The following is a 144,179-nucleotide window of genomic DNA, read 5'->3' as shown; positions in this document are numbered from 1 at the left end:
GCCGAAGGATGACTTGTACAAGAGTCTCTTGTCCTCATCAATGAATTTTTGGTCTCAATTGATCCATTGATGCCCCGAATGTGGACCACTGAGGTCAACATCAAGGTGATAGGGGACGAGCTGCAAGGACAAGGCATCGTTAGGAAGATGGACATCACAATGCGAGAAAAGGTTATGAGATTTTTCCTTCTCAACTCAGACATCATGCAAAAGTGGCTAGAGAGGTACGAAGGGGAAAAGCAACAACATTTGACAGATTGCCTTCAATTCAAGCACAACCGTGCAACTAGAAACCTTCCTTTTCCAAATCATCTTCAAAAATAGCCTGACTTTCCAACTGGGCGGTGGTTAGATGCGACACTCTCAGAGGCAAAGAGGAGTGAAGTGTTGATTATTGAAGAGGAAGAGGAGATGTCAAGGGGTTGCGATTGGCATGTATATTTCACAACTTTCTTTCGAGCTCCACATGAAAATTAGTTTTCTTTAATAACTTTTAGTCTCTTTTAATTTTATGGCTGCAATATCACAAATATGGAGCTTTGTGGTCGCATGAGAAGCACTTTTGAGTGCAATGGATCGACGAACAAAGGGTCACTTTCGACAGTGGTGTTAGGGCAAGCTTTGTCCAAGAAAGTAGGAGTAGTGCCAGGGATGAGAATATAGAGACTCACCAGCTTGAATACTTTGGCTACATCCAAGACATCTTGAAGATCAGCTTTAGAAAGTTTGATATGTTTATCTTTGATGTCAAGTGGTTCAAAGTTATTACCAGCGGCCCTAATGCAACTATGCGCAAAGACAAGAGTGGATTGATTCAAGTGAACTCTAGGAGGGTGTGGACAGATGTGCGGGATACATTCGTACTTCCGCAACATTGTGAACAAGTTGTGTTTATACACAATCCACTATAGACAGAAAATGATGAAATGATCTGTCTAAACACTGCTGGCTCTATGCCGTTCAAGTTGCTCCACATAGTGATAGCCATTTTTTGGCTATTATAAACTTTCATAGTGAGCTACCTCACCCTACCAAATCACCCAAACATTTTGGTTATCCCTACCATTTCATTGTACATAGGCGTGTGTGAGTTAGGGACTTTCTCCATATTTTCTTAAAAACCCTCAATTAGCTACTCACTGGGCTAGTTGAGCCAAATAATAAAAAAATATAAGTATATTATGGCCCATTTGTGTGTAAATATTTCATTGTATATAGGGCCTAAATAAAATGATTTTTCATAATTATTTTGGTATTTATTTAAATATTTCTACCTATGGTGTGTTATTTATGCTATGTACATTGACTCACCATTACCATATTTTTTCTTACCATTTTGCATACTCTTTATTCCATATAAAAATAATTTCATGCAAGCTTCTCTTATTTTTGGTGTAACTCCATCCCAACAAAAATCGAAAAAAACTAGTTCTATATTTTTTCACTATCGTGATTTTTTCCTTCCTACATCTATTCTCTATTACTCTCATAAATTAGACCACCAAAAATATTCATATTTTTATGGTAGACTTATAATGAGAGAGATTTATTTTGACCCCTTTATATTTTTTTCAACTATATTATTTATATTTGACATGTACATATTTTTTTAGACCCCTCAATATTTGATTTTCTTAGTTGTACTATTCATTTATATCATGATCTCAACGATATCTTCAATTATAGACCTACCAAATAAGGTCAAGGGTATGTGGCATGCATGCATGCACTATAGGGGGACTCACTCTTGGAGGTATTCAAAAGAATCATCCAAAGAAGGACCTCACAAGGACTTTGTGCAGTGGAAAAAAATAGTTGGATTCGCTAAATTTTTAAAGATCACATGCTCCCCAAATTTGAAAAGGTGATACAAACAAAAGTTGTAGCTCGTGGGCTGAAATTTTACCTCAATTTTTTTCATATTTTTTTGAGCTACGAGCTGTGAGCTATGATTTTATTGGTGGACCCCAGTTTGCCCATGCTATGCAACCACACTCCCTCTTCCACTTTATCATTTTCCTCTTTCACACACACTTCTCCACTCATCATCCCCACCTCTCTCACCACTCCTCTCTGCACCCTACTCACCTTCTTCTCAACCTTGAAGAATAAGAGAAACCATGGTGAACTCGTGTCTCCTACACACACTTCCATTCCAAAATTGACCACCTAGTCTCATTTTTCCTCATCCATATTACCCATATCTATCAAAAAACCACAAAATTCAGCCTCTTCTCTTGAAAGACAGCATCATGGTGATTGATTACTCATGTTCACTTACCTTGGCTCCCAAGGAAGGTCAAGAGTGGAGAAAAAACGTACCGTCAAAGCTAGTGGACCGTCAACAAGCGTCAAAATTGACCCTACTCAAGACACTTGGAGCATCAACATTGTAAGAAATCCATGTTTTTTTACCTATTAAGAGTTTTTTCTTCCTTATTTGTATCCTACATGGATACTCCCATTATAAATATCCAATTCCATTTGTAAATCAATAAAAATACTAACTCTACTAATTTACTAACACTAACCTAGTATGAAAAGTCCTATCACCTCCACTTCTCTCCTCTCTCTTTTCTTCATCTATCCCCACCAACTTCTTGATAATTCCAAGGAAAAGAAATTAGATAAGTGCTGAAAATCTAACCCAACCATGGTTAGAGGAGTAACCCTAGCCCTCAAAATTGCTATAAAAGGAGGGTGTAGCTAGCACAAAAAGGGGGGAGCCATAAGCAAGAGCACTATGCTATAGCTTGAGAAGCCAAGCTCAACCTCTCTAGAAGGAGCTCTTGAGTGGAAGCTCATTGTCTTATTTATATGCATGTGTTGTATTAGGGGTGATTAGAAAGGGAACTCTATGCCATTGTAAGAGAGAGTGATCATTCAATTGAGAGTAGGAAATCTATCATTTCTCCTACTAGTGTAAGCCCAACATTTGCTGAATCAAGGAGGGTGGATTTGGACTAAGCTTGATACTTTGTCTCTCTTCCAACGTGAAGTAATGGACAACAATGATGTGTAAGTGTCTTGGTGTTTTTTTTGAAGTTCTTGATAGCTTGTCTCTGGGTGTTGTCATCAATTTAGCCATAAATCCCACATACTGTAAGAGGGCGACAGGGTGGAGAGGACTCCCATGGCCTTAAGACAGTGATTGGGGTGGCTTTTCTTGTGATGTGTTGTGGCGTAATTTACTCAAGCTATGTTGAACAAATACTAATCCTGCTTTGATTGGTCATGACAGATTTGTAAGAAGGTATTAATGCAACAAGCACCCCCTCCCCCTTCTCTCTCTTTCTTACATATATAATTGTGTTTGTTTGATCACTACCGATACATTTCAAAGCAGCCCGAGAATTATATATATATATATTTCTCTCTCTCTCTCTCTCTCTCTCTCTCTCTCTCTCTCTCTCTCTCTCTCTCTCTCTCTCTCTCTCTCTCTCTTTACGCGTCCTAGTTCTCATCCAAAACTAGGTGGTGCCCCAAATTTGTGTAGGGTTAGGTTGCGGGTTTGTGTGTGTGCTTGTTGTTTTTTTTCCAACCCCAACCCAATTGAGCAGCACGGGAGCCTAGAAGAGTGCTTAGAGGCCACTTTTCTTGTTGCCCGCCCCAGACCGCCTTCAAATTGGTGCCCCCACTGAGGAACTAACTTGTGTATATTTTTGTGTAGGATCAATCTTTAGAATAGACAAGTAGTTTGCATGAATCACGAGAATTTGTATGATCCTTTCATTCCGATTGCAAGGCAAAAGGTACACATAATTGTTAGTACTAAGTTGCAATTTCAACGTGTAATTTGTAGAATTTTAGGTCCCCTTAGGTTGGCAGAGATAAACGCATCAGTAAATCCCTTTATTTTGCCTCTCATTAGGTACGACCTTAGTTTGGACGTCTATATTTTTGTTTTGTTTTAAGAATTAGCTCATTCATAGACCATGGATAATGGCCCATGAATAGAGGTTTTCCCCTTCCATTTCACTCCACACATTAGAATAAACGTTGCAATTAGTAGGAAGATCCACTTTCAACAACGTATGGTGTTCATGTTTGGTGCCCAAAGAGTAGGAGAAATTCTGGCATCACCAAACCCTGTGATCCTGTCTCTTATTGATTATCATAGGTCATTTGATGTGAATATTTTTATTTTGTTGTAGAATAGATTGCAATTTAGAAAATATTACTGTGTAAATCTTAAAAAAAAAAAAAAACAAACAAAAACGTGTTGTCACCTTAAAACTGATTCAATGGAGGCCCAACGCTAAATGCCTGGATATCCTCTTTTCTGTGGAGAGCGTGGAGAGGATGTAGAATTGTTTTTAGCAAATTTCAAGATGTCTTGTCGTATCAAGAGGATAGTAACTGATCAAGAACGCGTAGAGATGTTTGAAGTGGTCCTTAGGAAAGATGCTAGCACTTGGTTTGACTCGTTGCCTGAGGAAGTTAAAGGGAATTACACGGAAGTTGTGAATCATTTCAAGAGATACTTCTTTGATTCCCAAAACACTCAAAAACTATGGCAAGACATTGTTTCTCATAAGCAAAAAAACCTAGATGACTACTACTTGTACAAGCAAGAGTTTATACGTCTTTGGGCTGTATGGGTGAGAAATGTTGGTAACCTTGGTGATGGTGCAGAGTTCCTAAAGAAGGAGAGGTTAATAGCCGGACTCTTTCTTGACCTTAAGATAAAAGTTGAGGCGGGTGCACCTGCTACCTTTGATGCAGCTGAAACTAGGGCTACTGAGAAATATAGAAAACTCAAGTGCCTAAGGAGAGAGGTTCCAATAGAAGGTCTTAGACCCAAAGGTAAGTCACAAGCATCGACATCTAGGGAGCTTCTTGAAGTAACAGCTGAAGTAATCGAGAAGTTAAATGAATCTTTAAGTACCCTGTCAATTCACCTTGCACAAGCTGTAGGTCCAAAGGGACAAACAAAGAAGTTTGAAGAGCGAGATCCACGACCTAGGAGAGTCTTGTAATGTTGGAATTGCGGAGAGTCTAGACATGGGATGTATAATTGTCCTTGGCCCCGTGGGGAGCCAGGGAGACCTAACTTGAATTACCCAGTGATGAATGCAGGTGAAGGAACTGGTCAACAACCAAGGCTTCTACAAAGACCAAATGGACCAATACCACCTCCACAAGGGGTAGAAGGAGTTCCACCTTTGCCAGATCCAAATGTGCATGTGGTAGAGGTGACAAACTCAAATGAGGTTGACATGGAAGCAAATGGCATTAAGCGTGGCCGAGGAAAAGGTAAATAGAAAGAAGGTGTCACATCACAGAGTGACCATGGACGAGGCAAGAAGGCAAAGGAGACCAAGGAAGATAAGAGGACTCGACGTCGTATCAATCTCCAAGACTTCCCTCTTGGACATGGTATGGCTCTATACAACCTATTGGAAGACATGAGAGGTAAGGGTCCTGATATCTCATGGCCTTAGTTTCTTGCATTATGCCCACAAGTTAGGAGGGATTTAACGAAGGCAGTTAGCACTAGGATAAAGATAAAAGAGAGTGTTCCTGTTGTAAAAATTGCACATGCTGAAATGAATGAGGATATTACACCTATGCTAGATTGTTACACCAAAGGAAGATTGGTTAGGAAAGGTCTAGTGGATGGGGGTGCACAAATTTGCATCATGACAGAAGGACTCATGCAAAGACTAGGCATGCACATCCATGAGACACCTGAAATTAAAGTCAAAATGGCAAACAATAGCAAGGCTAGGTGCGTAGGCATTTGTAAAAATGTCTTTGTGGAGGCCTTTGGCATTAAGAAGGCAATGGATTTCTATGTCATGTCTACCAAAGGAAATGGTTACCCATTTATCCTAGGGAGACCATGGCTAATGAAAATGCGAGCTTTGCAGGATTGGGAGAGTGGAAAGCTAATTTGCAGGAATGACAATCATAAGAAGGTTGTCTTTGACATGAAGGAGCAACGCCAAGAGGAGCTCCATGAAGAATCATCTCAAAGTGAGACGGAGGAAGGCTGGACCGATAGCACTTCAGAAGGAGAAAGTAGCGGCAGCATTACTAAAGAGGAGTCTTCCATCGAAGTCATGGGGGTAAGGTTTAATCCAAACAACCAAGAGACCTCTTGCCCAGGTTTGGAAGAGGTAGGTTCCCAAGAGAACCAAAATGTGCAAGATGAAGGAATGTTAGAAGGTATGTTGTCTACAACACTTACAAAGGACGAAAGAGAGGAGTTCAAATGTGTGCTAAGGAAATTTCCTAGGCTTTTTGCTAAAGACTGTACGATGTGTGTGGAGTAGATGCTGTTCAACACAAAATTGAGTTGAAGCCAGAGGCCACACCTAAGGCTCAGAAGCTACGAAGGTTAGGAGTCATCAAGGTGCAGGATTTACTCAAGGAGGTAAGAAACCTTCTAGCAGCAGGTTTCATTTATCCAGTGGAGAATTTAGAGTGGGTCTCTCCCGTTGTTGTCACTTCTAAGAAAAACGGCAAGTGGAGGGTGTGTGTGGATTACCGTCCACTCAATGAGGCAACAAAAAGAGATCACTTTCCCCTCCCATTTCAAGATGAGATACTAAATGAGGTAGCTATTCATGAGAAGTACACTGTGTGTGATGGCTACTTGGGTTACTTTCAAATAGGTATCGCATTGGAAGATCAGTTGAAAACAACCTTCATCACTCCTTGGGGTTGTTATGCTTTTAGAGTCATGCCGTTTGGACTGACAAATGCTCGTGCAACTTTCCAACGCTTCATGAACATGGTGTTTCAAGAATTCTTTGGAAATTCCATTAGGGTTTTTATTGATGATTTTTGCATTTATAGCTCAAAATCATTGCATCTACAAAGGGTAGAAGAAGGTTTAAAGAAGCTCTACGACATGGGAGGTCAACTCAACCCCGACAAGTGTCACATAGGTGAGGATGAAGTGATCTTGCTTGGTCACAAGGTTTCCTATAAAGGCATTGAGGTGGATCCTTCAAAGACAAAATATCTCATTGAGCTACCATCACCAAAGAGTCTTAAGGAGGTCATCTCATTCATTCAAAAGGTGAAGTATATGTCACGCTTCATTCAAAAGGTGAAGTATATGTCACGCTTCATTCACTTAGCCTCGGAGTTACTTCACCCTTTGCAAAAGTTGACACAACAAGTAGAATTTTCATGGTCTGATGATCTTGAAGAGTATTTTTGTAATATTAAAGTCATTTTGTCAGAGCTACCAACACTCATGCCTCCTTGTTGGGAGTACACATTCTTTGTTAGCTCTAGTGTTGGGAAGGAAACAATTGGTGCAATTTTACTACAACAAGATCCCCACAGTATCAGGATGCGACCCATCTACTTTGCTAGTAGGGTCACGAATGCTTTGGAGAGAGGCTACACGAAGGCAGAACTCATGATGCTTTCTCTCATGTTTGCGGTGAGAAAGTTTAGATCCTACTTGCTACCAAAACCTTTTGTAATTCTCACTGCAGAAAATTTGTTTCCTTGGGTGTCATCTCAAATGAATCTTAGCACTAGGATCTCAAAGTGGATTATGGAATTGCAAGAGTTCCGATACTCTTTCAAGATAGAAGATAGTGTGCGTGTACAATTGGCAGGGATCCTTACTTATAGGGTACATGAGAAGGAGATTAAGGTGCCTAAGGTAAAGACCCTACCATTGCCACCACCTAAAAGTATTTCTAATGCTTTTACCTTGCTCTTTGATGGAACTTTTCGACGAGCCACAGGAAAAGCAGGGGGAGGGCTAGTATTACTCAACCCAAGTGGAGAGGTGGTCATGAAAGAGAAGGTCAATCTACCAGGTTCAACTAGCAACAATGAAGCAGAATATGACACACTACTTCATGGTTTAAAGATATGCATTGGCCAAGGTATAGAACGTTTCATGGTAAAGGGAGATGCACTTCTCATTGTGAAGCAGATTTTAGGCATTTGGGCATGCAAGAATGAAAACCTAAGGACAAAAGTTCATGCCATTCGTAGGCTATTTAACCAGTTTGAAGAAGTGCAACTATATCATATTCCTAGGAGAAAAAATGAAGATGCCGATTTACTTGCACAACAAATAGTTACATGTGTTGAGAAAGAAGTGCAGGTCATCATGGTGGCAACTACTGTGAAGCAACCAAGATACCAGGGATTGGAGTCATTGAATCCCATTATTGGCTACATTTTGGAGGGTGAGTTTCCGCAAGACTTTACGAAGCCTCAGAAGAGGAGACTCATGAAGAAGGCAAGCGTGTATCTCTTCCTAGAAGGATCCCTCTATCAAAGAGGGAAGGATCAAGTGTGCAGAATGTTGAGATGTCGAGCTCTACACCTTGAGCTGGCATCCACTACGGGTCTTGGCCGCTTACGGCATTTACTCACTGGCGCGTTAGGTGACCGACACGGAGGATCTCTGCCAGTGATTCTACAGCTGGACTACACTTATAGTGCCAGCCTAGTACGCTTCTAGCGAGTTCACACTTAGTGACCGCATGTACATATGTGCTACTTTTCAGCTTTAGCACTTAGTCATTTTGTACTCTCTTTTCTATGAAGAAGAAGAAGAAGCTTTCCATCTCTGTGTGCTTTGTGCTTGTCTTGTGTAGCTCTCTTGCATCCTCATTCTTTACATGGTATCAGAGCCTGGTGTAGGCAAGAGAGGCTAAGAGAGCAAGAGCATCACAAGCCCTTCGTTCGCAATCCACGACCAGATGCCGAGTTTAGGGGGTTTTTCGCACAAGTTTCTGAACAGGTCTCCAAAGTGCAGTATACAGAGATTTACTGTACAAGTACAGTGGTTGTATGTACGCTTGATTGTGGACACTCGTTGAGTGTAGAAAGCGTTACAAGAACCACGATAGCAGGTTCAGTAGATTTGCAGGTTTTTGTAGATTGCAGCTATTTTGTCTTAGTGCTTCAAGATGTCTGACGGTTTCAGTCAGATTGTTTCTGAGAAGCTTGAGAAAAATAACTACCCTGCATGGAAGTTCAGAATAAAAAAATTCCTAAAAGGAAAAGGTTATTGGGACTATGTAGAAGGAGACAATGAAAAGGAACCAGAGATTCCCGAGGCAAATGCTACAGCAGAACAAAGGAAAGCTTTGAGGGACTGGCAACAAGGCCAGAGCAAAGTGATGTATTGGCTTTCTATGAGTATCACATATGGCATGATGGGCTATCTACAGGATGCTGAAACCCCCGCCATTGCATGGAAAAACTTAGGCAGAGTGTTCGAGGTGAACACCAAGGCCAGGAAGCTTCAACTAAAGTCGGAGCTAAATCAGATTAAGAGGAACAACCTCTCCATCAATGATTATGCTTTGAAGATCAAGAGTATCATTTAGGCTCTTGGATCTATTAAAGTCTCAGTGGAAGACGATGACATTGTCCGTGCATGCTTGGATGGTCTAGGAGATGAGTATGTACATTTTAGGTCTTCCATGAATACAAGAGACGACATCCCCGTGTTCCAAGATTTGATTTCTATGCTTATTCTTGAGGAGAAGAACCTTGACACATCTTCTTCTCATGGCAGAAATAATTCTGAACAGGCCTTCTATTCTAACTCCAACAGAGGTAGAGGTAGAGGTCGTGGTCGAGGCCCAAGGGGTTGCAGGGGCCAATTTCTGGAAGGTCAATCAAATCAAAACAATACAGGTGGCAGGGGAAACCAGTCTCAAGGCAGGGGGAGTCAAAGAGGTCGTGGTGCAGGATCAAGCAGGCAGCAACATACTCCAGATAGTAGAGAATGTTGGACTTGTGGTGAAAGAGGTCACATGTCACGTGACTGTCCAAAGGGAAAAGCAAGTAGAAAGAGAGAACAGGGCAACTATGCATCTACTAGCAGAGATGCAGATGACAGCAAAAACGAGCGCATGTTTGTTATGCAACATGTAATGAATACAATGACTGCAGAGAATTCCACCCAAGATGATGTTTGGTATGTGGATTCAGGTGCCTCTAATCACATGACGTCTCGTGGAGAGTGGTTTAGAGATATGCGCAAACCAGATGTGTCAGGCTATGTGCAGACAGGAGATGACACAGCTCACCCCATTGCTCATGTAGGGGACATACCTCTAAATACGAAGAGTGGGAAATCAAAGTACTTAGCATATGTACTTCATGTCCCAAACATTACAAAGAATCTTCTTTCTGTTGGACAAATGGTTGAGCAGGGTTTGCAGGTTCGCTTCAATCCAAATGGCTGTTATGTAGAAGATTTCCAGAATGGCTGTAAGCTGATCACAGAGGGCAAATGTGTGGGCAGAATGTTTACGCTGAATGTAGACATGCCTGAGGTAAAAGCTGCATTATTTGCACAGGGCACAGGTGTTGTGGCTGATGTTGACATTTGGCACAAACGCATTGGCCATGTCAATGAGCAGAGATTGCGCAACATGCAATCAAAACAGATTGTAAAAGGTTTGCCCAAATTCAAGGTGGATGGTATGCATAAAGTGTGTGCAGCATGCCAGTTTGGAAAACAGTCAAAGGGCTCATTTCCACATGAGCGCAATGTATGTAAAAAGCCACTTGAGGTGGTGCACACAGATGTTTGGGGTCCAACCGATAATGCAAGTATACATGGTTGCAGGTATTATGTCTCTTTCATTGATGACCATACAAGGAAAGTATGGGTCTACTTCATGCGTAACAAAAGTGAAGTGTTTGGTCACTTTCAAGACTTCAAAGTCATGATTGAGAAGGAGACAGATATGCAAATCAAGACATTGAGGTCAGATGGAGGGGGAGAGTACTTCTCCAATGATTTTTCAGATTTTTTGCGAATGCATGGTATACACAGGCAGTTTACATGCAGATATACTCCACAGCAGAATGGGGTCGCAGAAAGGAAAAACAGGCACATTGCAGAGGTTGCACGTGCATTGATGAATGAGAAGAACATGCCTCATCATTTCTGGGCTGAAGCTGCCATTGTAAGAGAGAGTGATCATTCAATTGAGAGTAGGAAATCTATCATTTCTCCTACTAGTGTAAGCCCAACATTTGCTGAATTAAGGAGGGTGGATTTGGACTAAGCTTGATACTTTGTCTCTCTTCCAACGTGAAGTAATGGACAACAATGATGTGTAAGTGTCTTGGTGTTTTTTTTAAGTTCTTGATAGCTTGTCTCTGGGTGTTGTCATCAATTTAGCCATAAAGCCCATATACTGTAAGAGGGCGAAAGGGTGGAGAGGACTCCGTTGGCCTTAAGACGATGATTGGGGAGGCTTTTCTTGTGATGTGTTGTGGTGTTTTACTCAAGCTATGTTGAAAAAATACTAATCTCACTTTGATTGGTCATGACAGATTTGTAAGAAGGTATTTATGCAACAAGCACCACCTCCCCCTTCTCTCTCTTTCTTACATATATAATTGTGTTTGTTTGATCACTGCCGATACATTTCAAAGCAACCCGAGCATTATCTCTCTCTCTCTCTCTCTCTCTCTCTCTCTCTCTCTCTCTCTCTCTCTCTCTCTCTCTCTCTCTCTACACGTCCTAGTTCGCATCCAAAACTAGGTGGTGCCCCAAATTTGTGTAGGGTTAGGTTGCGGGTTTGTGTGTGTGTTTGTTGTTTTTTTTCCAACCCCAACCCAATTGAGCAGCACGGGAGCCTAGAAGAGTGCTTAGAGGCCACTCTTCTTGTTGCCCGCTCGAGACCGCTTCAATAGCAAGCAAGTGTGTGAAGGATTGGATGTTGAGCTTAAAGAGGTGATTCATGAACTAAGCACATGACCGACTCCAACTTTAAGTTTAGATTTTGAGGTGGATGTCTGCATTGAGTGATTGTCTGAACCTAGAGATGAGGTGTCAAATAGTGAAGCTAATGCGGAGAGCAACAAAGAAGTAGTGTTTGATGACGAAGATGCAGAAGTATATATTGAGATAGACATCTTTGGTACATTAAATCTCATAGAGGATGAGAGATTAACTAATGAATTTTTCTAGGAAACCTTTTGTAAAGCTCTTTTCATTAGTCTACAATACACTTTAAATGTTGTCATTTATGTAGTAGTTTTGTTGATTTGTTTCATTTGTGTAGCAGTTTTGTTGATTTGTTATTTGTATTGATTAAGAATTTGTTATGTAAACTAACATATTTTGTGGGTGTTGTTTGTGTATGATTAGCCATGGCCGATGACGATGAACCATACTCTCCTAGTTTTAGTTTTCCAGTCACTCCGATCGGCATGTCACCCGAGCAGATGGCTCGTTTTTGTCTCAGTTCACACCAGAGAAGATTGCGATGGCATAGCACCTTTGGGATGCACGTCCCTCTAGACCGGGTCTAGACCTACTACGGCCGACCCTACACCCGGGACTAGTGTGGTCCCTACACCGAGCGGCCCCACACCTCAGTCTAGTGTGCCCCCTACGCCTAGGACTTATGTGCCCCCTACACCGACAGGTGGTTCATCCTCGAGATGACGTAGCCGTCATTCTGGAGGCAGCGGTTGCTGTTGTAGCGGTTCTATCGATGCCTCCACACCATCGAGAGAGCACCCACCACTCTCTTCAGTAGATAGTTCACCGATGGGCACACCATGTACACCTTGGGGATCACACGAGCATGATGCTAGAAATGGTGTACAAGAGCAGGGATGGGGCTATTGTGGCAGATAGGGTCAGAAAGGAGATGCGACAGAGGATTCGACAGCTCTGTACGATTGAGTTTGGACACTCTGTGATGGAGATTTATGAAAACCTCGATGCTGAGAGAAAGAATTACATCGTTGACGCCATTTAGAGAGAGTACATGCCGACAGAGGGGTACGATCAGGTCTCAAAACCCTGGATTTTGAGCGTGACGAGGATGTCACACCGTTGGTCATGGGCTAGAGACAGGTACAATGACGGCAGTCCCAAGCCGGCATGGTTGGACGCAGAGGAGTGGACGGGGATTGCACGAGAGACACAAGACAATCCCAATAGATTTCAACAACAGAGAGATGTAGCCAGAGCACGTTTGGAGTCTACTGGAGCGTCACATCTTGGGAGTGGAGGCTACGATACGCTTCGACATGAGTTTGTAAGTATTATATGTATGCTTTAAATTATTCATAATATATATGTTATTTGAAGATTTATCTAATGATTAAACCATAATTTTCCAAGAAGTTGCCGTGAAGCGCCAACACGCCAAGAGAAGAAGTATGGGTACAAGCATGGACTTGTGGCTCTTTTGACCCAGCTGTAGGAGGAGGGAGAGGACGTCGATTGGAAGGCATTACCATGAGGGTCTTCTCAGTCAGTGATTGTTTGCATATGTACAGTTTTGTACTGCTTATGTTTATGGTTTATGGTTATGTTTATGGTCTGGCACGGATGTTAGGGTTAAGGTTTGATGGTCAACTTAAGATTATGGTTTTGCTATAATGATATGACAATCATCTGATGGTTATGGTTATGGTTATGGTTGTGCAAGGTTATGGTTATGGTTATGGTTATGGTTATGGTTTTGCTATGATGGTATAGCAATAGTGTGATGGTATGGTTATGGTTATCGTATGACAAGCAAGTTATGGTAATGATTATGGTATGGCAAACAGGTTATGTTTATGGTTTTACAGTTTTCGACTCATGTTTTAATTATGTTAACAAGTTATGTTATTCTTACAATTTTGCTAATTGCCATACACTCACTCTTTAGCGACAGCTTGTAGGTGGAGTGCGGTTGCTTGTGCACTCTTCCTTTGGGCAAAGAGGGTTGTTTTCTTTTGCTATAATACATGCAGCATTAGTTCCCAGCCCTCTCTACCCAAAAAAAATTTGCAAGTTTTGGTCATCGGTACAGGTGACGGTATCAGCGTCGGTAGGGGCAACGGAATGAGCGTCGAAATTTAGTATATTAATACCGGTGCATATTACGTTGCATATTCCAATGGCTATTGAAAGGTATATTCTGACGTTGTCTATACCGATGGTTATACCGACCCTACGATATCGACGTCTTTTACGAGGCTTATTTCAACGTTTTTTAGTTTAAAAGTTAATGCTATTTCATCGGTACCTGCGTGGACTTCTACGCGACGTCTTGTAGTGCTAGTGGTATAATTTTTCTCTGTGTTGTTTAGCTATCGTCTAGAGTAGCAGATGGGAAAATCCATTTTCTTCTCTCCTGGCTGGGCTAATATGCATCCAATGGCATATGCTGATGCATCAACATGAACATGAAAGACTTTGCTCCTGTCGTGGGCTTGCAAAATTGGAGCAAAAATTAATTGCTGCTTCAATTTTTGGAAAGCCTGCTCGCATTCTTCCATCCATTCGAACTCAGCAATGAGGGCGTACAACGGCTTAGCTATTAAAGCATACATATATATAAAGCACCTGTAGTACCCGCAAAGCCCCATAAATGCTTGCACTTCTTTTATCTTCGTTGGTTTCAGTAGTGCAACAATTATTTGTACCTTCTTTTAATCAGTTGAAATTCCGTTTTTAGACACAATGTGGCCCAAAATTTTACCTTGTCTTACAATGAAGGCGCATTTTTCCGGGTTTAAGAAAATACGATACGTTCTGCACTTTTCAAAGACTTTTCCCAGATGAGTGATGTGGTCACTTCTTCGACGAGAATGAACACAAAGATTATCCATGTAAATCTCCAAAAATTGTCTAAGATATTCTTTCAATGCGTGTCTCATTAGTCTTTGAAATGTGGCAGGGGCATTGGTCAGGCCAAAAGGCATTACCCTGTAGGAAAATACACCCCACTATATCCAAAAGCTGTCTTATGTTGATCTTCCGCTTTAATCGTCAACTAGTTGTAGCCTGAGAACCCATCCAAGAAGCTATAGGCCTCCTTCCCTGCTACCCTCTCAATAAAATGATATATTATTGGTAGTTGATAGTTATCCCTGATGGTGGCTGCATTTGCCTGTTTGACGTTTACACAGACACACAGTTTGCCATTCTTTTTGGGTACCACCATAATACGGGACACCCAATCCGTGTGTTCAATCTCGTAAATAAACTCAGCGTCCTTCAGTTTGTCTATCTCCTCCTTAATTTTCTGGGTAAAAGTTTTATTATACGTGTAAGGACGTTGTCTGCATGGTCTGGCATCACTCTTAAGGGGTATTTGTGCTGATCTATCCCCTTTAGATCTTTGTATGACCATGCAAAGACATCTTTGTATCGTCTGAGCGTATCGACTAGAAGTTGCTCTTCCTTGTCTCAATAAGGTCCGTGGCGATGTATGCCGGTTTACACTCCTCGTCTCGTTCTACTAAGCTGTGCATTTGGCTTTTTTTGGACCATCATATGAAGTTCCTGATTCTTTGGGATCTTGTTTCGGTTTTTGTACCATGATTTTCCTATCCTGAATGGTATACTTCTTATAGTGGGAAGGTGCATCGAATTTATCATCGTTCAATTCCTCGCGTCAATTTCCATATATGTTGTCCAAACTTCTTTCAGCGCTCCTTTCAGTTCATTGGATTTGATTTTGCGCTCCATTTTGGACATCTTCATTGATTTCTCGGAATTGCTCTCTTTTTTTAGGTTGTGTTTGTTCGTTTTTTTAAATTTTATTTTGGTTGAGTCAGGTTTCATGTTTCTCTTTGATATCCTGTATTTGAAGCTGTTCGTTGATTCGACTAACCTTAAGTATTGCATTTTGTCAGTTAACAGAGGTACTGAGTCTTCATTGTGCTTATTTTTGTTGTTTTTGCGTTTATCTCGATATCTACTTGTCTCCAAGGATTTTGGTTTAGAAATCATAGTAGATCACCCGTCGATCTTTCCGTTTGATGCTCTGACTTGAGCTACTAGATAGCTCGTCATCTGCATTATCCTCTAGCAGCTTATCAGTCGAGTCTTGGATCTTCTTTGTCCGTTAGGTCAAGGTCTCTCACTGAGATTTCATCCACTATGCGTCGGCACTCTGCAACCTCGTCCTTGTCAGGGACTTCCCACTCTGACTTCGTAGTTAGGCTGACACCCATCATCTGGAATGGAATGATATCATATCCTTCCTCATCGCAAAATTTGGTGAGGGTCACCTCGTTAACACAAACATCAAGAGTGGCTAGTATCTGTTGCCATTCAAAAGGTTCGAACATCTCTTCTGGAAAAATCTCTGGTATATATGCCTCGTCTTGTGCAGTCCTATCAAGAATGTGATATTTCTTTTTAAGACTTCCACATTAAGCAGCCTCCTGCCCACTGGTGAGCTTTGTGTTGTAGCCAAGCCGATATTTCTCCTTCCTGGTGAGTTGTGGGGTTCAAGTCTTCTCCTAGGGTTCGTTCTACATCTCTATAGATGTGATCTGCGACACTAATTTTGGTAGTGAAATCCTTGTTCCTCAGATAGATATAGTCATAGCCCCAATCTTGCACCATTTTGAGCTGACGCATGAATGGTCTGCCCAATATGATATCAAAGTTACTGCTCTCATTGAAATTCATAATTAAAAAAGTGTGTTCATATGAAATTCCACAAGAGGTTACCACAATCTGCTCCAAGATACCTATGGGTCTTTCCAGATACCCATCGGCCAATTGAAGTTTCATTCTAGTCTTTCTGAGAGCAGGTTTTTTTCATTTTTTCCCCATTGCTTTGGTAGCTATGGCTATTCCAGCCCCACTATCCAATATTTCTATCGACGTGACCTCTTTGTATTCCACCGGTAGGGTAGTATTTCCTTCTTCACCTTCACAATAATCCCCTACCTTGTTTATTGGTTCTGGTTCATGTTTAGTTTGTTTCGGGGGTTGTGTCTTCAGCGTATTTAGAGAAGCATTAGGTGGTGGAATTACCAACATTATTTTTTCCAAAAATTTTCCGGCCTCATCCCAAAGATGCGATTTGATATGTAGTAACTCAGACAGAGTCAATGTACAACGGATAGGGGATGACATCAGATCGTGAAGAGTTTTAGTATCCATCATCTTAGGATTGGGTTTCCATCGAGATAGTACTTTATTCACCTCCCATCGAGTTTCATGGGTCCAAATAAATGAAGGTAAAGTCTTCAACGAATGAGGTTTATTGTCCTCCGATATCGTTGTTCCGGCATCGCCATACAATGATCTGATGTCATTTGGGTAGAGCTCATGCTCTAAGTGAATCTCTAGGATGGGAGCTGACAGAAGTGTAGCACTTCCATCTTTTCTATTACTGATCTGTTCTTATAGTTCTTGAGGCCATTGTTCTTCCACTTTCGGAATTGGCAGTGGTGCTTGAGAATACATTTAATCTGTTGTATTGGCTGCCACCCTCGTATCCAACGGTGTTTTGTGTACAGAATCTGGTCGGTCTTTCTATTCAATTACCCGCCCCTCTAACTCTTGAATATTTTCTCGAATTAATACCTCAGTTTTTGGAGCAGTAGGAACTGATGGTTCCATAAGCGCTTGAGCGGATTGGATGAGTTCCATTCACATCTTTAGCCTCTCTTTCTCATAGAGGCCGGATGAGGGTACGTTAACCATCTATCCTCTTGGGTTTGATTAGGCTTTAGCATGGCCTTGTAAGATTTTAAAATTGCATCCAAAGGTTCGAATACCTTGTCTACTAAGACAGATTCTCCCGATGGTATATCCGATGGGCTTTTTATCTCATTGTTTCTCTTAAGGTCTCTTTCCCTTTGCAGTTGTTCCTCTGTTTTCAGTAATTTGGTTTCCAATGCTATTTTTTCCTTTTCTCTTTTGGCTTTCATCTTGTCTCATTTTGCCTTCCAGGATTTCCTAGGGGTTCTAACAGACAAGTTTTCTATCTCTATTTGGCTGGCAGGTACGTTTCGTGCTGCTTCATGTGCTTGAGTTCAAGTGACCGCATTTATCAGAATGTTCGATTTTGTTTCTGATCCACTTGAGCTTGGCACAATCCCTAGTTTGTTCATGGTTTCCTTCCCTTTGATGTCACGGTTTTTTGGACAATGTGGAATGAAGATGGTCGGTCGTACATCCATCACAGAATCCAAAAAGTTTTACCCGATTTCCTTTGTTTGGACAAAATCTCGCCCAATGATCACCGCCACATTCATAGCATGGTCTTGCGGGTGGTGGAGAGGCTTGTGGAGCCCACGTCAATTGTCCTGCTCTAGGAGGATACCTCCTAGGTTTGTAGCCCTGATTTGCCATGAACATAAGCATATTCTCATTGACCAAGTAATGGTTTTTAGTTGGCTGTGCGATTTATGAGGACTCATGTATTTCTTCAAGAATTATCCATGGATGGTGTCCCTCTGGAGCATATGCATTCCCATCAAATCCCCTCTTGTAAGTATCGAATCTTCCCGATATGAGACTACTTGGACCATACTTTGCTCAGAATGCGGTTCTATGGGTTGAGGAATCCTTACCATAGCCCTATTTTCCTAGGTAAGGGAGGTTGATGTCCCAACACAGGTTGAGTTTTTTCCTGCCCTAAGATTACGTTATTTGGACCTACTTGGTACCTTGGAGGGGGTGGAATTGTTGCCCTCCATGTGGTCCGTATTCTCTCTCTAACATAGTTCCAATTATAGAAACATTCATGAGTTTCATGGTTTTTCCATTTTTGTTCGGTTGCACACCACTTCAGTATTCAATGTGCATTTACTTCTAGCCTTTGTTGAAGGTTGCACCACTAGGTGGGATGATCTCCTCCACAAGTGTTGCATTTTTGGGTGGGCGGTTGTCGTGTGTTTGGGTTCATTCTGTTTCCTTGGTTTATCCTTTTAATCACTTCCTCGATCATTTGATCAACGTCCGACACAATTGAATTTTGCCCTCCCAATTTTGTCATGGACTCACTAGTGGTTGAAGAGGTGCTACTCGCTCCCTGATCTATGTCTTCAGTCACCTCCCCATACGCCTTGCAGTTATCTACCAGATACAATGCCTCTTTCATGACTTGCTCAAAAGTTACACATGCCTTCAAGTGCAAGTCCTTTTTGAGCGTGTCATTTCGCAATCCTTCTATGAAAAGGATTGATAGTCTTTCATCCCGAGGTAGTTCTCGAGCAGGGCATCTTTCTATATATTGCTTGAAACAAAGTGATGCTTCCTTCACTTTTTGTTTCTCCTTTTGCCTCAAGGCATAGATCTGGGAGAAACTGTTATGCTTGATCCCCCTCTTTAAGAATTCCTCAGTAAATTCCCGGAGAAGTTGCTCAGTACTTGGGAATTCTAAGCTGTTTAGTGGTTGGAACCAAGTCAAAGCAGTCCCTTCCAACATCAACCCAAATCCTTCATATTGAGTATGAAAATCAATTACCTCTTCTGCCCTCAACACTTGTTTGAAGATTGAAACATGGGCATATGGATCTCCGGATCCATTATACTTTTTGGGTACGCATTTTGCCACCTGAGATGGTTGCATACGTCTGGCTTCTGCAACCATTCTAACAACACCTGGTCCACCTGCTGTGGCTTCTCTAGATTCGTAATCTCGTCTTGGTACTACCAGTGGTATCCTATCCGCTATACATTTGTCAAGTCGATCCTATGTAATAGTTAGAGGGATTCTAGTGGTGTAAGTGATGTCAGGAAGAGTACTGTCCCTATGTGTGTTCATGGAAGCCCTAGACGCCATTGATCCTAAAGGTCCTGTTTTTGGTACTCGTTCATGTCCATAAGAATCCTCCACCCTGGTTCTCAAGGGGCTCATATGTATAGTCTTAGGTCTGGTGTGAGTATTCGTGGTTTTACCTCTTCCGAATTTACATAGTATTGGTGGAGTGGTCCTCCAAAATATGTATATCTTTCTAACTCCTTACGATCCATTGGAGAGTACTTTCAGCCATACTTGTCTATTATGACCACCTGAATACTTCTCCCCTTCGTGTACGTGTAAACATACAAGTTTTTTCGGTCCGTCAATTCCTTGATGCGGGGCTCGTCACATCTGTAATAGAGTGTTTGTTCTCCATTATTGAACTTATAAAGCCCCATATACATGTTGTTTGTATTAAGGTGCTCTGTTTCATTGGTGCATCTGAGTATCACGTTTTGTTTCTTCATTTTGGGTGATTCATTGGCCAGCTCAATATCTACCTTGTCCTTGGTGCCAGTCATTCCCCATTTATCCACAATAAAAGGGTTATGAACTACCAGGTACATTATTCCCTCTCGGTCAAAATATCTATCCCTATCATAATCAGCATCTACAAGGTCTCTAAATTTGCTCAGCTTATTTTTCAACTTAACACGATAGGATCCATTCCCTCCTTATAGATTTTGGCCTTAAGCACATTTCAAATTGAAACTTCAAATACAACAATTTTACATTAGATGCAGGCTGAGAAGGACCTGCATCCATCGAAGTTATTCCCTTAGGGTTTGACTTGTTAGAATCTTCAGCCATGAGGCTGTATGATCTCTCAAACGAAGTGTCAAAGAAGCTCTCCTCTAAAATGGGTTCCAAAGGTGGCAGTGGTCTTTGATTCACACTTTTCTTCCATCCAGTGATTACTCCCTTGGTCATCAAAGATGCTGGGATTCTTACTGGTACAATCTTCATAATCGTAAATTCATGAAGAATTAGTAATACGAAATCCAAATCGAGTTACCTCATTAACTAGTTTGAATCTCTTGTTTTATCTTGCTTGCTGGGTAGTATCCTCTAGTACCTGCACCCTGTCAAAAAATTGCTTGATAGCTGTGAGCTTAGAGCCTTCTTGTTAGTTCTTGCTTTTAATCGACAAAATTTAGCTAGGTCTTTCAGTAGCACACAATTCCTCACACAACGTCAACAATTTAGGTCCAATTTCAATTTTGAAAGAATCACCAGGATATTGTGGACTAGCTCTTTGTGTGGTAAAATTCTGTTTTTGTTCTGACTCAGAGGTACATGGATCGCAATCCATGTTAGAAAGCCAAATGAACTTTTGTTGCTACCATCAGGTTCAGCGTGATTAAGAGCTCTTATGGTGTCAATATTTTTAGAAATAAACCTCTGGATTGGAGGCTAGGTTGATTCTGTCACTTTGCCTGAGCTCCTGTCAGTTCTGGGCTTTTGGGATGGTTTTTTGCATCCAAATTCAAGTCTGAAAGGACCACTAGACTCTCTGTGATGCCCTATAGCTATGGTGCCAGTTTGGTGTCAAAATGTGTCAAGGGAACATGGATCGCGATCCATGTTCCTTAGCGCCAGTATGCACTGAAACTTGGCCCACAGCTAGTCCTTAGCCTAGTGATGCTGGCTATATGGTTTTTGAATGTTTTAAAGCTTTTTAGGTCAGTCAGAAGTCAGTTTTAGGGTTTGTTTTAGTGGTTTCCCCCTTGATCTAATTTTAACCCCCTGTTGCCCTCTTTTTGAAATTTTCAATTGTTATCACTTTTTTGCTTGCCCATTATCAGCTCAAAATTCCAAAAAGGTACATGGATCGTGTGGAAAGTTCTTAGACTGATACTTTGTGAGTTGGTCACACAAGGTATGGTGACGCTATTCCCCAATTCTTTTTGGATTTGATTAATTTTTTCCAAGTGAAAAGTAAGATTTTGTGTCTGTTTTGTGGTTTTTTTGCAAACAATTCCTTTTTGGTATTTTGATCAGATTTTTTCCCTTTTTTTCTATGGCTCCTTTTGTAAAAGTTGTTCAACTAGTAATTAGGAGTACACCGGTCAAATCTTATTGTCAGATGTCTACCTGGAACATGGATCGCCATCCATGTTGGGAAGCATTTGGACATAAATTTGGTTTTGTTGGTTCCCTGCTTCTAGTTGATCCCAATTCTCATCCCTTTTTCAATTTGGACAAGTAAAAGTTCAGTTTTTTTCACTTTTTTCAAGTTTCCAAGGTTTTGCTCTGCTCACCTGAATCTTTTGATTTTAGTGATCTTCTAGCACTCTACTTCTGACCAAACTCAAGGTTCTGATGCTTGAGAGCCTATTCTAAGCAAAGGAAACATTATCAGTACATTTTTCCAAAAAGGTACATGGATCACGATCCGTAGTGGACAGGAAAAATGGAAGTTTTCTGCACATTCTGTTTCTAGCAAGTGTTTTTATCCCCTTTTTAAAGATTTTGCTGGGTTTGGTTCAATTTTGAAGCTCTGACCATCACTTCTTGAACTTTTCAGAGTTATGGTCTTCAACACAAAAATAAGGTTTTTGACAGATTTTTCCTCGATCCTTTTGGCCCCAAATGATGGTGTAATTTGTTTCCTAACCTGCTCCTATAAACTGAAATGAATATGCAAACATAAATGAACTTAACAGTACAAAAATAACAGCTAAGTGTGGTGGAACAGTCCTTTCCAAGCATGAAAAAAATCAAAGAACGAAATACTATCTTGTACTTCAGTCACAACTTTCTTTGCCTTGAAGCAGTAGCACTGGCTAGTTTCTGACTCCAGTCTCTTCGAAGCACTAAACTTATGTCTAGCTGCTTCACTGTCTATGTGTAAGCGGAACGGGTGTCAAAAGCTTTGAAGGGAGATTTTTTTTTTGTACACTGAGTCACTCACCAACTAAGGATCAGTTTCCCCGACAGTGGCACTAATTTTAGCGGGTCATCGCGATGTTCTTCTGCAACATAGCTCTTTGTACTAACATAATGTCAATATGCAAGGAAGCGACTCGGCATGGGCAAGAAGATTTAATGAGAGTGTCAGTCTCATCAAAATGAACTCAGAGGGCTACTCATTCTACGACAAAAGAAAATCAACCACTTCTTAATCAGACAATCGGTATGCGTCCAATCTCACTGCTCTAGGTCATCACGCCTTTTTGGCATCCAAATGAATTTGGAATGCAACGAAACTTAAGGAGAGGTATCACAACACCTAAGGGCACAAACTATCAAGTTCTGTCACTATTTTAGAAGGTACATAAATCATGATCCATCACAAAAAAAATGTACAGAAAACTGAAACAGAAGTACTCGAAAAGGTCCTCCTTAAGCATATAAAAACTTATCCATGTTCAAAACATCAAAAAACAACCATTTTAACCTCCAAGTCAATGCATTTAGCTCACAAGCAAAGCGTCGCGCACCACAGTAGAATTGAAAATGATTACACTTAGATTGTAGAGCAAGAGACAACGAACGTAATGTGCTTTTCGGAAATGAATTCTAATTATCAGTCCAGGAGAAAAGAGGATTACAAATTGTCGCAGCAAGAGGCTCTCACAATGCACGTTTTCAAATCTTCAAGCTAATGATCTCTTTAGTCCAAACTAAGGGTTTTGACTTAAAAGTTAAGGTAGCTTTCTCACGGCCATCTGGCCACTTACAAGGGTGTAGACTCAAAGAGATTGAGAGGGTATTGTCAGATTACATCATAATTACAAATCATCATAGGCTGAATTACATGGCTTTCTTCAAAAAATCGAGTAGTGTTTACAAGGTTTGGTGTACAAACGCCTGTATCCACCGTTTTCACCAAACACATTGGAAATCCATTTCTTTCAAAATGGGAAGTTAGTGCCATCCAACTTTTCAATGTTGACTAAAGAGTTCTCTAATGATGAATCCATCACTTGAAAAGGAACAAAAGTGGTAGATCCATTGAATGACACAAGATGATAGAAAACTTGAAAAATTTAGACACTGGCTTTTCAACCCAAAACAAATGTGTACAATAACTAAAATGTTGATCAAAGTGGCTAGACTCGCAAGATAGTATCTCAAAATCTGTCACTATCACTGTCTCACTATCTCCAACACTAGAAGGATGTCTCTGAGCAAGTGAACATTGTCAAACGCATCCACAAAAAAATAACATCAATGCCAACAATGATGGGTCAGTATATGCACACCAATATTGTGCTAACCACATAAACATACATGTCGACGCCGAAACTATAGAAATGTCGAGGGCACGCTCCAATACCCGTAAAACTAAAAGGTTCTCCACATTTGAAAAACCCCATATTAATAAAACCTTACCATGACCCTCAACAATACGCTTTGCATATTTCTATCAATACATAAAATCGTATAAGATCTTACATCAACCACAAAAACCCTTTTTTGTAATCGCTACGGCGGGTTGTCTGATTTAACAAACCCACAAGATCTTACATCGAATACACATGTATGAAAAAGATTGTAAAAAGAGTTCGCAATGAAAACCTATATATAGAAGAACTTGCAAAAATAGACCACCCTGCTATTTGAAGAAGATAACTTCCACATCGTGAAGAACTTGTAGAAACTTGCTTCTACAAAATTTGGATCACAAAAAAACAATTAGGCACCGTGAGAGTTGACTTGAAATGCTGCTTTTAACTAGCAGAAATCTCATCTGCAAAAATCTGTATCCTGCCTCAAAATCGATAAGGATTTTGAGAAAACTTTCTTTTGCAAAGTTAAAGAGCACAAAAAAATGGTCACACATGATGAAAATCGGCTTGAACAGATACCTTTTGATAGGCGAAATAGATCTGCAAAAACACGTTGAAGTTTTTTCCTACTTCCATACCAAGCTCCAACGGTGCTCTCCAATCCTCAACCTCTAATACCCATTGAAGTGCATGAGCGAGAGCGTGTGTATATATGTGTAGCAGTGAAGAAGAGATAAGAAGTGGAGAAAAGTTATGGACTCCTATCACAATAGTGTAGTTAAGGTTATGAATCCTTATTGTTTTATGTAGAATGAATGATCAGTGTTAGTTCTTGGTTAGTGTCCGATCATCCGACACTTAGGCACAGCACATTCGGCTTTACCAACCCAACAAAAACATCCTACAGGAAAAGTTAACCGCTCTTGATGCTTAACCCCTCCAATGGGAAACTTCCAAAGAGACTTCCTACGGGGAAGCTTAACTGCCCTTGGTACTTAGCCGCCACAAGGGAAAACTTTCCACGAAATTTCTCAATTATGGCGCAAAAAAGCATTTGAAAAAATATATCTCATCCCCTAGTTCCATGAATCGTTTGCAAAATAAACATATTCTGGAATGTAAAATCCCTATTACTATGAATCATGATGTGCACGAGGGTACTGCCATGTTCTAGGATGCTAGCTCCTAAGGATAGCCTCATACGAACGGTAGCCAAGAGAAAAGCTAAAACTTGAAAAACACACTTAACAACCATGTGATCGTCGCTAGTATCAACCTCCACACACAAGAATCCATGTGTTTGTCGCTAGCATCAACCTGCACACATTCACCAACAACCATGTGACTACTACTAGCATCAACACTAGCATCAACCTCCCCAACAAGAATCCATGTGCAAATCGCAAAAAGGAAAGAAAAGAGTTACCATAGATTCTCACCATCGGCTTGCATGTGCTTGCCTTTCTCTCTTCTCTTGCTAGTAGAGTCCCATACCACCCTATGCAAGAGGGTAGAGAGCCTATCATGCTAGGCCATTGTGGCCTCATGAGCTCTAATGGTGTTTTGCCTGTTGCCATGACGTATGTACAAGCAAAAAGAGGCTCTGATACCAATGTTAGTCCCTACCGGATCCATCCTGCACATATGCCATGACAGAAGCCATACTCACACAAAGACAAACATAGGGAGCGGACATCATACTCACCTCCTAGCCATAGAGAGGGGGCATCCATTACTTATATAGCTCTTGTTATTAAGTCCCCTTGCTCCTTGCCCCAAGACCTTGCAGAAGACCCTTGTCCTCACACTTGACATCTTAATCTACATAAGAAGAGGAAGGGCAGAAGTCCTCTCTTTTCTAAGGGTGATGTCCTCATAAAAAAGGCAATGTAAGGTCTCTCATGGTTTATGAAAGTGCTTGTAGTGGGTATGTGTGCTCACAAGTGCATACATGCTAGAAGCGTACGACAAACCTGTGGAACAGTCGCGCGAGGGGAGCACATATTGTCATACCCTCTAGTTTTGTGAAGTCTCTACTCATTGAGACATCTGGATGCCATTTGATGGAGGAACCAATTACTTGACTGATGTCTATCAACTTTTCTATGTTTGGGGCACCAACAGGAAGAGAGTATGTACATTGGTACTTGTCTACTAGGCTTTGTAATTCTTTCTTATATAGACTTTAAATCATCTGATACAGCTTCTTACAAGTAGTTATTCATTGGGTATATCAAGGAATCATGGAAGAAAGCTGACAGTTACATCAGTGATTGGGATGAATTTTGAAAAGATACAACAGGAAACTACTCTCCTACTCACACCAGCGGTGGTGCGCCGCATTGACATCATCTGCTGACCTCTCAAATGGAGGGCCTGCACAATTGATGCTACCACCACCACCACCACCTCCACCTCCACCTCCAGAGTGTTGTTGAAGCCCTAGTGTTAATGTTACACCTGCTGAGCCCCCAAATCTCATCAAAGCCGTGCTGATATCACTACTACAATAGTGTTGCTGCTGCTCTTGAGCATCGAAAGCACCACCATGCGGGTGTTGTATGAAAGGCCATGTGTGTGTCGCTTCCAAGACACTGGCTGCCATTGCTGCCTTGGGTGTCGGCACTTCCATACCGGTTGAGAAGCTCACCTCTTCTTGATGAGCTTGAAATTGCCTTGGTTGGCCGCCTTCATTGATGAAGTCGCCCTGCTTGTAAAAGAACCTGGATGGCTCCACACTTTGCATGGCATTGATGGAACTCATATCTTGTATTGCCATCAAATGATTGTCAAGGTTGGATTGCATGTGTTTTTTGGGTTGATCCATGTGGAATTGATGCGCATCGCTTGTTCCTGTGGTGCCTCGAGCAGCATGGGAAGTGGAAGTGGCTTTTATGAGATTTCCTTGGCCGCCTGCGCGTCGCAACTCTGCTGTCTTCATCTCCTCTTGGTACATTTCCTCAACCATGGGCTTCCACAAACGAACCCGAGCATTGATGAACCAGTTTGAGACCTGAGGCAGGAATGAAGGGTTAAGTTTAAGTTCATGAAGGTTGCAAAACAGTATTACAGCATATTCTAGGACAAATTGGGTGTGGTGTGCATTTGATGTGTGTGTGAAGGTGAGCAATCAAATTTTTCTGCAGAAAATTTTCTTGCATGGGTGTCGATGGTGCATGCAACAGATTGTGCAGACTTACCTGATTCCTGGTGAGTCCGGTCTGTCTCGCCAGAAGAACTTTTTCAGTATCCTTAGGGTAACTACACAAAGGAAGAAAGCAGAAAGGCAATAAGTCATTGAATCTTTTAGTCAGTACCCTGCGCTAATGCACATAAATATGTTTGCAAATACGGCCGATGGTGTCGTCAATGCTCGGGTTCGCTTGTAATCATCATCATAAAGCTCTAGCAAATGTAGAACTTTGGCTTTTAGGTGGGCAAGGCAATTCAATGCTAAATACTTTAACATCACTATGCAATGTAAGGCAAGGTGACAATCTGTACATGCTACTTGACAGGCACATAGACTTACGGGTGCAAGAAGTGATCGAAGAGCCAGGCTCGCAGAAGAGAGACGGAGCGCTCGGGGAGACCTCTCTGTGGCCGCCATGGAGGTTGCGGAAACAGCCCAACTTGCTGAAGAGCGCGCTGGTGGCGCAGCTGCTGATCAAGCAGGCGAAACCTTGTGGCTGCAGCAGCGTTGCCAACTTGATCACATTCGCCGGGCGTCACTCCCTGCACAATGGCTTGGTGGGCTCCTCCATCATGGCCACTGAAGGCCCCCATTGCAAAAGACTCACTGGCAAGAATGGAATCCCTTAAGCATGTAAACCTGTTCTGGATTGCTCTCTCAGCTGCCTCCTTGTACGGTGCTGACCCTTCTAGCATCATCCCTACTCCGGATGTCTCGAGTTCAATCAGAAGCATCTGCATATGCTCCTCATACTTTTTGAACCTTTTCTCAAGCTGTTGAAGGAAAGACAATTATGTTAAGAGAGCTCAAGTCACAATCTAGCTTTCTAGTTTGAAGCATGCAAATTTGGTTCATGCAATCCTTCTTTTGTGGTGGTCTTTCTGGCATGTTAAAACATGCCGCCGTAGAGGAGAAGGGAGAAAGACGTGCAAATTTATAAGATGCAATGTGGTTCATGCAATCCTTCTTTTTTGGTAGTTCTTTTTGGCATGCTAAGACATGCCCTAGAGGAGAATGGAGGAAAGTAAACGAAATTTTTTATTGCCTTAAACAAAACAAGCCCATCAGGAAGTAGGACGAACTTATACACATCTATGTATTAGGTCTCCCCAGTCTCGGAAAAATAAAAAGTATTTCAAAACATCTTAAGTGAGTAAGTGAAGGGTGAGTTTAGGAAATGAAAAGACCTATGAAAGGTGGAAAGTCAGAAGATTTTTTGTGTCCATATGAAGAGGTGGTCAACTTCACATTGCTACATTTGTGTTTCTCTTCTCCTTTATTTTCCCTTTAGCATCTTCTTCTCTTTAAAGTGTCCCTGCACTATGTACTTGCAATATGTAGGTAGTGTTTTCTTTTTTTAAAGCCAGTAGGAATACCTTACATTGGAAACGCATTTACAACTATTGGAAGCTCAACCTAAAATCTAGCTATCTATGCAAATGTGGTTCATGCAACATATCCTTCTTTTTTATGATTCTTTTTGGCATGATAAAACATGAGAAGGAGAAAGGCCTACACATTTTTCTTGTGTAGTTTAGTGAATGGGTCCTTCATTAACACTAGTCCTATCTACTTTTGTGGCTTTTGTAAAAAAATAATTTAACAACTATTTAGATGTCTAAACAAAAAACCCTCAGGGAGATACGCCCAACTCATAGTATGACTTGATATAAAATGTTGAAAAAATAAATCAAGAGTTGAAGTTGTCTTTGCATGCCATCTTTAAGGACTAATTTGGTAAAATGCGTATAATTTTACTATGATTGATCAATGGTAGACCATTTTTTTAAAAAGCAGACTCAGACTTCTTCGATAAATCCATCAATAGGTATGTAATGAGCCTATCAAATTTCTATGTTGCTTACAAAAAGACTAGCAACATTTACTACTTGCCCAGGTTAAGTAGTCAATGATAATTTTACACCAAAAAGATTATTTTTAAAAAAGTAAAACTATCTTTAACTCAAATATGACTCTCAGAGTCTTAGACACATCCTAACAAGATGCTTAAGAAGTTTCATGACATTAGTTGGAACAAAATGAACTGAGGCCAATGCAAACATGGGAGGAACATAAAGCACAAATCTCGCAACCAGCTGCAACTCTAAGAACCAAAGCCTTGGAAGAGACTTATGGATTAACTTTGATAGGCTTCCTGTAATGCCCCTCAAAAAAGAGGAAACTGACCCAGCCAAAGCACTAGATGCAAGGCTCTGGGCGAGCATGGTGACCATAAACATATTAACCTTCCAAGTGAAGTAGCCGTTCGGAGCAGCCACTAAAGGATCTTCAGGTGCAAAGCTCAAGGAAGAAATGGAGGAACTGGCACAAAGAAACAAACAGCTGGAATATTAGAGAGCAAGAATGGAGGAACAACTCAGACTCAATCAATAGGAGAAGAAGAGTTGGGAGGCCAAGAAGAAGAATTGGGCCAAGACCAAAAGGAAGCTGAAGAAACAGCATCAACATAAGTGTCAAATGGACTAGGATGCTTAACGAGGTTCACTTTATAAAAAGTGGTGACTCAATATATGGCCCAATGGCTAATGTAACTAATCTGATTCCCTTCTTGGGCCACAAAAAGAATTGAGCAAGATAAGGTGGAGTCAACATGTCCTCATCCAAATATTGTCCATCATGACCGATTTGGCCCCTCGAAGAGTTAAAAAGACCTTCAGCCAAAGTGGATAGAGGAAATGAACACCTCTAACAAACAAATGCAGAGTCAACACAAGGTCCAAAAAGTTTGGGTTGCAAAAGAAATCTTACAAGCACAATGTTAATATGGAGCCCACCATAAGGTCCAAAAAGTTTGGGCTGCCAAAGAAACTTAAAAAGCATAATGCTAGTATGGAGTCCATAGCATGTAGAGCCAATGACACAAAACATGAATCCTACATAGGTGGCTACAATGCACGATATGAAAATACAAGGCAAATCAATACCTCCTCACAAAGCTATTGTAACAAACACTACGTCTTTGAGCCAAACTAAACCTTATGGCTCTACAAGCCTAAAGTCAATCTTTCTCCACAGAATCATAACAAAGAGCAAAGAGATAGCTATAAAGCATTAGCCAAAATGCCTGGCTATGGATAAAATCATGCTAAGTGTTCTAGAGATGACAAAATTAACTTCTTTTACAAACTCCAATAGCTAATATTAGAATTTCACATACAACAAAGCTTGAACCAACAACAATAATAAAAAGAGAGCCAAACTCATGCAAGCTCCATAGCATGGGCAAAAAAGCCTACAATCCAAATAATCTAAGCTACATTTCTAAAAGTGGATCAAATAAGAGTCAAGGTGGGTAGAAGTTGGCCAAAATGTGTTAACTTTGTAATTCCAAGCTTTATAATAAGTAGTTATTTGTCTTTGCATATGCTTGTGAACGTATATTTTCTTTTATTTTCTTGTGAATTGAATATTTCTAAAAAGCTAAAAGAGTTGGGTTTTTTCTATGTAGCTTATGCTATAAGGACAAGCATAAGAGTCTAAAGATACTCGGACAGAGAGATGCCATAATAACGACCTCCACACCAAAAATCACAATCATTATTTTGCTTGTTCAACATTGATAAGATTGTGTGCATATATAGTCTTGTCATATTCAAGAGTAGCATTAAGATCTCTTATGTTGCACCCATTGACACTTTCACTGGATTCTACAATGTCTAGGAGCATGGAAGAATAGGAATGCTCAAGCTTAGATGGGACTGAAAAATAAAATTCTCAAAAAAGGTATAGAGGAAACATGCCAAGTAGATGAAAGTACAATTAGTAGATTGTGAGGTAAACATCCACTTATTAAAGCATAAAGGAAGTGTGTATGTTATGGTGGATAAGTTAGTGTGCCATTCATGGCATACACATGATTAAAATAGAGTTAGCTTAGGATATTGTTGCAAAAAAATGCAATTAGTTTATCGAGCATAATGTACCTCTGTATATGCATATACAAAAAAGCAAGCTCTTGACACGGAAGGCATATATGTGGCTATTTAGGCACTACACAAGGGCTATGCTTTACACATGAATTGTACGAGGTTCTTCACATAGTTCACTGAAAGATTATAGACCTAGGTGGAAGAAGTTGCTCTCACAAGAGATGCAACAAAAAAACACATCCCAACAACCCTCCCCTATGTGGATTTTGGTTGCATATTGCTCACACAAGATTATCTTCCCCTCAAAACACACTAGGGTGAGGAACACAAGGCATAAGCCTTCCCTTGAACAAAAATAAGTGGAGGCATACACAATTCTTTCCTACACACACACACACACACACACACACACACACATAGGGTAAGGTACACAAGTGTAATGTTCACAGTATGTTATTTTATACCAAGCCAACATTGTTGTCGTTGTCATCGTCAGTATCTTCAATGGTGATCTTGATACTTTTCCTTTATCGTTGAAATGCTCTTTGTATTTGTAACCTGTGAAGAGTTACCTTTGAATTTGCAATACTTTGTAGCATGGTTGTTCTTGCCAAAAATGTGGCAAGGGTGCAAAGGTTTTCATAGCAATATTTTGAAAGATGAATTGTTCTACGTGCATTTTAGGTTTCTTTTGTTGTTGCGGTTGTAGCGATTGGCTGAGACAAGAAAAGCGCCATTTGTCTATGGTCAATGACCTTTAAGCTTCTTTTCGTGCTCTTGAAGAGAGTTTATTACATCTTCAAGTTTAGAGATTGTGAAACCAGTCCATAGCCTTACTAAAGGGCCGTAAACTTTAGCTTTCACCCAATACTAAACCATCTAACTTTCCTTGTACTTTATGACACAAGTATCTTCATAAAAAAGGTTGTAACTAGAACTCACCACTCCAAAACAATTAACGTCTACTTGGTAGCTAGAGTGCTTCCAAGTAGACAAAGGAAATCTATTGCCCCCAAAGGTTGGCGCCTCTTTCAGTGTTTATTTATTCTTATTGCACTTCAAAAAGCCTGTAAACTTGTAAGCTGTCCCACTTTTATCGATTGAAACTCCTCTACTCTTAACCCAATTTTAGTAGCATAACAATGGTAGAAGTCTCCATGGACGAAACCCCAAGTAAACGATGGTTTCCCACACACTTTAGAGCACTTTTATAAACCTAGTGAGAAATAATATCAAGTTGAATTCTTTGTTTTTGGCCTCTTAAAAGCACCAAAACACCTACTCAGTACTTCCCTAGCTTCCTTGAAGCTCCTAGGACCTTTAGGGCATCAAAACTGACCAAAACCTTAAATTCAAAAAAATTTACAGTAAGCTATAATTCTGTGTTTTGCGCTCTGATTTGCACACCGTTTGCTATTGTGGGTAGCTCTCGAGCTCCCGCACCTATTGAGTTACTTTCCCTTTGATTTAGGCCAAATTTCTTGCAAGAAATCTCTCTAAATGCTCATGTTAGCACGTGTATCTACTTTGAATTAGTGATTAGTTGATTCGGTTCCTATGCAAGAGGCTCTTGCCTTGACAATCGTGCATAAAATCCCGACAACTGTACATAACAGATGAATAGCCCTTGAGCTGGGTATCATGAATATGTATTCAAAAGGGGAGAGAAATGCACAGGAGCGGATTCATTGTGCTACATAAGATAAAGGAGAAAGCAAGCTTTCAATTAAAGTTGTGAACCTACACCCACTACTCACACACACACTATAGTCACTTAATGAGCTCCAAAAAAAACACTCTCTTCTCTACTCGATTTTGGGTACCCCAACTGCTGAGGTGTCCTACAAACTGCTCTCAGCATGCCAAGTGCCCACTTTTCCCATTTGGTTTAATTTCCTAGTACCCACCACTTGCAAATAATGGTCCATGTACCATCATTCCTTGTCTACATTCTTTGAGGATCAAAGATAAAATCCATAAAAATACTTTTTATGGATTATGTAGAACCTAGAATAGGCAATGGTTGTAATAACCCTGGTGACCTTTCTTGCAAATTAGGCATGCTTGCACAAAAGGCATTCACACCACGATACCAAGGGCATACAATGGGACATGAAGTTTTACTATAACCTTATGTCGCAATAGCCTAGTGACAAAGATACTAAACCATCTAACTTTCCCTATACTTTATGACAAAAAGTAACCACGAATAAACTTGTAAATGGAATTTACCACTTCAAAACAATTCACGACTTGGTAGCTAGAGTGCTCCCAAGTAGACAGACACCCTCGTTGGCCCCAAAGGTTGGGGCCCCTTTTGGTGTTTCTTTATTCTTAATACACTTAGCAAACCTACAAACTTCTACAAACTGTCCCACTTTTATCTGGCTGAAATTCCCCTGCTCTAGCCTAATTTTGGCAGCATAACAACAATAGAAGTTTCCACGGACAAAGACCCAAGTAAACGGTGGTTTCCCACATACCTTTATAAACTTGACTAGAAATTATGGCACGCTGAATTCTCTATTTTTGGCCTCTAATTTGCACCAAACACGTGCTCATTGATTCCATAGCTTCTTGAAGCTATCGGGACCTTTAGGCATCAAAATTGACCAAACCCTTAAGCTTGCAAAAAATTACCGCATGCTGTAATTCCCAGTTTTGTGCTTCGATTTGCATGCCGTTTACTCCTATGGATAGCTCTCGAGCTCTCTACCTATTGTGTTACTTGCCCTTTGATTTAGGTGAGAGTTCTCGAGAGAAATCACTCTAGATCATACTATTAGCATGTGTACCTATTTAGCTGATTCGGTCTCCGTGCAAGAGGCATTTGAATCAGTGATTAGCTGATTCGGTATATGTACAAGAGGCTCTTGCCTCGACAATCAAGCATAAAATCCCCACAATTGTACATAAAATATAAGTAGCCCTTGAGCTGGGCATCATGTATATGTATTCAAAAGGGGAGAGAGATGCTCGAGAGCGGAATATTATGCTCCATAAGATAAGAGGAGAACGCAAACTTTCCATTAAAGCTGTGAACCTGCATCCTCTCTCTCTCTCTCTCTCTCTCTCTCTCTCTCTCTCACACACACACACACACACACACACACACTGTTGTCACTAAATGAGCTCTAAAAAGATCCCTCTTTCTTCTCTTTTGGACGCTATAACTGCCAAGGTGTCCTGCAGAGTTCTCTTGCACTACCAAGTGTCCATTTTGCTCATTTGGTTGAATTTCCTAGTACCCACCAACTTATGAAGTCGCACGGAGGGGCCTAAATGACTTCAACTGAGCCTAGAAACTTTTAATAATCAGATTTCAGTCCCGGTCTACCCAACCATCTTGTGATTGCTTGGCCTTAGCTGAAACCCTCGGGCATCACATTGGACATGAAATGCCTGGGCATTTGTAATTTCAAAAAGAGGGTCCCAAAAATTAAATAGAAATCAAGCAAAGGAAACCAACAAACAAGGTTAGTGTTTGTCACAGTCTCATGATACATTGGGTCTTTCCCTTTAAGCACTGTGACCATTTTCCCAAAATTTGTATCAAACACATCTTTGAGAATGACAACAATTTGGCCTTCATTATCTATAGGGCATTTTACGTAAGTTAACTATGTGCATTATACTTTTGAGCCTATTGACGAGAGATACCGCATCTTCTCCGGGTTCCATCAACAATCCGTAAAATTGTTTTGAATGCTTGGCAATATCGTTAAATTTTTGTTCTAAGGCGATCCATGCCTCGTGTGTAGTTTTGCAATCATCAAGATAATGAAAAAATTTTCATCAAGTGATGTGAGCAAAATGTCAAGAGCTTGCTCATCTTTAGCTACAAATTGTGTTATGCTTTGCAAGGTTTCTACTCTTATCATCCTTAGCTAGTGGCTTAACGATAGACCATAACTACTTTCACATTAAGTAGCCCTTGGTTTTTGCTTTTCACGTGTGAAAGCCTTGACCATTGAACTTATAGATATTCTTATTCTCCCCCATGATGATGCACTTCGGTAATGTGTGAGAAAGGTCTTACTGGTGCTGGCAATGTCTAGTCTTCAAGGTACATAGAATAAATTTTAAGAGAGGATAATGGCATACATCACTGATCCATGTGTGATGCTTAAAGTAATATGTTTAGTTGCTCTTCAAAATTTAGCCTCTCTTTATTCTTCAATTTATCCAAAGGTTGCCTGATGTGAGTAGCCCTTGTGCAATATTTTGATCACTTGGCTTTGAAAGAAAAAATTGGCTTTGAAGTTTCTGAGTTAAGTGTTTGAATGTTTGAAGGTTTGGTTGGAAATAGGGCTTATGGAGGGTACTTGAACTTGGGATTCTTAACGCCATCTTGAGGCACTGGTAGGAAGGGTCACCAAGTGATGAAGCTTATGGGCTTTTTGTCTTCAAGTTGATAGTGTAGGAATGGCCACCAGGCACATGCTTGAATTTTTGTTACTGTTACTATTATTGTTACTGTTATTGACAATGACAGTCCTATCATGTCCTACGGAGCAAGTACCTATTCCATGATAGTTACAAAAGATTGGTATATGCTATCACCTAGGGTAGAACCATCCCATCATATGCCTAGGATGTCCAAAATAAGTGTCCTAAAACCTCAGGCCCACCAATACCTGCTTTGTAAAGACTTGACAAGGGGAAAAAATGGATTGTTTGCACTAAGGGTGAGCTGGTTAGGGGTTATCTTGAGAAGATTTAAGTGGGATTTAAACATTCCAAAACACCTACTACCTGGGTTTCCGATCTAGCTTAGAATACGCTACACATGCAAAAAACAAGAAAACTTGCAGCACCCATGAGAACGGGGTTGACAACACACCACGAGATGCATCCCATACATAAATCCATACCTGAGTTTGTCTTTAGATCCTTAATGAGTGTTTATTTGGCTCATGTAGAGTCATCCTAGCCACTACACACATCTTCTTTGATATATCATAACTGGGATTTTAACCCAAAAGATTGAATCAATGGAGGAAACAACAATACAATACTGAATGGACATGAGGACTAGCAAACCAACAATAGACAAAATGAGACAAACTTGGTTTGTGTGTCCAAGATTGGGGATACCAAACACCAACAAGAACTCGTTTGACCATGCAAAAGAGATAAGATTGGTTGATTTTCAAAATGGGTAAAAAGGTACAATGGCTTAAGAGATCCTGATGATTATGATCACCTGGCAAGATTCTATCAAGTACTTAGGTTGGAAAGATTCTATGATTTTCACACACAATATGAGGGATTTGGAATGACACTAGAGGGCAAGGCCATAACATGGTTCCAAAATCTAGAATCTGAGAGTATTCATGATCTTTAGACTCTAGCACAAAGTTTTGTTGCTTCATTTCCTAAAATGGAAATCAAACACAATACATTGGTATGTGCTAGCACCTACTGTAGAACCAGCCCACCATGTGCCTATAAAAAGGATTCCAATCTACTTGGTTGCAATTGGGTGTCAACCTCAACAATGAAGAGAGGGTGGTCGTAATTGTGGAGCCCATCTACTTGGTTGCAACTGGCCTCACCCACAACACCAAGTAGAGGGTTGTCATAATTGTGGATCCCATTATCAATGGAAGAATGAGTGTATAGAGCGGAGTCAAAACTTGGTACCTAATACTATATATTGTCCTGATTACATTAAGAAAGGGCATCACTTTTCAAAGGACTATTCAAGAAACCCAAACAACCATAACAAACCAACATTAAATGTGGTAGAATCAATTCCATCAACCTTATTTAAGGGTGAACCAATAGTGTATGTAAATGTTGTGACGAGATTTCAAACAAAGCTTCAAAAAAAAAAAAAAAACAATATTGAGGATAGTGAGAAAAGTAAGAAGTCATCACAAGCTACAAAAAGAGAAAGAAGACAGAAACTAGCTAAGAAGTGGAAACGAAAGGCACAAATTAAAGAAAAGGATAATGAATGTCTGTAACAAGGACGAGAAAAACTACAAGAAGGAAATAACCAAAACATTTGGGTGAGAGTGTCAAGTCTTCAAGCGAAAAGCCAAAAGACAAAGGTATGAGAAAGGGAAACGACAACTTTAGGCTCAAGTGGAGGCTTTAGCCCAAGAGATTGTGGAAAGAATAAACAAATTGGAGTTTAACCAAATAGTGGAATCATTAGCCAAGTCAATGGGATCTGTCTTAGTCTATGAATCGATAAATGCTACTCTAGACATAGAAACACGGGGCTCAAGGATGTGGCCATTTTTGGCAGAATAGAATTGTGGGATGAGACGGCAGAGACTACACTCAAATGGACGCAGAGGGGACGTGTCCCGAGACGCGGGTCCCCAATGACATATGCGGACGGGAGGCAACCGGGGACCCTACACCTTTCCTCTAGGCTCTTCAGACTTGAGTCTTGAGTCTTGAGCCATAATTTATACTTTCAACATTGTCCCGTATTTGCTAATGTTGCCCACTAGACTCTATTTATCCACTGTTCACTTATACATCATCATTATTTTCCCTTTGAGTATGATGATTGATCATCGTGTCAATGTGTGCGGTACACACTCGCCGTGTTCTTACCGCATGTCATCTTTTGGTGTTTATGAGTGCAAAACCCACTTTTTCTTTGCAATCTTGTGCTCTTAGTGTTAGTATAGAAAAATTGTTTTTAAACACGCACCCCTTGGCCCGTCCTGCGTCCCTTGTTTTGCCATGTCCTCGTCCCGGGGATCTGTCACGTCCCCGAGACCCGTCCCTGTTCCCATGTGACCATGATACCAAGCGGGCTTACACCTAGGACAAAACATGGAAAACCAATGGAAAAACTATCCACATCCTAAGCTTGAAGCAACAAAACTTGAAGCTTATGAGAGATTGGTCAAAATAACACGAGCTTTTGGAAGCCCAAAACAAGAACCAATAAAGCTTGATGAAACAAAACCAAAGGAGACTATTAGTAATAAAAACCTATCTAAGCAAAAACAAACCATTTCAAAATATAAAAACCGTCCAAAAGTGCTAGACTCTAAACATAGGCTAGAAGGAATCACGTCTGCTGATGAACATTGGCCCACATAGCTATGAGAAATGGTAAGGGATAGAAACAATGTGAATTCGGAGAAGTATTCAGCTCCTTTTGAAGAATTATGCTTAGACCATCCGCCATTGGAAGTAGATATGCAATCATTGTATGGGGATTGGGGGTCAGAACCCTCTGAGCGGCTTCAAAGGTAACTCAGAACATTACCTTCATATTTTAGGAGAGCACGAAGAAAAGTCAATGGTTGGCAAGACCACAAAATTGCACAAATTGCACAAAATGAAAAAGCAATTGGATGTGGACAATTTGCATTCTATTTGTCTACACCCATTAAATGTACGATCGCAATGGGAAACCATATCTGTGGACAAATCTACAAAAGAGTCTTCAGAATGAGAATCAAAAGGCTGACAAAGGAACATGTTCCACAATTAAAATAGGAGAACTAAGATGGGAAACAATTAAATATGTTCCTGTGAACAAAGTGGGAGAATACTATGAAGGAGGCAAAGGAAATACCACTCTACATGTTGAATATGCCAAAGTCAAATCTTTTGCCATATTGGACAATGGAGGAGCAGGAATAGCTATTGCTACCAAAAAAGTTGGAGACGCTTACAAAAAACCACCAATCAAGACAACTCGCATAAAACTACAACTTGCAAATAGACATGTTGAAAGACCTCTAGGATTGTTTGAGAGAGTAATTGTCACCTCTTGTGGGATTCACTATGAACGTACTTTTTCCATCGTAGATTTTGGAGCCAAATCAAACTACAAAATCATATTGAGGAAACCGTTCATGAGATAAATCCAGATGATTTAAGATTGGGGCTACAATGCCATATATCTTAGACAACTTGGAACAATAGCGAGAGTGAGTTAAGTGTACCACTGCTATAAAGATATAAACAGGACCGCGATAGAAGATTTGAATTCTGAGTCTTTAGCCTCTAGTAATAGCAAACTACCTCATGGATTGAAGACAATACACCCATTGCAACCTCAGAATAGAATAGCCTATAAAAGGAAGATTATATTCTAGAGAGGGATGTGACATATGATGCATATGAACTCGAACTCTTTCCAGAACACTTATTTGAGCCATTTGGATGGATGTATATTCTTATCACCATGGATGTATGTGTCAATGAATCTCACCAAACAACCAAATTTTAAGACGAAGAAGGAAATAAAGTCATACCCAATCAAATGAATTCTCTTGTAAACACGATTGAAACTTAAGTAGAGAAGGAAAGATTACAAGCAAAATGGTTGAGCAGGAATGGAGAGGGTTTTTTTTACAAAAACAATATTTCATACGGCCTACAATGGCAATGACTTTGAATGGACCTTCATCACTTTGGTAAAATATCATAAGGATCAAGACTCAGATGATGAACCAGACATGAAGCTATACATTCAAGTAGGCTTGGGACATGGTAAGCTCAACTTTGACACTTATGTTGATGGAAGAAGTACTTTGAACATCATTAACTTTGAAACATGGGAAACTTTGGGAAAACAAACTGCCAAACCAAAGAAAAGAAAATGTCAAGCCTTTTCTGGAGAAAGTACTCGTATACTTGGATCAATAGTGCTCAAGATCAACGTTAATGATTGTAGTGCATTCCACAAGCTTAATGTGTTGCCTATAGGAAAACTAGTAGATCATATTTTTCTTGGAAGACCATGGATGAGAAAGCGCAATGCACATGTGTATTGGGCTAGAAAAGGAATACATTTCAAGCAAGCTCGTGAAGCTCTTTTCATTCTATTCATCGACAAGAATACAAGGGGAGTACAAATAAAGTCAAGAGTTTGCAAAACATCAGCAAAATGAATGATATTTAGCTTGTAAAGCTCTTCCATTCTATTCAGTGACAAGAATACAAGGGGAGTACAAATAAAGTCAAGGGATTCAAAAGAGGAGCAAAATGAATGATATTTAGCTTGTGAAGCTCTTTCATTCTATTCAGTGACAAGAATACAAGGGGAGTACAAATAAAGTCAAGGGATTCCAAAAGAGGAGTAAAATGGATGATATTTAGCTTGTAAAGCGCTTTTTATTCTAGTCATCGACAAGAATATAAGAGGAGTACAAATAAATTCAAAGGATTCCAAAACAGGAGCAAAATGGATGATATTTAGCTTGAGGATCACGGAAGTAGGATCACCAAAAGCTACCCTCTATATAAACCCATTGGTAGGATTCACTTTGACCTTGTTTTTGGTTGGTAGAACTTGGAATAACAAAATCATCTATGAGGTTGAGATTGAACATGAATATACATTAGGAAGAGGATGGGGTCTAGGAGGGCCTCTTTATTTGCCATGAGATTATGGTGGTGATTAACATTTGGACGAATAGATACATGGCATGTGTGCAAGAATGGTGGGTGTGTAAGAGAGGTGTAAAGGTGGTCAAAGGATGCACTTTCCCCCCAAAAAAGAGGGAGGATAAATTTATGATTTTTGTCCTTCCATAACTCCTACATATGATCTCCCATTTGAGCGGAGATTATAGATCTGGAATTTTCACGCGGAGCTCTTTCCATAGATATGTTACATGATATACTTTTTCCCGCTAGATTTTAAATTTCATTTTGAGAGGGAAATTTGAACTCAAATAAACTAGCCATTTTACCTGTTTGAATGCACAAGTTGTCCTTTGATTGGTTTCTTAATACTAAAGGTTTGACTCCCTTAAATTGCCAAATAAAGAGGCCCTCCTAGACTACATTCTCTTCCTAATGTCAAGATCTTATGTGGAAGCCCTCTTTCACATCAAGTTGTGGTGGCTTGAAATGAAGTTCGAGAGTGCATAGGGGATGAGGGATACATCTACAAGATAGTTCCAATCGATGAACCTAAACAACCCTCTAGGAAGTGGGTAGCTATACCCTACATCATCACTCAACAACCCCTTCAAAAAGAGTTACTTGCAATTTAGGAACAAAGAAAAAAAGAGAGGCGATCGCAAAGGGATCTTGTATATTTGTAGAGATTGCAATAACTTGAACATATGCATCCTATTCAAGACTACCTAGTGGTACCTTCCATGACTCAAAGCAACGGAGAATCAAGTGACATCCTGTAACCATTACAAACTCAACACCCTCATCAACATAGTGACTCCAAAACCTCAAGGAGAAGGAAAAATCAACGTTGCAACAACTCGGGTCAAGGTTGGTGGTCAACAACTTCATTAGGCAATTATGAGATCTTCATTGCCAAGGATCACAAGTACGAGAGAAGATCCTTTCAGTTCTTACAAAAAATCTCATAGACCAAAAGGCTATAGCCAACATGACTTGAAGGTTTCCATAGTAAGAAAAAATTCATCTAAGCAGATCGTGGATACCCATATCAGTCATCCTCAAATGCCAAATGAACTCTATTTAGGACAGGACAACTTACCTTGGAGGAGAAGTTTTCAGATGAGGTACAACTTACCTTTGATAAGGACTTGGAAAGTGGCGAAGATGTAACTCTTGATGACCAAGTAAACATTTATGAAAAATTCTTTCCACGAAGGGAAGAAATTGATTCAACACCTTCACTTGTAGTTTCAGCATTATTAGAGATCCCTATGGAGACAAGAACTTCTATACACATTGCCTGCACCAAAGCTAGAATGGTGGAAACAAGATAACTAAGACTCCTCTACACAGTCTATGATAATTTCACAAGTTCCTAGAAAAAATAAAATCTATCAACCAAAGTACCCCTCATTCAAAGAATTAGAGAAGAAAAAGAGGAACCAAGTGCTGGTTCCCTTGGTTGATATTCAAGTTGTAGATCCAGCTTGCATATTAGGAAGTCAACCACATCATGAAGATAGACCCACATGATGGATCATGACAAGGAAATCATTGCAAGCATAAGGATACTTCTAGGAAAATGCAAACATGTGGGTTTTCTCAAAAGCAACAAAGGGATACACCCTATCATCTGGTCAAACACCTCAAGGATCTATCACAAACGAAACAACCAAAAGGAAGAAACAAAAAGCAAATGTGAAGTCCAAGAAGAATGCTACTATGCACCATCACCAACCACAAAAGGATAAGTAGATTTGGATCCAAAGTCTGATGTGGTCTGCAACAAAGATGGAAATGCATCTTTTAGTTTGGGATATCAAAAATGAATGTAATGTTGTCCAAAGACAACAATGGATGGTGACAATGAAGCTACTTCAAGCACAAGGATTTTATGAGTGTAACCCTCAAATATGGTTACCTAAAGTAGTATCCCAACCCGGAACCACTAAGAACAATCATGTAGCACAATGCTTCACCCACATACAGCCAACCACGAACAAGGGTGACACAACCTCCAGGTGGATCCTTTGTCCTCTACTACAAAAGCAAGGCTTTTACAAAAGCATACCAAAGCATAAAGTTCATCAAGCAATGGTACAACAAGATACTTACAAAACAAGGTCACACAAGAACCTAGAACAAAGTGGAACCCCAGACCGCTATTAGAAACTTAATCAAAGAGAAACAACCCTCATTTACAACCTCTTCTTAAGAGATGAACAAAAGATACACGAAGGAGAAATCCTTAAAGAGCTTAAACAGTTATTAAAAGGCCCCACCAATCCTTGTTGCAACCTCAGAACAACCTTTTAAAGATTTCATATCAAAGCTGCTACCAAGGGGAAATTTTCAACTTTCAAATTTACTAGGAGATTTCATGTATGTGTTTTATATACCATAGGGATGTGTGGGACAAGTACTAGAGAAATCAGGCAAGATTGTTCAATATCGTGATATTGGTCTAATCCTGAAAATTGGGGGATTTTCATTGCTAGTGGATCCACAAGGACTTCACATCAGTGCATAGCAATTTTTACCAAGTTTGAATCACACAATCACCCTAAAGTCCCAGAAGTTCAACTTTAGAGCTTCAAAGCCGATTTTGGACGAAACTTCTCATTAAGAGGTCCAAACATATCAAGAATTGCATATATATCCAGTTCCCATCGCCAAAAGATCACGCTACAAACCGTTCAAGAAGGGGGAAATTTTTCATCATCAGAGTGTTGAAAGATATATCATCACACATCACCAGATAAGCCATTTTCAAGTCTATCATCCTAGGATGGAGCCCTACACCAACTTTTCATGCTCCAAATCACCTACAACTTTATGTACATCATCAAAGGCATATATATCCAATTCCCATTGCCAAAAGATCATGCTACAAACTGTTCAAGAAGGGGGAAATTTTTCATCACCAGAGTGTTGGAAGGTATATCATCACAGATCACCAGATAAGCCATTTTCAAAGTCTATCATCCTAGGATGGAGCCCTACACTAGCTTTTCATGCTCCAAATCACCTAGGACTTTATGTACATCATCAAAGGCATATGGATAATTGACTTATGTGGAACAAGGTTCAATGTTGCGACACTACTCTACTGTGTCAATTTTCACTTTTTACTAGTTTTGTATATTTCCCTATGCCTGTAGACGTGTTTTGCATCACTATGTTGAGTTTGAAGTTGAAAAGAAGCACTAACTTTTAAATTCTAGATTTTCGGAGTGTAATCATTACTAAAACAACCAGCAAGTACACCCAAAAAAGACATCAATCAAGGAACGTCTGTCTAAGAGGCCTTGCACTATATTGATTGCAAACCCCTTTTGAAGCTTCCTCATCAAAGACAATGAGCCCAAAGAGCAGCCTAAATCTGGTCATGTCATGGGACAACATGAGCTAGAAAGGGGGAAATGTTTGCTAACACATAACACTAGGAGAGAGACCATATACGACCAAAGTGAGATTCACAATTTTAATTATTTTTTTATGGTTGCAGAAGTGAGCCTTTATTGAGTAGAATGGGACCGATGGATTCTAGCTTGTGTCTGAATTACCTAAGGCAATTAGTTTACCAGTTTTAATGAGCCATACTGGCAAGAGGATCAAATTATGACCATTGGGAAAGGATTGAACGTGAGTTTTGGATAAATGAAGTGAGCGCAAAAATGTTCTAAGTACTCTATCTACCCTCTTCCTTCGTGCTTGTATCACCCTTGTGTGAAGGAATCCACGAATGGAATTGCGATCACAAGTGAAAGTTCTTCGATTCAATGTAATTCTCTTGCAAAGTTTTGTGTTTTTGGCATGGCCATCTTCTTCTTGTTTTTGCTCGTTTAGCTTGATTTATGCGTCTATCTGAATTTACGAGCATCAGAGAGGATAGAGCTCCCATAGACAAAGCTATTGAGCTTGTTAAAAATAAGCCGGTAAAAATAAGTGTGATATTGTTTGAGTGTCAGATCAAAGATTTGAAATCATAGAGAGGTTTTATTTGGTCTTGTCTACTATCCTAGCAAGTATGGTTCCGTTTGAGACACTTTAGCTTAGTGAAACATGCATGTGTGTTTGCGGTTGGAAGACTAGCTTTTGGCAACTGACATTCAATAGAGATTGACAATCGAGAGTAGTAGGTTTTGATTGGGTTTTTTGAGGAATTGAGAACCTCTCGTAACCTCCATGCACTAGTCGGATCAGCTACATCCCACAAATTGACATATTATGTGTGTATGGTTCTCGCTGTGCTATATGGCTTGGCACCCGATCACAAAGCCAATTCCTCTATGATGAGCACAAGGGATCATCATGATTAACAAATCATGTGCATGGTGTTCATTATTGCTACATGAGTCAAAAGACAGGAAATAAAATCATCTACCATCGTTTGGTTCCATCCTAATGTTGGTGTCTATAGGGCCAAGCATCAACTTTGATCTCTAAGGCACAAGCAAGCCTTTACCACGCAAGCTTTGTACTCTTGCACATGTGTGAAACACATGTGGCGTACATGCTCATACGGTACGGATAACACACCAAGGGCACCTACATCAAAATCTATACAACATCCAGCACAACTTTTGTACTTCCCAACATATGTCTTGAGTTAGTCCTTCACATGAAGAAATGAGGAAAGGGACACCTTTAATGAGATGTTGACTGTATTCAAAGATGAATCCTAGACTTGCACAAAATTTGGTCTACTCACATGCCTCCACATACAACTTTCCATGTGTTTCATATGCACCTACACAACAAAGGCATGGAACATTTAGAACACTTGAACCGTGCCCTTAACTAAGGAGAATATTTGCATGCCCTAAAGAATCATGAAAGGCGTATTGTTGCATAGTTCTTGATAGCTATGATATACAACACATGGGACATATGTGTGCCATAGCCATTTAGCACATACCTTACTGCACAATTGACAAATCATGTGCTATACAACACAAATCTTGATTCTCACTTCACATGTGTGCGCTACATAGCACAAACCCCCGCATACCATTCGATAAAAAATTTATTTTCTCTCTCTTTGAGTTTTAGAACGAGGCAAGTAGACAACCGCCTTTTAGGTTTTTGGGCGCTGGCGTTGTAGATGCAATGGCGGTGTCAAAGTTTCACATCTTGCCATCAATTGACAGTTTTACGAAATTTTTTCATTTTATTCATGACAAAAACAATATTAAATAAGCGACACCTACCTCATGAAAAAGACACTTGCATTGAATGAAAAGATGACCATTTTTACGAGAAGTTAGGTTTAATTTTCAAGATGTCTAGTTGTCCTTTTGAACATACTCAATAAGTGCAAATTCATTTCAAGAAAATCTCCTAGAGAGGGAAATAGAATTTCTTACAAGGCACTCTAAAAGATCTCCGAAATGTCCTAATGATCTTCATTATACTTCTTCATTACTTAAAGAGTATTGGAGATTACTAATTCAAATGTCTATAACATCCCAAGGTTTGTTTAAAATTTTGAATAATTATGTCAGACATAATTCTTGTAATTAGCAAAGTCTCTCTTGCAACTATTTTTTGCACAAGAGTGAGTACATTATGTTTTTGAGAACTAAAACTCAATAAAATTTATTTTGATAGATTTGATGTTGGTCTTGTTTCTTTTGGCTAAATACTAGACCAAAAAGTTCTCAACCATGGAGAAATTTATTTCCGTGGTATTTTCTACTTTCCATTGGATTTAATATCCAAATCTATATTTTCTTGAGAATGCTGTTAAACTTGTTATTTTATTTGAATTGAGTATTCTATTGTCCTTTACACGTACTCAATTTAAAAGATGCATAGAAAGCAACAAATGGATAGAGATGTTGAAAAGATTCAATGTTTCAAAAGTTTAAATGGAAACAATATTTCAAAAAATGTGCTATCTTTTTCCAAAATTTTATGACCCATAGAGTCTAACCAAATACTTCCCAAATTTCTGAAAAAAAAGATGAACTAGTACCTTCCAAAATGTGTAGTTTACATATAGACTTAAACAAAGCATGTCTTGAGCTCATTTACGTTTGCATGTGCAAATCCTTATTTTTAGAATAAAACAGGATAAAGAATGGGGTTATGGATTTAAACTTGAAAACCAAGGGTAGTATTTAGAATTTCTTACTAATAAAAACCAAATGCTACTAGAAATTCTTCAATTGGGCCCTAGTCCTCCTTGTGAGGCTCTTATTCACAAAAAATGGTGTTTTCTACTTCTTGTGCATCCATGTGAAGAAAATTTGGAAAGACACATATGACCACACATGGGGAAATGATTAAACGTATTATAAAATATTTATCGCAATTTCCTCTCCATGTTACCTTCTCTAGTTCTTAAGTCTCTTTTAAATTTTTGTGATCACAAGAACTAAGTGCCAACTCAAGCGAGAAAGTTTTTGTGTTTAGATTGAAATCATGTAATTTCTATGTGTATATTAAGTCATGAACAAAGCTATCATAGAGAACAAAAAAGATGTAATCCGTATAGACACTACATTGCATATAGATCAAAGTAAATTAAACACATAAACAATTGGCTTATATGTGGTTCTAGATCACGAGGTAAAGTTTTTGAAATTTTCCAGCCTTCTATCAACATTTTCATGATTTTGCTCAATGAACACACTAATGACATATTTAAGGGATAGAATGTCACTCATTACTATTAAGCCATTGGAGCTATCAATGTGTTAATATCCTCCCAACCATTCTGCTGTTATAGGGCTCCTAGAAACTATCTAAGGAGATTCCTTTCCTCAACACTAAATATAGCATGGCCTTATCTCTGGGCCTAGGGACCATGTCCGACCCTAGAGATAGAGCTACCCTAGTTCTGATATTTCTCTCTCACTGAATATATTCTTCTAAAATCACCAATGTTTTCCTAATAAACCAACATTTGGTATACTGAGAAAATCTTACTGCTCCTACTACTGAAGCAATTCCACTTGAACACATTGAATACTAGTGCATATTAGCCAAGTGAATAATCAGTGATTGATCTTGCCTGTGACACAAAAAAAATTTGTTGCCATGTGTTTAAGTCCATGGTATATTTACTCTCCACATGCAAAGTAGATCCCAAAATTGGTGTTGCTATCTAAAAAAGAAGGAGAGCTTGGCTTGGAGTGTCTTCATTGAACTAAAGAGATCCTACAAAATTTCTAACTCCAGAACTCATTGGGTTGATATCTTAACTCGTAAAGAATCAATGCCCAACTTGTTGTACAATACTTTGTATTTGAGAAAGCAAGATGTGACCCTTCATATGATCAAACTAACCCAGATTAGACACTCTTGGTGTAAAAATATTATTGTAAACAATGCAAGTTGACAAAAAACATCTAGTTCAAAAAGCACAAATAAGTAGAATCTATTTAATTTGTGAATGGGAACAATTAGGATCAATGGGTCTTAATATGTTTAAAACATGGAAGGCATCACATAACTATGAAGACTTGGGTTGATGAACTGTACTCTTGTCATAATCTTACTCTTCTCATAATCTTGCTACGTGCCCTTGTGCATATGGAAATTTTTCTTTCTATTTAAATCTTATTAACAACGGAGAAAAATTCTCTCTCAACATGAATAGAAAATAGAGAACCCCTAAAGCCCTTGGCCCTCTAATAGACTCTATCTCTGAGACCAATAGTGTCTATTAATGATGATGATTAGGGTCCAAGTGAAAATATCTCTCATCTGCATTGTAGACCAAAGATTATACAATTACATGTTCGAGTGTAGCCTTTAAAAATGAATAATTGTAGCCTTTAATTTGGGATAGAGCCCATGAAAAAATTCTCAAACCTTGTGGAACTCATCCAATTCATCCAACTTAAAGATAATCTCTCTATACTTGGATATAAAAAACTAGTAAGAAAAGAGTTATGCATGTAACAATTGTCCCACGCCTTCCAATTATTTGCCACCTCAATATTGGGTAAAAGTTCCTTGTTCCAATTTTAAATTATGTTATGTCTTGGGTTTTGGCATCAGCGATAGAGACATCCACCACTTCTATGACTTGACTTCTAGGGCTTGATTGGTCTTTGAAGACCCAGAAACATCTCGTGTAGCTCAAAGATGATGTACATCCGTCCACTTATGAAGAAAAGTAATGACATCCTTATTACATTCTTCGTCTTTGCCTTTATATACTAGTGGCTTAAGATCTTTGTTTTCGGAGAAAAAAAATCCTTCTATTAGTTAATGAAACTGCCCATGGGGCTACAACCACCTGTACAAGAGAGGGCTACAACAATCATGATGGGGAGACTCTCCCAATGAAAAAACAGCATATGCACAATGAGGCTAAATCAAGAAATGGGAGTAGGAAAAAGCCACACAGGTGGCCGGTAGTGCCATCTGAGTACACCCTAGACCGTGGTGAAAAAAGGCCCAGGACGCCAGAGTCGAAGGAATGCCTCTCTACGCTCCCTCATGTGGTCAGAGCTGCCTTGAAGTCTCTCGAGCTGTCCTCTGAGAGTATGGATCAGCTCTAGCCAAAGATCCCGAATAGTCTCTGCTGGTGGTATAGGGCGAGCCTCGAAGATGCGGAAGCAGCGTGCCCGCCAGATGAACCAGAGTGTTAGGCCACTAATGAGCTCCCAACACATCTCTCTCTCACTGCACCACTCTTGTAGAGTAAGCTCTTTGGCAGGCTAGTCGAGTGTGTCTGAGAAGCATATTGACATATTTAATGTGGAGAAAGCCATGATCATTATGAAAATCATTCATCTCCACACACATCGAACATAGCCGCATCCAGTCCTGAAAACTAAGGAGGATTCTCAAAATACGATCAATGGTCATTTACGTGTGGATGATTTAAGGACATATATGATAATTAAAAACAAGTTTTTTGAAGAAAAATCAACAATTTCATGAAACTAGATTGCCTTGTTGCAATCCTTTTATCCACGAGCACAACAACCATGAGTTGTAAATTCATTGACACACACCTTGCCACCCATCTTCCTTTCCAAGCTCTAATAAAACCAAGATTTCTCAATGTTTTTTTTATAAAATCACCCTAACCTTGCTCAAAATATATAATCTTTTAAATGCTTTCAAAGTGTGGCAATCACACTTATTATAAGCTCAAAAGCTCAAAAAAAACTCAAATCCTAAGTTATTGGTCACCCTTAATATAAACTGCACGACGACAATAGAAATGGCTTCAAACGACAAAGCCATGGAGGGGAAGATGGGCTCACGATCGCTTGTAGGGGCCAAATCGACACTCAATGAAGAAATGACATTACTTCAACAAGTCATGGTGCCCTTTGTTGGTGCCACTCACACTTGGAACTATCAATTTCACTAATACACTCTCCTCCCCTGAAGTAGACTCTTTGACAGTAGCTTTTTGTGCGTAGAAGAGGAGCACCAATTCTATATTTAGCATGGTGGCATTCCATGCACAGATGGACTTCACAAGATTGTTGCTTTGATACCATTATAAATCCATTAGAGCTATGGATGTTCTAATCTCCTCCCAATCATCTCCTCTTATAGGCACCTAGTTGCTTTTTTAAGAGACCCCTTTACTTAACATTGAACATAGCTTGGCTTTATCTCTGCACCTAGGGACCATGTCCTACCCTAGGGATAGAGCTACCCTAGTCATGATACTTACAAACTTAGAAGATGATGCAAATATCAAAAGCATAAAATTTTTTCACACTAGCAGAACTACGAATATTATTATGAAGCAATAAAACCACTCAAAAAATAATAATCTTCACAATTGGATAGTTACAATACCTTGAGATTGTGTGTCACGATTGCGACTAAGTTACATCACGTACACTTGCTCATGGATGCAGATACGCAAAGTGCCATGCCAAGGAGGACCCCTTTGCTTGGATGGTCACAACCCTTCGCTCAAGAAACATGCCTCTTCACCAAAAGCCACATTCCTTCGACGACTGGTCACACCCCTTCGCTTTACAGGTGCGACTCTTTGCCCAATGGTTATAGCTCTTCGTCCAAAGGATGTGTCTCTACACCTAGAGTTATGTCTATTCACCATGAGACGTGTCTTTTCATTTGTGACTCTTCGTCTCCTATAAAAGGAGCCCATTGTACTCCGTTTCAATCAATCAAACACACAGTCTTGACGTCTTTTAAGTCTTATCTTTGAGTCAAGTTCAAGTTTCTTAAGTCTTTATCATGAGTTTAAGTACTTAATTAAGGACTAGTAACTAGAATCCTCACAATGGTATCAGAGCAAAAAAAATTCCTGGACCCAAAGGTTGTGAGCCTCTCACCCTCGCCGCTACCCTCTCCTCCCTTGTCCCCCTCACTGGAGTTGTATGGAAGCCGACGTTCAGTGGTATCCAAGGAGGACGAGCAATCTGATGAGGTAATTCTATTTTCCCCTATCTGTAACACATAGATTATACAGATATTGGGTGGCATGGAATACCCACAAAGTGTGCGGGAATTATGTGCTGGAGATCAATTCACGCACCTCTTCGGCGGGATGTGTCTCTTCGTCCCAAGTGCATGCCCCTTGATGTGAACGAACACCCAAATCTTGAGGCTGGCTGCACCTCTTCGCTGGTACAATTTTCCCCAAGGACACCCTAACCTGGCGCCTCCATAATGTGCATCGTTTTATTCCAGAGAAAAGTGTTTCAATGTTACAATTCTTACGTTGGAATTTTTTTTACGCTGGCAGCCAGCCTCATTTATGCTTTACAGATTACCTTATTAAAGTTATAAAAAAATTGGCTGGCCCAATTCGCGTCAGTGTGGACACCTTCAAAATCCCAAAACCATTAAAAAAATAACCCAACCACTCCAGCAAATGACCCCTTTTAACGATCTGCAGCATGGGTGCTCTTCGCCAGCCACTTCGAATGTTCTTCTGCATTTCTCCAGCAATACAGCTTCTGGCAGTCTCCTTGTGTGCGAAAGATGGCTGACGACGGACTCCCTGCACCTACTCTCTACATTTCGTACATAGACAAGGTCCCTGAAGAACTCTTGCCGAAAAATCCCCCTTTTGCACACGACGTGATCGTCATTCCTGATACTCCTTCGTCGGTTACAGCACCTGTCCAGGTTGAAGAGACTAACCCCAAACCGGAATTTATCCTCATTTACGATTCTCCCAAACCAGTACCTGCTCCCGAATCGGTACATGCTCTAGAACCGGTACCCATTCCTACACCTCAGGTTGTGCCGGCCCCACTGGATTACTTGATTTACGTCACCCATTGCCACACAACTCAATTATAGGTGTGGGTGGTGTGGCATATCTTCCTCACGTGCGAGCCTCAACATCTTCAATATTTTGAGTTTATCCTTGGGCGGTACCCCCATCTCGCCTATTGCCTAACAGAGTAAAGAGTGGACGCAGTTAACCATATTATCTCGCTCCAATCCTTGGTGCGTGTTCATAGCAAGCTTCTAGTCCCAAATTATACGCCGGTATCTCCAGCACACACTGACAGAAACACCTCCCATCGATGAGGTTGAAGATCTAGAATCCGATTTGGGTTTTGATTTTCTGGCAGAGCTTGGTGAGGCCTCGGCAACAACATCACCTGTCTATCTCCCACACATTTCTCCACCTTCTCCTCGGAATTCGCTTTGAGGCTGGAAAATGTTGACGTCTCGGGATGACGATGGTCAGCAAACACAACTCCATGCCCTTATTAAAGCTCAAATGGAAGCTCTGCAACAGACTTTCACAACAAGTCTTGCTTTCATTAACACTCGTTTGGAGTAGATGCAACAGACACCCACATCTTCTTAAGAAAACCCTACGGATGCCCCATCTTTAGAAGCGTCGGTGGACGGACAAGAAGAAGAACTAGATCCTACAGCAGAGGTAGATATTCGTGAATTACAACTTCTTTACAAAATCTTTAATTCGGCACAAAAAAAGAAGTTGGATGTTAAGCTACCCGAACCATACAATGGTCGCCGTGACAAGCGCGTGTTGGACCAATGGTTGTTTAAGATGGAGTTCTACTTGTCCAACACAGACTTGGTAGAAAGCAAGAAGGTTGCTGAAACAAACGAGGAGATGGATCTGCCCGCTACACAGACCGCCTACAGATATGCGTCGGACGAACCACCCAACCATAGCCACCATCCAGCAGCTCCCCCGTGCTGGCGCCATCGTCCGAGGACGTAGGGTGCACCTGTAAGACCGGGCGTCCCATACCACCCGGCCTCACCTCCTCGAGGTGACCTCGCGCACTCCTAGCCTCGCGGGCTAACCACTGGCACTCTGCCAGTGGGGGTCAATAACTGTAAATGAGGCCTTGGCCTCCCTTTTATAATAATGGCCGGCCACACTGGCCGGGTTCACACTACGTCCGCCCGGACACTGGACGCCCATCCCAACGGCATCTGGGCTAGATCCCCTCTCTTGTGAGCGGGACATAACATACTTCCCTCCTTAAGAACCATTGATATCCTCATCAATGAAGTGGGGATACTGAGCCTTCAAAGCTCTAACAGGTTCCCAAGTAGCAAACCTTTCAAATTGATCCTTCCATTTAATTAAGTACTCGTCATAGGCCTTTTGAGGTGAATGACGGGTACGATGATCTAAAACTGCTTCGAGTTCTCGAGGAATCTACTCAGTTTGCATATCTTGCCATACATTTTCCTCGATAGGCACAACAACGTCGGCTTCGCCCAATTTCACTTTAAGGCGGCTGACATGAAACACTGGATGTACACTAACATCCGAAGGAAGAGCCAGTTTGTTGGCAACTTGGCCAATTTTCTTTGTGATCAAGAACGGACCACAATATCTAGCTGAAAGCTTATAATGCTTTCCCGTTCGCATAGTCTTGGAATCCTTGGGTATATTTAGATAAACTCATTGTCCCATATCTAGAGTCCTTGGAGATCTCTTTTTATTAACATAAGTAGTGACTCGATCACGAGCCGTTCTTATACTATCCTTCGACAATTCGAGCATTTCCTCCATGTCATATAGAAAATCACGAGCTTGGCATTCTTTGACTTTCTCTAAGCCAATAGCAATCGGGGATTTAGGCTCGAATCCATACATCAGCATGAATGGGCTAAATCCATTAGCAGAATGCTTGCTACTATTATAGGCAAACTCTAACTATGGAAGATACCTTTTCCAGTCAGACTGTCTATGAGAAACATAGGCTCTCAACATGTTCTCTAACGTCTGATTCATCCTCTCAGTTTGTCCGTCGGACTCAGGATGGTAAGAAGACGACATACTCAACTTGGTTTGAAGATGAGCAAACACATCTCGCTAAAATCGGCCAATGAACTTAGTATCTCGATCACTGACGATATCCTCTGTCAAACCATACAACTTATCAAGCTGATTGACAAATAAAACCGCCAACTCATTAATTTTTACTGTCGACTTCGTTGGTATAAACATTGCCATTTTTGTGAGTCTATCGACTACAACCCAAATAGCGTCATTGCCCCGACTAGTATTTGGCAAACCAACGATGAAGTCCATGGAAATACTCTGTCACTTGGCATATGGGATTTCCAATGGATGTAGCAGGCCAGCTTTCCTAAGGCGCTCTGCCTTATTGACCTGACACTGAGCGCATCTCTTCACATAGCTCTCTATATAAGAGCGCATTCTTGGCCAATAGAAATATCGCTTCACCAAAGCCAAATTTCTCTGGATGCCTGGGTGCCCAGCGCTAGGAACATAGTGGCATTCGCACAAAATCCTTTGTCAAATCTCATCGATTTCCGGCACGTAGAATTTACCATTTCTGACCAATAGTCCACCTCTAATGGAATATTGTCGCTGTCTCGTCTCTCCAGCACGACTTACTTGGGTCTCCGGACCCCCCAAGCCTTTATGTGAGTCATGCCCCGCTTCGACCTCGTTCCAGGGTGAAAGCGTGGTTTGGTGGTACAAAAAAAGGACCTATTTTACTTCTACCAATAAAAATGTGGGGACTTGTAAATTTTTTGTATTTTAGGTCAAAATTTTTCGGACCTTGTGTTTTTAGGTTCTTCTTTTGAAGATCTATCCACGGATATATAGTATGATAGGTAGTTTTTCACGTGACACGTAGAAATTGTAACTCAAAGATTTGTCAAAGGTGCTGTCAAGGACAGTCCTTTTTGTACCACCAAAGAGTGCTTTTAGCCTCCATATCTTGCCAAAATGGCCATCGGAACGACATAGCCCTCCAAGAGAGAGATAGAAATCCGTCGAGATTTCAGCCATAGACAAGGCATTAACCTCAGGAATCCTGCTGAGCGCATCGGCAACTCGATTGCTGGATCCTTTTCTATAACGGATCTCAAAGTCAAACTCTTGCATAAGCTCAACCTATCTAGCCTTCCGGCCTTTGAGATCGCCCAGATCACAGACATAGCGCAAGGAGTGATGATCTGTCCATGCAACAAACGTAGAGCCATACAAGTAGTGCCGCCATTTCCTCAGGACGTGGACTACAACATAAAGCTCCTTCTCGTACGTTGGATAACGTATTTGAGCGTCGGAAAGCTTCTTATTTTCAAACGCGACAGGCCGTCCATCCTGGTATAACGCCGCACCAATACCATAATCACTAGCATCCGTTTCAACCACAAACGGTTTGCTAGGATCCACAAGCAATATTGGCGCAATTGTCACAAAGTGCTTTAGTGTGCGAAAGCTCTCGTCGAGACGCTCATTCCAGACAACAAGGGGATTACCTTTGCGATGAGGACCTGAGGTCTTTGGCCCTTTCACCCCTCCTTTTAATAGTTGCGTAAGCGGAGCAGCAACTTTAGAGTAATCCTTGATAAACTTGCGAAAGAATCCCGCCTAAAAAGGACTTTACTTGACATACATTCTTCAAAACGGGCCAATTTCTCACTTTATTCAATTTTCAGGGTCGACGCGAATTCCATCGCGAGTAATGATGTGACCCAAGTACAGAAGCTCTTTCTTAAAGAATTCACACTTAGAAGCCTTAGCATAAAGCTTCTCAGTTCTCAGTACTTTGAGAACAGTGCGTATATGCACTAGGCGCCCAGACAAACTTCGGATGGTGATCAAGATATCATCGAGAAATACAACAACGAAGTTGCCTAAAAATGGTCTCATCAGATCATTCATCATCTACTGGAACGTAGTTGGAGCATTGGTCAAACCAAAAGGCAAGACCAAAAACTCGTAGTGACCATAACGCGTATGGAAGCCTATCTTAGGAATATCTTCCAGTTTGATCTGTATGTGATGATAGCCTGATCGTGTTGGAGCTATATATGGCTCACTCTACTCAACTTGGTCTCACCTATATATTTGTATCTTGTCCTTAATATGAATCAGTCTTTGGGAGCGTACATGGTGTGTCTCTTGTCTCGTCTCTCTCTCTCTCTCTCTCTCTCTCTCTCTCTCTCTCTCTCTCTCTCTCTCTCTCTCTCTACATCTCAACATGGTATTAGAGCGGTAACGATCACGCGCCGATTCAATTCATGGTGACGAAACAGTATGTGTATGCGATTCGCATGTAAGATTCAAAATTGCTACAAATTTTATTTTTTGAGGATTGATTCTTGTTAACTGTGATTGTTTTGTGTTAAGAAGAATATGATTAGTGTTTTCTGTGGTATTTATTGCTAATCGATATAATAAATCATTGATTACGTTTTCTTGTTGATTTGTTTTTTGACACCCTGAACTTCGTCTCAATTTTTGGAGGTCTTCTGCTCAAAATTTGGAGAAACGGGAAAAGCGCAATAGTAGTTTTCATCCAAAACTTGTTCGTCTCCTCGAGCTCTTTGATTTGAGTTCTAGGTTTGCGTCAATCGGAGTTCACAGCAGAAAGTTATGCTGTCTTTACTGCAAATTGGGCTTGACACAGCTTTCTTCGTCGTGCATCTTCGTAAAGCGTCCGCGATCGTTTTTCTAATTTTGGCGTTAACTTTTTTGAGCAAATTTAGCTTTATTCTTATTGTGGTCGTCAATCTTGCATCTCACGTCACTCTATTTTGAGGACTCTCGTCTCATGTCCCTCTATTTTGAGGACTCTTTTATTATTGACGTCTCCTTTTCCTTGCTTTTTTGAATGACGTCTCTCACATCTTTGGATGTGTATTGAGCATCCTTCTTGCGCTTATTGTTGATAGAAGACAGTCGTCATATTTCTCTCGTTCTCAATTGCAGTTTTCACCATATATGGTGTGCAAATTCTGCGATCTTATGTTATACGTCTTCTCGTAACCAGATATGGCTATGACTATTCTCGTCAACGGCTTTCCTTCTGGCCAACGTTCTGTTCCTCCTTTCCAAGGCCAAGGATTTCCAGGGTGGAAAGCAAAGATGTTGTTAATTCTTGAAGGCAATGAACTCTCTAATGTTGTCCTTGGAAATCGTGTTTATCCGCTTCAGCCTATTGATACGGATCATGATAACGTGCTTATCACTGAAGGACCTATATTTGAAGATTGGAATGTTGTGTATACGGATTGGCAACGACGTGATAAAGCAGCTCGTCAGTATATTCTTTCTGCTCTTAGTGATTCTCTTTTGCTTGATATGTATGAACTGCCTACTTCCCACGACGTATGGACGTACCTTATTGCAAACTTTCAGAAGAAATCTGTTACAGAAATAGTTTATTTGAGAGGGTTGCTTAACAAACTACAATATGAAGTTGGTACTGCCGTGACGGGACATATTGAGTCTTTCAAATCATTATTAATCAACTTGCTGCTACCGGTGATCCTGTTCCACAAAAGCAACTGATTACACTTCTCCTTGATACGGTGGAGGACTCCTCTAGTTATGATAACATTGTTACTATTCTCTCTAATAAAGATAGTCTTGATTTCGACCAAGCCTGCATGTCTTTAATTGAATACTCTCAACGTCAAGAACGACGTAATGTTGCTCATGATACAGCTATGATTTCACAAGAGGAGACTGAGTCACAACAAATGGAACGTGTTTTTAATACTCGAAGGCGTCCATATCAAAGAGGAAACCGCAGAGATAGCCGTCGTGGTAATATTTTCTCTCGTCTCAAATTTCCTAGTAAGCAATGTTCTTACTGCAACAGAAATGGCCATACTGAAGATGATTGTTGGACACGTCAATATGATGAAGAACACAATATTACCACGAAACAACCACGTTTATCTAGAGACTCTGTTTCTTCTTCTTGTGAATATTGTGGACGATCTGATCATCCCACTCATATGTGTTATAAGCGTCAATTCGACACAGATCGTAATAGAGCATATGCTACTGAACATTGAAACAACATTGTACCAGAAACAAGCTGCGTCCTATGTTCAATTGCTCCAGACAGAATACTTTATGTACGCGATGGTTCACTTTTTATTGTTGATTCTGGTGCTACAAGAAATATGACATACCAGTCTAAGTGGCTCTATAACTATCATCCACTACCAGTTCAACGCGTTGTTTATCTTGCTAATGACACGACTTGTCAAGTAAAGGGTATTGGAGATTTTTATCTTTGTACCTTATCTTCTTCCACTCGAATTTTGCGAGGAGTATTACATGTACCAAATCTTCAACGTAATCTTCTTCAGTTGCTAAACTTGTTGATCTTGGTCTCTTTGTTGGATTTGATCATACCAAATGCCGAGTTTAGAAAGATGGACAGACTATAGCCACTGCTCCTCGAAACGGTAATTTGTTTGAACTCTCTCTCAATGATGCTGTAGCAAATGTTGTTGCTGATCCAGGTGATCATGATTGCAAAGTATGGCATCACGGTTTTATTCATGCTGATTTCTCAAAACTCCTTGATCTTCAGCGTCGTGATCTTGTTCATGGCATGGATCTTAAAGCTCATTCCCATATGGGAATTTGTGAGTTTTGTGCTCTTGGGAAACATAATCGTAAACCCTTTCCTCTTTCAAATACAACTCATTCTCATGACATATTGGATCTTGTTCATACTGATATATGTGGACCTCTACCTTCTTCGAGATTACAATATCGCTACTTCATTACTTTCATTGATGATTTCTCACGGTATACGACTGTATTTTTACTTAAACAAAAATCTGAGGCCTTATCTGTTTTCAAACAATTCCACAAGGCTGCGGAACTTCAAACTGGTCATCGCCTTAAGAAGCTTCGTAGTGACAATGGAGGCGAATATGTTTCTCGAGAGTTTGTGAATTACTGTGTTAGCAGTGGAATTCATCATGAACACACTATTCCATATTCACCTCAACAGAACGGCGTTGCTGAACGAAAGAATCGCACTATTCTCAATGCTATAAGATGTATACTCATTCATTCTGGTTTATCTCGTGTTTTCTAGGCTGAAGCTACTTTGACAGCATTATTTATTCAAAATCATCTTCCTACTACTGCACCCTCTGGTAAGATACCCATCACAACATGGACAGGTGACATTCCTTCTGTATCTCATTTCAGAACCTTTGGATGTATTGCTTATATTCATGTTCCCAAAGAAACACGAACAAAGCTTGATGCTCCTGGTCTTAAAGTTATTTTTATTGGATATTCTGACACTTCCAAAGGCCATAAATTCTATGACCCTTCCTCCAAGAAAGTAACTGTGAATCGTGATGCTACTTTTAACGAACAGCTTATGGGAGGCTCGTGGTCCATGGACGATTCTGATGATACTAAACCATTGCTTCAGGCTTTTCCATTTCTTTCAAATGATGAAACTCTTTCTATCGAGACTTTCCTCTTCAGAACCATCCATTCCGAATGCTGTCAATGATGATATTGATATTTTTGTTGATCTGCCTATTGATTTTGAACATGGCTCATGTCATGTTTATGATGATGATATTGTTGATAATGCTTTTTCTACTTCTGAAGATCCCGTTACTTATGATGAAGCTATCTCTTCACCACAAAAGGATCAATTGAAAGAGGCTATGGAAGCAAAGTACGATTCTCTCATCTCTAAAGGTACATGGATACTAACTGGATTACCTCCTTGTCGTACAGCTATTAAGTATAAGTGGGTGTATAAGACAAAAGTAAAAGCAGATGGATCTTTTGACAAGTTCAAGGCACGTTTAGTTGCAAAAGGTTACTCTCAAGTAGCTGGTGTTGATTATCAAGAGACCTTTTCACCAGTTGTTCGCATTACAAGTGTTCGAGTTTTATTGGCATTTGTTGTTCAATTTGATTTAGAAGCTCATGAAATGGATGTGCAAACTGCTTTTCTTAACGGTGACTTGGAAGAAGAAATTTATATCGAACAACCAGAAGGGTTTGCTATTCCAGGTAAAGAAGACCTTGTTGCTCAACTCCATAAGGCACTGTATGGTCTCAAACAAGCTTCGCGAGCCTGGTATACAAAATTTGATCTTTTTCTCACCTCTAAAGGATTTATCTCTTGCTCTTCAGACCCCAACTTATACATAAAACACCAAGGTAGCAGTTTTGTGATTCTTGCTCTTTAGAAGGATGATACCATTCTTGTTTCCAATGATTTAGGATTTCTTCAACAAGTGAAAAAGTTATTGTCTTCTGCATTTGATATGGTGGATCTAAGAGAGATTCACTTGTGTCTTGGCATTCAAATCCAACAGAATCGTATAAAAGGTATTTTATTCCTTCGACAATCAAAGTTTATTGCAGATACTATTCAAAAGTTTGGTATGGAATCTGCACATTCAACCAACACACCTTGTCTTGCAAGCTCTACGAAGAACACTTCTGACAATGGCGGTCAACTTGTCACAAATCAGCCTTATGCTAACTTGATTGGATGTCTTCAGTTTGTTGGCATGAACACTCGTCTTGATATTCTGTTTGTTGCTAATTATCTTGGACAACATCTTGCACGTCCTTCTCTTAAGCATTGGTCTGCAGCAAAGGGTGTGTTGAAGTACTTGAAAGGTACTACAGATTTTCGTTTGGTCTATCGACAACAACTCACATCGGATTCTATACAATCTTTTTCTCTTTTGGGTTAAACTGATGCAGACTGGGCAAGCTCACATTTATCTATGCGATCTACTAGTGGAAACCTGCTTCTTTATAAATGATTGTCTTGTTTTTTGGACCAGCAAGAAACAACGTTGTGTTGCAGTTTCTACAACTGAGTCAGAATATGTTGCGGCATCACTTGCAGCTCGTGAGTTGATATGGCTTCGACAAATACTGATTGATATTGGTCACTCTCCTTTTTCTAGCACACCCTTGCGGTGTGACAACAAAAGTGCTATTAGTCTTGCAAAAGACTATGTTCAACATAATAAGTCAAAGCACATTGCAGACTGTTCATTATCATTATGTCAAGTATGAAGTACGTAAAGGAACCATTATGGTTCAACACTGTCCAAGTGACCAGATGATTGCAGACATTTTGACCAAAGGCCTCAATGAGTCACGTTTCATCCTCTTGCGCTCGGAGCTTGGAGTTGCTTTGGCCTCACTCTTTCTAGATTAGGTTCGTTGCTATTGTAATAGCTTTGTACATATGACATTGTAATCCTATAGGTACCATGCACTATGCACACTCTACATCTGCACATTGTGATCTTTGAGTCACTTGTATATTTGTACATAGATGCACAATTCACTTTCACATCATTATCATCACTGGTTCATATTTTCACATTGTATAGGGGCTTGGGTTTTTCCCTTGAACTCCCCAAGGGTTTTTTAATCCAAAGCTAGAGACCTTTGTTTGAGTCGGGGTGTTGGAGCTATATATGGCTCACTCTACTCAACTTGGTCTCACCTATATATTTGTATCTTGTCCTCAATATGAATCAGTCTTTGGGAGCGTACATGGTGTGTCTCTTGTCTCGTCTCTCTCTCTCTCTCTCTCTCTCTCTCTCTCTCTCTCTCTCTCTATACATCTCAACAAATCGCAGGTCTATCTTCGTAAAATACAACGCTCCATGGAGCCGATCTATCAGATCGTCCATGCACGAGAATGGATCCTTGTTCTTGATAGTGAGCTTATTCAACCCCTTGTAATCCACGCAGAAGCGCATAATGTTATTCTTCTTTCGAGAAAGTAACACTTGCGCTCCCCACGGGATTTTACTTGGCCGAACAAAATCCCTGTCGAGATAATCTTTCAGCTGCCGCTGAATTTCGTCCTCCTCGGTTTTACTAAACCGATAGGGTTGCTTTGAGAAGGGTTGGCTACTAGCCACCAACTCAATGCCATGATCTACTCCTCTCGAAGGCAGCAAGCCAGGAGGTAGATCATCAAGAAAAACATCCTCGAAATCAGTCATGATTTCTTGGATAAGGTTGGATTCGTCAGAATCCCCAAGTTCAACAGAAGAACATGAAACATTTTTACGAAATTCAATGACAGAAGTACCAAGCACTAATGAATCAAATCAAGCAGATGGTACACATTGATAAAAGTCAACATCAAAAGACTAGTAACAACTGGTATTGCAAACCCATTATTTACAGACTTCTAATTACAAAGCGACAGAGATACATGAGGCATGTTATGCTTAACAAAAACAATAGAGTGATATACATAGTCTATATACAATGAGTTTTGCTTATCATAAAACCATGGACTTCCTAAAATAACATCTGCTCTGTCCAGGCGCATGATGTGGAAATCCAGGTTCTCTTTGTAATCAGCTAGCTCGAGCGACAAGTCTGGAACCATCCGATTCCATACATCCGTATCCACGTCACAAGTCATCTTCACGCGATACTCATGGTCACTGTCCCGCATCCGCAGGCTCAGTTTCTGCACCAATTTTGCATCCACAAAATTGTGTGAGCTTCCATTATCAAGGAGTACGGTCACGTCGTGACCATTGATCTTCCCGGGGAAACGGAGAAGATCGTGCTTATCAAACACTTTGGTGCTAAAAGTACAGTTAGTGCATGAACTGTGCGCTAAATGATGGATTTCAACTTGAATGACATCAGAGTTATCTGAGATCTCGTGAATTTGAACCGAAGGACGGCCTTGCGGTTTCTTTGTCTTCTTTTTGGGGCAATCCTTGATTTGGTGACCTGTCTGGCCACATCCAAAGCAAGCTCCCTTCTTCAATGCATCAGCAACTGAAGCATTTGTGGCTTTCTTCTTCTCCTGAGAAGATCTCGGCGATGATTTGGACTTATGTTGGAATCGGGGTCGCTTCCTCGAAGCACCCTCTCCGGATTGATGGTCTGCAGTTCTTTTCTTCTCATAATTCGCTTCATTTATCAAATGGAACGTCCTAGCCTTTGCCACTGCATCCTCGACATCAATTGGGGCTTTGTCCTTAATTAAGGCCCGATGGTAGTCCTCATGCAATCCCAGCAGATACATGTACACAGCGTGCGTAGAATCCACCTTGCAAAAGGTGAGCGCCTCTTTGAAAGCTGTCGTATATTTATCAAAAGACAGAGTTTTCATTGAAAGACTCTGCAGTTTGGCATAAGCTTTCAAAGGGTCCATTTTGGCGAAATCCCTCTTGAATTTCACACAAAAGTCAGTCCACGTCGTAGGCTTCTCTGTCATGTCGTGCCACCAGGTAAGCGCCTTACTGCGCAGATAGAGAGGAATCGTCTGAATCCTACGTTCATCATGCTCCCCATGGAGATCAAAGTATGTGGTCCATTGGTGCAGCCAGTTATTTACGGCTTGTTCCGTACACTCCTCTTCACCTGAGAAATTTGTAGTTTTGTACAGAATTGTGGCAGTCGGACCACCTTGTGAACGCCCAAAAGCAACAATCTGCATCCGCAATTGCTGGTGTCACCAGGAGGTGTATTTTTCTTGTTGCCTTCCATAAATAAGTATTAGATATATTTATTTTATTTTTACTTGTTTGTCCCAGAACCCTTGAAAAGGTGCAAGTGGACATTGCATGGCCAGTGTGAAATGGCTGCAGCCAAATGGGTTTCTCACATCGGGGATCTATGTCGGTCAGACAAGGACTACCTGGGCCAACTAGCACTGAATTCTGATGAGTATGGAAGCTCGTGTGCGCCCAACTGGAATTTGGGCCACTCGTCAAGTCACTGCAACTTTATAAGTTGAAAGGGGCCAGTAAATTAACCCACATTGTAGATGTTGGTCAAATGGTAGTCTTCAATGATGGTCAGGAGACCGATTGGGACGCCATGGAAGCATCTCCTAAAATTTAGGGAACTGCTATTTTTGACCGGAAAATGTGTTCGCGTCATTAGCTCTGGAATGACAAGGGGAATGTTTCTCTGCTGCCAAGTCAACTGACGCACTAGTTGAGATATTTTTAGCAGGGAAAGCCCAAACTCGGAAACTGGGCGACGTGTCAGCCTGTGAGTGATTCTGCCACTCTGGGAGGCAAAAACGAGCTGCATATCAACAAAGGGGGCGCCATTTTCAGCCTCAGGTGGATTGTAGCAGGTACAGAAGCTACGGAATGCTTACCTTGCCCTCTATGCACAGTATGGTGACGGGAGTGATGCCCCGCACGCTACATACTGCTCTCTTTTTCCCCTCCGTACAGTATGTTATGCCCCACTAGTGGGCTTCTCATTTGACCTATCTACAGTTCTCGGGGTTTATGCGCGTTTGCCAAGGCAAGAGCCTTCTGAACAGGAACCGGATTAGCTAATTGCTAATCCCCCACATGTACGCACAGTTCCATCACGAAAGATTGCGAGTTTGGAGAGTTTTCTCGCGTGAAAACTCGTCCAATTCACAGGGGAACTGTCCCATTGCGTGCGGGAGCCCTTGGGACACGCGTAGGCGTGATCGCTCCGCTAAAAACGATCCGAAACTGGGAATTACAGCCTGCTGTGTTTTTCTGCAGGTTTAGGGTTTCGCACCTAAACTGCAAGGGAACATCGGGGGAGCCTCGTGAGAGCCTTGGGATGCGTATACAGGCTTTTGGGCTCCTGGCAGTGAAAAACAGAGAATTACAGCCCGCTGAATTTCTGTGACAGCTCACCAGAAAGCTTCCAGATATCGAGGGAATCCGTCCTAGACAGGTGTTTTTGACCTACAGGGGTTTTTGCGCCATTATGCTGTCGAAATCCGGTCGAAAACCTGCGTTTTCAGCCCTTGCCAGGTTTGGACAGCTTTGTGAAAGCTTGTGCTAAGTGGTCGGATCGTCTACCTTAATTTGAATAAAGAAATACCGAAAGGGGCGCCAGTCTTTGGGGCCTACAGGGTGTCGGTCTCGTGTGCGCAGTGACATTCTAGTCGCTGGACGCAACTGTGTTCTCTTCCCTTCTCAGTGCTCTGTGTAAAGTTAACAGGTAATTGAAATAGTATCGCCCTCTACGTTGTATAGGCCGGTTATATGGTTCCATCGACGGGATAGTCACTTTTTCTTCAAAAAGTGCAGCGTGGATTGTTGTGGGTGAAAGCAACACAGAGCTTGTCGATATGGTAGAGAAGAGAGACCAAGTACCTGAAGAGGGATCTTCCTCACATGGCACAGAGAAAATTCCTTCAACTCTTCAAGAAGAGGACAAGTTGTTTAGAACTCAACTGCGTTGTTGCATGGACATGTTTCAGCAGTTGGCTAACAACCCAAGGATGCAGGAATTCTTACAGGCTCCGACACAGGGTTTTTAGCCTCCTACACAGGGCATGACTGAGCCGTTGCAGGAAAAGGAGATTTCCAATGCGTAGAGGACTCATGATGCTCGAGGGAAAGCCCATGTGGTTGAGCAACTAGCGGTGTCCAATGATCCAAAGCAACTTGCTTTAGCTGGACAGGAACCGTTTGTGAATGGTCAAGGGAGCAATGAACAGGCTATGCATCAAACCCTTCCATTACCTAATACTTATCCTGGTTATTTTGGAGGTGGTTCAGTGTTTCAAGCTATGGCTGGACCTTCCACAGGTTATATGCCAGGGAATGTGTTCGGGACAATGCAAACACGCATGGGTAACCCTATGTATGCGAACATGGGTGTCCAACCAGGTTTTCAGGGTGCCTATGGCCAGTTTCGAGTGCCTGGAACACAATTTGGTATGGCTGGTTTTTCGTAGCCATACGTACAAAATGCAGATATGACAGGGAAAACAGTTGATGCGAGTGCTGGAATGAACACTCATGGAGCACCACTGCTACAGGCACCTGTTTATGATAATGTGGCTCCTTTGAGTCAGCCTAAGGATTACAAGGAAGGTGGGCAGGGAGTGAAGTTTGAAACTTTCAGAGGAACTGAGGACCAATTAAAGGCTTTGACCTTCATACAGCAGTTCGATGCAGCTTATGCTGGAGGCAACTTCACGGAATCTTCAAAGATACACAAGGCTGCCACTTTCTTGAAAGGGAATGCGCTCCAATGGTGGACCGCATTGTTGAACCAGGGTCAAGCCCCAGCAACGTGGGTCCAATTCAAACATCTTTTTGCGCCTGCATGGTTGACAAACACTTTTGAAGTGGATGTAATGACGGAATGGCACGAGTTGAATGCTACACAGTGTGCGGATATGGAAGAGTACAATAAACAGTTTTGGGCCGCACTGTTGCCAGTCACCTCTTACAGGTTTGTGCCTTTGTTAGAACAAATTGAGAAGTACTGTTGCGGATTGCCCAAGAAAATCAGGGACTACTGCACAAAGACTACTGTCATGAATATGTTTCAATTGATAGAGAATGCAAGAGTTGCCAACAATCTATCGAAGGGAGATTCCGATGGATTTAATAGCCACAAGAAAGGGGCCCAGGGCAAACAGTTTTCAGCCAAGGGCAATGTTGCAGCAAAGCCTTCTGAGTCTCCTGTAAAGAAGCCCTCCATTCAAGAAGCTGATACGTCCAAGAAGCAGTCTAAATCTTCTTCGGAACGAGGACAAGGACAAAAAAGGCATTTTTCTGAAAAAACTTTTCAAGAAAGGAAAGCTCTTAGGGAGGCCAAGAAGTGCTACATTTGTGAACAGGAAGGACACTTTGCAAATGAGTGCCCACAGAAGAAGTCACAGGATAAGGATGACAAGTCAGACCATAAAGGGAAGAAGCCAAAGCCGAGTGCAGGACTTGTTCTAGATTTGGTTGGAGATCAGCCAAACACAGATGCCACGGAGCTGTGTAGAGCTTGGGGCAAAGTTAGAGACCAGACAGTGCTGGTTTTCTTTGATCCAGGAGCCCGTGCAAATTTCATATCACCAGAATTGGCATCAAAGTTGGGCATTTGTACAGAGGAGATGGGTATGACAGGCGAAGTAGGTTTGGCATGCCCAAGACATTCAGAGCCTGTTACTCCCATTCTGGGAAAGCTTCGTCTGCACATTCAGAGCTATGTGGATGCGGAAGAAGTTCATATTATGCCGCTTGAGGGCTGTGATGTGTTATTGGGTATCCCATGGTGTTACAGGTTGCATGCTATGGTGGATACTTACAACAAAAAGATTACCCTTGTACATAGAGGAAAGACTCATGTCCTTGATGTAAAGCTTAAAGGCGAGTCTGTTCCAGTTGTTTCTGCTTCTGCTATTTCATCTGTAATAAAGAATCATCTTTCTGCGTACTTGATCTTTGCAAAAGAAGTACCTCAAGTTGTATCTAATTTATCTACCTTAGATAAAGACAGGTCAACTTTTTTGAGTGGTTTCAGTGATTGTTTTTCGGACTCTTTGCCAGGGGAGTTACCTCCTGAGAGACCTGAGGATCATACTATAGATCTTGTGCCAGGTTCTAGTCCACCGAATAGACCACCATACAGGGTTAGTGCAGCCCAGCAGAAAGAGATTATGGGTCAGGTCAACGAGCTTTTAGAGAAGGGGCTGATTCAGCCCAGTTCATCCCCTTTTTGTTCGCCTGTACTCTTAGTGCAGAAGAAGGATGGTTCATGCGGCATGTGCATTGACTATCCCGCCTTGAATAAGAATACTAGCAAGAACAGGTTCCCCATACCGAGGATAGATGACATTCTTGATCGGCTTGAGGGAGCGTCATTGTTTACAAGAATAGACCTAAAGAGCGGGTATCATCAGATACGCATTAGACCAGAAGATGTCCATAAGACTTCGTTCAGGACAACATTTGGTCTCTATGAGTTTCTTGTCATGCCATTTGGTCTCACAAATGCTCCTGCCACATTTAATAGAATGATGGACAGAATTTTTAGACCACATAGAAACTTCGTGGGTACCTTCTTTGATGACATGATTGTCTACTCAAAGTCTGAAGAGGAGCATAGGGATCACTTGACCGCAGTTTTCAATGAGCTACGCAAGAATAGGCTACTCATCAATGCGAAGAAAAGTGAGTTCTTTTTGCAAGAAATTCACTTCCTTGGGCACATTGTTTCAAAGGATGGGGTACGCATGGATCCCGCTAAAGTGGAAGCAATTAGGTCATGGCCAGACTTGAAGTCCGTACATGACATTCGAAGATTTCTAGGCTTATGTTCCTATTACAGGAGGTTCATCCGAAATTTTGCTGAGATTGCTTCTCCACTCCATGCACTGCAAGGAAAAGGAGTTACTTTCAAGTGGACAGCCAAGGAAATTTTAGCGTTCAAACACTTGAAAGAGAACCTGACTTCAGATCCGGTAATTATTTTGCCAGATCTTTCTAAACCTTTTGTGGTTCAATGTGATGCGTGTGGCCATAGTCTTGGTGCAGTTCTAATGCAGAATGGCCGAGTAGTCGCATATGAGAGCATAATTCTTTTGAAGACAAAAAGGAACTTGCAAGTCTATGAGAAAGAATTGCTGGCAGTAATTCATGCTCTCACTAGTTGGAAACACTATTTGCTAGGGGCTGATTTTGTTGTCCAAACGGATCATCAAACCTTGCGATATTTTCTCACACAAACGAAGTTGTCTGAGAAGCACATGCGATGGGCAAACATCTTGTCAATGTTCCATTTTCAGATTGTGCATGTGCAAGGGAAAAAGAACATGGTGGCTGATGCGTTGTCACGAAAGCCCCTAATTTCAGTAGTGTCAATTCCGTACCATTGTGAACTAGACGAAATGAAGACACAATATGCTGAAGATTCAGATTTTGCAAGGATCTATGACCAGCTTGTTGATGGGCAACATCATGAGCACTATATGCTTAAGAATGACTTTCTCATGATGCATGGAAAGTTATGCGTTACTAAACAGTTACGGCCAAAGATTTTGATGGAAAGTCATGCTCCACCTTATGCTGGGCATCGTGGAATTGATGCGACAGTGAAAGGGGTTGAGGCATTCTTCTATTGGCCAGCTTTGCGTCAAGATGTTGACACATTTGTAAGATCATGCTTAGTATGCCAAAAAGTCAAATTTGACAGACAAAAGCAACCGGGATTGTTGCAGCCATTGCCGATCCCTGATAGGCCGTGGGAAAGTATAGCAATGGACTTTATCTTTGATCTTCCAAGGACGCAAACAGGAAATGATGGGATTTGGACTATCATTTGTAGGTTCAGTAAGCAGGCACATTTCATTTCTTTTAGGAAGAAGATAAAGCCAGAACACATGGTCAAGATATTCATGAGCAATATCTTTAAATATCATGGGATGCCTCAGTCAATTGTCAGTGACAGGGATCCACGTATGACAAGTCTTTTCTGGAAGGCATTGTTTGAGAACATGGGCACTACGCTAAATTTCTCTTCTTCGTTTCATCCGCAAACTGATGGACAGTCAGAAGAGGCAAATTCTATTGTCTTGGACCTACTCAAATCTTATGTCTCAGAGCACAAGGCAACTTGGGAACACCATCTCCCATTGGTTGAATATGCTTACAATAACACTGTGCATACATCAACAGGTAAGGCACCATTTGAGATAGTGGAAGGAGGAAAGAAAGTCCCACCCATTTTGCAGACTAAGGACAAGATATTTGAGGCAGACAAGTATGTGCAAGATATGGATGAAACATACAGGAAGATAAAGATTGCTCTTGAGAAGACTCGGGCTAAGCAAAAGAAAGCTGCTGATCATCACCGTCGTGAACTTGTATTTTCACTTGGTGATTGGGTACTTTTGCGCTTTTAAAAGACTAGGTTAAGGAAAAGTAAAGGCAAGGAACGCTTGTTTCCTAAGCTCAGTATGCGATATTATGGTCCTTTTCAGATTTCAGAAAAAGATCAGCGATGTAGCTTACAGATTAAAGCTACCAGAAGGTTGGAAAATACAATATGCTTTTCATGTCAGCCTTCTAAGGCCCTTTGTTGGTGATGTGCCAGAGAATATGCTTGATGAGGAACAACCCAAAGTGGAAGAATTGGATGAAATCCTTGTTCCTGAACAGATATTGGCACATAAAGAAAGAAAGGTTAGAGGAAAAGTTGCAAGACGCTATTTGGTGAAGTTCAAGAACTATCCATCATTAGATGCCAATTGGATGGAAGAGTCTGAATTGCTTGATTCACCTCAGCTATTGCAATTGTATCTTGAAGCCTTTCAAATGGAACCCATAGTGACTTGATGCAACCTTTTGGAGCAAGGCAAGAGCATGGTTCATGATGCTCAAGAGAGTAGTTAAGCAATTGTATCTACTCTTTCCATACAGAATTTAGCAAGAGAAGTTTGTGCTCAAGAGTACATTAGAAGACTTCTATGCTTGATATATGTGTCGTAGCCAGGTTGGTGGGATTGTTTAATAGTCCAACGCTACATTTCCGAAAGCATGTATATCTTGGATTCCCATCATAGAATATATGTGATATCAGGAGATATATGCATGTATTATTGGCATGCAAGCGAGGTCGCTTGTAGTATTTCAAGGGTGGGGTGTGTCACCAGGAGGTGTATTTTTCTTGTTGCCTTCCGTAAATAAGTATTAGATATATTTATTTTATTTTTACTTGTTTGTCCCGGAACCCTTGAAAAGATGCAAGTGGACATTGCATGGCCAGTGTAAAACGGCTGTAGCCAAATGGGTTTCTCACATCGGGGATCTAGGTCGGTCAGACAGAGATTGCCCGGGCCAATTAGCACTGAATTCTGATGAGTATGGAAGCTCGTGTGCGCCAAACTGGAATTTGGGCCACACGTCAAGTCACTACAACTTTATAAGTTGAAAGGGGCCAGTAAATTAACCCACATTGTAGATGTTGGTCAAATGGTAGTCTTCAATTATGGTCAGGAGACCGATAGGGACGCCATGGAAGCATCTCCTAAAATTTAGGGAACTGCTATTTTTGACCGGAAAATGTGTTCGCGTCATTAGCCCTGGAATGACAAGGGGAACGTTTCTCTGCTGCCATGTCAACTGACGCACCAGTTGAGATATTTTTAGCAGGGAAAGCCCAAACTCGGAAACTGGGCGACGTGTCAGCCTGTGAGTGATTCTGCCACTCTGGGAGGCAAAAACGAGCTGCATATCAACAAAGGGGGCGCCATTTTCAGCCTCAGGTGGATTGTAGCAGGTACAGAAGCTACGGAATGCTTACCTTGCCCTCTATGCACAGTATGGTGACGGGAGTGATGCCCCGCACGCTACATACTGCTCTCTTTTTCCCCTCCGTACAGTATGTTATGCCCCACTAGTGGGCTTCTCATTTGACCTATCTACAGTTCTCGGGGTTTATGCGCGTTTGCCAAGGCAAGAGCCTTCTGAACAGGAACCGGATTAGCTAATTGCTAATCCCCCACATGTACGCACAGTTCCATCACGAAAGATTGCGAGTTTGGAGAGTTTTCTCGCGTGAAAACTCGTCCAATTCACAGGGGAACTGTCCCATTGCGTGCGGGAGCCCTTGGGACACGCGTAGGCGTGTTCGCTCCGCTAAAAACGATCCGAAACAGGGAATTACAGCCTGCTGTGTTTTTCTGCAGGTTTAGGGTTTCGCACCTAAACTGCAAGGGAACATCGGGGGAGCCTCGTGAGAGCCTTGGGATGCGTATGCAGGCTTTTGGGCTCCCGGCAGTGAAAAACAGAGAATTACAGCCTGCTGAATTTCTGTGACAGCTCACCAGAAAGCTTCCAGATATCGAGGGAATCCGTCCTAGACAGGTGTTTTTGACCTACACGGGTTTTTGCGCCATTATGCTGTCGAAATCCGGTCGAAAACCTGCGTTTTCAGCCCTCGCCAGGTTTGGACAGCTTTGTGAAAGCTTGTGCTAAGTGGTCGGATCGTCTACCTTAATTTGAATAAAGAAATACCGAAAGGGGCGCCAATCTTTGGGGCCTACAGGGTGTCGGTCTCGTGTGTGCAGTGACATTCTAGTCGCTGGACGCAACTGTGTTCTCTTCCCTTCTCAGTGCTCTGTGTAAAGGTAACAGGTAATTGAAATAGTACCGCCCTCTACGTTGTATAGGCCGGTTATAGCTGGAGATGGGTTTCGCCCTTAGAAATACGCGTAGTCGTGGACTGAGCCATATTTTCGAGAGTAGAGAGTCAGGAACTGAGCCCCTGCACGACCCCTTCAAAAGAGGCCAAGTGAAGGCTCGTCTGAACATTCGTGTTTTCTAGAGGAGTAGAGAGTCGGGAACCGAGCCCTTGCGACCCCTTCGAAAGAGGCCAAGAGAAGGATCGTCTGAACATTCGTGTTTTCCAGAGCAATAACACGCTGGTCAAAATTCTGGAAAGTACTTGTAATCCATGTGTAGAGAATGCGTGAATGAAATTTGGATATTACTTGGCACATCGTCACACTGCACAACTAAGCTGAAGGAATCCATGGCAAAGTGCGTGAAAAACTGAAAATTTCACGCGAAATCGAGCACTTTTCTGCACTTTTCGGTCACGGAAAGTTGAAGTTCGAGGAGCTCTATGCGTCGGTGTGAACGTCTAAAGGTGAGCAAGTGATGGCGGGAACGCGAGAGCACGAGCAGGTGAGAGAGAGCAAACTCGAGAGAGGAGCCGGAGAGCCTAAAAAATGAAGTTCTCTGTAACTTACAAGTCTCTGTAAGTGAGTTTTAATAAAACTCAGGTTTTAGACTTATTATTAAAAAAGTCCAAACTTAAAAGGGCCTGGCCACTTTAAATTAAAAGATCCACTTAATAGAAAAAAAAAAACAAGGCAGCGTGTTATAACAGCGCAAGGCTTAAAAAGCTGCCAGCGTAAAAAAATTGAGCGAGGGTTGCAAATTCCGCCAACGCTTGGGTCTAATAATTCGATGTGTGGAGAGAGAACCCTGCAGGCAGCGCATATAGTGAGAGAAGATCTTGGGCTCGTGGAGGCTTGTGTCTAGCACGCAAAACAGGTGTTAACCCTCGTGGCTCACGGACACCCTATCGCCTACGACGGACACTGTAACCATATTATGTATTATTTAGAGTCAGGTACCAGGCTTGTCGGACCAATAGGAAAAGGGTAAGAGTGATCGCCGATGAGAGGCGCACTCTAACACGAACATGCTAGGGTTAGTTGGCTAAGCATGGGCGCCCAAGTGTGAATGGGGTGAGCTCCTATAAAAGCCAACTAAACCTAATTTTTACTCATTCTCTCATTTGTGCAATAGAAGAGTGCTCTTGCTCCATCTCCATCTCCATCTTCTTCTTCTTCACCCCCTCTTGTGTGTGTGAGTGAGAGAGAGAGAGAGAGAGGGAGAGTGTGTGTGCGATCGAGCATTACGAAGGCACAACGGCGGCGAAGCGGTTGAGCACGGCACGACTGCAGCTTCTTCTTCATCGCGGCGAGGAATCCACCACGAAGGCGAGCGTAGAGCGGTGAGTGACACACCCTTTGCTCTCTTGAGCTTGCTAGTTTACGCTTGTTGTGTGCTTGGAGCCGTTTGTGGCTCGCACACGGTGTATTGGCAAGTCCCTTGTTTCGACAGTGCGCAAGGAGCACACATTTTTGGCGCCGCTGCCGGGGATATGCCCTACACTAAGCTCGGTTAGCACTTTACGCTTCCTTGTGGTGCAATTTCTATCATAGGAAAGGCAGGGAAGGAGTGTGTGGAGATTTCTGTTTTTTGCGTTTTCTGCATTTTCTGTCAAGTTTCAATTTCTGCTATTGTCTGTGCTTTTTCAATTTTCTGCATTTCTTGCGTTTTTTCAATTTTTGCAATTTCTGCATTTTCAATTTCGGCGTTTTCAATTTCTGCAATTTTCTGCATTTCTGCGTTTTTTCAATTTTCTGCATTTCTGCATTTTCAATTTCTGCGCTTTCAATTTCTGTATTTTCTGCATCAAAAAAAAAATTCTGAAAAAAAAAGTGATTTTTTTTTAAAAAAAAGAAAAAATTTTAATTTTTTTGGGGGAAAAAAATTTCTGGAAAAAAAAAAAAAAAGGAAATTAGAAACGCGAGTGAGCGGGCGGTGAAATTTTTCGAAAATAAAAAACGTGACTCTTAAAACGGACGGGTTGGTTGGTATAAAAGATAGATCGGGATCGGGATCGGGATCATTTCCCCAAGCCCACGCCCAGGCCCAGGCCTCAATCCTCTGTTTTATGATATATACTAGACTCACTCTTATATATATACCCTACTCCCTCAAGAGAGAATGAAAGCATGTGGGATAAGTCCTCCACTCTCCTCCTTTCTCTTCCCACTTGCACCCTTAGACTTTCTAGTTTGGGCCTAGTTCCCTACTGGAAATTGACAGTTTTAGGGATTCCGAGGGCATAGAGTGACCAAACGGAGGGCTGTAAAGCTCGGCACGACCCTCTGACCGATACGCTCGTTTCGAGCTATCACACGGCCCATTCCACGACACGCTCTAAAAAATCTAGCAAAAAAACAAACAAAAAACACGCTAAAAACTAGTCACAAGGCCTCCTAGAGCAGCTTTTTGACACCTTAGGGTATCAGAAGCACATGCACTTACGCTCTGGGCAGGTGCTAGAACACAAGCATATTGAGGGTGCCTCTGTTCATACGGACACCCATTACCCATCCACGATAAGCTCTAGACCCTCAGCGGGGACACAAGGTAACACCACCCAAGACCCTAAAATAGCCGCTAGTGATTCCTCCTCCGACTCAGAAATCATGGAAGCATACCCTACCCAAAACACTGAGAGAGAAGGCCATGCACCTCCCGAAGCTCCACAGCCTAGTACTAGTATGTTTAGCCGTTTCATGGAAACATTAGGTAGAGCTACTCGCTCGGAACCTGATGCAAATGAAGCACACGAAGGGGGTGGGGAAGTGGACTCTCCTTTCACATCGCACGTGGACCCCACACCCCCAAAGAGTGTCCATGTGGATATCCTACCAACTTCTTACCAAAAAGGCCCTGTTGAGCTGCCTCCTTCAGAAGTTCCCTCTAGAGTACCGTTGGTGACAAGTAAAACCACGGGGAGCAATATTGCTTCTACCTCACAAGAAACCGTTAACACGTCGACTCTAGAAGGATGGTTCATTAATGATCATTGGACATACGAACTCCACACTGAGGTGTTGACGGATCTACACTCTGGCCACGCCTACCATGTAGGATGGATAGAGATTGTACAATCCACCTCTAGTGCCACGAGCATCGAAGATCAACAGAAAATGATCTGTAATGTTATCCATGGCATTATTCAATCAGAAAGGCAAAACCGAGGGGTAAATATACTCTCAACTGGCCCCATGAGATTTCTGGATACGAGCAAGGCTCAACAGCCTACTCTATCACAAATGGAGACTCCTCTAATGAGCCCCATGGACCCATCTTACGTCATTTCACCTGGGGTCTCTATGCAATTTGAGCCTCCGAGCGAAAACTTTAGCTTCCCTAACTTGGCTCAACCCTCTATCAAGGAAAACACAGTGCTCACTCCAGGGATAAGCCTGACAGAGAATGTACCGATGACATCTACGGTTAGCGCAGTGCCACTACCTAGTGTCGTAGTACCTAATATGGGGCCTCGACCATATGTGTCTCTAGCCCCTTATGCACACATGGCCCCCACACCTCCAATTGTACCACTTGCTTATGCTCCTCGAGTGCCGCTCCCTAGCCCTTATCCGAGTGGACCTATGCCCGGTTATGTTCCATATCCTGCATCATCCACACATATGCCAAGACCGGCACCCGTCCCTCTCCCACATATGATTCCAAGAGTACCTCCACCGGCCCTGCCTCCTCACATAGGTGACTTGGCAGCGTTTGCTCAAACCATAGGTCGATCTATCGCGGAAAATATGCGTCATGCATCTGATAGAGAGCCTAGAAGTAAGGCAGTACAAATTGCCAAACTCACGCAAAAATTCAATGGGGACGAAGATGCTAGGAAACACATTGAAGTGTTTGAACAAGTATGTGATTCCTTAGGGGAACGCAACGAACTACATAAGTGCAATGCCTTAAGCTTGACATTAAGTGGGAAGGCTGGAGATTGGTATAGGACCCTAAGGGTGGACGAGAAAACAATCTACCCTACCCTTCGAAGGTTGTTTCTAAAGGAGTACATACGAGAAGGTGTGCTTTGGGGTGTAGCATCTCAGCTACAGAAGGCCGAACGTAAGGAAGGAGAGTCAGTAAGGGACTTCATTAGTCGTCTAAAGCACTTAAACTCTCGCTGCCCTGTAAATGAGCGCTTCAACAATAACCAACTGCTTGATCGATTCATTCGAGGGTTGAGGAATGAAGGAATCTATAATGGACTAGTGATTAGAGGTATCACAACCTGGGAAGATGTCACTGCCAATGCAATCCAACTAGAGGACAACTTGATGATAGCAGGCATGAGGGTGTCTACTGACATGAGATCCACTAGCTCACAAGCCATTGAGTATGAACCCATGACTGCAAAGCCCATTGCCAATGAGCCAAAGGTATTTGAGACATTCTTGACAGACCTCACCAAGGCAATCCAAGAGTCTCTTAAGGATAATCGACCCCCTCAAAATAGTCACATGTATCCAAGAAGGAAGCAACAATGGTGTTCCATTTGCTTAGGTCCACATAGCACTAGTGAGTGCCCTACGTTTAGAGTAAAATTTAATGGAACTTGCAACGCATGTGGTAGGTATGGTCACCAAGCTAAGGATTGTTTAATGATCAAACGTATGATGGCAAATAGACCACCTGTAGCCTGGACGGATGCGCCTCGAGCTCCTGTATTGATGCCTACTCCACCTGTTGAGCAACTACCGCAACACATGGTCCCTAGATCTCAAAATGTTGTACAAGCTACACCACTACCACCTCCTGTGCTAGGACCGCAGCCCCCGCATCCAAGAGTCACCCCTATGAACCAAGTGGGTTGCGAGCCATCAAATGCTTATCCAGATGGCTGTGAGGAGGAAATAGACACTAGTATTGCCTACGGACTTGATACATTGGAAGAGTGTCCTATATACTACATGGAAGATTGTTGGGGGCAAGTCAAGCCGGTTTATCAAGCTGCTGCTCTCGCATCCAGAGGTCAAAATATCAACACCCCGGCTAGGAGGCCACCTCTTCAATGCTACGAGTGTGGTGGACCACATCGAGCAGCGGAGTGCCCTATTAGGCTGCAAAAGAATGCTGCACAGATGCAAATGAATCAAGGGAGCACGTCTGCAATGCCAATACTCACATGTAATCGTTGTGGCATAGATCACTTGATTGCCCAATGCCCCTATAACCCAAATGCGCCTAAAATCACACCCCTGAATTTGGTCGAAATTGCTAGTGTGACATCGCCAATACCACCCGTCGCACCCGCTTATGCGATTACACGGTCCATGCTTCAAGGGCCAGGCCATATCCTCGAAGAGAGAGATACCGCGTCAGTTATCCAAGCAAAGAAAAAGAAGACACGAAGGAAGAAGTCGCAGAATACGGAAAATTCAAAGCCAAGTTCCAAAACAAACATAGGAACAGGAGATGACCCCGTGTATATGAATGACCTCGAGGATGATTCAGATTCAGTCGAGACAATGGAGACTAGAACCAATACCACAAAGAGAAAGACCGACAAAGAAAACCGTAACATGGAACCAAATGAAAACCGAATAAGAGAAAACCATAAGGAGCCTCTGAAAACACCACAAGTGTTTCCAAATCCAATCCAAGACCCCCAAGATAAACCGCAGGGGCAAAAAGGGAAGAATCGTAAAAAGAAGATTGGGACGTACCCAAACCCAGTAGACGAGATTGAGCACGTGAAACATCTAAGAGGTTTAGTGGAGGAGACTCAAAGGAAACTAGAACCAGAACCCATGCAGGTCAAAATTCATGACACAGTGTTTCCCACGCAAGTTCATCCACCCCACATGAACCATAGACCGTTAGCCATATCTAGTATCATCCAAGAAGGGAGTGAGGACGGGACATCAGAAAGTGAGCATACACCCTTCTTGTTGGAAAGGATGTTTAACGAAGGAATACCTGATCCCATTGAGGAATATGAGATTCCATCCTCACCAGCTCCTAGTCAAGGACCTACACCCTGCAAAACGCCAATGAATGTTGCCAAACTAGTGGACTTCATGTCTTCTGAGGTCCGAACCACGATCATAGCAAAGCTGTATGGAGATCTTGAGTTATTCCTTGCACTTCGAGCATTCCTTAACGGAGAGCTACGAACGGGATTACCACATTTTGCGCAACCAAATAGGCCTGACTCGATTATGATTGATGAGGAAAATCATGTGCAATCACTTGACTTAGATGGACACGAGTCTGTGATTGAGGTACCCATTAACGAATTAGGGCAGTATTTTGAAGGCGACGAGTCTAATGCGACCCTACCCATCACTACCAAGGGATTAACTATAAAGGGAATTCTTGATGGTGGTGCGGGAGTTAGCATCGTTACAAAAGATTGTTGGGAATCCATGGGATACCCCGCCTCAGTGTTACTAACATTGTGGTAAAGATGGCAAATGGTACCATAGCCAAACCTATGGGGATGCTCAAGGATCTTAAGATCAAAGTTCTAGGACACAAGGTACGACATACGTTCATTGTAATGGATTTCTCTAAACACCTTATGTCATATGAAATGATTTTAGGACGACCATTCATGAGGGAAGCACAAATGGTTCATGATTGGTCTAAAAATCATGTCTATTTGCAATTCCAAGACTCTGTCCTTAGAGTGGATTTGGTGACTGGTAAGGTACACCCCTTAGGGAGTAAAACCATTATTGATCATCGCTCTGACACCACAGTTCACTCGGCCCCACTACAATATTGTTACACTTGTAAGAAGGATACAGACATTGGCCAAGATTCTCCTTATATGGATATCCTACCTGGGATGACTGAGTCGGACAATGTGGATTGGGTACACCTAGCTGCAACCATAGATACCTGGGGAAATAGAGGAACCACTTGGGTCACACCAGAGGGGGAAGAGGTACCACAAATTGCACCTCTGAACATGATAAGTGCCATACATGCATCTTCTAAGGGCAAGGCAATTGTGGACCAATCTGACAGTGACACCGATAGCTCAATAGAAGACTTTGACCAACACGACTTGGACACTGACTCCCAGAGTGAAACGGATTCTGAATCTCATGAATTAGAGAGTGGAGCAAGTTCAGAGTCAAAACATTCGGAAGGACCGAGCACATCAACCGATGATAGCTCCTCCGAGAGTGAAGAGGACACCAACGAGGACTCCTTTAGTGAGCCAGATCTAAATGCAAATCAAAAGCAGGTCTCAAATAAGAAAAAGAAAAACCTTAAGAGGCGTCGATATCGAGCCAATGTACGTGCTAGGATAAACAAGAAGAGATCCTCAGCAGAATGGCTCAGTTATATAGGAGCATGTGATGCTCATCGAAAATTGGTAGACAATTGGGGTGAATATCTCCAAAATGTTATGTGGTGTAGACCACGACCCCATGACATAGCCCAATTAGAGATCATAGACAAGCCAAAGTTGAGCCGCACTGCAAGGAGGCGTCAAAACCAAGAGTTAGCTCGACAACACAAGAAAGCAGAAATGGAAGCACAAACCAACGCACAACCAGAATCCACAGACTTGCATCCTGCACCAGAACATTTCAAATCTTACACCACAGGGGAAGCAAAGGTTGTATACACAAAAGCCCAAAGAATACCTATCGATGGGAATAATGGAATCTATGATGGTCCGGCAATAGTTAAAGAAATAGAATTAGCTGACCCCGGTGAAGAATCAAAACCTGTTTTTATTACCCAAGACCTCACAGAAGTTGAAGAGGCGGTCCTCAAAGAGCTTCTCAAGGAATTCAAGGACGTATTCGCTTGGACATACCATGATATGAAAGGTGTTCCGCCTTCTGTGGTCCAACATACAATCCCTATGATTAGCACTGCGAAGCCCGTACAACAAAGACCCTACCCGATGAATCCTAAGTACGCAAAGATCATTCAAGAAGAACTAGAAAAGCTTATCAAATGTGGGTTCATATATCCTATTGAACACTCTGAATGGGTGTCGCCAATAGTTATCGTGCCAAAAAAGAATGGGAAACTCAGGGTGTGCGTGGACCTCAAAAAAGTTAATGCAGCTACTAGAAGAGACCATTACCCCCTACCATATTCCGAACATGTACTCGAAAGAGTTGCAGGCAAGGAAGCTTATAGCTTTCTAGATGGGTACTCAGGCTACAACCAAATCACGATAGCGCTAGAGGACCAAGCTAAAACTGCCTTCATCACAGAATTTGGCGTGTTTGCATTTCGTGTGATGGCTTTTGGCTTAACAAATGCCCCTGCTACATTCCAACGATTAATAAACACTGCTTTTAAAGAATATTTGAGAGAGTTTTGTGAAGCTTTCTCAGACGACCTTTGTGTTTACTCTTCTTGGAAAGAACATCTATCATGTTTGCGGAAGGTGTTTGAAAAATGTAGGTTATATCGTATCTCATTGAACCCGTTCAAATGCCAATTTTGGGTCAAGCATGGAGTTATTTTAGGGCATATAGTATCCAAGAATGGTATCTCAACCGATGAGAGCAAAATTAAAGTGATTCTAGAGTTACCACCACCAACCAATTACAAGGGAGTTCAAAGGTTCATGGGACACGTGGGTTATTATCGACGGTTTATTTTATTTTTCGCTGAGATAGCACGTCCTTTGTACAAGCTTCTCATTGAATTTAAATGGACTGAAGAGTGTGACCAGGCCTATGAACAATTGAAGAAAACACTAGCAAGTGCTCCGATTTTAAGGACACCTAACTGGGATGTCATTTTCCATGTGCATATTGATGCATCAAACTTTGCTATTGGGTGTGTTCTCACTCAACCAGAAGAACATAAATTGGACTATCCCATTAGCTTTGCAAGCCGTCAATTGAACGATGCTGAAAGGAACTACACCACTACAGAGCGAGAAGGTTTGGCAATGGTTTATGCAGTAAAGAAATTTCGCTACTACCTTCTGGCAAACAAGTTTGTATTTTATGTGGATCATCAAGCGTTGCTGTATCTGGTAAACAAGCCATGCTCCATAGGAAGAATCACACGATGGTTATTAATTCTTCTGGAGTTTGATTTCACGATTGTAGTGAGACCCGGTAAAAGGCACGTCATGGCTGATCATTTGTCTCGCATACCCAATGGTGAAGCCCCTACAGGAGTTGATGATGAATTGCCCGATACTTCCCTATTCATAGTTGAGACTTGCCTGAATGGAGTGAGAACATTGTTAACTTTTTAGTTAATGGTTTTCCACCCAAGGAACTTCGTAAGGATATCGCTCGAAGGCTAGTAAAAGAATGTGAACCCTATTGTTTGATTGCCGGAACCCTGTATAGATTAGGCAAGGACGATATTCTTAGGCGTTGTGCTCGCGAGGATGAATATTTGTATATCTTGCAAGAAGCACATATGGGCATAGCAGGAGGACATTTTTCAGGGGACCTGACTGCTAGAAAGGTGCTGCAATCAGGCTATTGGTGGCCAACTTTATTTAAGGATGCATCACTTTTTACAAAAGGGTGTGATGAGTGCCAACATTACAAGACCACACAGCGCAAGGACAGAATGCCCTTACATCCTATTAAAGTAACCCAACCATTTGAAAAATGGGGCTTAGACTTTGTAGGTCCAATTAGTCCCGTAGCTCTCAACACTCAATCTCGATATATTCTAGTTGCTACGGACTATGTAACAAAGTGGGCTGAAGCTAAGGCTTCACAAAAAGCTGATGCGAGGACAACAGCTAAGTTTCTTTTTGAGAACATTATCACAAGATTTGGTTGCCCTTTTGAAATTGTTAGTGATAATGGTACCCATTTTATAAATGAGGTAATAAGAGAGCTTACCACGACCTTTATGATATCCCACCATAAGTCTACACCTTATTACCCTCAAGCTAATGGACAAGCCGAGAGCACCAACAAGACTCTAATCTCTATTTTAACCAAGACGGTAGAAGCTCATCGCACTGATTGGGATTTGAAGTTGACATCTGCTCTATGGGCTTATCGTACTGCTTATAAAGTGGCTATTAATTGTACGCCATTCAAAATGGTATACGGCCAAGAAGCAGTTATGCCTTGGGAGTTTGTCATTCCTAGTCTTAGGGTAGCTTCGCAAGAAGGATGGAATGGTAACCCCTTAACCGAGCGTTTGTTTATCTTAAAAAACTAGACGAAGAGAGACAGTTGGCTGTGCAAAATGCTCTTGTGGAAAAGGATAGGAGAAAGAAGTGGTTTGATCGCCATGTGAAGGACAAGGACATCAAAGTTGGTGATAAAGTCCTTATGTATGGAGTACGTAAAGAGAAGAAAAAGTTGAAATATGCTGGTAAAGGACCATATAGAGTATGTGAAATTACCCCACAAGGTACCCTTCGTGTGGAAACTCTTGATGGAGTTGAAACCATTGGATTCCTCAATGGGAGTAAATTCAAAAGATATTATGATCCTTTAAGCCAAGAAGAACTACGGGCCATTCATCAAAAGAAGGCCGCCAAAGCACAAAACGAGTTAAACAAGATACAAGCTCAAGCTGAGGCTAAGGAGCGACAACAACGTATAAGACAAAAACGAGAGGCTAACCTTGGGGTTACAAATGCATTCCACGTGGAAATCGAAGAGGATGGGTTCGACTCTGACACACCTCTACGATACCCCATTGAGTTAAATAATGCCTATGGAAAAGTGCTATATAACACCTTATTGGACACGGGTGCTAAATACAATCTGCTATCCTATGGGGTGTGGTGTCAGTTAGGGAAGCCACCTCTATCTGAGAGTATTATCCAAGTCAAGGGTGCCAACAAGAAAAAAAATACGGTTTTTGGAATCTGGCACACTTCTGTCAGTTATGACAATGGGGTTGTAGCTCAAGACTTTTTGGTCATGCCTACTGGAACTATGGAGGGTAATATAAACCTAGGCCGCACGTGGATGATAGCCACCAAATGCACTATTGATTGGGGGACTGGGGGTGTTACAACGCAAAAACCAACTCTTAGCCCTACCACTCAAGCCATAGTCCCTGAGATATTGCCCAAGGAAATAAAACCCAAGACATTGCATGTCCAGGAGGTTGAACCATACGTCCCCATAGCCCAACTCTCTAGAGCTTCAACTGATGTTGTTGAAAGAAAGCTTGAGACACACAAGAACCATCCTAATATAACAGAGAAAACATACAAGTGGGTCCCTAAAACCTCTGTAGTGAGCATGGTTGATGCAAAAAAACGAAAACCTAGTAAGAACCGTACCACTCACTCCAAGAAATGTAAAGAAACGCTGCGTTGGATTCCTAAACGACTATTGGAAGCCCAAGGATACTATGAAGGAAATGATCAAATCTGGGTGCCCAAACGTAAAGTGTACTCTTACCTGTCACCTGGCCCATGTAAACCCAATCCTGTGGCTCCAAAACAAATTGAAAATCGCGGAAAGGAAAAAATCATGGAATGTTACACACCCGTTCTAGAGCTAGTTTGGGTACCAAAGAAAGAACGATTTGTTCCACCTAGCTCAGGAACAGGGAAATCAAATGAAGCTTCTTGCTCTTCATGTAGTTCCTATACGCAAATAGAAGCTTCGACACAACCTCCACCTACCACTGTACATATCCATACAAGCACGAAAGAGTTTGCACCTTCCGGGGTAAGTTCACCACCTACAACAACGTTGCAAATAAAATCATGGGAGAGTACCTTACCACCCTTGCAACTAGATGAAACGCATAGGGCGGTCGAAAACTATTGGTTAAAATCCTCACCTATTACCAACTGGAACAATTGGTTTCAAAGGGTGACAAGCTCATTTCAAACGGTATCATCTACCCAAGGAAGGGGGGAGTGTTTGCTGACAGTCATCATTCATTTGTTTCCCTCTCAACCTTTTTCCCTGACCTCTCAATCTCCGATCTTAGGGAATGTATATATATAGCCTTATACTCACAAAAAAACAAAAATAGTAAAGAGCAAGAGCGCCTAGCAATGAGAGAGCACCCTATCAGATCTTACATATAAGTCCAAATTCACCGTGTCAATTCAAGCAACACACAAAAACAACTCTTATGTTTTAAAGGCCTAACCAAATCTATCTGTCTTGTCAGAAATGGCTACTTCACCAGAGGCATGCACTTCTATTTTTGATGAAAGGTACCCTTTGTCTTTTCCTCAAGTGTTCTACGTATGCTACCCTATACTTTCTTGCGAATGGGATTTGATAGAGAGCCTTGCATGTGAGAGAAATTTTGAGGAGTTAGAATGGCTGATACGTCTATGGCTAACTAGTGATCCCTACCCAGTAGCGAATGTGTCTCCAATGGCACATGCTTATTCTTTTGCACAAGATGAGTATCCACGCATCACGAGGTTCTTGATTAGCATGCTTGCACAAGAGGATGATGAAGAGGAACTAATAGAGACCGAGGAAGACTATGGCCTCACGGACAACGATTTTATTTATCTAGATGATGAGGATAGAGGCCTAGCCTTAGGGTGGCCACCCGGTTTATATAATATCCTCTTTCCTTGATTGTAAAAGGGGTGACAGATAGGTAGGTTAGGGGTCTAGATTGTGTTTTGAGTTTGTTTTTTAGGAGTTTTAATTTTTCACACTGACATGCCTCCTAGAGGTATAGTGCCTGTTTTTGGATGTGTTAGGTAGGACTTATATGGATCTCCATCCACATGGTTGAGGACATCTGCTTCACGAAATGAGCCACACCATACCTCCAGGTGTACTACTTTCCATGATTCATGTTGGTGGATATGTGTAATTGCTAATAATGATTTTTCATTCTTTGTTTGAGTGCAATAGTTATGATTGTTATCTGCCATTATAGATGTATAAATTTGTCTTTGCTTAAGTTGATTGAACTCCAGTTTAATCTTATGGATGAGCCTGGAGATTAGGAGACCGTGACTTTAGGTTAACTCATTTACTTGACCACTAGGCCTAGCTAATAAAATTATCCGAGTATTTGAGACCTTAGGAATGTTTTAGGCAGAGAAAGGCTTGCTCACTCAAACAACAAAAAACACTAGTGCGAATACCAAGGAAATGGAAGCAAAAAAAAAAAAAAAAAAAACATAAGTGCCACAAATGAAAAATCTTATGCTGGAAGAGAAATCCTGGCTTGAATTGGTATTTCACTCACATGTATTGTCTATGGTACTAGAGCCCTAGAGGTTCCCAGTGTGGGCGCTTTTCCTTGAGAAGCAAAAAACCCCGGACATACAAAATAAGCACACACGTCACATGATTGTGACCCAAAGTGAAAAAGTATTAAAAAAAGATAAAGAAAAATTAAAAGACTTCCATTGAGCTTACAGTTAACATTTCAAGCTTTTGATTGCAGTTGTGAGAGCGAGTTGGCTAATCAAAGCTGAAAAGCATAATTAGGGAATCTTGCATTTAGATAATCTTCTTAGCTTAGCTAGTACTAGAGTAGTTGTTTTAACCTTAGTCATAGCTAACTAATTGATAGACTCACCCATAAGCTCAAAACTCTTGATTAATTAATCTACTCAAAGTGCAATTTATTTGTCCTTAATGGCAGTCTAACATTTCATAAGTCTTGCAATTACTCATTTCCACATGTACTTTACATTCCCCTCATGATTTATGGCAATATAATTCCGCTTGCTAAAACAGTGACTTTGCCTTGCAGATTCAAATCTAAATGCTCTACAACATGGACATACCAAGCTTCAGCTCAATAGCTTCCGAGGACGGAATCTACATCAGGAAGGGGGGCATGTTAACCCTCGTGGCTCACGGACACCCTATCGCCTACGACGGACACTGTAACCATATTATGTATTATTTAGAGTCAGGTACCGGGCTTGTCGGACCAATAGGAAAAGGGTAAGAGTGATCGCCGATGAGAGGCGCACTCTAACACGAACATGCTAGGGTTAGTTGGCTAAGCATGGGCGCCCAAGTGTGAATGGGGTGAGCTCCTATAAAAGCCAACTAAACCTAATTTTTACTCATTCTCTCATTTGTGCAATAGAAGAGTGCTCTTGCTCCATCTCCATCTCTATCTTCTTCTTCTTCACCCCCTCTTGTGTGTGTGTGTGTGAGAGAGAGAGAGAGGGAGAGTGTGTGTGCGATCGAGCATTACGAAGGCACAACGGCGGCGAAGCGGTTGAGCGCGGCACGACTGCAGCTTCTTCTTCATCGCGGCGAGGAATCCATCACGAAGGCGAGCGTAGAGCGGTGAGTGACACACCCTTTGCTCTCTTGAGCTTGCTAGTTTAGGCTTGTTGTGTGCTTGGAGCCGTTTGTGGCTCGCACACGGTGTATTGGCAAGTCCCTTGCTTCGACAGTGCAGCAAGGAGCGCACATACCTGTACATCGTGACTTTCATTGATGATTACTCGAGGCATGCATGGGTATCCGCTTAAAGCGAAGTCCGAAGTTTTTATGTGCTTCAAACAATTTCCGGCTATGGCTGAAAATGTCTCGAAATGTACTATGGGCACCCTCCGTTCCGATCGAGGGGGGGAGTATATGTCTCATGAATTTAATGCATTTCTGGCTAGTCGTGGGATAAAACACCAATCTACAGTGCCTTATACACCTCAGCAAAATGGTGTTGCTGAGAGGAAAAACAGGTCACCGACGGAAATGGCACGATGTATGGTCAAAAGTCAAGCTTTGCCGCATTCTTTTTGGCTTGAGTCCATCATGTGTGCCACTTATGTACTTAACAGGTGTCCTACGAAAGCTTTGCAGTCTATTACTCCATATGAAGCATGGCATGATAGAAAGCCTTCTATTGAGCACATGCTTGTTTTTGTGTGTTTGGCATATGCTTTGGTGCCACAAGTGCAATGCAGAAAATTGGATGATAAGGCTGTCAAATGTATTTTTGTTGGTTATAGTGCTGAAAGCAAAGGTTACAGATTGTATCATCCACAAACAAAACGTATTCTGGTTTCTTGGGATGTAGTGTTTGTGGAAGATTCTATTCAGCCCTTGCTGCCATGTACTAGAGACAATAATGTAAGCTCACAGGACATTTATGACACTTTGTTGCCTCTTTTCAGTGGTGGAAATACGAATGTAAGTTCCAATGAGGAAAATGTACAGCCTATGGGGGTTTTTGAAAATGTTTTAGATCAGCCTATTACTGATGCAGATGTACATGATGTACTTGATGAGGAAAGGGCTGAAAATGAGCAGGCTAGAGGTATGCCAAAATGGCTGGTGCACACTTTGCGTGACAGTAAATTGGATGCACCTTTGTCTAGTCGTAGTCGTCCAGGCTCTCGCCATGCATCTTATGCATCAGATTGTTATGCTTTGGCTGTGTCTAGTTTACATGATGGTGAGGAGCCTCTGCCTTTTGATGAAGCACAGAATTCAGAAAATTGGATGGCTGCCATGCAATTAGAATATGATGCACTTATAGAAAATGACACATGGACTTTATGTGATTTGCCTCCTGGCAAAAAGGCCATTGGTACGAAGTGGGTTTACAAGTTGAAACGCAAGCCGGATGGTGAGATTGATCGCCATAAGGCTCGACTTGTTGCAAAGGGTTATGCACAGCAAAAAGGCATAGATTATGAAGAGACTTTTGCTCCCACTTGTCGTATGACTACTGTGCGTTTTCTATGTGCATTGGCATCTCATTTTGGTTAGGATGTACATCAATCAGACATTGTTACTGCTTTCTTGAATGGTGACATATTTGAGGAAGTTTATGTAACGCAGCCTCGCGGTTTTGTCATAAAAGGACAAGAGGACAAAGTGTGCAAATGTAACAAGGCTTTGTATGGGTTGAAGCAATCTTCTCGTGCTTGGTATGAGAAAGCTGACACTCATTTGGTCAAACAAGGCTTTCGTAACAGTCCAACAGAAAGCACATTGTATGTAAAGCGTGAGGGTGATGTATTTCTCATCGTGGTTCTTTATGTTGATGATTTGCTGATCACTGGACCAAATGAGAGACATATTTCTGAATTTAAGGCTGATTTGAATGCTACTTTCAAGATGAAAGATTTGGGGCTGTTGCATCATTATTTGGGTATACAGTTTAAGCAGTGTGATGGTGATATTGACTTGTGTGAGAAAAGTTACATAGAGACATTGCTATATAAGTTTGGACTTGAGGATTGCAAACCTATTGCCACTCCCATGGAAACAGGTTTGAAGTTGAGTCTACATGATGCTGGTGATCCTGCTGATGTCACTCTTTACCAAACTGCTGTTGGTTGCCTCATTTATGTATGCAACACGAGGCCGAATATTCAGTTTGCAGTCTCACAGGTCAGCAGATTTATGCATAGCCCAGGGTCTAAGCATTGCCAGGCTGTCAAGAGGATTTTCCGCTACCTTAGTGGCACTTTACATCTTGGCTTGTTTTATCCCAAGGGGGGATCATTGCCGCCAGACTTACATGCTTTTTCGGACTCAGATTGGGCTGGTTGTTTTGACACGAGAGTGTCCACAAGTGGTTTTTGTTTCATGCTTGGCAGTTCATGTATATCATGGTTGAGCAAGAAGCAACCTAATGTGGCCACTTTGATTTGTGAGGCTGAGTACAGGGCAGTCTTCACAGCTACGGTTAAGTGTGTATGGCTCAGACGCCTTATGGCTGATTTGGGTGTTGGACAGGACACTGCCAGCACTATCTACACTGACAGTCAGAGCGCATTGGCAGTTGCGAGGAACCCAGTTTTTCATGCTCGCACAAAGCACATTGAGGTGCATTACCACTATGTCAAGGAGAGGCTCTCAGCAGGAGAGATCAGCTTGGCTTATGTGCCAACATAGGACAACCTTGCAGATCTTTTCACAAAGGCATTGTTTCGTGAGAAGCTTGAAGCTTTCCGCAAAGCTTTGGGCTTACTCCCCTTTGTGGACTGATCCTGTCCTCAAGTCATGGCACTTCCCTTTACTCATGTGCCAACTCTCGTTCACCGCATCACTCCAGGGGGGATTTGTTACCATATACATGTGGTAGTGATGTGTGTGAACACACTAGGACCGCCGGGGCATTTTTTCCCCCCTGCATTGTATATATGCCCATCACTCTAGGGCTATCGATCTTTCCATTGCACACTAAGTAACACACTCTCTATTGTGTGCCTTGATCTTCCTTCGTCTTCTCCAAGCTGTGTGTGTTTCTCTGCAACCCTAATTCCAACATCTTCTACCCATGGAACGGGAAACCTATTCTTGATAGTGATCCTATGTAGTGCTCTATAGTCGACACACATACGATATGTGCCGTCTTTCTTTTGCATTAAAAGCACAGGTGAGCAAAATGGAGATAAGCTAGGCCTAACCATGCCCTTCTCAACTAACTCATGCACTTGCCGCATAATCTCCTCTTGTTGAGCTTGAGAAACTCTATAAGGAGGTTTGTTAGGCAGTGAACTTCCTGGAAGAAGTTCAATTGCATGGTCATCATTACCTCGTTTAGGAGGTAGCTCACAAGGGATGTCGTCAATAAAAACATCTTGAAACCCCTTGAGAAAATTGGATAACTCTAATTCCTTTTGGTTGCTTTTATTTTCTTTTGCTAAAGCATTAGGTTCATTTTGAGAATCTTTAACAAAAATCATGTACACGGAAATAGAGCTCTTTATTGACTTGTTGAAAGCTGGTGTATGTACAATGGGGATAGTGTTACCCATTTCCTTAGCATCTATATACATGTCTTTTTCCGTGAACTTAAAGGAGATTCTCCTTTCAGGGAATTTAACATTGGCAACTAAGCGATCAAACCATGGTGCCCCTAGGATTACATCCTCATGCTCGAGAGGAGAGATAAAGAAATCCTCTTTGTCCACATAGCTTTGGACATGAAGCCTCAATTTCCCGATTAAGGGAGTGACTGAAGCTTCTTGCCCCTTGAAAGCATTGTCTGCGGGTAGGACATCTCCCAACTCCTAGGCTTGTATGCCTAGCTTGGTGGCCAACTCTATAGATATAAAATTGTGAGTAGAACTAGGGTCAAAGAGAATAAAAGCATCATGTTCTCTTACCTTTCCCCAAGCATGGCATAGAGGAGATCCTTTGTGGTGAATTTGGTGAGTCTCCTCCTCTTGGATTTCAACCAAGGTAGCTCTAGGAGGATCTTGGCGGTTGTTCTTTTGGGGACAAGCGCGGTACGTATGCCCTTGTTCGCCGCACTTGAAACACCGGTTATCCTTGCGATAACGCTCAAGATCTTCAGGAGAGAGTTTTTTTTTACCTTTGTAAACTCCCTTCTCTTTAGATTTGTTGGAGTTACCCTTAGGAGACTTTTGGACATAGTCCTTCCCCTTAGGCTCGTTGGAACCCTTGTTTTCCGTGGGCTAGACAATTGACGTCCAACACGATATAATTGTCTAGCTAATTGACGTCCAACACGGATAGTCTTTATTTCATGCAATTTTTGACGATATAATTGTCTAGCTTGAAGACAATTGACGTCCAACACGGATCTCGTTTTCTGGTGATCGGTCTTCAACCAGTGGTTTCTTCTCACAGCGGGATCACAAAAGTAACTTTAACCCTCCTCAGTGCTCCTCACAGACTCCTCAATCTTTTGGGCAACAATTTTCTAGACAACAATCTTTTTGGCCCTGCTTCTCTGGACAAGCAGCAGCTTCACATACTGGATCCTCTTCCAATAACATTAACCGAAATCGAGGACAGCCACGGCCAAATCGCTGCCGCAATGGCCGTCGTGAATTGACAAGATATTCTAGCAGGGCAATCAGCCTCGTCATCAGCTCCCTCCACCTCTCAGCACAACCACACAGAGTTATGCACAATTTATGGTGGTTCACACAAGTGGTACGACTGCCCGAAGCGGCCCAATCCTTCCAACATTCGGTAAAGTTCAAATATGGAGCCATGTACACATCAATGTCCTCCTCGTGTGATGGACAAAGGCAAACAGGCTGTTCGTGCAATTCGCATTTCCAAAGTGGTCAGCGCTTTGATGCTTAATGCTCACAATCGCACCTCAGCTCCTATTGATATTTCCAACCACGTTCTCAGTCTTCTTGGTTTTATTTCGTAAACATCCAATCAATGTGTTTGTGGATAGTGGATGCTCTACAAATTTCGTGAGCACTTCGTTAGTGAGCAAGCTTCACTTACCAACCCAACACAGTTTGGAGGCCTTTCAAGTGGAACTTGTAGATGGTTCATTTTTGGAGTGCAATAGAAAAAAATAAGATTTTCCATGGATTTCAAGGAGTATAGACAGGAAAAAACTTATTATAGCAAGAAGTTGAGATTTATAACTTATTTATGAGACTAGATTTTTGTTATAATAAAAAACCCAAATTTAGAAAACGCTAACAAAGAGGAAAATTTTGGTCTTTCAAGGACTTTTTCATCAACATGATGAGGTTATGGGCAAACCTTAAGATCTATAATATATCTATAAGCCAATAGGCATCAACTAAGCACTTTTCAAGGTTTCAAACTCACATGTACCTTGTAATTTTAGCTCATTTTAAGAAAATTATAATGCAAAAAAAACATTGCTATGAAAAACTAATGAAAGTATGTATATAAATTCCCCAATTTACACATCGTAAAATTAGATGAATCGAGTGTTTAATGTAGTCATTAATTGAATTTGTAAACAATGCATATTTGACCCCCATGAGTATATATATTTAATTCCAGTCACAAGGATTTGTTTACACTTGACAACCTCAAAACTGTCAAATACGTATATAAGTGCTTACCATGGATTATTGCATGAGTTTTAGTGAAACATCGATTGCTATTTTGCGTAGGTGGTTTTCATGAGCATAGTTACTATTGAGGCTGTGTACAAAAGTGATACATTATAATTTTTATAGGTACTTTGGATAGCAATTTATTAGTTTGCAAAATCATTCCTTGATATGTTTTCTAGATTTCATGTACCACTTTATTTAAGTTCATAAAAAAAGATACTTTAAGGTACCTAAGAAAAAAATGCTCAAGACACCAAAAGTAATGCTAAACAAGGTGGAAAAAGAGCTATTTAAAATTTTAGTAAAAGCTTTTTGGTATAGTTATTGAGTTTCATAATCTCAATTTTTTTTTGGGAAAAAACGAGTGCTCTCTCTCTCTCTCTCTCTCTCTCTCTCTCTCTCTCTTTCAATCCTTTATAGCTACAATATGCTTTCTAATATATATGCAGACACATTCAAAACTAAGGACTTTTGGAATCTTACAAATTTTTTATTTACACATACATTGTATATTACCTTCTACTTGCTATTGACTTGTTCAAAATTTAGGAGACTTCATAATGCAATGAACTTCAATGCTAATTTGAGTTAACGCTAGGTTGATAATGGACACTTTTATGTCCTATTAATTAAGAAAGTTTCTTTAATTATTATGAGAGATGCAGATTGTTTATGAGTTGACAAATAGACAAAAACTTGGCATATTCTAGGATATGGATTCCACCTTTCGTTGTGTGATTTCAAAAGCTTTTTCAAAATAAAATGTATCAAAAAACTTCTGCTATTTTTACCATTTTTCTTATTATTGGCATTAAAACCACTTACAGAATAATCTTTAAAGGTTTAGAGTATTTTATGATTAGATCTATGAATTCTTAATATGTTTTAATGCTTCTTCTAAGGGATAGGAATATTTGTGTTCAAGTTATCGTCTAATTATGAGAATCTATTAACAAAATCTACACGATTTGTTAGCCTAATGCAGTTTTGATCGTTCACATGGATTCCCTATCATATAGCCATTATTCATTGAGTTTCATGGCATCTAATACCCAATATATCTAGCAAGGCGATATTGGTTTTCTTTTTGTTGTATCAATATTGAAATCATTCTAAGAAACGATTTTCATATCTTCAAAGTTGGTGATTCCATAAGTAAGCATTCTATCTATATAGCTTAAACAAAATGTCATGAAATCTTTAGTTTGACTATGTAGTCAAAGATTTTTAAAGACTGTAAAGGTTACGTTGTGGAAGCTAGTTCCCTCATTTATGCAATCGTAGTACTTCATGTTGAAATTGTCACTTTTTGATGCCTTTGGAAGTTGGTCTTATTATGATAAAATATTTTTATTTTTGTCAAGTTGAACTGATGGATAAAAGTTTTAGGTAATGAACTCTAAACTTTGAAGTATTTAATTGAAAAACCAATAATAATATATTCAATAAACAATTCAGAATTTTAGGATGTCTTGTGTCGCATTATACAATCGATACAATAAATCTATACCGATGACACAGTAAAATATCCATATAATCAAATTATTTGAAAATTTTGGACTTTGATCAAAAGGTGGTTGTTTTGATTGAAAAAGAAGTGACATTTTTCCTAACTATTATGAGCTTATTTCGATCTTTACAAGGTAGACTCTCCACTTGAAAGCTTAAAATTCACTTTAAAAAGATGTTTTCTACTTCTTGTGAGCTTATTTTGATATGTGATTATAAACTCTCATGTAGTATTCGCGTTTCTTTCATAATGTGACTAAGAAGAAGATAATCCTCTTGGTTGTGAGTTTATCAATTTTGGATATAGGGAATCAAAATGCGTACCCAAAGCTCAAAATCTGACTTCAGAAATAAGTTATTTGTTGTGAGCCTATTGTAATATAAGGATGTGAACTCGCCACTCCAAAACACACAATTTTTACTTAAAAAATGTAAGCTACTTGTTGAGAGCTTATTTGGATACTCTGGGGATATTTCCCTACTCTAAGGAGTAAGAGTATTCCCCTAGTCCAAAGCTCACAATTCTCACTTAGAAAAACCAATTTACTTATTGAATGTTTATTTTAATGTAAGGAGCTCTCTTGCTTATTGAGAGCTTATTTGGATGTAGAAATGTCGCTACCTCAAAGGTCAAGACTTTTACTCAAAGCATAGTTTATTATTGAGGACTTTTTCAGATAGGGGTATCTCCCCACACCAAAGCTTCAATTTATTTTTATTATTGTGAGGTTATTTGGATGTAGGAATGCCCCTACTCCAAAGCTTGTAATTTATTTATAATAAGTATGCATAAAATGCTTCACAATTTGTAAAAAAATTATTATATTGTTCGACCTTCTCCTTCTGAAATACGACTAGAGGGGTCTAAGCTTTAGGAGTCTCCTTGGGTGGCTAGAGCTCTTCTTATATTGTATGAAAGCATGTTAATGCTATAAAAGCTTATAGCCATAGCTAAGAAGTGGGGAAAAGAGATTGCTTTTTAAGGACAAAAAGGCAGTCTATTCAACTATAATAGCTAGTCCATGATCTAAGAAAGTGGGACTTTTAAGAAGAACGTTGTCATCATCATTTTTAAACAGGCCCGCTTTTTTTTTTGAGTTGTTGAGTGCATGCTGGAATTTTGCATGCTTGTGTGTAACTCTGGCTCATGCGCTCTGAGACTCCCCTACTAAAGTTGGAGTTGGAACTCCCCTGCACCCCATTCTACCTTCTCCTCTCCTCTCGAGACTTCCTCCCATCCCTATCAAAGAAACCTTCTTGTCCTCCTCCTTTCAAGACTGTGATAGGTCTATCGTGAGTGTTCCTCTCAAAGCAATCAAGCTTCTGCATTAGTTGTGCTCTCAAGTTTTTTTCCTTCCAGTAGTTTCACCGGAGTACTTGCATCCTTACTCTGAGATGGATGTACATAAGGAGATTAGTTATTGATGTGTCTAAACCATTCGTAGGTGTTAACATTCAACACATTAGTTGGCACATTGTAAGTAGTTGTGTGTCACCACGAGGTGTATTTTTTCTATTGCTTCTTTGAATATGTATTACATATTTTTATTTATTTTATTTTACTTGTTTTTCCTTGGAACCATTGAAAAATTCTACTAGCTACTAGTTCTCTAATCTCTCATCTCATTCTTTGATTTGTGTTGTTTACGTTGCCATGAGTGCCCTAAAGTAAAAAAACCACTTTTACACTCTATTCAGTACCTTAAGCTTCAGACACTGCCATATTTGATCCCTCATTAGAAAAGCCCTCAAGCACTCACAGAAACCTCACCCACCCACAACTCGCCGTTTGTGCTGATTTTTATAACTAGATGCTACTTAGGGAAAAAAGTACTTGAGGAGGTCCATCTCTGGATGCAATCTCTTGACACACAATGATTGCGAAATATGTCCAACAAGGGTACTGCCAAGAAGCTATGGGCTGCTTTCAATGGATGCAAAGCAAGGGCGTATCTCCAAATGCAATCACCTATACTTGCATCTCGATGCATTTGGGATTACGCAAGATCTTGACATGGGCATAAGAGTTTAGAATGACATACTTACTAAGGGGATTTTGGAAAGAAACCTAGTGCTTTGGCAATGCCATGGATGACTTGTATACCAAACTTGGTGTACATTAGAAAACACAAATAAGTGATTGAGTTGCGGATTCTTCAAAAGAAACCTATTGCTTAGCAATGCCTTGAACTACTTCAATGCCAAATGTGGTGTACATCAAAAAGCACAAAAATTGCTTGATGATATTTGTCTCTGGGATGCCATCTACCGATACATATTGATTGCAAGATAAGACCAGCAATGGTACAACCATGAAGGTATGGGCTTCTTTCAATGCATTCAAAGAGATGGAATCTCTCTAGTTGCAATCACCTATGGTAGCATTTTGAAGGCATGTTGGACTATACAAGATGCTAATTTAGTATTAAAAAAAAAAGGATTTTATTGTTAGTGAGGGGTTATTGGGATATACATATCATATTGCTACTTGGAATCTAGTTTGGTTTTGAGGTTTCTTGAGCTGATTTGCTAGGTTACTTTGGGACTATGGCAGGTATGTTGTTTGTTATTCTTCATAATATGATGTTCAATCAAAATTGATAAGAAACGGTGCTTTTTTTAAATTTACAACTTACATTTTAGGCTAATAAGAGATGTGCATGAGCATACACTCCCACAAGCAAAGTCATGCATGCATGCTACATTTGATTGTTTAGTGATTGAAAACTGCACAATCTAATGTAGACTTTTCTCATGCCACACTAATATTTGAAGATATTGTTACTGTAACATGAGCTTTAGAAAACTCAAAAATAATGTTTCGATTGCAAAAGCTCAAAAATAAAAGCTCTCAAATATTAAATCCCCCTATGACACCACTTTCACTGGTAATCATTGTCCAAGAACATGGACATCATCCTTGCATTTATTTTCATATAATACCAATAATTTTTGTATGTTAGCTTGCACAACAATTCTATTGATAAGGGTAAGTTTGTTGAGACATTTAATCCAGAGACGCTTGTACATAGGAGGTCCAACATGGAAGATTCATCAATGCTAGAAACCATGAATGTTGTGAAAGAGCTAGGGGTTGAGTTCCCTGCAGCTGCCATAATCTTGTCGACAAAGATGGCAACGCCTTTCCCCATTGCAAACGATATATTCATGCCAATGATACAATGGAATGTCTTTAGTCATCATGTAATGACACCACTTAGTTTATTTTCCTCGAATGTCTTTAAAAAAATTATCCCAAGCTAGTGCTCAATATAAGATTGTTGATTCTTAAGTAAAGTGGTGGCCTTGATGCTGCCTGCATGGTGTAGATCAAGTGCGGCCAACTCATTGAAGAAAAAGTTGAAATCAAGGAGGAGCCAATGGGTGCAAAGGACTCCAATCTGCCGAAGAAGTTAGTCATCTCCGAGGCAGACATGATGAACACCATCCACTAGAAAGGGAAGCCACAGTAGTGATGATGATGACCCCCCTCTTGCTTTCTTTATGAAGAAGAAATCCCCTTGTCAAGAATCCACTCCCTAGTTATAAGCGTAAGCGTAATAGCAAGAGCCCCAATGCTTTATTACCTTTTTGCTTTGACTTCTATCCCAATGATTGTAATGCCCATTTGCTCACATCTAAAGCAATCATTTTGAGAATGTGATTACTTTATTTTGCATATCTTCACTCAAGTGTCTCTTTCTTTGATGTCGATGTTGTTAAACAAAGCATGGTATGTATATGAATCTTTGTATTAATTTTACATGTGCAAAAAATAAGGCAAAAAATCATGGATGTTTGAGTGTTGAAAGTGGTATCGCAAGTGAAAGTGCATTTGCAACAGATTCACCAGTGTATTATCCCTATTGCTAAGGAAGTTGGGGCCACTTTGAATGCTACAGCTACCAATGCAAATGAAATTGTGGGTGTTGCAGCATTTGAGCATGGTGAGAAAATTGTTGGGAGGCTACTCATGTCACATGCAATGTAGTGGCTCTTGCTAGTGAGGATGGCGCAAGGATGTTGTAGCACCGATGAGGCCGAGGAGTTGTAGAATGTTGTTGTGGGCCTCTACCATTTTCCACGAGCCCACCAGGAGTATGACAATGGATATGGGGGACAGGGGGAGGGTAAACCTACGGATGGAGGCCAAAGCCAAGAGGAGGCTAAGGTGGGAGACTCCTTAAGGGAGGAAGCGGAAGAGTTTAACAAGGACGTGAAGGAGGATGATGACTCCTTGGATGAAGACCACAAGATTTAACAGAACCCAATCTAGTAGGATGATGCAAACAACACTCCAGAGAGGGTGATCCCACTCACAACCATGCCCCTGAGGGAGAATTGAGGGCTACATGTGTAGTGCTACTAGTAGTCAATGGCCTGGTTATGTATTGCTATCCTATGAATTTTCATTAAGGTCAACAACCGGGATAGGTAAATGCAGAAGCCATCGATAAATGGCACAATTTTCCGAGTCCAACACGCCACGGAAACAAAGCACGTTTTGAATATCTTGTAAGATCTAAAGTTGAACGATTTTTGTATTTTGTAGGCCAATTCTTTAAACTTGTGTCCATATGTTTTTACAATGATCTTTAATGGATTTCTCTATCAGCTACTTTGCCTTTAAACATTGCAAAAGATAAAAATCCACACCCTCTTCATTTCTAGCCTCTGCCTTCATAGCAAAGTCAATATTTACCTTCACATAAGAAATTCCCTAACATGTCTAGTTCTCCCTCAACCATTACAAGATCATCTTCACCCTTGCATCCAGTAGTTTCCTTTGCTACATTTGAAATTGTGTTCAAAGAGATATACTTCCATTTTCGTATATAAAATGACTGTTGTAGCAAATCCTCCAATGACCTCTAATACAATCAGCAAAACATTACAAACTTCTTGTCTTCACCCGAGAAGGATCAGGATGGCAAAACCTAGATATGTTGCAAAGTAATCCAGATCCTTGGATCATCTCACAACCCTAGGCATTGGACCTGTCCACATCTCCAGCTTTTACTAGCCAAAAGTTTTTTTTAAAGATATTTGAGCCTTTCTTGGTGGACTATGTACAAGAGCTAGATGCATCAGTTGAGAGAGTTCTAGTCAACATCTACATCTTGCCTAAGGATGACACCATCACTCTTGAGTTGTTCGTGTGTTAATTCCCTCTTCATTACAACATCGACACCTTCTGCTCACCCTTACCATGCCTTGACCAAAAGTCTCCACACATACTAGTTGGAGATACTTACCGACAAAGTAGAGTGGCCTTGCAGCTTTACACTCAGATGTTCACCATCTAAAACCACACAATGCCTTTTACTCCTCGGTCTTGAAGCCACTTGTCACAATGAAAAAAATAATGTTGAACAAAGAGCGTATCATGCGTCCTATCATCAAAAATATAGAAATGCATGACCTTCTCAATAATTTCATTACCCTTGCAATGCTAATATGTGATATGAACCAGAATTGTGCATTCATCTGTACTCCAATGCATGGATTGTATCTCATTTTTCTCTTTGAATGAGAAGCTCTCAACAAAATTTACTATTGATATCCCTGTCAAGCAACCTCTCTATTGTTCGGCCCCAAGAGATCCACCTCAAAATATGTAAGTGTAGCACACAAGTTCACGCGGAGAGTATTTTTAACAGAATTACATGTACAAGAGGGGTTTAAAAATAGAAAACTCAAAATAAGTTATAGCATTATGAAGGAAAAGAGGTCTTTAAATCCATGGTTAAGTGAGAGGGGTTTTATAAATATCTCTTGAACGCACGTGCTATAGGTATTTTTGAAAGGTGAACCCTCAGGTGTTCAACCTACCATTGTTTGGTGAAACTGTGCTTGATTAAGTGTTCAGTGTGGTTGTGTATCTGCTCTATGATCTCACGAAAATGTAGCTTCTTTAGGGATAAAACCTTTCAATTTCTTTTCCCATTCTTTGTTTGGACTTGGATTTTTCCAAAGAGCTACATTGGAATAGTCTTCGTGTTCTCCACATGCTTTCAAGAACAAATTTGAATCTTAATCACGTCACACTCACCATAGTCTCCCATCAAACAAATGTATTTGTGAAACAAATTCTCCTCAGACTTTTTACATACGCATGATTCCCGTAGCCTTTTAATCCAAGAGAACAAACATTAGATTTTTATATCTAACAGTCACAAGTACATGTTATGCCATGAAAATCAAAGCAAATGAGTGCATACGATTGAGAGCATCCTTCAAATATATCAGTTGCATGTGGTATACACAACATGTATTTTGCTCTTTTAGCTTTCGCACAAACCAAGTTTGTAACCAGAACCATAGAAATCATGAGTAACATATAGTAGAAAACACATGCTTATTTTATTAAATGTTAATACTAGCTATATAGCCCAATATTTCAAGAAACCTAGATGAATTTTTGCAATCCAACATGTCAACTTGGATGCTCCACCTCTAGATAAACCTCCATAAGTATACTAATTTCTTTTACACAACTTGAACATGAAATAGCTTGATATAGGATTGCTATCAGCTCTACCTAATGCTGAATACAAATCTCTTGGATGAATATTAAGAATCTTTGCCACTTTATTTACAGTAAGATCACTACCAAGAGCCTTTGTAATCAGCATCAACCCATGCACAACCATGTTCAATGCGCTACGCCTCAAGAAAGTCCCATCTAAAGATCTTGAAGTCTTTATATCTTGTAAGGAACTTTTGAGCGCACAAATAAGGGACATAGGGAGAGGGTGTAATTTCTTTGTCAATTGCAAGAAGCGCTCATCATTCATAATCCCTTGTATCATGCCCAATTTGTCATCCTTCCCATAGTGAATCAATTCCCTCAATATATTCTGGAAAACACCCTCAATAGTTTGTCTCTTCCTCTTTTCTTCTAGAATCGTCTTTGTTTCTGTCTTTCTCTTGAGCTATGTTACTCTCAATTTCCAATTTTTTGTGGCACCTTTGTCAATACTCATGCTTGGCCTATGCTTCATATTTCCTAATTGCAATAACATCCCTCCAACTGAGGTACATGCTCCTTTTGCAATGTTTGAACTGATGTAATTTCCTTGGAAGCATTACATGTTGACTTGACTACCCTAGAACCAAAGCAAGAAAATCCCTTTGTGAAGTTAATTGTTCCTCATAGATAGAGCAATCATAGCCATTCTCCATGGTTTGCTCAGTCACTTGAAAGTTCGTGATGCTAGAAAATTTGTGTTGTAGAGAGGGGGGGGAGAGAGAGAGAGAGAGAGAGAGAGAGAGAGAGAGAGAGAGAGACCCCATAATTATTACAACATACCTCCACAGTGGAGTCATGCTTCTAGTTTCAAGAAAAATGACCAGATAGAATATATAACATTCTACTCTGAAGTGCGTCAACTATAAGGCTATGGATAGCTAGCACAATAGTTTGTGTCCATGAACACCGACTACGTAGACTAGCTTTTGATAAGAAATCTTTTTGGATTTTAAAAAAAGGTTATAATAAAAAAAACTTTCAATCAAGATATCAAGAAATATTAAAACATGGGATGTGGCAATGTATAATACATTTAAATAATTGGGTCATTTGTATAGTATGCTCACTATTGGCATATTGTATAAATTCAAAATATTGTATAAAGAAACTTTGGGGATGACACACATTGAAAACGCCGTTATAGCCTAGTTTATATGATATATTTACTAATTGGTAATGAAATATCTTTATTATTGTTTCACTAGAGCTTGTGAGAATCACATTTGGACACCATATTTGTGAAATCAAGTGATTATCTTAACTCATACAATGACTTTCAATTTAAGTTTCTCCTAAAATATGATGGATAAAAATTTTGTTGTAATGCTTGTTTGTGGTTAATCCATATTTTTATATTGAAATAAAATTGTGTTACTTTTTTTGCGATATATTTTTAGATGGAAAGATAGAATTATATATACCAAATACTAAAGTTATAATAAAGCTATATACACATCATTTTTAGCGAAAGATATAATATCCATATTGTTCCAACGTAGAATGGGAAGATTGTCTTGGAATTTTTATATGATGTACATTGGAAATTCACCTTTTTTCATCATTGCGACATTCTCTATAGAATAGACATAACTAAGTCTTCATTAAATTCTTCTTGTAAATGCTTCCAAAATAGATTTAAATCTTTAGTATAGAGTCAATAATCTTTCTTTCAAGGTAGCTTGACAAGAACTCTCGATTTTCTAGAATTTTTGCAAGACATAATTACAAAATGGGGATCTAATCTCCAAGATTTCTACAAGCTTGAATCCCGAAAAATATGTATTATACTGATCTTGACTCATAAGATCATTCTTGGTCATAAAATTTCACTAAACATTGTCTTTGGTTTGAAAAGACCTTCAAAAGGTTGTTTATCTCTTTTCAAGTAGATAACGAGTTTTTGTTGGTAACTCAAAATTGGCACCTAAAACTTGAACCTTGGCTCTTTACATTTCTTTTCTTTTTATTTACTACTTGACAGTTTACAAACATAAAGACACTAATTTATTTGAGGAAGATTTTTTAACCAAAAAAATCCAAATCTTGCTACAATTTTCACCTTGAAGTTATCTTAAACTTCTTTATATAGTATGTGTTCTTATGTAGAAACTATTCTTCTTTTTTACTCATCTCATAACCTAACTAACATACAAACAAGCCTTAAAAGTATTGTTATACAAACATTTGGAAGAGAAATGGGACACTAAAGTCTCTCAAGGCACTTGAGTGTCCAATTAAAGAACTAGTATTAATTATCTCATTATTGAAATTACCTAAATGTGAAAATTCTCCTTTTTTCCCATAAGACTTTCTTGAGACTTGGTCAAGTTTTTATGTAAACTCATCTCAATCCTTTTTTGGGATTTTAAATGACATGATTATGAGATATAGTATTACCCTATCATTCAAAAAAATTACAACACGATTTTGAACTCACATTTATTTAAGCTAAAACTATGTACATAAAAGAAATATTACTTAAAAGTATATTAATAATTTACACGTTAATCAGTGTATGCAACTACATATACCTAGATGAATCCAAGATAAGCCTAGATTCACCCTTAAAGGAAAGTGCAAGGTATAGATCATGGTAGTCACACACAAGACAATATAACCATCAGCTTCATCATGCATAGTATTGACTAAATATTCATCATGCATACTAACATCGTCAATGCCCAATAGTGGGTGTAAAACTAGGGGTACTAACATATGCTCCCAAATACAAGACACACACACACACACACACACATGAGCATACATCAGCCCAAAGCTCAATGTACTGAGTTTCTATCATGACTCCAGAGATCAAGGGTAGACTCAGCCATACTGAAGCCTTTACTGATAGTGGAAATGATATGTCGGGATGAAAATAAGGTGCATGTGCTAGTGAAGTGTCAGTGTTTGGTTTGTTTTGGATCTTAACAAGTCCATCTTGATTCACTCCGTAATGTATGATTGGACCTTAATCATTAGATATAATAAAAGCGGGCCGCGGCTACAAATAAATCCATGAATGACTTTTAAAAGTCAATATTTGAAATGCTAGACCTACACAATGAAGGAAAATTTGGTTGGCATAAGAAAATTTGTAATTTATAAATAGCATCATGCAATGGAAATGGATGGACAACTAATGAGTTTAACGATTCACTTACATGAATCACACCTTACAAACCTGGTCATAGGTTAAGGTGTTTTCACTCTTGGAGAATGACATGATTTTCTTGTTGTCCGCTCATTCATATGACACCTGCACCGACATTTGGTGTTGAGTGACACACATCGATGTTCATGCTTTCCAAGCATAGGCATTGTACACTAATCTTGTTGCTTCCCTCCCACTACACTTCTAAACGTATGCCAATAGGCCATAGCTTTTTCATGGCAGCAACATTTTTCCTAGTGCAATCAAGTGCCCGCAGTCCCTGCCACCCCATCTTGGCATCTTTGGCTGATTGCCACCATACATAGCAATCCCCTGTGGAAACACTTTGACTGTGCTCACGTGGCAGCCTGTACGAATTTCTGTGATTTACGTTGGCTGATTTTCAACGCAAGCTTTTGGGCCAAATGATTTTGAGTTTCAAGATTTTCATGTAGATGCTTTTCATAGGCCAAGGGCCTTTAAATATGTGCAAAGGGCTCAGTCTCTGACACTCTTCCGGGTGAAGGTGCACAGCGCAAGTATCGGCATTGTATCGAGTTCAAGCAATATGAAGAAATATCGAAAGGGACGCCAAGGTTTGGGACCAGTGCTCTCTCAGGGTGAAACTCTGCAGCCCCGCGTCTCGTGTGTAGTGCACTCTCTCTCCCTCTTTTAGTTCAGTGTTATTTGAAGTGTTAAAAGTGCTCAGTCTGTTCTTTTTCATTGGCACGTGATGCCCATCCTATTACAATGGTATCATAGCTTCAAGCGTGTGCTTTTCTAAAAGCATACCGGTTCTATTAAAGAGCCATTAGAGGAAACCGGTCCTTCCAAAATTTCCCTAAAGCATCTTCGTGTCCCGACCCCCGACTTATTAGTCACTGCCACTCTTACTCCATTGCGCATCGAGCGCACTCCCTCTTCACCGCTCTGTCTTACAGGGCATAAGCCATAAAGAACCCAAGACATCGCATTCATGGATTCAACAGAATACTTGCAGTTTCTCCTCGACGAGCTTTGCGACATCCACAAAAAAATATCCCAATGCTGCAAAGTTTTCAACGGTTTTTAAATTACATGTTACCCCTTCTAATGCCCCAGGTGATACCTCCTCCTCCTCCACCACTAGAAAGTATGACAGCTTCCAATCGGCAACCTTCCGAGCCGTCTATTCCGATCAGGGGATTCTTCAGGAATATGGTGTAGCCATCTGACCCTGATCCAGTGCAATCGCCTTTGCCACCGCCGTTGCCCCCACCACCACCGCCACCAAGCTACAATGGTTGGAGCCCAGATGGATACCCTTATTATCTGTACCAGCGATACGTGCCTAACCAACCAAATGATTTCAGGGATAGTGGCACGACAGTCAAAATTTTCACCTTTTCTAGGATGAAAGATCGGAAGAAAGCATTGCAGATCCTACATCAATTCGACAACATCTATGCTTTGGGGAACTACACAAAAGAATCCAAGATCTCTCGAGCACCGGGATTTCTTAAAGATAATGCCATGTATTGATGGAGTTCAATCGCTACGCAACCACATGCTCCAAGGACTTAAGCTTTCAAGACAATATTTGTGCGCAGCTATATGACTTCTCTTTTTGAGTTTCGGATCTTGACAGAATGAGGCAACTTGAAAATGCTTGCCACAGAGACCATGTACGACCATAACGAAAGGTTTCTCGACGTCTACCTCCCGCTGTCCTTCTTTAAGTTCATTTCCTTGGAGAACCAATGCGAGCAATACACCATTGGACTACCATCACCATTGCAGGAATCTTGTCTGTCCAAGCAAGTCTCAACTATGCAATAGCTTATGGACCAAGCCGCAGTCGGCTACAAGTTGATGAAAGGCAAGCTAGAGTTCGCTATAGAAGTAACTCTCGACAATAACCATAACTCCCGACAACCAAGAACAAATTCTTGAGATTCTTGTGGAAGTCAATTGCAAAGGCCTTGTTTGACGCCTCAACAACGAGACACCTTATTAAAAGAAGGCCGACATTTTGGATGCTTCTAAATAGGGCATAACTTTTTTGGTTGTCCCCAACGCACTGACAAACCAGCGGAGCCGATGCCCACTCCAACGGTCAACAGAACCCAAGGACCATCTCCAATTAAAGGAGCTAAAGCAGCCATTGGACGATTAGGCAAGCCTCTCTTTTTGTATGGGTAAGGGCTCCTTGCAAAGCCCAGGATCAGTTACTTGTTTCATGGTCTTTATTATGCTTTGTTGTGGCTTGTGGTGATACCTTGGCTTGAGCGGAGCAAAGTTATCTTGTAGTTCTTTTTGATAATTTCAATCTACTTTTAGACTCCACTTGTTGGTGGAGGCACTGTCAAAAAATAAAAAACCAACAGAAAAATGTCTCTTAACAGCTAATTAGATGATTCCAATATGCAGGTGCCTTGGATGTAGTGTGACTCATGGACTAAACTCCATGCTATGTCAGGCGTTGAGAAATCCTCCCCTATGCAAGCGCTTTTGCAACTCTGATGTATATTGCAAATGTACAAAAGTATAAATTATATATTTTTGGCATAGACCCTAGAAAGGGGGATGGCATATGCCTTGAAAGTACAATGGCATACGCCTTGAAAGTACAAATGAATTGTGTCGAGCATATGGCAAAGTCAACGGCTTCAAAGTCCTAATTTTCTTTGGCCTAGGAGCTACCGAAAACTTCATCCATCTAGAATTCTTGAAGCAGTTGGACTTTGATTATGATCCACAGGGTAGCAATACCGAAGCCGAGTTAGCCACCGGTCAAACCCGGAAGGTGGTACCTCTCATTGGTGCTCTTCCAATGACCATCCAAGGATATCACAAAAAAATCAATTTTCACACTATGAAGTTGGGCAACTGTGATGTTCTCTTGGATATACGTTGGCATGACAAGAATAATGCAACACTCCAAATTCGGAACCGTGCAATTACTGTGATCCAGAAGGACAAGCCAGTCATTCTCAAAGTTCAGCTGTCTGAACAAAAGCTTGAATGAATTATCTAGTTGTTTTAATACTTTTGAACTTTGCTTGAGGAAGTACTATTTGAAATTTGTTTGAAATGGATGGTATCTATTTTAAACCTGTTTTGGTGCCAATTTGAATTGTTTCACTCTGGTTTTAACACTAGGTTCAATGATTGGTGATTTTACTCATGGGTGGAGTGCTTTCCCATACTCATGGCACAGACCATTGTGATTATTTGTGGGGAGAGTATTGAATGTTTGAAAATTGTCGTTTTTACTCATGGCCCGGATCCTTCTGATTATTTACGGGGAGAATATTAAGACGTCTAAGAAGTGGTTACTCTCACCACCTCCAAATGATGCAAGTTGTGGCTTGAGTGGCGTTCGGTTATAAAAGGCCTCTTTATCTCATGACCTCGACCTTTTTAGGAGGAGTGATGAGAAAATTGTTGAACAGCTCATGGACCGGACCAAGATGGCTATTTGGGTGGTGGTGGTGGTGGTGGGGGGGGGGGGGGGGAGGGGGGGATGAGAAAATTGTTGAACGGCTCATGGCTCGGACCAAGATGTCTATTTGCGGGTGGGGGGGGGGGGAGGTATCTACGGCTTTATGTTTTTATGCCTTGTAGCATGCATATGTGAGCCTTTGTGTTGCATTGTGATGTGTCAACCACTGAATATTCCTCATTCGATGAGATTTTTCTAGGAAACCAACGACCCAGGATATCAAGAGCTCCAATCTGGAATGAGACTCCTTATTGGATGAGATTCTTCTGGGAAGCCAACGACCCAAGAAATGAAGAGGTCCGATCTAGAATGAGACTCCTTATTGGATGAGATACTTCTGGAAAACCAACGACTCAGGATATCAAGAGCTCCAATCTGGATTGAGAAAATTGATTGTCCCTTGGAAATTTTTAAGCTAATTTGAGTTGTTTTGCACATATGTTGCAATTGTGGCGGAGAATTACTTTCTTTCAAGAAGGGAGGATGTCACAAACTGTTGACATGTCAAGCCACTGAAGTACAGAGTCAACCTGCAGATCCCGATTGAGAGACAATAAGAGTTTTACCAACTTGCAAAGTCTTACCAAGTGTCTATTTTTTAAGACAAGTTCCCACCAACTTACAGGATCTCGTTTGATGGGGCCTAGGGGACCTAAATCCATTAGAGTAAAGCGAGATCCACACAAACACACACACGCATACAAAGACTTGCATGGAGCCTGATGATGTGACTGACCAATAAAAAATTATGCATTTTGCGCTGACTATGCTGACGTGGTAGCTTCTACAAATTTTCATGATTATGCTAGTTGATTTTCAACGCCATCTTTTGGGGCAGATGCTTTTGAGTTTCAAGCTCTTCATGTAATTTCTTTTCATAGGCTAAGGCTTTTTAAATATGTCAGAGGGCTCAGTCTCTGGCACTCTTTAGGGTGAAGGTGCAGAGCGCGAGAACCGACATTGTACTGAGCTCAAGCAATATAAATAAATACCGAAAGGGACGCCGCCAAGGTTTAAGACCAATGCTCTCTTAGGGTGGAACTTCTTCACTCTTCGTCTCGTGTGTTGTGCACTCTCTTCCCCTCTTTCAGTTGAGTGTTATTTGAAGTGCTAAAAGTGTTCAGTCTGTTCTTTTCCGCTAGCACTTGTCCCGTCCTGTTAAAACCCAACTCATCTCGCAAACCCGTTATCCTTCGACAACGGTGGTAGCTACGTATGAACCCAAGTACCTTTGAAGAGAAGAGACTCATATTCAGCTTCCACAACCTCAATTGAAGCCTCATGCCATTGATCCTTTGGTGGAGACAATGTTGCATCATTGTAACTCATAGGGTCCTTTCATGTAGTGAGAGCATAATCAAGAGGATCATCATCATAAGCATAACAAGCACCATGCTTGGTATCAATTGGAAGATCAACATAATTATCAACACGTACATCATCTTCGACCATAATAGGTGTTTGTTATATACCAGCATTTGAAGTATAAATATTATCATTAGAAAAATTTGGACTCTCAAAGGCGCCGTATAAGGACTTTGACTTTCTTTCTCTTGTCCAAAACAAGCGCATGGTAAATTTTTTACAAATGAAATCAAAACTTATTGGACCTTTTGAAATTAGAATGTACTCATTGAGATCTATACAACAGGCCATCAGATTCCTTATATTCTAGAAGATTCTATTTTTTGATGTCACAACTCCGTCTTGTGAATGGAATCTCTCCCTACAATTCAACTTTAGTAATTGTCAATAACTTCTACAAATCAACTCTAAATTTGTTGGAGTTTGGGGATTTAGAACCTACTTGCTAAGATCTTTTCACTAATATGTTGATTGATAGGGTTTTGACAAAGGGATCATGAACTTCACCGAGTTACCCACTTTCAACAAGAGAGACAAAGTCAAGCATCCTTATAAGTCCCCTTTGAGAGTCCAAATTTTCCCTAATGCTTCGTAAGAAGATCAACATTAGACAAAAAGGAAAAGCAATAAGTAATGACATGATATCATGAATGTCATCTATACGCCATGTCCTTTCAACATTCTCTACAGACCATGTGTTCCTCATGAGTTGTTTATAGAAAATGGCCTCACCACTTACTATTAACTTCTTTGAAGATGGATCATAAAATTTATATCCTTTAGAAATATCCAAATACCCAATAAAAATGACTTTTAAACCAAGAGGCTATAGCTTCATGCGTGTCTCTTTAGGTACATGGGCATAACAATATACCCCAAAGTACAAAAATGAAAAATAGCAAAAGTTTCAATTGTTTTAGCAATAATTGGTAGTTTAACAAAAGGAGCAAAAGTAAAAAGATGATTTTGCACAAATAATACTGTCAAAACTGCTTCAATCCAAAAACATCAAGACAATTCAAAGTGAATGAGTATACATTGCATGACATCAAGAATAGTCCAATTCTTGCGTTCTGCAACTCTATTTTACATAGGAGACTAGGGAATCGTATGCTCATAATGAATACCTTGGTCAATATAATATTCGTCGCACTTATTAGAAACATATTCTCCACCATTGTTGCTACAAATTTTCTTGATGCAATGACCAATGTAAAGTTTTGCAGTCTTTTGATACTGCTTAAAAAATGATAAAACCTCCGATTATGTCACAAGAGGAAAACATTGGTGAATCATCAATGAAAGTCATCAGTTATTTGGATAGAGGAAAGAGTCCACAAATGTTCATATGAACAAGGTCAAGCAAAGATTTGTGATAAACTATAAAATAAACCAAAAAAGCCTTTTGAGAAGGTTTACCAAGCGTACAAAACTCACATAACCCCGTATGATCAGAATGACCTTTGAATTCCATGCCTCGTACAAGATCACGTAGATAAAGATCAACTAATTAAAAAAATATGAGTGATCAAAACAATGATGTCATATTCAAAAAAATCAAGAGCTTCTAGAGCTATAACAACATTTGCAACATCTTCATTCAAACATACTTCAAATAACCCATTCCGGGAAGAAATAACTATAGTATGATCGTCTTTCTCCATGTGACTTTATATGATCAAATCCAACAAAGAGGCCAAGATCAACAAGATTTGCAATTGCAAAGAAGATTTCTCGGGTGAAAGAATACGTACAATATGAGATCGTAAATTTGTACATCATACACAAGAGATGAGATGGTAGCATAATCAAGTCGCTCACCGAAAGAGTACCAGCAACATATCGATGCTTTAATATAGAATACTTGAGCTCAAATGAGAAGCATACGGCTCTAAAAATTCAAAAAGTAAACATAGAAAATAAAGCAACCCAAAAGTACGGCCAAAGACTTTGCTAGATCTTTCCCGAAACAACTCAAAAGTGAATGATCGTGACAAAACCTGCATCAAAGTAGTATGCATGAAAAACAACGTAACTTACTACTCCAAACTCAATTTCTTGCGACTCCGGACTCAAATCGAAGAGTGTGAGCGGATCTATATTTTTTGGCACACGAGATTAACGTAACAAGAGTACCATTGACATCAACCACTTCGTCAATACTGATAAAAAGACCCTTATAATTGATCAAAAGGTAGGGTTATCCAAAAACCATCATGCATGCACACGACGACAATACAACATGATTATTATCTAATCATAACGATTACTAATTGGACTTATTCAAAGCTTAAAAATCATGATGTAATACAGAAAACACACACAACATGCACAATACATCAAACACAGATATCAAAATCACAAAAATCATGAGCATGACAACCACTATGCTTGCATACTTCATTGAGCGGTTTGTCATAGTGAATTTGTGGTAGCTTTGATACCATGTTGGGACATAGAGACAAAGAACATATAGAGACAACCAAGACACCATGTACGCTCCCAAAGACTAGATCATATTGATCAAAAGTTATGTATATATAGATGAGACATAGTTAGATTTATATAGCTAAATCAAATTTTAGTATAACTCAAATCTTTGTATGGCTTATTGTCACAAGTTTTGCCCAATTTATGAACAGCTATTTTTATAACTTCTTTGAACTAAAAAGTAAGCTCACATGCCTTGATCATAAGAATATAAGCGACATATCAAGGTTTTTTACTGTCACAATAAATACCATATTGAGAGTTCCATGATAAGCTTTAGATTCAAATATATATAAAAGTTGAAGTTTACTTTCTATATGTTACATAGTGTCTTTAATTTTTGAATGTATCTATAAATTTCTAATCGTAGACATTATCATTGACAAGGAAAAAAAAAACTCACAAATAGTTTCTACACCTTAAATGTAAATTTTGAAATTTCTATGCAGTGTAAGAAAAAATAATATTTTGGTGCAAAGGTATGGTTATTTCTATATAGTGCAAGAAAAAGTAATATTTTGATACAAAGGTATGGTTTGAATTGAATTTATAGGTTAGAACCATGATGATGCTTATCTTTTCGGAGCTCCAATCTAGCATAAATTTGATAGATCATTTAGCAAAAAATTCTTCTATAATTTATCGAGAATATGTAAAACTCATCATATAAGCATGCAAGTAAAGTTTCATATACTCTAGGGACATCGTTGAAAGAAAAATTGCTATAATTTATAGATATTAAAAGAAAAACCTCCTAGAAAATATCTTTGAATTATATAAAAAAAAATGGTAGAGTGCAGAATTTTGGTAATCTAGTAAAACCTCCTACACATTGTCTATATAGATATTAAAATTTATTATTTTTACTACTTAAATGGCGTACATATGTATAGAAAATGATGGAGCATCCAATTGGTATATTATTTAATGTGTTGCACTAGCATGTCTTGTTGATAACAAGCTAGTGTTAAGAAATCAGTAAAGAGATTAGCTGCTACTACACAATGGTCATGCCTTTTCTATTAATAAGATGGTCACCAAGAAACACGTTTTGGCGAGTCTGGACATGTGAAATGTTTTGAGCCTTGAAAAATATCACTAATGAAGTGAAATACATACCCTTTTGCTAACAATAAGCTCCCTCAATTTGAGGGTTTTTTTTTTTGTATGTGTGTGTGTTACACACATGACTGCTACGAGCATATTGAGGTAACTTGAATTTGTTATGCTTAATACTCTATATATAACAAACACAACAACAATGTGTGTGTGGCGTACCAGGAGGATTCCGTGCACCCTTTCCTTGGGTTGCACCTCTTCGCCCTCAGTGCTCGCACCCTTTCTAGTGGAAGGCCATCGCGATCAGATACTTTCCCTGCGGCAGGTCACACCCCTTGGGCAGCAGATTACCCAGCAGTACACCTTTTCCCAAGCGATGTCTGTTGGAAAAAATTATGCAAACGCTGGATTGATTCGCTTGCAAATTACGTCAAATAAAAACCACACCAGCAACGTAGAGTTTTTACATTAATTGATTGCCCTCAGTTTTAATGCCAATTGGCTGCCCAACCCCAAATTTTTTCAATGTCATGTGAACTTACCCCTTCAACTTATACAAAGATTCTTGCAAGCCAGTGATACCAAAAATTGTACGTTGCTCTCCCTCTCAGCGCTGGATTTCTGGGGAATCTCTGCACGCAAGCCACATGGCCGACAAAGAATTCAACGTACCCATCTCATTTCTCGTGTACATAGACGAGATTCCCAAAGAGGTTCTATCGGAACGCAAAGCGATAATTATCCCAGATTCTTCTACCCCAAAGTTGGAACCTCTTCCCGATGCCCAAAGTTGGAGCCTCTTCCCAAGGTGGAATCTACTCCACAAAAAGAGTTCCTACTCTCGAAGTATCAATTTGTGAGCTTATCCAAGTTACCAGTTACTTTCTCTAAGCAATCAGCATGATTGGATCACAAGAAGGCAACGACAATATTATACATGAGGACTCGATAGCAATCCTCAAGAGCAGATTGTAGCACTTTCCACGAGCCTCGCATCACTTCACACTCACTTGGATCAAATACAGACACAGACGCAAAACATTTCTCGAAGTCGTCCTACTACTTCGTGGATAACAAATGCTGCTTCTCCACCATCTTCTTCCAAAGCTTCAGTGGTCAACCAAGAAGAACCACTCAATGCAAACCAAAGGTTTTTCATCCAAAATTTTCTCACCCAAAGCATGGTTTCTCAGAGACAACTAGACACAAAGTACCTTCCTGTGAGCAACAAACGTCTGAGCATGACTACTCTTGCAAATACTATAGTCCTAAGAAACCTACTTCTTATTGGAATCATCAACAGCATAAAGCTTCCAAAGGACCTCATCTTAAAAAGAAATTAGCCATATCAAGATGGGCGTACTTAGTGGCACATATATTCGAACGTAGTCAAGTACTCGATCGTGAACGCCACGTATATATCCGACCCTAGTCAAGTACTCGATCGTGAATGCCACGATGCTGGACAAGTTCCCTCTCACGAGACATGCACTACATTTAAGTCTTTCTTGTCTGATGGTGGTAAAGTTGAAGATTTAGTGATCCTTTCCTTGTGCAAGAGGATCCTTCAAAGGTCTAAGAGGCAACAACTCCCTCAACCTCCCCCTTCTCAATTAAAAGTCTTAATACTCGATGAAACAGCTGAAGATTCAGAAGATTTTGATTCTTGTGTGACAAAAAACAAGGACATAACCCCTTCTTTGGCGATGTTCCAGGCAGAAAAATTTGCCTTGTCACCGCCCTTGTAGAATAAAGTCTTTGTCTCTAAACAGATAAAAAATGCTACAGTGAATGATAATTTTTCAAACTTGAAGATACCAATCCTTACCTTCAACGGTGCAAAGGATAAAACAAATATAGACTCTTGCACCATGACTTTAGTCGCTGCAATTGAATCTTTGGACACAACTTGTTCCAAAGATAAACCTTTACAGGTGGATATACCTCCAAAATACTACTGTGTCTCAGTCTACGACATCCCTTCAGGATTACTTTGCTGTTCCAAATAAACCAATGGAATACCTTGGAGATTTCCAACCAATGGTCATCACTCAATAGAAAACTCAAGTCAGTTTATCAATAGATTTACTTGAAGCAGGTAAAGATTCAATCTTTTCGTCGACAAAGCTCGAAGTTACAAATGACTTTGACAAAAGCACTAACCAAGTTGCAGATGTGATACTCATACTTTTGACAAAGATGAGACAAGTTCGAGATCAAGTCAATATTCAGTTTGTTATATACAAGATCGTCAAGGTCACTAATAGTGCCATGACATGGGACTTAACAACTAGAGCTTTGGATGCAGAAGCAAGGTCAGTAATAGTGCCATGACATGGGACTTACAACTAAAGCTTTGGCTGCAAAAGCACTACAACAATACATTTCCTTCTCACGGAGTTTCTATAACTACCCTCAGTTTTATTTTAAATAGGAGGGAATATCACGATTGTGACATATTCTTTGTCTTTGTATTAACTCATTCACTTGATTCTTTTGCAGATACGAAGAGGTACCCGATTAGAGACCCCTGTTCTTAAAAATATGTCTCTTCGTGCAAGAGTCGCACATGTTCAATGCATAGCCATGCCTCTTCAGTGAATGGCTGCAACTTTACGCCGAAGGGTCACAACTCTACAGCAGAGAGATACAACTATTGACCTAGAGTCATGTCTCTTGGCCTATGGTCATGTCTTTTCATCGTGTGACTTCAGTTTCTATATATATAAGAACACCCTTGTAACACATTTCAAACAAGCAACACACATTCAATCCCTTGCGTCTTTGTCTCTAGTTCTACTTCCCTTTCAGTTTTTATCTAAGTTCAGTTATGAATAAACACACATAGTAAGAGTGTTCTTCACAGAGTGTGTATATATGTATGTGCGTATATATATTTATTTATTTTTATTTTATTTTTATTTTTTTAGGTCTGTGTGTGTCTGTGTGTATATATATGTACACACATATATACATACATACATATTTATATTTATATTTATATATTTATTTATTTTATTTTTTATTTTTTTTCCATCCCACATTTCATTGTGCTATATCATATGACTGAATCGTTTCGTGGTGAAACACCACATTTCGAGAGAGACATTTTGACCCTTAAACGCCATCATGTTGTTCAAGATTGGAAGTCCCAATGGTTTGAGGTTTCATTATAAAACATACTCAAATCTAAGATAATGGAAAAAAGTTATTAATATATCATTCGTGTACAAGGAAAATTAATTATTTTCTTTCAAACCCGAGAGTTTGCAAGATAAAAAGAGTTCTCAATCAATTGATGTATTTCATCTTGATGATATTATTATTCACCATGTATAAGAGATGTGTACAAAAGAGGCTCCGTGGAACCACTTTAATAAAAAAAATATGGTTCGTAAGGAAAGCTTATAAGCAAGAAGATAAATTAAGTTCCTTCATCTAGATTTCAAAATCTTAAGGTTAAAGATGACACCAAATCAACCTCCTTTAACGAGAAAGATGTCACTCCCAACTTTTGAAGTTTTAAGAGGTGTATGCTATACTCTAGAAGCGACAATCAATAATAAGGATAATCCTATCCAAGAAGAGATTATGCAATTGTGCTCCAGTGAAAAGAATTTTGAAGAGTAATATTCAGCTAAATCATCTACCATTACCTTGGTCCTAGATGGGTTTTTTTATACCCCTACCATGATGAATCATCAGTGTTACTTTTTGCAAAAAAAGACATATGATAATTAATGTCGTAGAAGAAATATCATAATTAACTAAATATTCATATAGATGCTAGTAAAAGGTAAGAGAGGCAATCAAAATACTTAGATACCAACGTGGAGAAGCATATCATAAAAAAATCTAAAGTGAAACTCATGCAATGCATGGGGGTGGCGAAATAAATGAATCTTATTAATATTCTCACAAAGGCATTTGGATGTGATTGTAGGCATTGAAAGTATTTTATGACTAGAAAATAATACATGGATAAAAATATAATTATCTTTTAAATGAAATTGTTTATTCATTGTCTTAGAAGCATATTAACTCCACACATGAATTATAAAAGTGATTGACATAATGATTGATTTATTGATACGATATTTCATATAAAAAGAATCCATACACTATGCATTCATATGAAATCAATTCATTATGCTTTAAAAAAACATCACCATACTTGAGCATAATTTACAAAAAAATCTTGTGAGAGATAATATATAGAAATTCTACTACTTTTAACTTGAGCATTCTGTTATTAAATGAAGCATAACACATAAATAGCAATGTGTTTGCAAAATTCAAAGCCTTGGTACTAAAATATTCTTTAGATTACTTTTGACATCAATAACATTTGGTAACCTTTTGTGAATATAAGTCCAAAAAGCACATTTTTCTATAACTACTCTCCTAATCTCAACATTTTTATTACTATAACGCACCTAATAATTATAAATCATGCCATTAAAGACAAAAGATACAAGGAAAAAAAATGTGGCATAATGCATTCAATACTAGTATGTATAAGGGGTTTATAAAGTTAACGAGTGACATATCATGAGGTTTATATAGATGAGAGCGAGGAGTTGAGCGTAAGGTAGAGCATCAAGGTGAAAATGCTCTATGAGTTTTCCATAAATTAATAGTATTCAATCCCAATGAAGTCAGTGCGTATATTGTTTTATAAAAAAAGAATAGCTAATGTAGAAGAAGTTTAGACCTATAATGTGAACCAATATAGCACGAGTATATAGCAATTGCAATTGTGTACTAAAATCTAGTTTTAAAAATAGTAGTAAATTTCAAAAATTAAAGACACTATATATAATATAAAAGTGGCTTCAAATTCAACAAAGTTTGTATTTTTTGGTGGAAAAAAATTGTACCATTAGAAAAAGAAGGGGGGGCTAGGAGGGTCTCTAAACTTGCCTTTTAAGGCCTAAAGTTGACAAGTAAAGATTTCGTTTGATAGGTACTCTCTTTAGAAGTTTGTTGAATAACTTTAGGTGAGACTTTCTTTTTTGGCAAAAATTCCATAATCAAGAATCAATACATGAAGGATTATTCAAGAAATAGCACTTTGAAAACTTATACTTGTGTCCTTTCTAGTGTCTTTTTCATGTGAGATTTAATAACAAGAGACGTTTTTGTGAAATTGTTCTAAAACTAAAATGATTACAATATGTAAATATTTTTTAAGGTCAAAATTTCATTAGGCTACTTATATGTGCATGAAAAGTACAAAGATCATCTAATATAAATATAGAATACTTGACAAGTTTGGAAAGCCTTACATTGCCATCCACACTTGCATTATATGGTTGAGCTTAGAATTCAGATAAGAAAAATGGTCAAAGCTAAGACTCTAGTTTCCATTAAACTCTCTCTCTCTCTCTCTCTCTCTCTCTCTCTCTCTCTCTCTCACACACACACACACACACACACACACACATACGTAGAAAGAGTTTAAAGATAGAATACACAATTTTTCACACATTTAACCAACTTGGAGGTCATTTGGAAGGCCTTCTAAGGGTAATACAATAAATATCACTCAAAATATAGAAGACAACATAATGCTTTTACATAGTTTTATATCTTCAAAAGTTTCATTATACCTGAATAAATTCGTTGTCATTGTAAATTGCAAATTTGGTATTCTAGATCCCATAAATGTGTCCAAAAATGACACAAACTCCCAAAAAAAAAGAGTTTACACTTGTCATTATAACTCCCTAAGAGGCAAATAAGAAAATGAAACTTTTGGTAGTGCCATTAGCATACAAAGGGATCTAAAATCGTTTTAAAAGGCTCCCTACACGCTCAAGGGACTACTCTTTCTCAATACTTTTTTCTTGATTTCTCTTTTTGGGAATCAAAGTTAAGAAATGTAACTTTTCTTATTCTATATTCATTATTATTTTTGTTAGGAAATGATCACAATCTACACTATACTACTAAACTTTGCGGCTGTTTGCATGAAAATATTATGGAACGTTCTAAATTATAATACCATTGCTTTGACAATGGTTAGGAGCATGGATCTTTGTTCAATTTACTTTTCCAAATTTGAAGTAGTTTTTTATCAACCACACAATGAATGAGCGCACGTGTCTACCAAGAGAATCTAGAAGTCATCACTTTTCCTTCATGTTAAATACATATCAAGGAGAACAAAAGGAGTTGCATGTTCTTAGACTTCATATTGCTCTAATTAGATGTGGAGATCTTGTGTTTGAGAATAACATCAATTCACTATCAGTTTCGAGAGAAAGTTTGCTCATATGACCTTTCATATTGACGAACAATACGGAGAAAAGGAGTAACAACTAGGGAAAGAATATTTGAAAAGACTTTCTTATAATGGCAAATGCTAACTCTAGACCTTATCTTCCACACTCATACCTGTACCTTGCAATTTTGAGAAATAAGCTCACATTGGGAGCCTTCTCACTCTTCTCATGTCTTACCTTTATAAAGCATCTTGTTGGAAGAGAATATGTTCTCGCACTTAATTTCAAGTTTAATCACATGATTATGTTTCTATCAATGTGGTCCAATATATCTTTATTTATTTCACTTTTTCTGGTTTGCGCACCTAAAAGCACTGAACGTACTTGTTTTCATGTTGACTCTTTTGGGAGTCAATCTCTAAAAGTAACGATCCAAAAATTCTCTATTTTTTGCATCCCAAAAAGCACTTGCTATGCAAGTTGTTATGCTTAATTTGGGGGTGCTTGTAGTTGTGTGTTGTGAAACTATGTGAAAGAGATCAATATTCTTTCATAAGCTTCTTTTTAGTGTCTTGATTTTTGTGATGTTTGCACTTATGGAAACTTATTTTCTATTATGGACAATGATCTATACCTCTTTCAACTATCTGTGTTTTTTGAATGGAAAGGCCACATTCATTCTTATTCTTGAAGCTGACGATCTTGCTGATATTGTCTTTGGTAGTTTGTTATATCCTCGTCAACCTCTTCATGTAAATAATGATAATAATTTGATTCGTGCTAGTCCGTTGTTTAATCGACAGCAAGCCACTCATACAGATTGGACATGTAAAGATATAACTATTCGTTTGTATCTTCTTTCAACTCTTCAAGATTCAATTATCCTAGTTTGTTTCGTCTTTGCACTTCTAATAATGTCTGGGGATATCTTGTTTCTAGTGATGAGAAGTCGTCTGAAATGCAAATTATTCATCTCGAGAATCAACCACAATTTGGAGTATAAGTTATCTACTTCTACGGTTTCACATCTTGAAGCTTTTAAGATCATTATTACTCAACTTACTACTATTACACAAGATTAATTAATTGTGCATCTGTTTCATACTATCAAGGATAAAAAATACGACAAAATTGTTATAGTTATCTCTAATAAGGATGGTCTTGACTTTAATAATGCTTGCATGAATTATTGACGTCACACTTGTCGTGTAACCATATTGATAGAAGATTTAAATGTTGATTTTCTTACCTAAGAGTGTCCTTTTCAGAGAGAAAATTGTGGGGACCGTTTTTCTCAAGATGAAAGTTTTAAGCGGTGTTTTAGATCATCCAAGTAGTATTCCTATTTCAATGAAGATGGCCACACCATACCAAACCGTTGGGTGCAACAATATGATGAAGATTGCCGTGTACATTTGTGGAAGTATGATCAATAATTCTTCTTCTTGGTGTTACAAGAAGAAGTATGACAAAGAGAACAACCAAGATGATGTTGTTCAACAACATCTGCAAAATGAGGTAAACTGAAATTATTTTCATCTCTATGGATAGAGTTCTTCTTGACAAATATGGTGCAACATTACTTATTAGTCATAATGGCTACACAACTATCGCTCTTTACCCATTCAAAAGCTTGTTTAGCTTGTTGATGATACAATTGTAACATAACGTAAAAGATATAATTTGTGATCTTTATTTGGATACTCTTTATTTTGCCAAAATACTAAGAGATGTGCTTATGTCCCCAATCTCTAGTGCAATCTACTTTCTGTTGCACTAATAGACAATCTTGGCCTCTGTATTGGTTTTGATTATAGCATGTATCAAATTGAAAAAAATGGTAAGACTATTGTGCCAACTCTTCACCATGCTAATCTATTGGAGCTTTCTTTAACCGAGCTTTTTCTCATGTTGTCACTTCTAGGGGAGATCATGATTGTGAATTATGGCACCTTCACTTTGTGCAATTTGATTTTCTAAGATTCTTGATCTACATCGATATTAGTTGGATAAAGAAATAAAGCTAAAATTTTTGCACATGGGAATTTGTGACAAATTGCCACTATAAGAGTATTTATTAAAATCATCACCCACTCCGATCGATTCTAGGATCCAAATAATAAGGAATGGTTATCAATTGCACATTTGGGACAAGGCTTCAACTCTTGTCGTAGGAGCTCCACATATGAAAATGAGAGCAACATGGTCCCTCTGGATAGACTCTTCACCGCTCCAATGAGGAGAAGCCAAATTGTGTGACCTATTCATTATACAGGAATGTACACCTAAGATTTATCATGATCACTTACCACAATAGTGGTAAATAACCTTTTCTCTCCTTCGCTCGCTGCATGTCTCTCTAAAGATCAAATGGGGGATAATTCCTCAACATGTCACTCTAAACAATAATGGGGATCGCTTGGAATATATCAATATTAAAAGTAGTAGAGATTAAGGTTTGAGTCTATTTAAAGTGAGGTACCAACACAATCAAAGACAAAACATGTGACAAGGGAAAGAGTTGCCTTGGTTGGGTTTTGTGACAGGATCTAAGCAAGGTGTTCCAACTCTTTTTGTAGGATATCCTCTTGGGTATCATTTTTAATCAAGTTAATGCACCACATAAAGTCAAGTGGAGTGACCATATCATTTGACATTTTGAGAAAAATTATCACAATGAGTAAAAGGAGGGATTTTTAAAATCACAATTTTGGATATACTTAATATTTTATGAAGAAAAATAAAAAATTCAAGCCATGTTATAGTAGGAATTTCTAAATTAGCCCATGTAGACATCATGTATGACATTTCACAACAGTACACCCCACACAATGGTATCATTCCTTATGCTTTGTCAACCCAATTAACATATTCTCTACCCTTAGTTAATCGACGATTGGGTCACAAATCTCCAAATTCATGGCACCATGAGGTCACACCATTTTGCTTATTGAGTTTGGAATTGGGCAAGCTGGAAATTTCATATGGCAATTTGAGAGACCATAATGGTGCCATCTTTGAAACTTGAAACATGAAAGGTGCCATCTTTCAAGGTAGACAACTAGGCCTAAAAATCGTTTTAATTGTTGATACTTTTTGTTTCCAAATGGTACATCTCAAAATCATCAAAAACAGATGCGTATTCTTATCGATCGAAACCACTTTATCATTAGCTACATATGAACAATTAAAGCGCATGTGCTATCAGAAGAGGAAATGAAACTAGAATTCCTTCATGATGTTCTAGAATGTATATAATCCCACAAACTAGTCGAGGTTCAATCTTTCTTGCAAAGCTTAAAGAATGAGCTTAAAGATTCCTTGATCCTATAGTGTTAAGGGATATATGACACTGTCTAATCCTCCTCTTTTTGGCTGTAGTTGGCATAAATTGCATATGAGGGGCCATCTTAGAACTTGAAAGAAAATGTTATCTTTGTGTATTTTAGGTTGTGATATGAAGCACAAGTAGTTGTAGAAAAATTTGAAGCTAGGACCCAACGTGCCAAAAAAGAAAACAAATGAGATGCATGAGCTTTCATAGCATAATCCACAAACTCTTGGCTTTCAAAGTAGGGATATCTATGATGTAAGTTCAAATATCTTGTTTACTATAGCCAGATACTTTGAATCTTCTTTAGCACAAAGGCCATGGAGGACCAAATAAGGAAAGCACCCAAGGTTCACGAGATCAATATGAAATACTTTAACCTCGAATGTCTTAAGGCTCACAAAGATGAGAAAGAATTATTTCATGCGACTTACAACCACCTAATTAGCCCAAAGCTAGAGCCTACTACAATCTTGGGGGAAAGGATCCCTCAATTGCACAATTATCTGCTCAAATCATAATCGCCTATATATATGGGTGTCAAACCATATAATTTCTTCTTTTTTATACAGTGAATTTCTAGTTACTTCCTCGTAAGAAAATCATACCCTAGAACAAGGTTTAAGTTTAATGCATGATTTTTAAGAACAAGGTGAAGACTCACAAGGGTATTCTAAAACAAAAGAAACTCAGATGGCAAATTATATATTAGGGGGATCTTTTGCAAAGCGGAAGAACTACACACATAGATATAATAGATAGCAATTAGTAACTGATTACATGACATTTTGCTATGTGATCTTTCTCTACCTTTGGTTATTGCGGAGAATAACACACACACAAGCGCTTAAAATTTGAAACAATTGACGGAATTTGCAATAAAACTTCTAAACGTTTTCAAGGCAAGCTTGGAATCTAACAAGGATTTTATAAAATTAGGCTACTTATAAAAATACACTAAACCCATGGTTTTTTGCAAAGATGGTTGTTTGCAAAGATGGTTGTTTGCAAACACTAGGACTCTTGTCACGAATTGTTTAGGCCATGTTTTAGCATGCCAAAAATCATGGAAAGAACACTTAAAATCATGTTCGATATAGTGTGAGAGCTGGGTCGCACCCGGGTGTAGTGGGGGTAGAGTATTACCGATTTTCAAAAAATGAGAAAATCAAGCCACCATTATAAAGTGGGAAAAAGAAGCCCAGTACCACTTTGACAAAGGGGTGTATCAAGGTAAGTTTGCGTAGAGGAAAAGCTCCCCTTGTTTCTAGAAAATTAAGTAGAGGAAAAGCTCCCCTTGTTTCTAGAAACTTAAGGTAGACCAATAAAAAAAGTAGAATATTGAACCCATGATCTCCTACATTCAAGATATCCTTTTTTCCTCTAGTGGGTGCGACCCTACGTTACAATTAACCCTTACTAATCCCACTACCCCTTGATGCCCGTCTCTTAGAACAAGGTGAAGCCTCACGTAGGCATTTTTGATCAAAATGCAAGAGAAGTCAATGTGGCCCTTAAAACTCTATCCAGGCTCCTTTAACGATAGACATTCAACACGTTTTTCGTTCACTAAATTTGCCAAAAATATGTAAAATTCTTGGAAATTTAACAAGCAAGGATGCCTATCAAAAATCAACCTTGACTATATCCTAGATTTTATAAATAGCATACAAATACAGAAAAATATACGTTTAGCTCAATTAATGAGAGGAGAGAGGTAAACAGTGCACCTCTTCAAGCATGATGTAAAGCTTCCTGCGCTTGAGCTCCAGCTGCTGAGGCCGGTCCACCATCATTGCCGGCTGCAGCAGCTGATTACCGCCATTGTGGCAATACGCCTGCACACGGCCATAGTGATCTTGAAGCTGCAGATGTGCCATCGCTGCGGGAACCTGCTGCTGCTGCTGAGGATGATGATATTGATGCGAACTTCTCAATATATCCGACTGTTGTGCATTCATATTGATTGCACCCGCTGCTCCGGCTCCACTCGCAAAGCTTATCTCATTGCTGACTATGGCACTTGCTGCAACTCCAGCTGTATTGCTGCATATAGGATTGGATTTTGCAGCTAAGCTCCCTCCACGAGCTGCTGCAGCTCCAGCTGCTATGGCTTTGCTGCACTCCTCTCGTAGAGCATTTTGGGCAGCTTTGAAATAGGTAGAGCTTTGATTCTGGCTGCAGCCTGTTGATCCTGCAGCTGCATTTCATTCCATGTCTCTCTTGAGCATGCGTGGATACACATGCCCGCACACACCCTGGATCAAGCACACGAGCATGCACGCACGCACGCACCCACAGGAATTTGCATCTGTATTGATGTACCATGATAGTGCATTAATTTAATATTATCAGCACATCCTAAGTATGCAGATAATCTAAAATTAATTAAGATAAAGACATGCATATGACATTAATCAATTATTATAATAAAAGAAATTAATTGTGGATATGATGGGTACTTTCTATATTACAGTGTAGACATATGACAGCACTGAATTAATTAAGTTGATTATCTGAATCACTGCATATAATTGATAGTGCTTCTACTACCTAGTAAACATCAGCATAATTAACACTTTTCTAGACTCACCAGTAAGAAAACCCCGAACTCCAAAGAGAGCATGCTGAGAGTTCTCCCTAGCCGAGAGGGAAAGTGAAAGGTCCCGCAAACTTCCTCCACTTGTACTCGCATATGTCGTCGAAACACCGCTGAAGCTAGAACTCTGCTGCCTATCTTGATCTGAAGAACAAGTGTCAGGATATACTTGTTCATAGAGGAGCTTTTAGATCATACAGGATATTAGCTTACAAAAGATTTTGGACATTTGCTTACCTGAGGCATTTCCAGGTTGTTTATGCGCCGGAATTATATGTTGCTGTTGATGAGTATGCTCGTCGCTTGCAGCGCTTATTCCAGGAAGGAGTAACAGTTCGGTACCGTGATCGTCTGCCCACATTGCGTTGCGGCGATGTCCATAGCTTCTTTGGTCACTGCTGATAGGTAGCATGTTTGATAGCATGCTATGTACCCCTAAATTCATGTTTACAGGTAGCTGCAAAGTATCATTAGAGGGTGCAGACGTGCTGCCTGCAATATCGTTTACATCCGCATATGTCTGCCATGCCACCCCATCAGCACCTCCAAGCTGAGAATTAGGGTTTAGCCTGGACAGAATACTCTCTTCTTGAAACCTTGAGGTGATGGCAGCAGGAAGAGTATGCCGAAGCTTCTCTCTGCCAGTCAAGCCAGTACTCTCGCATAAGTCTGGCCGGCCTCTGAGCTGTAGAAGCTCATTTCTGCTTGCTCCAACCTCAAGGGAAGGAGTGGTTGAGGTCGTACTGTGAAATAAGAAGCTGCTGCTGCTGCCGGGACTCATTCTCCTATCTTGCAAGGAGTTTCTATGGAGCAGGACTTGCTGTGAAGATGGGGATGGGAAGCTGATGATGGTGTTAAGTAGATCGGTTTCGCGCGCACGCGCCATGTCCTCATGTCGGTGGTGGTGATCATAGAATGAGATGTCAAGGGTATGAGGGGGGTTTGAATGGAGCTGCTGAGGCTCCATTATAGCAAGGGCTTGAGGGTTATCCAACACTCTTTGTAGTGATTCAAAGGCTGAGCTAAATGAAGCAAAGCACTGTTTGAAATGGATTAGCAAGTACAATTAATCATTAAAAGGCTGAATTAAGGACTGTTCTGATATCGCCGAGTCCTTGCGGTATCATCGCAGCAGTCCAACATCGCAATATGTCGACACCACTTCGAAAACCTGCATGACAAATGGAGGAGCTTCATCAGGAAGCTACCTTTTCCCCCATCACTAACCTCAAGGACTATAGTAGCATGCAAACAGTTACATGTGTCTTGCTTGTCCAACATACAACATAGATGTCCAAGAGATGGGACTCAAAGCTAGCTGCAAGGGCTACTCCCTTGCTCCAGCTCCCAAGCACAAAAGAAGGCTTTCAAGGTTCCCAAGGCCCTTTTAACAATTTCAGCAGATTAAAAGAGGTACCTCTCCATGCTAGAGAAAGCCAATTCCCAAGCTTTCCATAGACAAAGGAGCTGTGCTAGAGTTTTTCAAGAAGCTTTGACAACAGTGGTACTTGAATTTGCTTCCTCAGCATTAGAAAATCACACACGCACACATGTCGCTTACACAACTAGTATTGCTTGAATCTTAGCACATTCCTTTACCTCAAATAATGCTTGTGTAGCTCTCATTCCAATCCACCTATTCCAAACTCCCAAGAGAGTCTCTCTCTCTCTCACACACACACACAACTAAGAGAGTTGCACTCCTCTCTCTCTCTCTCTCTCTCTCTCTCTCTCTCTCTCACACACACACACACACCCACACAACTAAATATGATTCCTCAATCAACCCTTTTAAGGGTCAAGCATCAACATGTAGTTGAAGAGGCAGACATTCCTTTTCAATATTGAAAGATCAGATGAAGAGAGCTCCTATGCTTACTTTAGGAGCTTTCCAAGGAGGGCGATGATGATCAGCCAAAGCTTGGGATGGTGTGCAAAAGCTAACTCTGGGTGATTGATATATACACTTCAAACTTCAGTCTTGAGACAAAGGAAAGGATAGGAGATGCAGAAGCTAGCCATGAGATGCATGGAACTTGGAAGCTTGTGTGTAGCTCTAATGAGGAAGGGAATATGCAAGTAGTGGTAGTAGGAGGAAGGAAGGAAGAAAAAGGAAGGCTCTGATCAAAGACAAAAAGAATGGTCTCGTGAGGTGAAACTTTGAAAGGAAGAGAGGGCTAGAGGCATTTCGCACAGGCGTGTGCAGAGTTCGATGCTCCACGACGTCTAGTCCTGAAGGCTTGCAAAAGGGCGGGGGTAGAGGTAACTCAAAATCGACGGAGTTACAACAAAGGGCGCGGTAAACTCTGCCTCGCCCGAATCCCCTCTTATGTCTTAAAGAAAAAAACATGGGTAAGAGAAGAGTTACACAAAATGTATGCTACTCTCATCCTTCAGTAAATGATACACACATGGGTTTGTGGCCACCTTGTTTGGGAAAGGACTCCTCTCTCTCAATGCTTTCCCAGCCCATGTAAGCTGTCACTCAACAACCTAGGAACAGTCTCTATCATGAAAGAGCCTCTCATCCCAAACCCCTTTTCATGGAGGATCAATATGGGATACACCCATCATAACTTGCTGGCTTTAGAGAGAGAGGAAAGAAAGACATGATAGTACATCATAGTGTTGGTTGTGTATAGTGCTGAGGGTTGTGTATGTATGCTCTTTATAAAGAGAGAGAGAGAGAGAGAGAGAGAGAGAGAGCCTATATAATTCTGTTGTTATGTGTGTGTGAGAGGGACTGACTCACAGAGTAGTGAGAGTAAACTCTTCATAGTCTTGAACCTTAATCTTCCACCTTGTTAGATTTGCCTTTGTTCCTCTCATTTATCAGAGGATGGGACATTTGAAACCCAGTGGAATCCCTAGGCTAGCTAGGAAGCACATGGCCAAAAGTAAAGGCACTTCCTATTTTATTATAGAATTGAGTGTGCTTCTACCTAAAGATATTTTTTTCCACCTGGTGCAATATTATATTCATGCTATGGTCTTTTTAATCACATGCTTAGAAGGGTTTCGCACGGAGCTGGGCAGCGTTTAATTGACGACAGCTGTTTTGTTGCGAGGTTGCAATATGCAGACCTTCCTGTTGCATTCGCATGGGTTTGAGAGAGCGCTTTGTAACTCTACCAAAATCTGCAAAGTTTATATTGCAACCCAGCAGGCGGAGTGTGATCAAGTCATGAGAGCAGCCTCTTAGCAAATTACATATTACATTGCACAAGCAAATTGCAACAAGATAAGCTTGTTTAACTGAAACTTAAGCTTAGCAAGCAAGAGCACTATCTCTATGACAGGTACTCATGGGGCAACTGTTGAGAAATCCTTTTTTGGTTTTTTGTTGTCATCCATATCTTTATGAGGGCAAACATACCATTGACACACATGTAAAATTACATGTATGTTGCCTACATTAGGGCACAATCTTGAAGGTGGGCACTTTTCATTGGTGACTAAGAAACATGTGTCCTAGTACAAGCATAACAATGTTCAGAAACCAATGAGATAAGTAGGTGGTTCATAGTAAGCATTAAGGACTCAATACTTACTTTAAACTAGGTGATTCATGTCCCTAACAAGCCAATAGTACTTACTTTTAAGGCTTTGCCTGAGGGGAAGGATACTGTGGAGGAGACTTTTACCCTAAAGACTAAGGTTTTCTTGTCTACCTACTAAGGTAGCAAGTCATGACTGAAGTCATGACTGATCTCAATCCAGACCTCGACCGGTCGATCGGTCTGTCCCAATGCCGCTCGCTGCCATTGGCAGTGATAGAGATAGGGAGGTAGAGATGCATCTGTACAGTAAGTAGACCAAATATGCAGGTCAGACTAAGGTTTCTTTTTGTCTGTTTATTAAGGTACTACAGGTAATAAATTAATGTTCATGAAAATGGGATTTTCTGGTTTTTGAGGCCCTCAACCCTAAGATTTAACAAGGGGATTATTGATTTAATGATCATGAAGATGGGATTTTTGTAATTTTTTTTATTTTCTAGTGGCTTTTCGAGGCCAGACCTAGAAGGCGATTTTGGGAGCTATCAAATCATATGCTTTCACAATAATGGAGAATCAGATGAAGCTTAGCTTGTTCAAAGTCCAAAGCCCTCGGGGACTGAGCTGCCTGCCTGCTTTTGTTGGAAACTTCTCTCTCTTCCGCTCTCTGTGTGTGACTCTCTATATCTCTATCTCTCTCTCTCTCTCACACACACACACGATGATAAAGGACTGGTGTTGTAAGCGAAGTCTGCGCTCACAAGAAGTAGTGGGTACATGATGAAACCTAAGAAAAGAAAAGAGCCCCTCTACAATCTCTCTCTCTCTCTCTCTCTCAAGGCATGCAGCTTACCTCGTAGTAGCGAGGACGATGAGAGGAGGGGCAGCAGCAGAGGCAGCAGCGCCAGCCGTGTGTCTTGCAGCAGAGATGATGGATCACCACACACATGACACAGCCAGACAGCCCTCTCCCTCGGATTAGGGCCCGGGAAGGAAGGGGGTTATAGCGCACACGGCCCGCAGCCGAAAGCTTCCTTTCGAAGTGTGTGCGCCTTGAAGGAGAGGCACACATATACACTCTCTCTCTTCCTCACAAATTACAATCTCCTCAAAATTCAATCTCTCACACACACATGCACACCCAGGACAGTGACCGTGTGACGACACACTCTCTCTCTCTCTCTCTCTCTCTCTCTCTCCCTTCCAAAAATGATTCCTGGATCCATATATAGAACCTACTCGAACTTGTTACGAGCATCGGTGGCTCGTGAGAGCAGCTTGAATGATCGTGTGATTCGTGTGTGTGTGTGTGCGCGTGCATGCGCGCGCGCGCCCGTACGGCTGCGTTATAGAATTTGTGTGTGCCACTGTAGTATATAACACTTGGCGCTATCTCATTGTGGGTGAGGCAGAGATGGCAGCCCGGCAGAGAGCTGAGAGAGAGAGCGCTGTTTGTGAATGGTGACGGTGACCAGGTGACCTAGCGGCTCCTAGCCTATCCCTTCCCTCGTGAGTTTACTGCTGCAGCAGGTTTCCGACCAGGACCTGCTACCGGCTCTCTCTCTTCCGACGAGTCCTCCTCTCCCGACACAACCCACGACGCTCATCATTCTCTCTCTAACGAATACAGGCTCCCGACTCTCCCACAACGAAACGCAAAAGTCACATTAGCCCACGAGGCCCCGCTACGTCGTTCTAACTTCTGTCCCTCTCTTTCTCTCCAGAAAGAGCTGCCTCTGCCTCGGTCGCTCTCTCTCCGTTACTACGGTTGGCCATCGACTATATCACACTGATTCACACAGCATTTTCCCTCCCCCCTCTCTCTCTCTCAGAAAGACGTTCGTTAAAGCAACTGCGTTCTCTCTTTCTGGTCATCCTCTCTCTAGGGAGCCTATGGGAAGCGCGGGGCCTGTCTATGAAACATCTAGCGATGGGTGGGGGAGCGTCCCGTCGAGCAGGCAGAGAGAGAGGGGGAGAGAGAGGGGCCTGTGCTTGTCAATGGGACGTGCGGGACTTCGCTCCTGGTCTTGTCACCAAGTAGAAGTACCTCCACGGCACTTTTCTATGTAGCCTCGTACTCAACCTTTTCCATTTCCATCCATTTTTTTATCACATTTCTTTATATGCCATTATACACCAGTACCCTCATATCACATTACCTTTCCTCCCCTTCACCAGGCTCTTAGGGTGCTTACACACTTGCCTAACACAAAAGTAGAATGTGCAAGACATTGCGGCTCACTCTCAAATAGTGGGGAGGTATTTGGCCATGTAGAGTTACACAACATATCGCAAAGACATGCATTGCATGTTTGGAAGCTTCTCAGGAAGCTTAAGCATGACTACCGTTCGATTGGTTCCATCCTAGCCTAGTTCTCGAAGATTTAGGCATGCATTGGCTTTCATCTGAAATATGGGTCAAGACCTCGAAACATCACTGTGAAAGCATCAGCAATAGGTCCACATTGACGTGTTAAAGACTTAGCCCCTTGTCACACTGGGACGGGCGCTTAGCTTTCTTTCACAAACGTCTCAAGCACATTCATGTCTCACTTTAACATAATGCGAAAGTTGGCCTCTTCCATCAATGAACGGGCCGTGGACACTTCGTAGAGCCTCTGACTCTCACACTGAGTGTAGCTATTCGAATCCAATTGGACACCTTTCGCTTTTGCTTTTGCAATTGGTCATCACTTTGAAAAGTTGGGCGAGCATGCAAGGCTGGCCCTCTAACAATGTTTTGTCGCCATGTTTTGCTTTTCCCTATGGTGAATAAACACCAATCATCTCAGCATGGGTGTCTCTTGCCCACCCCAGTGTGACAAGAGCCTTACATGCTTTCAATCAATCAAATAGCAATCACTAAATACATTAGGGTAAAAGGGGCCGTTTAGCAACCTTTACGCAAACATCGGGCGGCTTTTTCGATTTCTACACGGACTTTTAGTTTGAGAGATACAGAACACAAGTGGGGTGAAGGTCGCACATCAATAAAACTTTAAGCCGCGATGGCTCCTCTAGCACCCTGTGCGATAGCAACGAAAAGTTTTGTGTGTAAAAAGAGTGGGGTCTATTAACGAGCCAGACACAACGTGTGACAGCAGCGAAAAGTTTTGCGTGTAAAAAAAGTGGGTCTATTAATGAGCCAAACATGGGCCAATTTACGGACACCAGGTTTTGAACCCTCGCTCAACCAATGAGGTTCCAAATTCCTCCCATAAGCCATCCCAACAAAGGACATTTTGTGTTCCGTTTCTAGAGTCATAATGCACTTTAATTTAGCCCTTATCTGTCTTTCTACAGGGGGTCGTCCCATTATTTGCCCCCATAACCTAGTTTTGTCAAGGTGGTAAATCGAGGGGATTTTGTTGCCAAAGTCTTGCTATATTGACAAAATGGGAAGGTGATCCTCATGACTATATACCATCTGTGACCCCACTCTCAAGAGGTATGAATGGTCACAACAACAACCCTCTCAGATTGGGCATGATCTTTACCTTTCAATAATTATTATGACCTCAGATGTGCAGTGCATGTGCACATACTGAGTGTGAATGGTATGTAAACTCCATGTGAACTCTATAGCATTTGGAAATGACATGAGAACAATATACCAGCGTCAAGGGGAGATGGTGGGTTCACATCTTGTGAGGCCTTACTTTCTTCTCCTGCAAAAAACATACCATCAAGAATCATTAATGATCTCAAGCTGTTGATCCCGGCCTATTAAAGCAGGGGTTCATTTAGTGGTGTGGGTTACTATTGAATATAGGGCCATTGTGCTCATGACCGACATGGTTGATTGCTCACTCGTTACTAATCTCACTAACCATTCTACTATTCTTATCAACATATTTAAAAGGGAGCTGAAGGTGCTAAAGTGATTGTAGAGAACTCCACCCATGCACCCATGTTTGCCTCTCTCTCTCTCTCTCTCTCTCTCTCTCTCTCTCTCTCTCTCTCTCTCTCTCTCTCTCTCTCTCTCTCTCTCTCTCTCTCTCTCACACACACACACACACACACACACACACACACACACACACACACATACACGCACGCACGCACACACAAAGCATATTGCGATTGTGGCAAGTGTTATTAGATTCATGATTACCACCTTAGGCACTGAGACAATCTTCGAGATTAGATACTTGGAGATTCAGAGCTTGAGAGTTAAGAGTATAGGATAGAATTGTCAACAGCGAGATGTATGCACTTGTGGAAGCTCAATAGAGAGTCTACAAGTGTATGTGAGGTAAAAATTTCACGTGCATAGCAATAGTATTTTAAACATCAAATATCTCCTTGAAAAATGAAAATTTGAGAAATTGGCCTCGAATGCCCTCTCATTTTAGCGGGATCTACAACTTTACAACAGCAAGTTTCATTGTATTTCACAGTTTGCCACAGGATGGTTGAATATACATTTTTTAAAAGGTTTTTAGCTTCTCTTATTGTGAGAGTGTAATATGCTTTTGAAAGCACTACATGTGCTTGAAGTTGCAGGTGCAAGATCTGAGATGTAGATGTGGACATGAGTGATTCATTTGTGGATATATAATCACTCATGTGGATATATTTAACTACTTGACAAGCTTCTTATTTAAGACGTCTTTTGAAGAGCATTGATGTTTTGATGCAAGGTTGACATTGATTTTTTGATTCCAAAAAGCACTTAACTACTTGACAAGCTTCTTATTTAAGTTATTATCTTTTGAAGAGCATTGATTTTTTGATGGAAGGTTGGCACTATAATGAGAGCTTTTCACAACTGCAAGTACAGTTGAAAAAGCAAGTTATGTATCCTTAATATTGTTTGTACATATAGATTTTGGGCTATGCTTGATTGAGTTTTCCGATGCATTCACTTGATCCCAAAAGATTTTCTTTGAGTTCAAGATTTGTAATGGTTTGTATTATGCATTGATTATGTACATTGCTAAGTAAATATTGGGTCGATTTGTACATGGATTTTGAGCCATTTTGGGGCTAATGTAAACGTGTTTGTTGTGCTTTCATTGACAGTCTTTTATGCACCTTGCAAAAGCAATATATATTATCTTCGGTTGACGCATGTTACGTGTGAGTTGATGCGCTTGTGCATATTAAGGGTCTTTGATACAGCTTATGGTTTGTGTGTTGTATATGGTACTAGAGTTTGACGCAAAGTTAAGCTCAAGGTTTTGTGATGCCCATTTATGATAGATTTTTTGCCCATCAATATTTTCTACACCTTGGATGTTTTCTTGAGGTCAAGTTTATCTATTCAAGTGGGAGTTCAACTCAATGAAATATTTTGAGCTTGCTCGCTTACTTACTGATGCCTGTCTGAGCACCATTAGGAGATTTCAAAGGTCTTTTAGAGGGTCATATTGAAAAGAGAGAAAAGAATTTGCATCCAATGAGAAGGAACACAACGTAACGTAGAAATACATGAAATAAATCAAGAAAAGATAAAACATTCTAAATTCAAGAAAATTTAAAACTCTTTGTAAGGAAACATCTTCTTTTTTTTGGAGCTGGCGGTTCAATATGTGGACCCTCTACCAAGAGACTCTGATAGCCTCAAGGTACTGAAAGATAGTGACTTAACTATACGCTGGAAGGCTATTATTTTCCCGCCACTAAAAGCTATCCACTAGAATGTTCTATTTATCCCTTCATTAAGAAAGCTTTAAAAACTCATCCTCCCTCCATTAGAAGCTAACTTTCTTCTTACACTCAGAACTATGGATTCTTCTTCTTTCCACCCTAAAATCTCTAGGGGTTTCTCATCTATTTCCCCAACTAACCTCACCATGAGTCTACCAAGAAGGCTAAGCCGTAGCATAAGCTCTAATTCCATCTCAAACTCCATCACTGCAGATAATAAGTGGCAAAAGAAAAGGATAGACAAAGATTCATGGGTTCTCATGCAGTGAAGAAGGAGAAAAAGATCATGTACAACATTTTTTTGTAAATCCGCATGGAAAGCAAGATTATTGGATTTTAAAGTAGAGGTTGGTAAGAAGAATGTAAAAGAGGTTTTAGTTCAACATGTTTTCACACACTCTGATGTGATTGCTCATGGGGGTAATGTCTCAATGGTGCATCATCCATGATGCAACTGTAAGGAGATTTTTACATTTAGCTCTTCCATTTATAGATGCTTATTCTTCCTTTTGTTCTCTTACATTTAGCTCTTATACTTAAAGATGTTTATCCTTCTCTATACAAGGAATGGGAGATAGTGGAATGCATTATAGACCTCATCCCTATAACCCATGTTCACATTGGTATCTTACAATATATGGGAAGAAGTAGCAAGAGCCTTCTAAATGAAGGCTTCCTATACGATCATTTCTACCAGCTTAACCAAAGGAATTAAAAAAGGAACATTGGTAAAGGATCCTCTGCCAACCAAATAAAACTCTATGGACTAGCTAGTTCGATCGGACACAACATTCAGTGAGTCATTGGAGAGTATCACTATGAAAATCTCAAAGTGTTTACCGCGCTGTTTTACCGCGTTTTGTACAGAGAAGGTGTAAATTCAATGAGAGAAACAAGAGAGAGGAGGGCGGGTTTTTTTTTTGTTTAAAGTATTACCGCGACTTTATCCGCTGTTATTATCGCTATTATTATGGCTGTTATTACCGCGCTCATTACCGTCGTTATATCCGCTGCCCAAATTTAGCGCCTAAACTTCAAATTCTAGATTAACTCCCCCCCCCCCCCAATCAAATTTCGGTGTTTCCTTCCTCTCAATAAAAATTAAAGAGTATTTTATATAATTTTCAAATATAAAAAAGAAGAGAAAGAAAGAGAGAGAGAGAGAGAGAGAGAGAGAGAGAGAGAGAGAGAGAGAGAGAGAGAGAAAGAGAAAGAGAAAGAGGGGGGAGAAGGAGGCGGGGCATATAAGACCCGGTTCAGACGCTACGCCGGAAATGATTCCGACAGGGGCATCTAAGTTGCGTGGCAAAAGCCTATTTGCTACAATAGATATCATCTTCCTCTGGGCCCGCCATTTTTCTTCCGGCACCCCCCCTCAGAAGAGTTGCTGGCCTCTCTCCACCTCTCTCTGTTTTTGGCTCTTCTTCCTCCAACACCGTTTAGACGAGGCGGCGGTAGACCTGCAGAAAGCCTTTCTTCCTCCAGCCTCGTCTGAACCCAGCCTAAGATTACCCTTGTTTACAACTAAAATAATCATTGTCAATTGATTAACATAATTGAGCATATTCTCAAACCTAAAGAGAGGAAGAGGAGGGAGAGAGAGGTGAATGGATTACACGATCAAAAAACTTCATAACTACAAAACGTTTATGAATCATCTTCCAAAAGATCTCTACATGAAGCATCATCCAATTCTAAGGCCATGGCTCCTAAATCAATAAAGAGAGAAACTGAATTGTCGTTTGTGGATGCATTTCCAGCTTCATCATCTTCGAGTTCGTCATCCTCTATCTCATCATCTTCATCATCATGACAATCATCCTCGCTAAGACTTGCTGCCGTCGGACTTGATTCATCGACCTCCCTCTCCTCTGTTTCTTGCACCCCATCCAAAGTCGGAGGTGGAAGAGAGTCGAAGATAGTACTCTCCACTTCATTAGTGGAAAAAATGGTTCTCCCCCGAGGTGTTACGGGAATTAAGAACCAAAGTTTTGGTTGGTGGATTGCTAGGATATAGATGACCTATAGAATAGAAGCTCAACGTGAGTAACATTGGTATAACTAACGCTACAACAAGTAAATAAGAATAAAAAAGGTAGATGTCACTCACCTGCTCACAATTGTGTGGTAAAACTAAATTGTCATACCTCCTTGTGTGATGCACACTAGAGTCCACCATGTAGAGGCCATTCTCATGTCGTCTAGACACATTTGCAAACCACTTGCACTCGAAGATGAAGCTATGAAAGGTTCTAAAATTAACCTTTAGTATCCTTCCAATAGTTCCGCAATACCTGGCTTCATCACCGTCTATGTGAACGTTGCCCGTGATGGCACAATCCATGGTGATTCTACGCTCGTCAATGTGGTGCGTACGAAAGTAACAACCCTTTGACCACATAGAGTTAAAGGAAAGGCACTACAAAATAGAAAAATATATTAATTTATCAAAGACATATTAAAGATAATTTCAAGAAATAGCGAGACAATATGGTTTAGGTATATGAGTACTCTACCTTTGGTACGCAACCTCGTGCATACTCCCATTCTTTGTTGGTGATGTCTTCTCCGCGCGCTTTTGCCTCGGTCATTCTCTCATGAATCCACTCTGCACTAATGAGATCTGGGAAACATGCAAGGTGTCTAGGCATTGGGGGTGCCCTCCTTCCTCCATGTGCTTGTTTCCATGCTTCCCTCTCTTGCAAATGCCTGGACTTTGCCACTGTCCAGAAGTCCACCCACTTGGTCAAGTTCTTTGCATTGAGAATGCAAAAGTTATCGACCACTTGGGATAGATTCATATCCATGTTAAGTAGTTTCCCCTTTCCACTTGTCAAGTGTGAAGTCATCCTTGAATCTTCCTTGTCTGACCACATGCGAGGCATTGAAGGATCAACTTGTGCCGAATACTCTGATATGTAAACAAATGCGTCTTGAACAATCCACCCTTCGGCCATACATGCCTCTGGTTGAGACCGTGGGATTCTTCACTTGGCCAGCAAAAATATTTGGGCCAGTGATCAGCAACCTGGAATCAAGGTTTGTAGGCTACTCAGCAGTCGAGCTGAAAAACAAAGTCACCATGCAGTTCTTGCAAGTGCCAAATTCCTGGAGACACCTTGTACGGCAGCATCAGTAGCTGCCAAGGCGGCTGGCATCCCTTCAGTTCGAGTTTTGGTCAGAGATACCCACACGCTCCCGAAGGTCATCCTTCTGCCTCGGGTGAGTGGGGGTTGGTTTAGACAGAGTGTGGAGTACTCGGGTCTCCCGAACGAGTGCTTCATTTGCAGACAGATGGGCCACCTAGCGAAGGCCTGTCCACGGAGGAGACCACGACCTGCACCTCAGCCTCAGCCCCAGCCTGCCAAGGCTGGGCCGCAGCCACAACTAGCGACACAGCGCACAGATTCAGAGCCACCCTCCGAGCCTGGGGCTCCAGCGGAGGAGGAGTGGCAGCAGGCCCATGGCCGTCGACGCCAGGGGCCACAGAGACAGTCTGGCACTCAGAGTGGCCCTCAGGTGCCTACTCAGCAGTAGTGGGTCCCCACTGGGAACCGCTTTGGTCCTCTTGAGCAGGAGGAGCCCCCTACACCAGCCTCCACCTCCGCCTCACCCTCGCCAGCCGCTCCGCCTTCCGATTTTCCCTCCACCTCCTCATCCCCTCCCCTGCCCTCTGCTCCCGCCCACTCCCCACCTCGCCCCCCTGTATCTATCGTCCCACCCCGCTTCTCTTCTCCTCCGCCCCCCCCCAGCTCCTTCTCCCCCTCCTCCTGCTCCAGTACCACAGTCGACTCAGGAGACTAGTCCCTTGCCGGCAGCTAGGAGATCTCTTGGCAGCGCCTTTGCCACGAGTCGCCTAGCGAGAGAGGGTTAGCCCTTCTTGCGGCCCCCTCTGCAGATTCATACATCTTCCCTTGCAGCTATCCCTCGTGGTCTGACGAGCATTGACCTCCGACGCCGCTGGGATTTCTTCGATTACGGGTTCACTCGCTTTCTCGGCGATTCCACAGCAGACCACGAGGCAGCCTGCTTCAAGGTCCACGCTTTGTTCCTTGCCGCTAGGGGGATAGAGGCCTTGGACTCAGCAGTTGGTTTCTCCTTCCCCCTCTGTGGTAGGACTGAGACAGAGTGGTCCCTCGACTCAGTGGTGGGATGGTTGCATACACAGGTTCTTGAGTTCTCTCACCACATGGGAGAACTTGGCGTTACAGATTTGCTGCAGACTTTGTGGCCACTGGCCAAGTTTGCGATGACACCCCAGACTCAGCAGGATGTAGACACATTGTGGTGTACTTTTTTGATGATACGCAGTGTTTGCCTTGCTATGTATACATCCATGAGGACTCCTGGACAGAGGAGGTTTCTTTACGCACGGCTCGCTCTGCTTGGGCTTGGACTAGGCACTCACTGCAGTCTCGCCTATCTAGAGGGCGCTCGGATGTGGATTACTCCCCATCCAAGACAGCCTCGAAGATAGCCCGTCTTGCTGCTGCGGCAGCATCTGTTCTCTCTCGCTCCCCATGAGGATCGTCTCGTGGAACATGCAGGGACTAGGTGGGCCTCAGTTTCAACGACAGAGGGGCCGATTGCGTCAGGAGCTTCAGCGTTGCCTTGTGGGAGGAGAGATTGATCTTCTTATGCTTCAGAAGCACCATTTGTCTGAGAGCCGCATTCGGCGATGTGGTCAGATTTTGCGTGGACGCTATGATACCTTTTGGTCAGCTGCTTTTGGACCTGGAGGCATCCAGGGTGGGGTATGTATGACTATTGCGGACTCATTGCAGCAGGCCATTGTGGGCAGAGGGATTATTGTGCCAGGCAGGGCTCAGTGGATTACTATGCAGGTTCAGGGTGGCCTTGTGGGTTTCCTGAACATCTATGCGCCCAATGTGGCAAGTGCTCGTGCAGATTGTTGAGTCTTTGCCACAGGTTGACCAGTGGTGTGTAGGAGGGGACTTCAACATGTTGGAGGACCCTTCTGACAGGATCGGAGGCAGCCATGCTACTGTGCATGAAGTCGAGTTAGCAGCTTGGAAGAGGTTGTGTATGACTTTGAAGGTCTCGGACACATGGCAGCATTCTGGCTTTGTGAGGCCTCCACAGAGTCTTGCCTTCTCTAGATCGGACCGCAGAGTGGGAGGAGTGAATCTATCACGCATAGATCGCTTCTACACTAGTGACCACTTCAGTGACTTGGGGGGATCAGTGGGCATCCTGGCAGGGACATCCTTCTCGGACCATGCACCAGTGATCCTCACAGTGGCAGACAGACAGAGGAGTGGGAGCACGATGCTTCACATCCCAGAGCAGGTCTTGTTGGACTCAGCACTCAGAGAGAGGGTCGAGGCTCTATGGATAGAGGGCATGGACAGCCAGGCTCCACCTGTAGACAGAGTGGCCTCAGGCCTAGCTCAGCTTAGCCACTTCTTTCTCCAGGAGTCTCTCGCTCGACGGGCTGCAGCGAGAGAGGAGGAGCAACGTCTCAGACGAGGCATTGCTTCACTACAGAGGATGCAGGAGCAGCATCCAGACAGTCCATGGTTGGAGGAGCAGTTACAGCAGGCTCGACAGGAGCTTGTTTGCACAGAGGAGAGGTGCCATGAGTTTGACTTTCACCGACAGGCATCTCAGTGGACTTAGGTGGGTGACAGAGTGACAGGTGCTTTTTTTGAGACAGTTGGACCTCGGCACTCGCATGCCAAGGTCAATCAGTTGAGGAGACCCGATGGGTCAGTTGTTTGTGAGCCAGAGGATATGCGTGTAGTTGCTACTGACTTTTACCGTGAGTTACTGTCGGCTGAGCCTGAGTCAGAGAGACAGGATGCATGCAGGGAGCTTGTGACAGATGCCTTGTCTTGTGACTGAGGAGATGCGCCAGAGGCTAGAGATACCTCTTCAGCTTGAGAAGCTGCACACGGCTCTTAGGGCCCTCCCTCGTGGTAGCTATCCAGGTGAGGATGGGCTGACTCCCAGCTTCTTCTTGGAGTACTGGGACCTGCTTGGCCCAGATCTTTGTTGTGCCTTTCAGTACATTTTGCACACATGAGTGATGCCGGATAGCATGAGTGAGGGCCTCATTTACCTCATTCCAAAGGAGGGTGGCTCCTTGGATGAGATTAGACAATGGCGCCCCATCACCATTCTCAACTCAGCCTACAAAATTCTTGCCAAGGCTTTGAGTTTGAGGATTCAGCCACTTTTGGAGAGCCTTATACATGGGACTCATACAGGTTTTGTCAAGGAACGCGGTATCCTTGACAACATCTTCACTTTTTGGGAGGCTTCTGCCCTTGCACGGCTCCGTGGGGAGGACCTTGTGATTCTTCTTCTCGATTTTGAGAATGCATACGACAGAGTTGACTGGGACTTTCTAGAGGGCACGCTACGCAAGATGGGCTTCTCAGATGCTTGGATCAGAGGGGTGTCAGCTTTGTACAGACAGGCTCACAGTCAGGTGCTGTTGGCAGGAGGTAGAGGTGAGCGCTTCATGCTCACACGTTTGGTTAGACAGGGTTGTCCTCTTGCCCCTTTTCTCTTTCTGTTCTATGCGGAGGCGACGAGCAGATTTTTGGTGTCACAGCAGGTTGGTTTGAGAGGCTTAGCACTCCCTATACGAGGAGATGAGCTTCTGGACTCTGAGTTTGCCGACGACTCAGCCTTGTACTTAGAGGGATAGGAGGTCAATCTACACAGATGTGAGTAGGCTTTGGAGAACATCTGCTGTGCATTAGGCGCATTGATCAACTGGAGAAAGAAAGTGGCTTTCTCGGTTGGCAGTGCTCCTGTGCCAGATTGGATGCCAGGAGAGGGTTTCAGGTGGATTCCTCCAAGGACTGCAGTTCGGTACTTGGGTTGTCAGGTTGGTCTGGACTTGTCCCCCGAGCAGCAGATTGCTCCTCTTCTCCTATCCATCAGGAGAAAGCTGTTACATTGGAGCTCAGCATGACTTTCGCTGGCTGGTAGAGTAGTAGTTGCCAACCATGTGTTGTTGGCGACTATGTGGTACATCACTTCTTGCTGGATCTTCTCGAGTTCTTGTATCAGCCAGGTAGAGAGGCTGATCAGGAACTTCCTTTGGTCAGGTCGCGATACTCAGATTGCCCGAGCCAAGGTGGCTTGGTCGGTCATCACACTTCCTTGTTCTCAGGGAGGGTTGGGATCATTGATCCTGCACAGCAGAGCATAGCCCTTCTTGGGAAGTTTGTCGTCAGAGGACTTCTTCCAGGCGAGGAGCCCTGGAAGGAATTCTTGTTGCAGAGGCTTCATGCCAGGGTGCCTCAGTCAGGAGGCCCTTGGCAACCTTCGACCAGATGAATCTTTTCAGAGCTGCACCGAGTTGGTTTGAGCAGGAGACTGGAGGACAGATTCGCTGTGAGTTTGCTTTGATCTTGGGAGCTCTTACGGCGTGGCCTAGAGCAGAGACAGCCGACGTGCACGGAGGAGCGCCTACGGCAGCCCCTCGTCTAGAACCCCATGGTTAGCACTCAGAGAGGCCACTTGGTTGGGAGTTGGCCTCATGTTTCTTGGGGTCCCATGGCGGCAGGTCCAGCGCGTTCTCTAGGTGACTGGCTAGAGTTCACAGGTTTGTCAGAGGAGGTGCAGGCTGTCCTGCTACAGGGCATGAGAGGGATGCAGAGCATGTGTCATGACATCTTTGAGTCAGTTCCAGCTGAGTGGCTCATGCCTCTCGAGCCTGTAGCACCCCGGTGGATGGGAGCCTTCACACGAATGGAGGTTCTCATTTCTGTCAGGGCTTGCTCAGAGACTGTCCCAGCCTTGTTCTTCGAGCTTCAGGGTGGGGGACGATTACAGCGAGTTGCAGTAGAGGCCCCACAGGTAGCAGAGTGCTGTTTCCAGAGGATCCGAGTTGTGGGCATCTGTGGGAGGACTTGCGTCATAGACCCTGACCCAGCAGCTCTTAAGACTGGACACTGGAGGCTATGGGCTTGGGAGTGTTGTCCATTGGCACGAGTACAGTGGGATCCTGGTGAGTGGCTATGGAGGGACCCCTTCTCTTCTGCCGACCGCCCAGTAGTCCCCTTCTTTCAGTACACTGTTTGGCTTGGACGTCATATACTTGCAGCACAGAGAGAGGCCCGCCCCGCTGTAGCACGTCATTGGCAGGAGGAGGGCCTCATAGTCGAGTTCTTGGTAGCTTTTTGGCAGAGGCTGTGGGACTCCAGACAGCCGAGGCGAGTCACCTTGTTCCAGTGGCTGGTTGCACACAGAGCCACAACAGTAGGGAGCTGGCTTGTGCATAGTGGTCTCTCGGCCGCATGTCCAGCCTGTGACCAGTTGGTGGAGAGTCAGCGTCACTGTCTTTGGGACTGTCCCTTGGCCCAGCAGGTGTGGCTATGTGTTCTTCGGCTGATGCCTGCCCTCTCCACGGCTCGACAGTACACTTGGGGGGCAGCGGCTTGGTCCACCCTCACGGGCCCAGCACTTCAGTTTGAGCTATCTTCCACTAGTTGGATGATAGTGATACAGGGGGGGCGACCTACACTCCAGCCTGCTACAGAGATTACTCCACAGGAGTGGTGCAGTGAGAGAGAGGATTGTTGGGAGCTCATCAGCGGCCTAGCTCTCTGGTTCATCTGGTGGGCCCGCTGTTTCTGCATCTTTGAGGCTCGTCCTGTGCCACCAGCAGAGACTCTTCGTTACTTTTGGCTAGAGCTGATCCATACTCTCCGAGGACATCTTGAGGGACTACAGTGCAGCTCCGACCGCATGCGGGAGCGCCGCGAGACTTTTCTTCGACTCTGTCGCCCTGGGTCTTTCTACACCATAGTCCAGGGGGTGCTCAGATGGCACTACTGTCCACCTGTGTGGCTCTTCCCTCCTCCCATCTCTTGATTCAACCTCATTGTATATATGCTGTTTTTTCATTGGGAGCGTCTCCCCATCATGCTTGTTGTAGCCCTCTCTCGCAGAGGTGGATGTAGCCCTATGGGCAGTTTTCATTAACTAATAGAAGGATCTTTTTCTCGGGAAAAAAAAAAGACCACCTCGCCAGCCGTCAACCCGAAGACTACTTCAGACCATAAAGCTGTGTCAAGGGACGACATAGGCGAGGAGGGAAGGAATGTTAGCAGCAAGCTAACACGGACACCACGAATACCATTTTTTGGAGCTCTCATTGTAAAAACACTTATTATTTTGATAAATCGAGAATATTGTAACTCCTATTTTTTGGATAAACCTTGTAATTGATGAGCCAGGGCTACAAGCTTCCAGATTGTATCAACTTGTCATTGCCTATCTTTAGTTAGAGCTACTAGATTATTAGTTTTGACCACCAAAGACCTTGGCTAAGGTATAAAAGCCAATTTTTGTAAGTTATTTGTAGGTTTTGGATAATGAAATACACAGCGTGAGCTAACGGCTCTCACTTCTCTCCTTCTCGCGCTTCCTACTCCCTCCCCGGTTGTCACAATACAGGTGCGTTTGTTGCATTGCAACCACATGTAAGAGCTCGATCTACGAATTGATGTAAACACATCACAATATTTCATAGCGTTTAACGTTGTCGATCTGCGGTCTAATTTCATCATAAGTAGGAATTTACACTTCAAAATCAAAAACTAAGCATAGGCGGGATATTGGGGCAGCATTGCTAAGCATTTAGATGCATTCTGGGTCGAAAACGATTAGGTCAAAAATGCACTGCTATTAATAATCGCAATTTTGGCACTTGACCTAAAGTGGGGTTTGAGACCATAAGCATGTGTTCTTAGGTCTTATAAACATGCCTAGAAGTTTCCTTACGTTTGGATGTCATTTGATGATGTAACGGATGTGATTTGTTTGCAGATGAGCGATTGACTTTTGGTGATTTTACTCACTTGATTGTAGCTTGAGTTAGGTGTGAGTTGTTAGTTGTTTTCCGAGAGATTGACAATCTCTTGTAGCCTCTATGCACTAGTCGAATCAGCTTCGTCCCATAGATTGACAATTTAATTGTGGTTCTCGCTAAAACTGTAATAAGATAGGATAGTGAGGTTAGACACGCGTCCCACACAAGGAACACAAAGATTGTATTATAACAAACTCTCTCTCTTGATGGGAGAATCTATAATACAAACACCTTTTGGAGGGGGGACCGGCTGCAAGTAAATCCGATCCTCATGTCATGTTCTAATACTCTCTCTCTTGCAAAAGTATTGCTCATGCCAAGTTAATTAAGTACCATGTTTATGTTGCTACCATCAATTAAGTTCACCCTCTATTCTCAAAGTAACCTCACAAAAATGCTCACTCTAATTCTCTTAATTCCGCTACTCTCAAAGTTCATAGGCCATTCCCATTACATTGGTATCAGAGCATTTGGTTTCTCTTTTCTTGCTTAAGAAGAGAGGTCCTTAAGTAGCCTATTAATGGTTGATTTTGTTAATCATATTAGGGTAATGGGACTGGGATTTCATATTATCAATTATCTTTTTACTACGTTGCATCAAGCAATGGGCAACCCTACCTTTCAAGCCGAAGTTACCCAACAACTTTGTGCTTATGGGATTTCCCCTCTCTCCAAGAGGAGAGAGAGTTCAGGAGGCCTCTTTATGAGAGTCCCGAAAGAAGACTCTCTCCCATAAGAGAGGAGGAATCCAAAGAACGCGAAAGAAGTGAATCCTTAAGTTCCTCTAAAGATGTGGCTCCATGAAGACGGAGGTCTAGACTATCGCCAACTCCTTGCAAGAGGAAACGGTCAACCCATAGTCCTTCTCCTCGTCATTCCAAAAGGGAAGAGAGGAAACAAAGGAAGAGAAATGCAAGAAAGAGGTCACCCTCTTATCCTTATTCTTCACCTTCCTCCTCTTTCGATGAAAGAAATACTTATTCTCCTTGAGAATACAAGAGGAGAGGACATCACAAAACTTACTCTGGATGGCGAAGGTCCCAAAAGCTCAAAAAATTCAAAGAGGGAGGAAAGAGGATCTCTTTTCTCACCTATGAAGGCACCTTTGGTGCCACAGACAGTATTGGCCTTCATCCAACAATTTGATGCGGCCTTTGGAGATGAGGGATTCACAGAGTCCTCCAAGCTACACCATGTAGCTATGCACTTTCAAAAATCTACTCGTCAACGGTGGGCTAGCCTTCGTGGCAATGGCGAGGCCCCAAAGACATGGAAAACTCTACGAGTTTCCATCATGAAGCAATTCCTTGCAAGCAATGCAAAGGACAAAGTGCTTACCAAATGGCGGAGCTTGAAGCTACTCTTCAATGAGTCTATCCACAAATATGTAGACAAGTTTTGGGGTTTACATCTCAAAGCTACAATCTTTCAAAGGATAGACTTTGTCAAACAAAAGCAACAATTTTGTGTGGTATTACCTGAAGAAATGGCCGAGTATGTCAACTCACAACGGCCTAGCACTATGATCGAAGCCATCCATCACACTATGGTTGCTTCAAGGATCAATTTCCAACAAGGGGTGAGAAGAAATTTCAAGCCCATGGAAAACAAGGATCAAAATGAAGCTAAAGGGAAGAGCAATGCTCAAAACTCTTCTCAAGGCAACACCAACACCAACAACAACAAGGCCAAGGAGAAAGGAGCTTACAAAGGTTAAAATAAGCTCTCTCCCGAAGATCTAGAGGATTTTTGTAAAGCCCATAAATGCTTTAAGTGTGGGGAGCAAGGACATGGTTATTGTTCTTGCCCCAAAAGAAATGTACGCCATGACACTCCTAGAGCTTCCATGGTTGAAGCTACAAAAGAGGATACTCATTGCAAAGGCTCATTCCTCTTTTATGCTTGGGAAAAGTTAAGGGAGCATGACGCCTTCATCTTGTTTGACCCTGGCTCTACTCACAACTTCATATCAACGGAGTTGGCCACCAAGTTGGGTATTCAAGCTTTTGAAATGGGAGATACTGTAACTGCCGATACAGCTTTCAAGGGATAGCAAGCGCCCTCCGTTGCTCCCTTGATTGGGAAGTTGAGGCTTTATGTCCAAAGCTACGTCGACAAAGAAGACTTTTTTTTATCTCTCCTCTCCAACATGAGGATGTTATCCCAGAGGCACCATGGTTCAACCGCACGGCTGCCAACATGAAGTTTCCTAAAAGGAGAATCTATTTCACCTGCAGGGAAAAGAGCATGTAGATAGATGCTAATGACTCAAGGAACACCATATCCCTAGTAAATATGCTTGCTTTTGATAAGTCAATGAAAAGCTCTATTTTTAAATATATGATTTTTGTTAGAGAATCTATAAATGATTCTAATGTTTTTAGAAGTAGCAATAAAGGGAATCCAGAGGAATAAGAATTTTCTAGTTTCCTAAATGGATTCCAAGATGTTTTCAATGATGACATCCCTAATGAGCTATCTCC

The 144,179-nt window shown here is 41.0% G+C and overlaps 1 protein-coding gene across 2 annotated transcripts; it reads right to left on the bottom strand.

The window, feature by feature from the left end:
• Nucleotides 1-25,853: 25,853 nt before the first annotated feature.
• LOC147426633 (uncharacterized) lies at nucleotides 25,854-127,371 on the bottom strand. Of its 2 annotated transcripts, none has more exons than XM_086498130.1 (7): nucleotides 127,045-127,371; nucleotides 122,932-123,865; nucleotides 122,689-122,838; nucleotides 121,826-122,295; nucleotides 27,231-27,664; nucleotides 26,899-26,959; nucleotides 25,854-26,711 (listed from the first exon to the last, which is right to left on the bottom strand). In XM_086498130.1, the coding sequence occupies exons 2-7, from the start codon at nucleotides 123,659-123,661 to the stop codon at nucleotides 26,013-26,015; spliced, it is 2,544 nt and encodes an 847-aa protein (XP_086354256.1). In that variant the 5' UTR covers nucleotides 123,662-123,865; nucleotides 127,045-127,371; the 3' UTR covers nucleotides 25,854-26,012. The 2 variants fall into 2 exon arrangements, with proteins under 2 accessions (XP_086354256.1, XP_086354257.1); XM_086498131.1 differs by lacking the exon at nucleotides 127,045-127,371 and adding an exon at nucleotides 124,574-125,022.
• Between the last annotated feature and the right edge of the window lie 16,808 nt (nucleotides 127,372-144,179).

The sequence above is a fragment of the Adiantum capillus-veneris genome, chromosome 24 (assembly GCF_014529385.1).
Source record: "Adiantum capillus-veneris isolate H3 chromosome 24, ASM1452938v2, whole genome shotgun sequence".
Taxonomy (NCBI): domain Eukaryota; kingdom Viridiplantae; phylum Streptophyta; class Polypodiopsida; order Polypodiales; family Pteridaceae; genus Adiantum; species Adiantum capillus-veneris.
Note: the sequence above shows the minus strand (reverse complement) of the source record. Positions and strands in the feature narration are given on the sequence as shown.

What these genes read in the sequence shown, in the direction of transcription:
- LOC147426633 (XM_086498130.1), bottom strand. Translation starts at nt 123,661, where the DNA reads ATGGAGCCTCAGCAGCTCCATTCAAACCCCCCTCATACCCTTGACATC. An exon ending in AGTTCGGGGTTTTCTTACTG is followed by an intron (nt 122,296 to 122,688) that starts GTGAGTCTAGAA and finishes AATGAAATGCAG; the next exon opens with CTGCAGGATCAACAGGCTGC. An exon ending in TTTACATCATGCTTGAAGAG is followed by an intron (nt 27,665 to 121,825) that starts GTGCACTGTTTA and finishes TTCCTTCAACAG; the next exon opens with CTTGAGAAAAGGTTCAAAAA.